This window comes from Struthio camelus, chromosome 16 (genome assembly GCF_040807025.1).
Source record: "Struthio camelus isolate bStrCam1 chromosome 16, bStrCam1.hap1, whole genome shotgun sequence".
Lineage (NCBI taxonomy): Eukaryota > Metazoa > Chordata > Aves > Struthioniformes > Struthionidae > Struthio > Struthio camelus.
Window position 1 is genome coordinate 21,767,213 of NC_090957.1, and position 133,662 is coordinate 21,900,874.

A 133,662-nucleotide genomic window follows, 5' to 3' on the forward strand; every position below is an offset into this window, starting at 1 on the left:
TATGAAATTAAATACGGCCATCGGGCTTTGCAGAATGGGGATCAGATTACTTATATCTGCCCTTAGCTCTGATTCAGGTCATGAAAAATGTCACTCCACTGCAGATCTGTTTCCTGAAGGCTGCAGGCAACTGATAACAGCGGCACATTGAGATGTCATCTCACTTGCTCTTGGGCTCATTAAAATCTGATTATTTCAGTATAAACAATTTGCTGATGACAAATTCAGCCGAAGCATCCAGCTACGTGCTTAGGACAAAGCCACTGGCCCACAGCCCTGTGAGAGCCTCCTCTCTCCGTAGGGAGAGGGCTCCCAGCTTTCCTGACAAGTGCCCGAATGTGGCCAATTTGTCTCAGGATGGTGCAGGCCTAAAACTGAAAACAGGGTAGGGGTGTGGTGGGGTGAGATGCTGTGAACTGAGTGGAAGCAGCCTGTTTGGGCAAGTTGTTTCTGTTTGATCTTCAGCCCGTAATTTGACAGAAAAGGTGGCTCCTCCAGAGAGTAGTAGGTCACTGCCTAAGATTTTCAAGACCTCCTGGCTGAATCCCCTGTTTTGCCACTAACATCCTCTTATGTGACCTTGAGAAAGCCACTTAGCCTCTCTCTTGCCAAAATAGACAGAGCACCACTTTCCTTCTCGACAGAGGTGCTGCTGAAATAAACGCATTGATGCATTTCAGATGTGTTTATGTCCTGCAAGAATAGGAGGCCACAATTACAATAATAGGTACTTACTTGAGGAATTAATGTTGTTTAATTTAAATGAAGCTGCTGCATTGTGGGTAAAGCATCTGGGGAACGTAGAGTTGTGAAATTATGTTCCTAAAGGTTAGAAATTTAGGATTTAGGCCTAGAACAACACTTCAGAGAAATCACTTTTAGCATGAGTGAAAGCTCCTTGAAATGTTTTCTAAACACACTTCCAATTTGTTTTCTAGACACAGTGGGCCATCTGTAACTGAAACGCACCAAGCAGCTCCCAAGGTCTTCAAAGTGGAAGTCATGACTCAGTTGGGTGGTAGGTTTTTGCCTTGGCTCTATACAAGAGTAATTTTCACCTTGGCATTCATAGAAGTCAGATATGAAAATTCTGCTGGATTACTCATTTTTGAGGATGAGCAACGATAGGCAACATAACCAGTGTTTGTGGGGTAAATCCCACCCTTGAGCTCTAGCCCCCAGCCTTCGCTGGGTAATCGCTGGCACCCATCGTTTGGGGAACTGCATGGGAGAGCCTGGGTAAGCGTTGGTAAGGCCAAGCAGGGTGGAAGGGGGCATGGCGGCAAGAGCCAGTTTCTGCATCTACTTCCACCCGAGACAGCTCCCAAAGGGCTTTCTAATACTTTGTTGAGACTTGTTTTAAGTGTTTGAGAGGCTGGAACATGCACCTTTCCTGGGAGACATTATTCTGTGACGGAAGACAGCTAGTCAGTGGGAGACTGCTCTCTTAAAGTTAAGTCTGCAAAGCAAAACGTAAGATTGGATGTCTGTTTATGCGCACATCAATCACTCCGGTAAATACCCTGTGTGGCCTTCAAAACTGCTTATACGGGGAAAGGGGCGTTGCATAGTGCTTTATATAATAAAGGCACGTTTATACTAACAAAAACACTCTGATTTTGAAACCCGGCACTAGATCTCCTATCAGGCATTCTGTGCGTTTTCCAGGTGCTTGACAAAAGCCAGGAGCGCCTGGGAAACCACAAGAAGGCCCCACCCGCCGCAGCGCCGGGAGAAGGGGGCCGGGGCTCAGCGCCCGCCGCGGCCGGCCCGAGCCGGGGGTCCGCAGGCTCCAGCAGGTTCCCGAAGCGCCTCGCTGCAGCGGCGCCCCGGGGGGGTCCTGCGCCCCCTCCCCCCCCCCCGGCCGGGCGGGCGCTTCCCGGGGCCGCCCCGCCCCGAGCGCCGCCCCTCACCGTGCCGCCCCGCCCCGGCTCCCACCGGGCGGGCGCTCCCGGGGCTGCCGCGCCCCCCCCGGCGGCGGCTCCGGCTCCGGCAGCAGCAGCCCCGGCAGCAGCCCCATCGCCGGCCCCGGCCGCGGCAGCATGGCCTCGGGGAAGGCGGCGGGCGAGCGGCGGTGGGAGCTGGTGCGCTGGTGAGCGCGGCCGGGGGCCGGGGGCGCCGGGGGGCAGCGGCTGTGCCGGGTCCCGGCGGGGCCCCGGGAGGTGGGGGGTGTCCCAGCGGTGCCCCAGGAGAGCGGCGGGACAGGGGAGGGTCGGGGGTCCCGGCCGGGGGCTGCAGATGTTCAGAGGTCGGGGTGGGGGGGCTGCAAGTTTTGTGCGCTGGCTGCGCCCGACCTGGCGGCCTGGGGACCGTCCCGCTGCCGAGAGGGGACGAGCCGAAGAGGGGGCTCCGGGCCGGCGCCTGGGCGGGCTCCTGGCGTTTCGGGGTCCGAGCTCCGGCACCCCCGGGCCTCCGGGACGCCCCGCGCGGGGCATGTCAGCAGCGCGGGGCCGGCTGCCGCGCTGGGAAGGGCACCGGCCCCACGCAGGGAAAGGGCACTCAAGCATCGCTGCTGCCTCAGCCGGGATCTTCGGCACTCGGGATGCAGCAGAGGCAGAGGAGGGTCAGGAGATCTGCTTTGGCCAGATCCTGGAGACTTCCCGTTACCAAGAAATCATCCCCTGGAGAAGGGGGGGTCAGCAGCGTCTTAGTGCCGTGGGCCCCGGGTCCCGGTGTTGTAGCTGGCAAGTCTCAGGGACACGCACGGGATGTCCTGGAGGCACGCGGCGGTCCGCGGGCGTGAAGGGCTGCGGAGGCTGAGACCGCACCAGACTTTGGCGCACGAGTAACTGCTTACTGCTGCGGGCAGCGAAGGGAGCAGCTGGGCCAGGCTGACGTGGGAAACATGCTCTCTCTGTATTTTTAATTTTTAATTGTGTAGTTTGTGACGTCCAAAGCGTGTGACTTTTGAGCAGGATGCGGTAGCAGTGCTGCGATGTGAATGGAATGACTTTCTGGGTTACAACCCCGCCGGGTTATGTAAGAGCTGGAGCCGGGCCCAGCGCTGGTGCCCGCGTCCCAGCGCCGGCCCAAGGTGAGCAGCAGAGCCGGGGCCGGGGCTGGGGCTGGGTCCTGCGGCCCGGCCCCGGGCAGGAGCTCTGGCAAGCGCGGCGTGAACGGCGTGAGTGCAAATCACCCGGGGGAGATTTTAAGCTTCTACTTTTTTCTATTTCTATTCCTTGCTAGTCCAGGACAGGTTTTTCATGCACGCTTAGCCTGGACAGTTGCAGCGCTGCTTGGCTTGGCTGTTCTGCCACCCCTGCTGCCCACCGCCTCCCTTCGGCCCGCCCGCCCGTCACCCGGCCGGGGCGGTGAGGGGGCACGCGGAGGGCCCTCTGCCTGCTTCCTACAGCAGCGCCGGTCGGAGGGAGAGTTTCTCTGCTGGGGAAACCCAGGGAGACTTTCCGGTTTACTTCTGCCCTCCCGGCGGGAGCAGCCGCGCCGGGAGCCGGCCCGGGGCGCCGGAGCGCGTCTCCCGGCGGGACCGCAGGCGCCTGGCCGGTGCGCCCAGGGCCCGGGCAGCGCCTTCCCTCCTCCCCCTGGGGCTCCGCTGCTGCTCCTGCTGCTGCTCACCCGGCTGCGGGCGTCCGCCCTGCCTCGGGGCCGCCCCGGGGCTGCGCCTCGCTCCTGCCCAGGGGAGCTCAGCCCCAGCTTCGGGGGGAGCGCGAGGTGTTGCTTTTCCAATGTCCTTTCCTCTCGGCTTCCTTTTTCCCCCGTTAACGGGCACCAGAAGGGAAATTACGGATGTGCGCAGGCGGGCGCAGCCAGCTCTGCGGGGCCTTCGGTAATTAATGCCTTGCTGGAGGAATTTCCTGTTCGGAGGAGGCGCGTGACGCGCAGGGGGTCGCTGGCCCCAGGTGCACGGCAGATTTCGTTCTGAGCGGTGGCGGCAGCGCGGTTGTGCACGTTGCGCTCGCCCGCTAAAGGCCACGGACTCCTTTAACCGAAGTAACGACCGTTGATTCATCCCTGGAATATCACCCGAAAAAGCCTCAGCGCCCGGCTGGGCGTTTGAAACGCCGTGAGAAGGACGTTAGCCAGGTCTCGGAGGCAGCAGCGGCGCTGAGGACGGCTCCGATGTTGGGGCGGGCGGCGGGCGGCGGGCGGCGGGGGACCCGGGCCCGTCCCTGCGCCCGCGGGGGCTGTGGGGCCGCCGCCACCGGGACGGTGCAGCGAGGGTCCGGCTGGCGGCCAGGGCTGCCCCGAGCTCGGGCCGGGAACGCCTCGGGAGGCTCGGCGGGCCGCCCGGGACCCGGCCCCGCGCGCGTCTCCCGCCGCAGGGATTTGCAGCTTTTCTGTAGCCTCCTGCCACAAATCTGTGACTTTCCCTCTTCCCTTGAAAAACGCGCTATGATCACTGTTTGACTCGCAACGCTGAACAGCGTTTCTGTGCCCGCCGCTCCCCGGGCCCTGCGTCTCCCTCTCCTGCCAGTGCCGCGCTGATAAATATTTCAGCCGTTCTCGCTGTTATTTTTAGGTACGTGAGAGAAGGCCGGTTTCGCATCGAGGAGAGGACGCTGACGGCTTTCCAGTGGCTGCACTCGCCCCAGCAGCACCGCATCGTCAGCCGGGCGGACCTGGGCTCGCCCAGCAGGTACGAAGGACGGTCCCTGGCGCGGGGCCGGCGCTCCTGCCGCCAGCTTTCCTGGTGCAGCCCCCGGGCCCGGCTGTCCCAGCTTCTGCCCTCCGGGGACTGCCGAGCCCCTTGGTTCCCGTTTTAAAGTAAGACCCTAGACCTAACGGTTGCAGCGAGGAGTAGGAAACACCACGCAAGTGACCCCCCTGGTTTAGAGAAGGGGAAACTACAAATTAACAGCTCCCTCCCCAAAATTTTCTTTCTAAAAATCTCATGCTTTTTGGCCAGTCCCATAGCCTTTGGAGGACCCGTTTTATGTATGTGACACACATGAGATTTATGCTAAAAACAAATTAGGAGCCAGAGGCTGCACCACGATTTCGTTCAGCGCTTAAACTCTTTCCAAGCTCATTGAGAACATGTCTTGCAGCCACGTCTCGGGCACGCGTCGCGGCTCTTTTTGCCTGTGATGCATATGCATTGCTGTCGTTTCAGATCTGAGTGTTTTGCGATAAAACGTCATTAACATGAAAGCCTTGTGGGCCTCGAGAAACACATAGCGCGCTATCTATTTTCCTGCTTGTTAAGAGCATTGGATAAAAGAAAAGCCCCTGGGTAGCCACACGGCTAAAAGCTTTTCCCTCTTCATTTCAGCAGCAGTTTGGCTACAAGAGCCCTTAGGAGCCTTGAAGTATTTATCTCCCTGGGCTCGCACGGGCCAGAGCAGCAGACGGCGGAGGAGCAGCCGGGGAGCACGGCTCGGCCGCGCTGGCCCCGGCTGCGGCCGCAGCGGGTCTCGGCGCGGGCGGGAGGTGCCCCGCTCCCCGCTGCACGGGCCGCTGCGGCGATCCCTCAGCAAGGGCCCCCCTGCCACTGGCAGAGGCTTTTGAAAAAAGAATGAATTGCCACTCTGCTTATTAATTTTAGCTAATTTTTGCCAGTCGCTTGCGTTGATCTTGCTGTTGATGCACATATATCACAGAGAATGTGGGATTTAAATGCAGGTGACATAATCTGTAACGGAGGTTGAGTACCGCTGGAGTTAACGCCACAAGATTTACTTGATTTCCCAGGGGGCTGGGACGTCCCCCGGAGAAACCCGGGAGAGTCTGCAGAACAGCCGTGGCCGGTGGCAGCTGGCGCGTGCATCCCCGCCGAGGAAGGAAAAGCGATTTGAGAGCCGGGCGCGCAGAGCAGAGCGAGCGGGATGGGGGCTGACGGGGCACAGACAGGCAGCAGGCGCCGGCCGCGGAGCCGCGGGAACCGCAGCGACACTGCCCCGTCCCGCCGGCCCTGCCCGACCCCGCTGTGCCGGCGACGCTCCCCTCGCCTTTGGGCATCCGGAGGTCGGCCGGGCTGCTCCGGCACGCCGCCTCCCTCCCTCGCCCAGGGCTGGCCCGGAGCCCGCTTCGGAGAGACGCTTCCCAGCGCTGCATGCCCCCGGGGTGAACTCCTAATTTCCAGTCTGTGACGTTTCTTATGGAGTCAACTCACTGCTTATTTTAGGTCTTATGGAGTCAACTCACTGCTTATTTTGGGTCCCCACTGCTCTGTTTTTTTTTAAGAGGCTGCTGCATCTCTAGCTGCTGGCAGCTGCCGTGGCAGGGAGCATGTCCCGGCTCCGTGCCTGCCGCAGGGGCTCCCAGTGCGTCCACGTGCACGTGCCCGTCCCAGCCGTGCACGTGGCTCCTGGCGCTGTCGTGGATGCACCCCTCGAGCTGCTGTGCACGAGAGCGCCTGCTGCAAGCTTGCGGAGCGCAAAGCGCTGCACAGGTGAGTTATCTGCTGCTGAACGCAGTGGGTTTAAGAGACTCTTACTTAGGCAGAGGTTTCGGCTTGCCTGGCCTCTGTCCTGCAGGCTCCGGAAGGACAGGGCTGCCGGCAGCTACTGCTGCAGCTCAGCAAGTTGCCGCGTGTCTGGCCCTGACTCGAGCAACCCGTCGGTCCTGCCGGCCGCAGACCCCAGGGGCCCAGCCCCAGCGGGTAGCAGTCCTGGTCCCGTGTGAAGCAGGCTCACGATGCTGCAGCTTGGCCATCACGATACATTTTTTGCAGCGCTTTGTGCTGGGTCCTATACAAATATTAAGAAAAAGTCTTTTTAAGGGCGTGCCTACGTAAACCGGCGACGCAGAGCTCCTGGCTGCGCTCGGCCCGCGAAGCTGCGACAGGACGATGGTGGCCTTCGTCTCGGCAGCTGCTCTGGTGGGGCAGGCGTGAGTGAGAAGCTGCACCGGGAAGCGTGACCTGCTGTGAGCTCCTCGCACACTATTGATTTGAGCTTCCCTTAATAGGATAAAGCAGAAGTTTTGCCTGAATTTATGTAACAGTTAGTTCCAGGCAAAAAGCCCTGAAAGCAAGTGGAGATTATAAAATCCTTGAAGTCTAAGGTGGTAATAGCTGCCTTGTCTTGAAATCCTGGTCCCCCTTACTTCAAGGACATGCACAAGAACCATTCGTGACATTAGCGCTTTCTAGCGCCTAGAGGAGTCGGTGTCCTCCGGCTGCGGTTTAGCCCCTTCCTAACGCCAGAGACACAGCAACTCTCACACATAGCGTCGTGCTGAGTGCGACCGGGTAGGGATGAAACGCAGAAGGCTCGTATGAGCAGGAGCCCGCGTCGCTCCCTGTCCGAGTTGGGCTGGGTGATGGACGTGGATAGAAGCAGCTTTCCTTTCTTTGCGTGCGGGCAGTGGCACAGCGCAGCAAGAGGTCGGGTGAGTCACTGGGAGGACTAACGTAAGAGGTGTAGTATGTCCACCCACGTAAATGTGCACGTCGGTCCCACTTGAGAAGCATCTTACGGAAGAGCAAGAGCACAGACCCTGCTTCCTCTGGCTTGTCACACACCGGGTTGTAGGCTGCCGTGGTGCTCCCGCTCCCTCGGACGAAACGCCCGGCTCGGGAGCCGCAGGCGCCGTGCGCCTCTCGGGGCTCCCCGGCCCGGACGGCCTCTGCTTCGGCACTCCCCTCCCCGGTCTGGCGCCCAAACCCGGGGCAGGTCCAGGGGGTTTCTGTGGCTCCAGCTACACTTGCTCTTTGCAGCTTTGGTAAAACCATGCTTATTTTGTGCTAATGTGGGACTGCAGGTAACGGGATCAGTTTGTGGTATGGCTTAATCCCTGCATATCAGTTACTGCTAGACATTGTGACTCTGGTCTAACAGAACGCTGCAAAATCCCCGAACAATGTTTTCGTATCGCCCTTTTGTTTCCCTATTCCTCTAGCAGGGGAACGCTTTGAGTAACTCAGCCCAGCTCTGCTGCTCAAGAGCATCGCAGCGTTCCTGGCTATTGCATTTGCAATGCAGAGAAAAGCTAGATGCAAAATAGTGCTATGGTTTTTAAAAATTATATGCTTCTGATAAGCCTCGTTGATTGGTCTGGTAGCTGGGTGATGGGTCTTTCCAAGCCACCCGCGTATCGCTAGAGCGTCCTGTCAGACACCAGCAACGCGCCGAGACGGCCAGGCCGACGCGCTCCCGGGACAAGCGTCAGAGCCGCGTGCGTGGCAGAAATCGGTAACACGGAGGTTTATTGCCTCCATGCCTCCCTGAAAGGGAACAGCGTTGGTTTGACTAATTCTGTTTAGAAACCCACGGAGCAAAAAGGGTGCAGTTGTGTGAAGACCAGGCTGAGCGGCTCGGTCCGGGCCCATCCTTGACTCTGCCGGGTGACGGGGTGCTAGAGCTGTGGCAAAGGTCCTGCAGTTTAGAAGGGACGGTCCAGCTTGTCCCCGCTGGTGGGAACGGACGTTTCGCCTTTCATTTCAGCGGGTCCAGATTTTGGCCCTGGAGGCTTTGCTTTTGCCTCATCCCAGTCTGCATCTGTAATTCAGCTGTGACAGACCATCTACTGAAGGGCTCACATGCAAGACTAAAGTCTGTTTTCAAAACTGAATCCACAGAGTTTTGCTCCATTATCTAATTTATTTTTTTTTTACGTAACAGCCCTTCCTTTTAAATCCCCCCCCCCCCCCGGAAGGGGTAAGGGGTAAATCCTCGGCTTTTGCTGCTGGGCATTGCTCCAGAGCCGCTGCCGAGGTGCCCCCGGCGGGCGCCCGCCGCAGCCCTCGCCCAGCAGTTCGCCGTGCCTTGGCCCTGCTGCCTTCCCCTGCCCGGGCGGGGGCGCGGCGCGGCGGAGCCCCCCGCCCGGCGCCGCCGGAGCCCCTGGCGGGGGCGGCCGCCCCCCAGCCCGGCCCGGCCGGGAGCCCGCGGCGCTCCGCAGCGCTCCGCCGGCGCGCGGTCTTCGCCATCGGCAGCGCGCAAGCCGCAGCTCGGCTGCGGGGCTCCGGGGGCTGGGAAATTACGTCGCTCCGCGTTCATCCAGCGCTGATGTAAGCGCTAATCCTGCGGAGAGAGACCAGCGAGGAAGTCGAGGTAAGACGCTTCTGAGCCTTGCTGAATCTGAGCCGCAGTCACAACGTATAGCAGCGTTTAAATAGCGTGCGGGGACGGGAACGTAAATACACAGGGTAAGCCTTTGACAAAGGGTATCTGAGGTCCGTGTTTGTCCTTGTTTCTATCCCGGACAGGCTTGTCTGGCTGTAAAGGCGAGGCACAGCGCGGGGATCTATTGTTGAGACGCTTCACAGTTCCCGTTTTCTGTCTGTGCTGCAATGTGCAGCGGCCGCTCAGGGCATGTCGGAGGCGCTGGGCAGGGGACTATCCTTCCATGGGGGACGGCGAGCCGTGTGCCGGCGTGCCACAACGCCTGGGAGCGGCGCTGGCCGCCGCCGGCACGAAAAATGGAAAATTCAAAGGAGGCAACTTCAGCAGGAGCCGTGAGGGCTCCGCGCCGGCGTGTCTCGGCGGAGCGCCCGGCTCTGAGCCGGCGCCGTCGGCAGGGCGCCGCGCTCGCAGAGGGGCAGCCCCCAGCTTTCTGCATCTGACCCAAACAGGGCATGGGAAAGGCTCCCTGGGGCCGTGTCCCTTTGCTGCCTGCGGGAGCCAGGCTGCCGCGCTGCTGCCCGCGGGGTGCTGGTGTCCGCGGGGTGCAGGTGTCCGCGGGGTGCAGGTGTCCGCGGGGTGCTGGTGTCCGCGGGGTGCAGGTGTCCGCGGGCTGCAGGTGTCCGCGGGGTGCTGGTGTCCGCGGGGTGCAGGTGTCCGCGGGGTGCAGGTGTCCGCGGGGTGCAGGAATCTGTGGGGTGCAGGTGTCTGCGGGGTGCTGGTGTCCACGGGGTGCTGGTGTCCGCGGGGTGCTGGTGTCCGCGGGGTGCAGGTGTCCGCGGGGTGCAGGAATCTGTGGGGTGCAGGTGTCTGCGGGGTGCTGGTGTCCACGGGGTGCAGGTGTCTGTGGGGTGCAGGAATCTGTGGGGTGCAGGTGTCTGCGGGGTGCTGGTGTCCACGGGGTGCTGGTGTCCGTGGGGTGCAGGTGTCTGCGGGGTGCAGGTGTCCGCGGGGTGCAGGTGTCCATGGGATGCTGGTGTCCGCGGGGTGCTGGTGACCGCGGGGTGCAGGTGTTCGTGGGGTGCTGGGCGCTGGTGTCTGTGGGGTGCTGGGCGCTGGTGTCTGCAGGGCGCTGGTGTCTGCGGGGTGCTGGTGTCTGAGGGGCGCTGGTGTCTGCGGGGCGCTGCGTGCTGGTGTCTGCGGGGTGCTGGTGTCTGCAGGGCGCTGGTGTCCACGGGCTGCTGGGCGTTGGTGACCACGGGGTGCTGGTGACCGTGGGGTGCAGGTGTCTGGGGGCCTCACCTTGCGCCCGCGCTGGGCTCCGCTCCTTCGGTTAACGCTGCTTGTTTTAGCATCGCAAGGGGCATCATATCTGTCCGCCTGGCACAATTTGCTGAGGGCTGGCACCAAGCCAGGGAGTCTAAATTCAGATTCAGCGAGAAGCGTGATTCCCAGCAGCAAACTCGGTCTTTGCATGTAGCGGGTTTAACAGATATTTCTTTCTCCCTTTGCTGTTGATTCCTCCCAAAGGGCAGCTCATGATAACGAAATCATTAACACCACTCTTCTTCTGTGCTGATATGTGTTTTATCGATTCCTTTTTTGTTTTATCGCTTCCTTTTTTATGGCTAAGTCTCTCTGCACGGTAGCAGGGTCCGAGGGCTGCCGGGGGCCCCTCTGCTCCTGCTCCCCCCGCGCACCTGGGGTCGGACTGCGCTGTTTGTCATTGCTGGCATTGGGGCTTCAACAGCAACATTACGAAAAGAACATTTTTCTAAGAGCTAAAACCACACCAGTCTCCCCAGACCTCCTTCCAGTTTCATGGGGGAAGATGAATCCCTGCTTAGACTTAACATCTGCCTCCGAGTCGGATGCCAAACCAGAAAGAGCTGTTCCTTAATTCTCATTTGAATGTAGCACAGATCTTGCTTTTATACCCAAATGGTGTGAAATACAGGTGATAACAGCAGATGTAGTGAGGTTTCGAAAAGCCTGAGTCAAAATCTTGTGTCTTGTTTGCAAAATTTAGATGAAACCGCATGCAGATTTGGCCTTGACTCTGAACACTGATCCCTGCCGAAGTCGAACCCCGAGCCAGCACATCTTAGCTTCAATCCTGTCTTAACCACGCGCTCGTGGCGCCTCGGAGAGCAGAGCGGGTGGGATCTCATAACACTGCAAATGATGCAGAAAAGCCACCGTGAGTCAAGGGTGCGAGGGCACGTGCTGGTCCATCGGGCCGGGCTCGCTGCTACGGCGGGCACCAGCTCCTGCGCTGTCCTGCTAAACGCGCCGCGCTGCCGTCGCGCCTTCTCCCCTCTGCTTCTGTTACGGGGAGCCGGTCCAGAAAACGGGCTAAGGATTAGAAACCTCCTCTTTTCCAGCCAGAGCGTATTCAGCTCCATCTAGTGCCCATCCTTCCCCCACCCTGTTTTTCCAGCCTTGGTTTTTAGTTTAAACAGTGCTTTTTCTTTCTCGGTGCCCCCCACCCCGGCCCAGCTGCTTCACAGGTGGCAGCCACGTCCCTCCCCGTGCTCGCCATGCAAACTGGGCCAAACTGCCCTTTTCGCTGCGTGCGGGGGCCGGGCCGCGGTGCAGGCCGAGCGCCGATGTGCAGGTAGCCATGGCGACGGCCCCAGGAGCGGAGCGGGGCCGGCGCGCGGTGCTGCACGGTGCTGTGCTGTGCCGCGCCGCGCCGCGCCGGCCGCTGCTGCAGCGGGGTCCTGCGCCCGCGGGCACCCCTTCCCCTGTGCACGCCCCCTCTTCTTGCAGAGCACGCGGCCTTTCAGAGCATATCAGTCTGTCTGTCCGTCTTAAATATATCCTATCGTATTATATATATGTGTGTGCACAGACAGATAGGTCTGTAGAGCGTTTCCTCCGGATCCTCAGGAGCAGCCCCGCGTGCAGAGCCAGCGACTCCCAGCATCCCCCAGCCGGCCTGGCATGGGCAGGGATGCTGAGGTTGGAGGAAGCGTGGGAAACGCAGGAAAATCGAGGTGCTTGAGCAGGTTCTTCCTAAAGAGGACGTTTCTCTAGAGAATTTCAGCACGCTGCAGCTCTAAGACGGATGGGCCTGAGAAAACAAGGAGCTCTGTACATTTAATTTAAGAGTTTCAAATTCATAGTGAACTAAGAATAATTTAATGAGAGACTGGAAGTCTCCGTGATGCCTTTATCTCCATAGCACTGTGGCCAGAAATGACCCCTGTGCCTCTGCAGCGGGATGCTGGGAGAGGCTGGCTGCCCACAGGGTCCTGGGCAGGCGGTGCCTCCCCAAAAACGGGACCGCTGGGGGCATCTCACAGTGCCGAAAGGTGCTCAGACTCTGCAAACCAAGTTACCGGTTCGAGGCCAGAGGAAGGCAGCCGGAGGCAGCACCTGCGAGCTGGCCCGGGAAGGCTGGCTTTCGTGGGGAGCGGCTGCTCAAGGCGTCGGGCGTCTTGCTTCGCTTCTCTTCTGCAGTGTCACGGAGGGGAGAAAACACCTCTGGAAGTATTCCAGGTACTCAGCCAGAATTAACGCGGACACCATTTCCCTTTGCTTTGTACGTCGAGGCTGACAATATGCACGGCGCGTTCTTCTTGCTGGGACAAAATCTAATATTTCCGGGTGCCCACAACCTTCCTTAGGCTCATAATAGAAAGACGAATACCCTCGGTGTGCCGCACATGGGGTCGAAACGCTAATGATGCGATCGGTCTCTCCTGGCCCGAGCAGCAAAGGGAGGCGCTACGCGGCCCTTCCTGGGCAGCAGTTCGCCCCGGCGCCTGGGCTGTTTGCTGCTGCGGAGACGGCCAGACAGCAGCGGCGTTCCTCTCCTCCTCGGCACGCTTCGTGCGCGCACCGCGGGCAGAGGCGGCGCTGCGGGGATGGGGCCAGCCCCGGCCAGGGCTCGCTCCCGTCTTGGCTCCTGGACGCAGCAGCTCAGAGCTGGTGAAAATTTCTGCTTCTGCACAAATCGCTGCTCTGTCCCAGGAGGCCGTAGCTGGCCGTCGAACCGGCCTCTGCGCAGCCCCGCTGGGTCTGAAGCAGCAGGTGCAGTTTGCACCGGCTTTGCCGAGAAGCAGCCGGTGCTGCAGGGGGCTGGGAACGAGCCTCGGCTGGGCGCCCGCCCGCACTCCTGCGCAGCCTGGGGCCGAGGGCGGCTCTGACGCCGGGAGCGCACCAGCACCGCGGGGACCGGGGCAGGCGGCCGTCCGCGGTCCTGCCCCAGACCCGTCCTGTGCCCAAGGTGGGCAGGATGCGCTGCATGTGCCCAAAGCGTGCCGTGACCGCGGTGCACCTGCACCAAGCATGCATGCACACCCAAAGCGTGCCGTGACCGCGGTGTGCCTGCACCAAGCGTGCTGTGACCACAGAGCGCTCTCGCTCAGCCGGCCCCAGGGCTGGCTAGTCCCAGCCTGCCCTGGCACAGGATGATTTACCTGCCGTAGAAAATGTGCATGGCCGGGTTTTCACCCCATTTCTTGGTAGTGCATCTGCAGTAGGTTCATTAGCACAGACCTGTGCAAGCTGCAGTGCCTACTAGAGTGTCATGATAAATAGTAATATTCAACGCACTGGGGAAACAGTCTGTGCGCTTTGCTCCACAAACGCTGCTCTTGGAGCAGCAGGCTCCAGATGCCTCTTCTCGATGAATTTTTTTCAGCTATGTCTGGTGAGAACCCAGCTGGTGCTGAGCAACCCTCCGAGCTGCTCCTGCAGCATGCCTCAGCCCACCGCTTCTCTCCTCGCCTCCCTCGCTCCCGAATCCACGTGGGGGCTTGGAAATCATCTTCTGGGCCAGCACCGAGCTTCGGCGGATCGAGGAAACACCTGATCTTCCTTTCGCCTCCCGAGCCGCAGTCTCCGCAGCGGTGCGGGTGCTCAGACCCCTCCGGGCGGTCCTGCACGGCCCCGCTGGCCTCCGCAGCTCTGCGCTGCAGCGCAGCACGGCCCGGATGCCACTCCGGGGAGGGCGCGAGAGGGTCGAGGCTGTGCAGGACCCGGCCCAGGGCCTCGGGGCGGGAGCAACGCCTGCGCGCGGGGCTGCGCGTCGGCCGCCAACGCCTGCGTCACGGCGCGCTGCGGCCTCCGCTGCTGCAGGAAACCGCACGCGCAGCCTGCAGCCGGGAGACAGCCGCTGCCCGGCAGGAAGGGCGCCCTCGGGCTCTCGTGGCCTCTGCGCTCTTTGGCTGTGCCTGGGCCTGTCCTGCCTTGCACAGCCCTCGAGGCACCCCCGTTTCAAGGGTCTCCCTGAGAGCTGCAGATGCAGCGTTGGGAACGGTCGGGACGGAGGCGGCCGCGGAGCCGGGGTGCGCGGGAGCGGGGCGCCGGGCGGGCGAGCTGTCCCTGCGGCAGGGCCGGCTCGCGGCGCCGTGGCAGCGCCGCGCAGGACCGTCTGGGGCAGCGTGCAGCTCCGGCACAGCAGTAGCTCGTGTTCCCCTTTGCCAGCAAAACCCCAGCCCGGCAGTTTGTGCTCATTAAGCTTTAATGCCACGCAGTCGTCAGCGCGCTGTTATCGCTGCAGCCCGTCTCCCCTCCCCTTCCCACCACTTGGTCGCGGTCGCTCGGGATGGTGCGGTGGAGCCGTGGGAAACGCAGGCGTCTCGCGGCCGCTCTTCCCGCGGGACGTCGGCGGCGCGGAGCCGACAGCGCCCGCTGCCTGCCCCGGGTAGCGCCGGCGCCTGCTGCGCCAGCAGGGCTCCATCACAGTAATTTGCTCGTTAAGGCGGCGAGCGGCTGCCTCCAGCTGGGGAGCACCACCCTCGGGCTGTTTTTAAAGCCGGGTGCCAGGGTAGGGGCTGGTTTGCTGGGTGAAGCCTGTGGAGCAGGGCAGAGCAGACCTGGCTGCAGCAGTAAGTCACGGTGGTGTGCTCTCCTGTCCTTGTTGGACACCCTGGGGAAATTTTAATTTCATCCTTGCAGATGGTGCCATGGAGGCATCTTTCTCCAGGTGTTTGTTTCTGCGTGCTGCCTGCCTGTGATTTGGCTGTGTCTGCTCTGAAGGGAGAAGGGCTTTTTTTTCCCCTTTCAATTTTGAGCCCAACTGTGTGAAATACCTTGGAGGGAAGAGGCAAAGCAAGGAAATGTCATTGCAGACAAACTATTTCTGGATGTGTTCGTGTGCAGGCAAGCTGGCTGTGGGCAGGCACTCTGCAGCAGCTTGTCCCTGGTGGGACGGTGTTGCCGGCTTCATCCCAGAAGCGGTGGCATTGCTACAGGCCTTGTTTCAAGCATGTTGGTAGTGTTATGCTGGGGAAAGAGAAGTGCTTATGGGTCTGATGTGATGCCCACCGGAACACAGAGCCCTCACAGACCTCTAGGGGATTTGAATCAGGCTGTCAGTGTAATTTTAAGCTTGTCTTGGTTCAGGTGCTATTTTTCATGTCTCTATGGGAACTGCAATTGAAGTGGGACTCTGGTGTCCAGGGCGTGTATGACCTAGAAAGAGGTGGTCTCTGTCCCTGGAGACCTTAGGTCCTACAGAGGTCCTGCCGATGGACCTGTCCTTGCTGGCGTGCCCTCCTTGGGGTGGCCTGGCCAGGAGAGCCTTGCTTCTGTGCCCAGCCAGGGGCTGTGGGGGACATGGGCTCCCCCAGAAATGTCAGTGCAGTGGTTGCAGATTACTGTGGGCTCCTGCCTGCTGGGCCTTCTGCACAGTGGGAAATTGTTATCATTATTTCATCAAGATCCAGCCTTTCTGGCCTTTGAAATCAAGGGGGGAGATATTAGATCATTCTCATTTCCTTGGAAGAACTGTCATGCAAACAGGATGTAATGAAGACCTTCCAGAGTAATTGTGACCTACTGGTTATAATAGCCTGTAATTAAAGGGGTATTTGATGACTGGCTAATTCAAGCAGCGTTCCTGAGAGCACCAAGATGCGTGGAGAGCCTTGCCCAGGGGCTGTGCATGCTGCAGGAGTCTTAAACCATTCTCTGGTCCCTTCTTTTTAGGTGGTTCCCCTCAATACTAGGAAAGCCCCAGGACACTGTTCCTCCTCCAGTTGCTCGTACGGCTCAGCCCCGTGTCCTGAGGCAACGTGCTACGGTGCTGGAGCAATGGTGATGAGCAAATACCATCAGTGCTCCTGCGCAGGTGCCCCCAGGCTGCAGCTCCCTGGGGCAGTCACAGCTGCTGTGGGCTGCACAGCTCTTGCTGGGCTGGGGCCAGCCTCCGGGTGACCTGATCGTGGTCCCTCGCTGTAATCCCCTTCAGTGCTGTTTAAATGTTGGCTCCAGCTGCTCTGAGTCAGTAAGTTCACGGAAGGACTGAAGTGGCAGGGTGAGATGAAATAATTGATGCTTACAGCACTGCGAGAGTTAATTTTATAAGCGAAGGGCTGGCTGTTTTCCTTTCTACTCTCCAGACAGTTTCTGGGGTGCTGCCAACCATAGCTGGATGCTTCCCATTGCTTGCACTTGTCTCCAGACCGTCCAGCCTGGTGGTTTCTCTCTGCTGGGAACTTGTCTTGGCAGCAACGGTGCCGGAGCCGCGCAGCGGAGCGTGGCCTGCGGCCCTGCCGGGCGCATCCGCGTGGGGAAGCTCCCTGCTCTTGTTTTCAGCTGTGCAAATCACAGGCAGCTACGTCAAGCTGGGCAAAAATCAATGGGTATAAGTGCACGGGAGATGAGGTGACCTAGGGGAAGAGTGAAGTGAGAGGATAACACCACACTGCTGTTGCTGTGAAAGGTTTAATGCGAAGCATGCAGGCTAGAGACAAATTTGCTCCAAGCAAATGTTTGCTCCATATATTTAATGGTACCTGAATTATGGCTTTCAAGCCAGCAGCATGTTTTGTATTTTTTAAAGAATGTTTTTAAGAGATCCAAAATGCAGAGGATTTCCAAGATATTTCATCCCTTTAAGGAGAGGTTACTGGGGGCAGGAGAGTGGGAGATGAAATAGTTGGGTTTCAGTCAGTTTTTTCCTGGGCTTCAATGACTTCTCCCCCTGAACCCTGCTTTTCTTTTCCCCTCTTCCAGGCATCAGACAGACTCCACGTGTCTTTTAATCTAAAGCTTTGGGGCATTTAGATTAGTATCTGACTTCTACAAGAGCTGAGCGCTGGGTTAAGAGCTGCTTTAAGTCACATATGTGCTGGACTGTGGAGTCTGGGGGAAATTTTCTATGTGTGTCAGGGATAATCAAATATAATAATAATCAGGTAGCGTAAGTATGAGGCCTTGGCCCTTGGAAGCTTTCTGATGGCTTTCAAGCTGCTGAGGTTTCTGGAAATGTGGTTTAAGTTTCTAAATATCTTAAGTGCTTTGGATGATGAGCCCTGGGGACCTGGCGATTTATGGGCTTTCATACCCACTAGAGGTTAGCGTTTACATTTAAATGGACTTTTGAAATGGGGTTAGTGAAGGGCTGAGCGCGTTTTTCAGCAAGGGCCAGGCTGCAGATGGGCGCCTCTGGTCCGCTGAGCGGGGAAGAGGATCCCGAGGTGAGAAAACCGAAGCAGCAGCGGCCGCGTGGCGGGTGGGCCGGGGCGATGCCGTGGCGGGAGCGAGGCGCGGGCCCTCGCCGGCGAGGGGGAGCGGGTGGCCGGGGAGCTCTTCTCCCGAGGAAACCGGGCCGATGGCGTCCTTGCCTGCGGGGTTTCCCACGAAACCCCGCCGGGGGCCGGTCGCAGCTGCGCTGGGCCGCTTGCTGCCGGCGAGCATCCAGCCCGACGCGAGTGCAGCCGCGCCGTCCCTCGCACCCGGTCGGGGGCTGCGGGGGGACCCGGCGGCGCGGGCTGGGCGGGCGCCAGCCGCCCGGTGCTGCCTGCCTGCCTCGGACGGGGCGCACCGCTCCTGCCGTTAGGAGAAACACGATGTTTGCCGCAAAGGGTTGCGAAAAGCCCGAGCTGGGGGCGGGGGAGGGAGAAAAAAAGGAAATGACCCCCCCCCCCCCCCGGTGTGCGCGGCCGCGCACCCGCTCCTGCGCGAGGCACTCGCGGCTCCGGCTCCGGCTCCGGCGGCGGCTTCCTCCGGCGCCGGGCGCTGCCGATCCCGCGGGCCCGGGGCCGGCCCGGCCCCCGCCGGCCCCCACCATGTTCCAGCGGAAGCGCAGCGTCTCCTTCGGCGGCTACGGCTGGTGGGTAACCGCTGCTCCCGTCCCGCTTCGCTCCGCGCCCGGAGCCCTCCTTCCCCTTGGGCTGCTCTCCGCCCTGGGAGGGGGGTCCGCCGCCCGCCAGCCCCCCCGGCCCCTTGAGCGAGCCGAAGCGCCGGGGGCCGGGCGGGGGCTTCCCGCTGCCCCCCGCTCTGCCGCCGGCTCCTCCTCTGCCCGGGAAGCCGGGTGGAAATCCGTTGCCTGCCGGGTGTCGCCCGGTTTATCGCCGGGGCCGCTGGCGGTGCGCCCGGTTCTCGCTGCGCTCGTCACCCGTGCCGGCTTTGAGCGGGGCTGCGCGCTCCTGCTGCCCCCGCAGCCTGCGCTGACCTGTAAGGAACTCGTGCGAGAAAACGAGCCTTCTTCCCCGCTGCCCTTCCTGCCCTCCTTCCCCTCCCCGCTCTGTGCCGCTGCTGAGGCTCTTTCGCGCCCGTCCTCAGCCTGCGCCGCGTGTTTCGGACGGAGCCGCGGGCACGGGCGGAAGGACGAGCGGCTCCCCGCGCCGGCGGCTCTCCAGCTGAGCGCCTGAAACTTTTTGGGGTGGAAACGCTGAGCGCTTTGCGGGGAGGCGGCAAACCCGCCGGGAGTTTGGGCCGGCGCCCCGGGAGCTGGCCGCCCGGCGGGGGTTTCAACTGGCCGCTCCTTCTGGAAGGAGGGCGCCGGGCCGGGCCGCGGCGCCCCCACCCGCGGCGCCCCCACCCGCGGCGCCCCCACCCGCGGCGCACCCTTCCTGCGCGGCCGCCCTGGGTTTCGCGCGGCCCCGCCTCAGGAAGGGCAGTGCCGAGCAGGGCCTGGCTAAGCCCCTCACTTTAGTCATGCTGAAGATGTGGTTTTCCGAAGCAGAGGGTTTTTCTTGCTTTTTTTTTTTTTCCCTCCTTTATTCTGAAGCAAAATAACACCAACTGATTTTCTTCTCGTGCTTCCTTCCTGGTGAAACCCACTCGCTGCCGCTCTGCTGGTGTAGCGTGTGAACGTTTTGGTGCGGATACTTTGGGAGGTGGTTCACTTGCCCGCAACCCACTTCACACGTTTGCATCTATTAAAAAGTTTGCAACGGATTATTTTGCACCAAGGTGCCTTAACGCTCAGCTCAAATTAATGATCAACAAGCTCTGTGGACGGCCTTGTTAAATATTAAGTGGTAATAGTGGTGCCCTGAGCCTATTTTTAGGCACAGTCCCCTGCCCCGGCTCTGGGAACGGAGGGCAGGAGCAGGCTGGGGGCGTGGGAGCAGCGCGGGGCGCATCCTGCACCTGCATCTTGCACCCGCGCCCTGCACCCTGCTCCGGCCTCGGCTGCCGAGCGGAGCTGCGAGGAGCGGGGAAGCGCTGCTGCTGCCTGGTGGCCTTGGCTGTGATTGCACTGCAAAAAGAAATGGACTTTTTTCCTTTTTTTCGATGTGGGATTAATTCCATGTGGCAGAAACATAACATTTGCAATTAGTGCCGAAAGATATCATTTACATTTTGAGGCATTACAATGATTTGCATTAATTAATATGGTGTTAGCCATAATAATTCTGTGGAGATAGGCACTTATTAGCAGTGCCAAACAAATAAATGAACTAACTTGGGACCTTACTGCTGCGAGAACGGGACCGGGGCTGTGAGTTGCTCAGGCAGCTCTGCGCTCGTCTCATCTGCGGAGCCCAGGGCACTCGCAGGCGGCTGTAACAACAGCAAGCAAATACGCTGGGTTAAGTAAAAGGCAGCTTTATGGGGGGGGAGGAGGTGTCAAAGCACTGAAGGGATGAGCCTGAGGTTGCACAGCAAGGCAGCACCCCAGCCAGGTGTTAACATTTTGTCTTGCTACCTCTTTATTCCCTGCCGGCTGGACTGTGTTTCTCCAGGGGTGCAGTGTCAGGTTAGCGGTAGGACGGTCCTCGCGTGTCTGTTTTGTCACGGCTCTTTGCTCGAAGTAAGTACTTTGTGGGAGGCTTGGGAACAGCACTTTGGGAAGGGCCTGGACATGGACCAACGAGCTTGTTTTGAGTGTGATGGAAGAGCTGAACCCCTTGAGTAGAGCAAAGGGGGAAATAGAGGAAGAAGTTGACCGAGGGGAAAAAAGCCGTTGCGAGCGGATGGGCATGGTACCTCAGGTTCATCAAGCTTAAAGGGATGAAACCTGTCATTTGTGGGGGGAGTGAGATCTAGAGATCTCCCAGGGCTGAATCTTGGTCTATGCAAGCAGCATGTTGTGGTGCCCTAGCTTGACCTGAAGCAACTGTGAGCATGCCTGAAACCCTAAGGGAAGAGTGTCATCTTTGGGGGGCGGGGGGTTGGTTTAGTTTTGACCCAGGTTCATGTGCTCATGCTTTGATCTATTTTTAGCCTGGAGGTTCATATTAATTTGAACAGTAGTACAGTAAAGTTCAAGGAGGTGATCCTCGCGTCAGCCAGACGGTCAGCGCCTGCGGAGGGGGCTGCAGTCAGGTTGCCCAGCAGCCCCCCGTTACCCGAGCCACGAGGAAAGACAAACCTACGAGCGTCTCGCGAACCTAACCTGGGCGCACTGGTAACACGTTCTCTGTTCTGCTTTTCCCCCAGGATCGACAAGACGATGCTCGCCAGCCTGAAGATCAAGTAAGTGATTGCTTTTCCCTGTTACAAAGCCAGCTTCCTACGAAATGCTGGGCAGCGAGCAAGGCCCGCGAGCGGGGAGAGCGCTCTCCTACCAGCGAGGCGTCTCCCCGGTCTCGGCTCTGCGCGGCGGCTCGCGTGCTGTGGTCAGGCAGCGTTTCTCTCGATTTGGTACAACTTGGCTCGGTTGCGCCGTGTGAGTACTTGTGCATCAATCTCTGTTAAAAATAACCGTGCTAGCAGGGAAAGCGTGGCTCAGCCGAGCCTCGCTGCGCTCGCGTAGACGCCTGCGGCGGTGGGCGCGGGGAGCCCACGGGGTCCTGCCCGCCGCGCCGGGGCTCCGGTGTCCGACCCTCCACCCGGCTCCGCGCGGCTCGGGCCCGTGCCTGTTTCCCACGGGAAGGTGCCTGCTTTGCTCCTCGCTCTTCGGCGGTGCCTCGCTTTGGGTGAAGCCTGCAGGCATCGCCCCGGCAGCCCTGGTGGTGTTGGGCAGGGGCTTAGCTGTGACTCCTGGCGAGGTTCTGTTGGCGTCCAACGGTGTCGTTCTGGCTACTTGCCCCGCTCCTGCTCTAGCGTTGCTGGTGTCCGGTATCGCGTACCCTCTATAGCATGTATACCATAAAAAGGTAATTCTGTATGCGCTGCGACCAGTTTCTTGAGGATTTCTCCAAAAGCCGATCTGTCTGAGGCTGTCTGAGGTCGAAAGGCCAGCAGTGCTGTGTTGTGCTCTCCCTGCGCTCGTGGTCCTCGGGGCTTCTCTCCCTCTCCCCTGCGCCTTGGCTGACGCTGGCGAGCGGCTCAATGGCTGGTGCCGAGGGGAGACTGCAGGTTTGGGGCAGTGTGATTGCAAAAGCTGTGTTTCTTGAAGAAAGCAGGTTTCAAGATTGCAGGCTCTGAGCCTGCTCCCCCAAACAGCTCCTAAGCTTCCCACTGCTCTTGCTGCTTTATGAAAAAGTCATCTTTTATTAATTCTGCCATGGCTCTCCTGGAGCTTTCTTCATTAATGCAAACAAACCTCCTCCTGCCACACTGGAGAGCGCCTGGGAGCTCTCTGCAAACCCGTCAGCGAGCATCACGAAGGGAAACAACCTTTTCCATTTCCAGGGAAGACTCCTAAGGAGCATCGTGCGTCACTGGATAATACTGCGAAACGTGATGCCGAAGGCCAAGCCCTCGAGCTGGAGATGCAAAGCTTGCAGAGGGCTCTGCCCTTGGGGGATGCTGCCCTCAAAGACGGGCAAGTGATGTTAAACTGCCCAGAATTTTCTTTAACCATCCTAGATTTGCCAGGCTGGACTAAATCTAACCTCAGACGCTGTGGCGCAGCACCGGCAATCACGCACCAGAGGGAAAGGCTGGATGTGGCCCCCAGCAGCCTCGATCTCCGGCAGAGCGGAGTGTGGTCAGGGCCGTGTCCCGGCCGCCAGCCCCGCTGCGGGAGGGGGTCGCCCCTGCCCCCTCTCGTCCTCCCCCTCCTCCCGTTTTGTGGGTGCGGGGGCTCTCCGTTACGAGGCACAGGGGGGCTCCTGGCACGATTCACGTAACTGCATGCTTAATATAGAAATATTCTGGCCAAGGCTCCCTTGAGTTCGCAGTAATGTGTATGGGTAGCTGCTCATGCAGCTTCCCTTCGTAATCACTACTTGTGCAAATTATTCCTTAATAGAAGAGCGTACAGCAAGCCTTGGGGGAGCCTGCTGCAAATGCCCATTGTAAATGGCACATGAGAAATGCTGCTGCTAAGCTCGTTGCTCAGGTTTTGCTGAACTAATGAGAACTTTAAATCAGTATTTACAGCTTTGGGGATGGGGAAGGGGGGAATCTCAGTGGATTTTCTTTTTCCTTGTGCTGCTGAGAATGGTTGCACTGTTCCTTACACTCTGCCTTCTCCCATAATTTGGTTTTTGGGGTCTGTGCAGCAATTCTGCTGCATGCATGCTCACTTAACCTGCACCACACCATGCAATTAATGCCTGTGCAGTGCTGCAGAGTCCTGGTGGTGTGCAATGCCATGTCGGTTTGCTCCAGGTGTGCTGCTGTTCAGTCAAGTAAGACATTTAAATTTTATAAAATTTTTTCCAGAATGCATTTTTGATCACAGCAGAACATCTTTGCTGCTGACACGCCACTTGTGCAAAACTGCTGATGTGATGTAAAATGAGGCTGTGCGAGCTTGAGGGCTTGCTTTGTTTTCCACACTCAGAAATGAGATGGCCCCTCAATTTTTCCCCCTTCTCCCTGGCACAGTTTGCTTTGGTTATGTCAAGGATCAAATCAGCCACCTCCTTTTGGCAGGAATAAGGATCTGATGGCTGTGTTTCTCTTCCCCTCCAAAGCTCACGGAAATAAATTTGTTGTGGGGAAAATTGGATTGTTGCATGGCTGCAAAGCCTCTCAAACCCCGACGGAAATGGAAGCTGTTACCTCAAAGGCAGGGCTAAGGGAAGGCATTTAAAGGTTTATGAAAAGCTGAACGACGGCTTTCGGGGGGGATGATTGGCCCTGGGCTGCTGGCGGCGCTCACCGGGAGCGAGGGTGCCTGCCCGGCGCCGCCGAGCCCCCGCTCCGTCGTGTCCCTGCGAACTCGCCTGTCCGTTTAAAATGGACAAACCACCCTCCAAGCGCCTCGTTCCCCTGCAGGCCCTTGCGTCCCCGCTCGCTCCTGGCCGTGGCCCCGCGCTTGCAGACGCCCGAGGCGCCCGCGCTGCTCCAGGACGGGCACCTGGGAGAGGCGGGGTTGGGCTGGCGCAGGCAGGGCGAGCCCCGTGCCGGACCCCGGCCTCGCCAGCGGGGTTGGCTCGGAGCTGCCTGAGCATCCAGAAAAGGGTTTTATTCCTGCTCTTTGCAGCTAATGCATCCCGGAGCGCCGTAGCTCTCCTGGTTTGTGGACAGATTGCTTCATTAAACGTTTCTGTAATTGGGGCCCAGCCAGAGCCATGTTAGATATTTGTAAAAGCTTAATTTTTTTTTTTCTGGTTTTCTAACACCCTCTTATTACTGCAGCCTTCTGGCTGAGACACTGGGCGTAGGCAATCTTCTTTTGCTGTCTAACTTGTTAATAAAAAGACAAGCTGCTTTCTGCAAGCCAAGGAGCACTTCAAGGAGCCTTATGCATTCTGCAAACATCAATATTGACTTGCAAAAATCTGGCAGCGGAGAAATAGCGAGCGGCTGCTGATCGGGGGCACGGGCAGCTGGCGCGCGCCGTTTCGTGAACGGGCGTCGCACGAGGGCTGCGAGGACCCGCGCGCGGGGCCCGGGGCCCTTCCCAGCTCGAAGAGGAGCCGGGGGACGCCGCGCTCGTGGGCACCGCCGGCGTTGGAGGCCAGGCTGGCGAGGCATCGAGGACGGTGGGCGAGTGCCCTGCGCCAGGGCTCAGTCCCGGGCCGGCGGTGCTTGGGAGACCTGGACCGCGGTGGGTCGCCGGCACCAGATCTGGGAGCTGCCGGCGGGGGGCTGAGCGACAGGGGTTGTGCAGGTGCCTCCCCCAGGAAAGCCCTCGAGGGCTGCCTGGGTTTGAGGGGCACGGAGCCCCGACCCCCTGAGGCGTTGGGGATCCAACGCGGTGTGAATTTGCCTTTGGCTTGACCTCTTGCACCGCTGGCCGGAGCGCGGCGGCGAGAGGGAGGCGCTGCGCAGGGCTGCTCTCCCAGTGCTGCTTCTGCTGTCCACGACAACAAACTCGAACGCAGGTGGCACCAGAGCACCGAAGCTTTTTTCTCCTCTGTCTCTCCCTCCTTTTTATTTTTTAATTTGGTTTTCATTAGTTCCTATGGTAACCATGAATATGTCTGAGGGACGAGAAACTAGAGAAAATGAGTAGACGTTGCAGAGCGGGCGTGTCGGAGGAGCCAAGGCAGATTGATAGCCGTGGCATCTCGGTTGCGGGTTTAGTTGGCCTAATTGCATTAAAGCAAGCGCCGGGACGTACCTGGAGTCGCGATCCGCCAGCGAAAGCGCTGCGGGAAGACGAACGCCTCGGGCTGCCGCCGCTCCCTGCGTTCGAGCGCCGCCCCGCCGCCTCGGGATGCACAGGAAGCTCTGGTGAGTTCGGGGCTTGCTTTGCCTTTGGCGGTTGCACCCCGTTTCCGCGCTTGCTGGGGTGAAAGGGGCCGGCAGGCTTCGGCTTTGCAGCTGGGGGTTCGAGCGCGGTGTCCCGCCGCGTCCTCCCCTCGGCTTGGGACGGAGACGTGCGGTCGGCTGCAGCCCGCGGCCCCGGCGCGCAAGTGCTGCCGGGGGCTGTGCTGGGCCGAGCGGCCCCGGCTGCGGTCCGGGGAGGGCTCGTGACCGGCTTCGGTGAGCGCATCCCTGGTACGAGCCCGCGGGCTGCGGAGCTGCGCGCGCGGCTGGGGCATCGCCTCCCCGCCGTGCAGCCCCTCAGCGTGGCGTCGGGGCGGGGACGAGCCATCTGCCGCCGGCCTCGGTGCTGCCTGGCCCCGGCACCTGGGAATCGCGTCCCGGCAGCAGCCGGCTGAGCTGCGGGCAGGAGGTCCCGCTCCGAGGCAGGGGCTAGCTGCCCCCCGCGGCGCCCGCCCCGCCGAGGCTCCCGCCTGCAGGCATGCCGTTGCTGGGGTAGCGATGCGCTTCCTAAACAGTTTTTGTTTTTTCTGTTAATGGGCTGTGGGCTCAGAGTGCTGGAGGGAGGGACGCGTGTAGCAGTATTTGAAAAATTCAAATAAATCAGTAAAACCTGCTGTGGGCCTGCGCCCTGCAGGGCACCGTTGCTGGCACTAGTGTGCTGCAACACGGAGACCAAGGCTTCCACGTGCGAACCTGGCTGGCGTGGATGTGGGACTTTGGCACAGTCCAGTTTGGTGCCAGTTCCACTGCGCCATTCCATTCCATTGTGTGCTTTCCTCCCCCCTCTTGATTCACTTGATATGAAAGGTCTGGGGGAGCTGAACCCCTTGGACTGGCAACAGGGGGATCAAGTCTGGAAGAAGCACTCGAAATGCCAGTTTGTTGCTGATGTTTCTATTGTCACGTGAAGTCTCTGCAGAAGGCGAGCCGTGTCTCCTGGATCGGGTGATACCAGTGTGGCACTGGGAGTGCTGGTTGCGATATGGCTTTAGCGTGTTTTAGAAGTTATACTTAAAGTTTCTTGGTGTAGGTCATGCTTCCCGGGAGGGAAGAACGGAGCGAGACTGCAATTAAATCAATTTCTGAAGCTGCAAGGTAACCCTAGGGGGAAAAATCAGCATATCAAAGGATGTTTGCATATCAAAAAGCAGCTCTGGCCCAGATAAGGTTGCATAAGTATCATGTGCATTCTCGCAAACATCCCAAACTAGTCCAAGGCCAGCGCAACGACTACCTGAGTTACCAGCAGGTTTGGCAGAGAGAAGGTCCACCAGGAGCTGTCAAACAGCTTGGCCAAGCGTACCCTCTGCTGTAGGTGTGACTGGGACTGCAAGGACGTGCCTCCGTGGTCCAGATTTGTTCCCTTTGCTTCAAAAATAACCTGGTCCAGTGCTGTCCTTAGCATGAGGTTAACGAACCCTTTGCCTGCTGATTGCTTCTCAGCCCTTGGTGCTCTGGCTGTTTTTCTTCGGTATCATCAGTAGGGTAGGGGAGAAATCGCTGAGTATTAGAAAAAGACCCTTCATCAGACAAAAAGTTGCTTCTCATTTTACCTCACGAAGCGATAATAGCAATGAAATAACCACGTCTCTGTGGAACAGCAGGGCCTTGTACCACCAGCTGCTGAGAGCTAGCGTGCATTCACGTGAGATGGCATGTGACTTGTCTGGTAATGGGAATGGCGGTGGAAGACGGAGGTGGGAACAGACGAGATGGGATTTACTTGACCTTTGTAAAATGAGCTGTGTCCAAGCTTGAGGCTCTTTAATGTTTGATGGGGTCGGAGCAGAGTTAATGGGGAGATATGGGAATGATGGAGCTGCTTAGCAGGAGCTGCACTGACCGCTTCAGCGATCTTCCCAGGCTTGGGCCTAGGTCCTGTGAGGACAAGCTCTGGAGGACAGATCGTCCTTTGTGGGTTTTTTTTTTTAATTGTAATTATTATAATTTCTTAAAATGGATAATTGCATGCAGAGGCATGTTTTGCAATCATGCTCTAGCTGTAGCAGCGCGCGTGTTGCAGCTGGGCCCTCACCTCCGCGGCACGGCGAACCCTGTAAAACTCCCCAAGAGCGGCTGTCTCCGGCGGGCAGAGGCAGGCGGGCTCCGGGTTTCGTCTCGTTTCCCAGTTGCTCGTCTTCTGGGCGGCCGGGGCTGCCGAGCGCGGCTTCCCGGCGTGCTCCCTCCTCCTGCCTGTCTGCGGGGGGAAATTCATCGTGAAAGCTGCAGAAACGAAAGAGAAAAAGGGCTCAGGCGGGGCCGGGGCGAGAAGGGTTTCCTTCAGCTCGCGGGATGAGCGGGCGCGCGCGGCGGCGTCGAGCGCCCGCCGTCCTCGCGGGGCGGCTTCGTGCCCGGTTTCCGCCGCTCCCGCGTGCGGGGCGGGGGGGCAGAGCGGGGCGGCCCGGCTGGCCTGGGCCCGGCTCGGGGCGCCGCCGCGTTGGGCGCCCTTGGGAGCGGGCTGCTCGGCAGGCCCCGCCGCGGTTTCGGCCCCGTTCCCGGGCCGGCGGCCAAGCCCGTCGGCGCTCGCGCGGCCCTGCCCCGAGGGGGCCGCGGCCCGGCCCGGCGGCAGCTCTCCGAGCGACCTTCCGCGGGCTGCGGCCTCCGCGGAGGACGCCGGGGCGGAAGGTCGCGTTGGGCCGCGGGGAGAGGGGAGGCCTGGGCCGCTCAGCCGCGAGAGGCCTGCGCTGACGGGGGCTGCGGGCCGGGCCGCCCCGGCGCCCTATCTGGGGGGCGCAGGCCGGGAGACGCCCAGCGCCGCGCTCGCCCGCGGGACGCGCTCTGGGCGCCGCAAAGGGGCTGCCGGCTCTGAGGGCCCCGGGGTTTCGTCCCGTTGAACCCGGTGAGCCGCGCTCGCGTCACCCGTCGGCGGCCAGCCCGCTGCGGGGAGGCTGCCGCCGCCCCGGGCAGCGCGGCTCCGGCCTCTTCCTCTCCGCGCTGGCCGCGGGCCCTTCTGGGCAGACAGTCGCGGCGAGGCCGCTTGGAAGAAAAACAGCCTTTCAGAAGCAAATATTGTTGTAGCGGGGAGGGAGGTGTAACGGCTAGAGCGATGAAGACGCCGCGCGGCGGTGGAAGCGGCCTGTCCCAGTTCGGGGGACGCTTCCCCGCCGGCCGCGATCGGCGCGGCGGCAGCGCGCTCGGCCTCCCCGGCGGCGCTGACGCTCGGTGGGCCGACGTGGGGGTTTAATTTGGGCGTCTGGGTGCCCTGGCCCTCGGAGTAACCGAGCGGGAGCCTGGCGTTCGCTAACGATGACTGTTAATTGCTGCGGCGCTCCCAGCGGCCGCCCCTTTCTCCGCGCTGGGGCTCCCGGCGGCAGCGGCGCGGTGCCGCGCTGGGTCTGGCCGGCCCCGCGGGGCAGCGGCTCCGGGCAGCGCGGAGGGGGCCTCGCAGCAGCGCGCCTGGGAACGGCCTCTCCGTCTCCGGCGTTTTACCTCCAGCAGGGCTTGCGATACCCTTTGGGGGTTAGCAAGCAACGGCGCCGGCGTTCAGCCCACCCCTCGGCATGTTTGGGAGCCTCGCGTCTTTAAAAGCCTGTCGTGAAAGCGCGGGTCATCTCCGACCCCTACCTAGAAGATGCACGTGGAGGCTTGACAGGTGCTTGAGCAGGCCGGAGCTGCAGCAGCGATCTGTGGAGCCTCAGAGGTCACCCCGTCATGCACAGTCCTTTCTTGCCCTTCCCGAGCGCTTCTGGTGTCACACACCAGGAGCTGTCACAGCTCCTCCTCTGTACAAGCAATTTGGTGTTAATCCTCGCCGGTTTGGAAAGCTGAGCTCCGTGTTCTTCTCGCTGAGATGACACAGGTTATATTTCTTTATGACGTGTTGGTAACGAGCAGCAGCCTGGGCTTGGCTGGGAACGAGGAAGGACTCTGCAACGGATCCTCAAGGTGCTTCCTCAGCTTCAGCACAACCGTATCAGTGGAACAGTTCGCTCTCCACCTGCGTGCTAGGAGGAAGAGGACGGGGCGGTACGCTGACCGGCCAGGGCAATGCCAACGTCGTAATAGGTGGAGGATCAAACCGGGGTCCCCGTGATCCCCCCTCTGGCCCTGACTCGTTCCTTAGGGAAAGAGAACAAGAAACAAGCACGTGAGTAGCGTTCTCGCCTGAGATACGCCATCTCCGTCCCCTTGGAGGCTGACTGCGAGCGGCGGCGGCGGGGAAGGAGCGTTTCCCTTGGACCTTGCAGCAGCGCCTGCTCCCGCTGCCGCCGCGGGCAGGGGCCGCGCTGGACGCGGCCGGGGCCCGGCTCTGGCGGCAGGCGCAAGAGCGCTGCCTTGAGCACGACTCTTGCCGCGGGCGGCAGGTTTGCTGTGCCGCCTCGAGAGCCGGGACGCGTCTTCCCGCCCGGCCTCCCCGAAGGCGGGCGCGCTCGAGGCCGGCGGTGGCCGTGCCCTCCGGCTCCCCGCGCGGCGTTCCCGTGCTGGCGAGGCTGTGCCAGGCGAGGTGCTCTGGCAGGGAGAACGGCAACCTCCCCGCTGCCAGCCGACGTGGCTTTTCTATCTGCGCGGTCTGGAGCAAGAGACGAGGGGGGAAAGCAAACGTAGAAATGGGTTTTTATTGCTGAACGTGATTGACTCCGTGTTCCCTGCTGTAAGGATGTGTCACTGAGATAACGCCTGTGTTTTAACTCTACAAATTACACGTGTCTCGGCGTTGTCGCAGCAGACGCGGCGCTTGAGGCAGGCGGGTAACGGAGCCGCGGGCGCTGCCGGGTGTGCGAGCCGCGCCGCAGCCCGCTGCTCGCCGCCGAAACGGCGACCGCCCCGGCGGTTTGCCACCCGCGCGCTCCCCGAAACGGCCGTCCGGTTTTGCTCGGGGGGGTAGAAAGCAGCTTCTCCCCAGCCGGCGTCCTTGTGCCTTCGCGCTCGGCCCGAGCGAGCCGGGTGTCGCCAGCCCCGCGGGGCCGGCGGGGACGTGGACAGCACGGGATTTGTTCCGGGTCGCCGCCGAGCCGGCGGGTGATGCTGCCTCTCCTGGCGTCGCCCTCGGGGAGCCAGGCCGGCAAAGGGGTGTGCGCCCGACTCGCGGACTCCTCTTTGGCCTAACGCCGTGAGCGGTTTTCGGGAGGAGACCCCTCCGGAGCAAGCTGGGCGTTCGGCCCTCGCGAGCGGGTTTGCGTTTACGGCCGCTGGCTTTGCGCGGCCCGTGCCGAGCCGCTCTGCCGAAGCAGAGTGCCTGCCTGCGGGTCCTCGGCGCCGGAGCCTTGCCGGTGCCCGCGGGCGCGCTCAGCACCCGCGCAGAGCGAGCCCCGCTGGGGCCGGGTTCGACTGCCAGCCTCCGGCCCGCCTTGGTCGGAGAGGGCTGTCCTGGGGCGGGCCGGCGCCGGAGCCGGTGGCTGACGGTGGTAGCGAGCCCTGAGCTTCCCGCCTGGGTGCCGGTGGCGTCGTGCTGGGATAACGCTGCCGGCCGGGGCCGCCCCGCGGAGCAGCGAGGGCCCCGCAGGCGCCGGCGGCTCTGCAGGCGCCCGGCTCGCCGCGGCGGCTGGTTTGCTGGCTTTATTAGCGATGTTAATGATAACTGAGGGCATTTAGTCTGCTGATTTGCTAGTAAAATTCAGAGGAACTGCTCATACGCAAAAGACTTATTTCCTCCGCTGATTTGATTTAATTTAATCTAATGCTGAAATCTGGGAACTTGCCTCTTCAGAAAGCCTTATTCAGAGGGAAAGAATGCCCTGAATTATCAAGAATACAATTTCCATTTAATTGTGCTGCTGTCATTATGGCGATGATTATTTTGCGCTGAATTTAACCAAATAGAAATGCTGCAGGCGTTCGAAGGAGCCAACGGGGCAGGGAGCAGTGCCCGACCTGACCCCCCCGGTTCTCGGTTCCCTTCCTGCCCGTGGCAGCCACATCGCGCACAGCCGATTGCTCGGGGCTCGGCCGGCCCCGGGCGTGCGCTCGGGGCGCCGCGGGAGCTGCCGGGGCGCTCGCAGCCACCCGTCCAGACCTTGAGCTTTTGGGCTCAAAGCCCGCTTCCGCCGCGATGCAGGCCACCTCGCTGTTTATCGCTCTGCTCGCGCAGGTCGGGTTTTTGGCAGGCGCTTTTCCTGCGACAGCGATGGGCGCTGGCGTGAAAAGGCTGCTGAAAACCTCTGCGCAGAAGCCTCGGGCTGCGCTTCGCGGCGAGCGCCGCTTTCCCCTTGGGGGCAGCCCCCGGCCCTGCCAGGCGTTTTCCACCAGCTGCCGCCGTCGCGGGCGCTGCAGCAGACGACTCCCCGCTTCGGGTGCGTTTTAAAGGCTGGATAGCAACGGGAGGGCGACCGGCAGCGCCTCTCCTGAGCGCGCTGTGCGGGGCCCCAGCGCCTCATCGCCGCGCTTTGGGCGCCGGGCGGCCGAACCCGCGGGCGGCCGGGCCGGCGCGGCGCATCGCCCTGGTTAGCTGCGGCCCGCCGCGTCCCCCGGCCCCGACGGCTGGCATCCGTCTGGCAGCAGCAGCAAACGGCTGATTGCGCCGGGTGGCGCGTTTAACGAGAGATTTGCCCCGCTCTCCGCGGAGCGGGGAGGCAGAGCAGAGGGCCGAGCGCCTCCGTTCCCGGCGTCCGCGGCGGCTGCTGGCGCCCCTCCGCCTTAGCCTCTGCTGCCTCTGGCTGCTGCCTGGGTTGCTCCTTAAGCCCCGGTAAGGGGCTCTGGGGGGCTGGGCCGGGAGCGCGGCGCCAGCGCCCGGCTCCGTGGCGCCCCGAGGGTCCTGCTGCTCGCCGGCCCGGAGGTCGGAGGCGTTCCCGCCTGCGGCGGGCACCGCGGCCGCGCCGTCGCCTAGTCCCGGGCGATCGCTTTGCCTGCTGCAGTCCCTTCTGCGTAAGCCTCCCCCTCCCCGAAGCGGGCGCCGGTGTCGCTCTCCGCTCGCCTGCCCGGCGCTGGAGGGCGGCCGGTCCGCGAACGGCGCTGCCGCTCGCGCCCGGAAGCGCCGAACGGTTGAGGCTGGAAGGGACCTCGGAGATCGTCTGGTCCAACCCCCCCGCTCGAGCAGGGCCACCCGGGGCGCGCTGCCCAGGATGGCGTCCGGGCGGGTTTTGAACATCTGCGGCGAAGGAGGCTCCACAGCCGCCCCGGGCAGCCGGCGCTCCGTCACCCAGGCGCCGGGCCTGCTCGGCGCGTCGCGGGCAGCGCCGCGCGCCTGGGCTTCGGCTCCTTGCCAAGGCGAGGCCGGGGCGTGCAGTGACTTCTGCGTTTCGCCGCGGCTGCCGTTGCTCCCCGCAAGCCTGCTGAGCGCGCTGGGGCGGCGCGGCGGCGCTCAGGCGGAAGGTCGGTGCCCGGGATGGGTCCTGGCCCACGGACAGACCCACCCAATTATCTCCCAGTCCAGCTCGCCTGCGTTTGTCCTTTTCCATCCGGTGTTTTGTAGCGGGAACTGGGTTTTTTCCTTAACTGTGGAGCTTCCCGGTAGGAGCCGGGTTCCCGCGCAGCGAGGCCTGGCTCCCGGACCTGCAGGCTCCTCTGCAAATCCCATGGACGCATTTTTACAGGCTCAGGTTCTAGGCAAAACGCAAGTCGGTCCAAGACTGCGGCATCGAAAAAACTGTTTTTTCTGTTACGTTGACCGTTATGCGACTCCTTGTCTATCTTTTGGAGAGTACATCGAACATCCGAATGGGAGTGACTGCACTAAGAATGAAAAGAGGCCGGAAGTTTCCTTTCCTAATTTGCGGGTTTTCTGTATCTACCTTTAATTTAAAAAGTAATTAAGCCTTCCCTAACTCACCTTTTGCTGTGCCCTTGATGCATACACTGGTGCCCGAATGGTTGCTCTGCAGGTTTTGTGCAGCTCCTCCCATGCACAGGGATAGTTTGTCTAAAAGGAAGAAAAAATACCTGCCTTGCGCTTTCTTGGTATTTCCTCTGTCTTTCTAAATGAAGTCATAAAGTAAATTTGTAATCACGTTACTTGGGGCTGGACTTAACATAATCTAAAGCTCTGTTTCTCGTGATACTTCTCTTAAAACTGGAGGCACTCTTATCCTCCTCCTGCAGCACTCCTTGAAATACCATAATCGCTTTCTCCCTCGCTTGCCAGCTCTAAATCCTTTTCTTCTTCTGCCAGGGAAATGCGAATGTGACTGCTCGGTTACTATTTTTGTCTTTCTACGTTGCTTATACCCTTCTTTTGTCCCTCTCTGTCTGCAGCTCTTTGAGTCTGGCTGGAGAAGGCTGCGCGGGGGAGCGGGGCGCCGCCGGGGCCCGGCCGTCGCAGGCTGGCAGCTTCGCGCCCAGCAAAACGGCGCGGGCGGGCTGGAGGCCCGCTCCATGCGTTTTCTGGGGGGGCGCAGCACGATTCGGGCACCAGATTAGGAGCTAAGGACTGTGCATGGAGAAAATGCGTTTTGCATTTGAGGAAGGAAAGCGTTTCTGCCGCTAAAGCGCTAAACGAAGCCTATCCCGTTTGCTGAAGGGCAGAAACGGGCGGCAGCGGCAATCGTAGGCGTCCTTTACTAAGGCAAGTCTCCCCTCTGCTTTCCATCGCCGAGCCTTACAGGCGGGCTTAGCCCGGTCGGCTGAGGGGAAAACACCCTTTTGGGCTCCTCAGCTCGGCCGGGTCTCAGCAGCCCTGGGCGGCCGGAGGCCTCGGCTCCCGCCGGCGCCTGCAGCGCGAGCCCCGCGCGGGGCGAGAGCCGCTGCCGGCAGCGAGCGTGCGGCCCCGGCCCTCGCCAGCTGGAGAGCACTAAGTCTGGCTGAGGGCGGCGCGTGGGCCCTGTCCGATGACGCCGATGACGGCGCTCTGGGCGCAGCCTGCGCAAGCGCGCCGGGAAGGTCGCGCGCTGCTCCGAACCGACTGCCATGTGGTCTCACCGAAGCGCTAAAATTAAAGCAGAAGTTACTCCGCAAACATATGAATTTTTAATAATAATATTAACAGTATCATGTTTGCACGGGAGATTCTGTAATATCAGGGATGAGGGTTTGATCTGGTCACAGCACGATATTTTCAGATCTTTCTGTCTCGGCAGAGCGCGCAGGAGAAAATGCCAAGCTTGGCATAAATGATCCGGCCGCCGCGATGACTTATTAGTACCGGCGTGTAATTGCTCAGACCTGAAACGAGCTCTCGCCAGCGCCTGGGGATTCAGGCTTGTAGTCAGCTCCCGAACGGTTTTCTCCGGAGCAAAAACGTCAGGGCTTTTTAAAGAGACATCCGCTGCTTTGTGCGGTGGCGGCGGCCGCTTGCCGCGAAGGCAGTTTAGGCGCTGCGAGGGTCGTGGTGCGCTGTGGAGGGGGCGAAGGTCCGGGCGGGACCCCTCGAGCTCCGGCGCCTTTCCTACGTCCTGTTACGGGTCATTCGTCCCCTTCGGTCTTAGGGCGGAAACGTTCGACCCCGCCGGGGAAGGCGGTGCTGGCGCGGACCTGCCTTGCGGCGGCTCGCTCCTGGCGGCGTCCGCGAGCCTGTCCCTGGAGCAGCGGGCGACGGCCCCGCCGGCGGTCCCTCCCCGGGGAGCGGCCCGCTCGGGACGGGAGCCCCCGCCTGCCTCCGAGCCGTCGCTCCGTGCGGGTCAGCGCAGGTGAGGTCCGGAGGAGACCGAGGAGCCCGACGCCTCCCTGGCTGCAGCTGGGTGCAGGAGGAAGCGCAGCTAAGCGTACCCGCTCGAAGGGATCCTCTCTTCCGAACACGAGCGAAACGAACATCTTCAAAAATCGATACAAAGCTACTTCAGCATAAAACAAGACGTGATTAATACTTAACTTGTCTGGAAAGGGGGGGAAGAGCAGCCAGGGAAAACGTCTCCGGAGAGAGACTCTATGAAATTTGAAGCTGTCTGTTTAATGCAATAGGTAAAAGCTTTAAAATTAACCCCTCCCCCTCCAATTAGACGAAAGCTAATGAGGTGCTGGAGAACTGATATAATTTGGTGTGGAAATGGGTTCTAATTTTTTTTTTTTTTTTGCTACTACCTTAGAAATTAGTCAGACTCTGCCTCTTGCTTGTTCAGCAAGAGCACAGGGATTTGTTGGTCCAACAAAAGCTTTATTAGAAGGCTTCAGGGCGAGTTAAGCGCTCTTCGCTTTCGGTGAGGACGAAGATAGCATCCAAGTTTACGTACCTTTTTTCCTCTTCCCCGTTCATATTTTGTCACGTGCCACAGTTTGGTGTCACGCAACGTTGTACCGAGGAGGCAGAAGCGCTCGTTTCGGGATCCGTTTCGGGATCCGGCGTTGGGCACGCGGGGAGCCCCGCGCTCGTCTGCTCGAGCCGCTGGCGGCACCGACCCGGCTCCTGCGGCGGTCTTCGCAGGCCCCGCTCGAACGCTGTTAAACCTTAAAACGTCGATGTTAAAATTAACCTCGAGTTTAGATCTTGACTCGGAAGAGCTCCGCGTGTGCTGCGGACCGTGGATGTGAGCGGGGCGGCCGCTGCCTTTCTCTGGTCTGGGGCTGAATCGGTTGTTGACAAAAAAGCCTGACGTGTATGTTTAGCTGCCTTAAAGCGGGATGCGTAAAGAAATTACAGCAAAGCCGAAGGGGATTTTGACTGGAATTAAAGCATTCCTGTGATTAGAGCTTGCGCTGAGATATTTAGGCGGAAAAGGCCGGAGTTAAAAATATGTTGAGCACCCTCAATGTGGTCGTTTCTGGTAGAGGCTGTTGAACTGCAGCCTGGAGGCGGGTTTAGCCGGGCTCCTGCCGCCGGGGTCTGCGCGAGGCGCCGGGCAGGGCGGCAGCGCCAGCTGCGCCCCGCGGCCTGGCGAGCTGGTGGCTCCTGAGCAGACACGTTTATCCCGGGCCGTGCCGGCAGAGCCCAGCGCGCCGTTAATGATTGACGGCCCCGCTCGCGGGTCTCCGGGCAGCGAGGCTGGCGGGGCCGCGGGGCAGGGGCTCCCTCCCTCGCAGCCGATGCCGCAGGTTTGCTGTCGCCTCTCTGAAGCCGGCTGGGAAGACGCGGAGCGCGGGTGGATTTGGGCCGGGTGGACGCCTGTGTTTCGGTCTCGTCTAGAGTCCCGTCTGCCTGTCCGCAGCGTGGACTGCCTTCATCCTCCGAAGGAGGGACCTGCTCAAAAGCCAACTCCGTGGCAGTGACACCAGGGCGAGAGGAAGGTGATGGGGGGGTGAAGGGGAAGAGGCCCGGGTGGTTATCGCCACGGTAACGAGCCCGTCGCCAGGGAGAGGGGCTGATGTTCTGAAGGGGGTCATTTACGGTTTACTTAGTGGAGGGGAAAAAAGGGGGGAAAAAAAAGAAAAAGAAATAAAAAAAAAAGGTAAAAAGGCAAAAATACCCCCCCCAGAACGCCCTCTGCCAGGTCGCCTGTGCGCCAGGCGAGCCGGAGGGGTCGCACCCCATCGCGCCCGTTTGGGGCCGCAGCGGACCGCGAGCCCGAGGCTGGCGGTGCCGCTTGTCCCCCCGGAGCCGGCCCACGGCAGGGGTCTGGTGGGGGCCGAAGGGACGGAAGAAAACATTTGCAATGGGGGGGCGCAGTGTCTTTTGTCCTGTTAAGACTTTAAAGGTGCTGTAACTTCGCTGCTGTAAATACTCGGCAGCCCAAGTATACGGGTGACAGGACAGGATGTTATAAAAACCTCAGCATCAGAATAATACTGGTGACATTAGAGCTTCGCTGTAAAAAATTAAGCCCCTGTTCATTTAACGTTCTTAAAATTCAGCTCATCCCTAGCGGTAATCAGTGAAGGACATCTGTGGAGGAAAAGACAGCGTTGCCCTCCTCTTCCGAAAGCACCGGCTGCGGCCGGGCGGTGCGCACCTCGCTGCTACCGCCCTTGCGGGCTCCGGTTTTCCCTGCCGTCTCGTGAGCCATTCCAGGCGTAAAGACAGGGGAGGGGGCAGCTAGTGCCGCCCCCGCGGCCGGCCGGGCCGGGCTGCGGCTCCGCGGCGCCGCCCCCATGGGAGCGCGGCGGCGGCGGCGCGCGGAGCGAGCGCGGAGCGAGCGCGGGGGCGGCGGCGGCGGCCGGGGCTGCGCTGCGCTGCCCGGCCCGGCCCGGCCCGCTGCCCCCGCCGCCGGCACCGGGACCATGTCGCGCCCGGGCGCCGGGATGCACTCCAAGCGCGCCGGCATCCGCGCCGCCGTGGTGCTCATCGGCTTGCTGCACAAATCCCGCAGGCAAAATAAAGAGAAAAGGTAAAGCGCGAGTTTGTTCGGCGGTTTTCCCTTTTTGTTGTAGGTTTAAAAAAAACGAAAAAACCCCGTCCTCGCCGCTGCCGCCGCGAGGAGGCGGTGGCCGAAGCGGTGGTTGTGGGGAGCGAGGGTCCGGGGGCGGTGGGGGCGCGCGGCGTCCGCGGGTGCCTCTCGTTCTTGCAGATCTGCGGCTTGCGTGTGCTGGCGATGTTTCTCCAAGGCCAAACAACGGACGTAGGGATGCGTGTGATGTGCTCAAGCGCTTTTCTAACCGCTGGCGCCTGTATGCGTGTATATAGATTGAACTCCATCCTTTCTAACTCACGTTAACCCTAAACACCCAGCTCTCCCGCTGCGTAAGCCCAGGAGGACTGCTTTCTTTCAGAGACTGCGGTGTTCAGAACTGACTGAACTCGGCTTAACAGCTTTGTCTCTTTACTGAAGAACAGCTGACAAATGGTTTCAGCTTTCCTTGACTAAGCCGCGGACTGTACTTCATGTTCAACTTCGTGTTTTGAGGAAATAGCCTGTTTGGAATATTGTGTTAGCTGGCATCTGTTATGCATGGCTCCTGATTTTTTTTTTTTCCCCTACTTATTACTGTGAGTTTCCATTTGCTTCAGAGACTTACAGTGCTCTGATTTATTTTGTGTGTTCTCGGTCAGCAAGTTCTTTTTCCACCAGGAGTGTGATGCTCTGGCAACTTTGTTGTTAAAAATAGTGAGAAATGTGCACCCAAATGTCAGTTGTGTGCATACCTCTTATTCTGCGTGAAAGCAACATGATTGCTGCTGCAGCTTGATGGATTTCTTATAATTTCTTTCTTTTTTCTTTTAATTTTAAGTGTGCTGTCATACAAAAAGCATATGAAGGAAAACTTGGTGGTTTGGCATCTTTATTGTAAAGTATCCCCCAGATTTGTGAGCCTGAAAAAGGGGGGGAAGAAGCATTAGCCCCCCCCACAGTCCGTGAGGTGTGGGTCGCGGGGGTCCGTGTCCCGTTTTTGGGTAGTCTCGCTGTGGTGCCCTGCCTCGGACAGCAGGTGCACTCGAGAGCAGGATTGCAGCGATGCTTTTATGAGTTCAAGGTGGACTTTCCACGTAGTTTGTACGTTGCAGTTTTAAACGTTCTCTTCTCCTCCTCCTTTGCTGGGGTTTTAGGCAGAGCGTCAAAGCTGAAGAGTTGAAACCCCTGCAGGGGAGATGGGCGCTCACCTGGGCCGAGTCACGGGGCAGCGGGGAGCCTGTCCCCCGGCCCTGCCGCGCTCGGGGCGGGCGGCTGCGGGGCAGCTCTCGGGCGGGCGCCCGCCCGCGGAGGGGCCGCGCGGTGCCGTGTCCTCCTCGGGGGTGCCTGAGCGCGGGTCGGGACGCTGCGATGCTCAGGGGGGACCACGGGGTCGCCTGATGGGGTCCCACCAAGTTAGGTCGAGGAGGAATATCTTGCTGCCTTAAAGGATGATAATGAAGTCTTGTCCTCCAAACCTCTGAAGCGGTTTGCAAAGCTGCTTAGAGAGGCTCTCGTTCGCCGTTGAGCCCTGCAGAGGTCTGCGCTGGCCTGCACGGGCTGCGCCGCGTTGCCCTCGCAGCTGGCTCAGGCTGGCAGGTGCTTCCGCACGGCGAGTTGCCTGCAGACGGCCGAGGTGCCCCGCGTCGGAGGGCCCGCGCAGCCCTGCCGAATGCAGCCGAGGCGGCGTCGGAGAGGGGCCATCTGGGTCGCTTCGGCCGGGACTCGAGACCTGCCCCACCAGGGGAAATGCGGAAGATAGCCCTAGCCGTCCCCTGCAGGTGCCGGCCGACCGTCCTTGGCACCCTGGCTCCGGTTTGGGCTCTCGTAGCCACGGACCACCCGTCTCTGCCCCGTTTGTGAGAGAAACGACTGTCCTTCGTGGGTGTTTTACAGCATCGGGCTCCTAATACGCTGCGTTTTCACGTGGTGGTTGACTTTTGGTGCGGTACTTCCCGGAAGGAAGTACCCCCGCAGCAAGGCAGCGTGTCCCTGCGCGGGGCCCGGGGGGACCGAGGGGCCTGGACGTCTCCGAAGCTCAAACCCCTGCTGAAGCTGCTTGGCGATTCCCGCGTCCGCCTCAGACGAGGCGCGAGAAGGAGACAAGGCTTCGGCAGCGGCGCAGAGCAAGGCTTTTCCCAGGCGGTTCTCTTTCCGCCAGGTGCCGGGTTTCTTTGAACGAGCTCAGCCCGGCACGCGAGGGCTGAGAAGGAAGCCTGGCTCTGAACTCCTGCAGAAACCTGGCCCGAAAAGCACGCGTCTGATCCCCCCAGCTGTCCTGTCAAGCGCGAGCTCTCTGGGTTTGACTCTTGCTGCGGCGTTCATTCAGACGGTGAGAGTCGCACGGGCGTCTCAAGGGCAGAGCAAGACCCTGAGGAGTTCTGCTCCTGTCTGCTGTGGATGGGGGGACGGACCTTCATGGGAGAGGCTGCGAGACTTCAAGCCGTCCTTTGCGGTGGCTGCTTCGTCTTATGCAAGCTGCCGGGGCCGTCAAAGCGATGTAATCTGCAGGAAGAGGAAGAAGGGGCTGTTTGCGGCGTGGTCAAAAGGGACTCTGTTCTTCCACCTGCTCCTCCTTTCTTTTTTTTCCTCCCACATTCGCTCTTTGTTCTGTGTTTGCAATTGAATTTTGCTTTACATGAGCCATATGCGAGCCTGGCAGGATCGGTGGCAGCTGCAGAGTCCCCGGTGGCCCGTGTCCCTCCCTTATTAGCAACCCAGCCAAGCGCAGCCGGACAGCCCGACCTGCCCAGGCTCCCCGCGCCGAGGCCGGCGGTCCGGCCGCGCGCCGCCCGCCCGGGCGAACGGGGACGCGCAGCGACGGCCGCTGCACCGGGTACCCTTTTCCCCGGCGCGTTCATAACTCCCGCTGCCTCCAGAAACCTGAGGTTTCGAAGCGGCTGTTTTTATCTGCATCAATTTGCCCGCGTGTTCCAAGCGCGGGCGATGTGGCCTGTGCTGGTAAAGCAGGTAGGATGGGGGTACCCCGGGTGAGCGGCTGGGGACGCACCCTCCCGCGCGTTGTTCAGCCTCAGCTGCGCCACAGGCAACTGGAAATAAGGCAGATGTTTGCCTTTTTTTTTTTTTTTTTTTTAAATCGCAGTCACTGCTAACACTTCAGTTCAGCAAAGGATCCCATAGCTGCTCTGTCACCTGACGTCATCGGGAGTGAAATCTTTGCCTTGCATGAAACCAATTTAAAAAGTCCCATTCATTTCGGTAGGACGCGGGTTTAGGTTCACTCTCTAAAACAGCGGTCGCCTGTGTTTGGGCCCCTCCGCCGTCCGCCTCGCACCCGTGCCTTGGGGGCCGAGGGAGGCGCTGTCCGATTGCCTTGGTCTCGGTCCTGCGTCTGGTGTGAGATCCCTGGCTCCAGCAGCAGACGACTGGATCAGCTCAGAAATGACTGCCCGCGGTTCTCCGGCTTATGTTTTCCAGATAATCCCCATGGCCTTAAAAAACAATCCACGAGTCCCTTGGCTGATTTATCCAAATGCTGCTGGAGATCATTGTTTTCTTTCTGCTCCTGGAAATGAGATTAGAAAACAAAATTTTTAAAGGATAAAAGTCTGTTTTCACTCTTATTCACATACCAGGTCTTACTTTCTTAAGGTTACAAAGTGGGAAGTCCTTGACTAACGGGAAGAAATCCATTTTCTGCACAGCTGTACGTAAAGCCAGGAGCTAGCTCCTCTGCTAGCTGGGGAGGAGGACGGGCTCGCGCGGGGGGCGCGCCGTGACCCGCCGCAACGGGCGCGCGCGCTCGATACCTGCGCTGGCAGGATGCTCTGAGCTGCTCTCGGCGGTATTTGTTCTTGGTGCAGAGCAGTAATTAAAGCTCAACTCGTTTGCAGTGAAATGTCACCTTGCTCTTAGCAGGGTTCTCGCTCCTCCTTGTGCGAGTTATAGGGGAGGGGAGTCTGTGTACGGACAGGCGCGAACTGGCAAATCCATCATTTGTTGCAAGAAACGGAGACTAGAAGATGCTGGCTGCCGTCTTTGTCGGCTCTCGGGCTTCAGTAGGGGCAAAGCCGAGCCCAGGACGTGAGCAAGGGAAAAGCTCCGTCGCGGGGAGTTGGGAGCCCGGGGAGAGGGCGCGGAGCTGCCGGGGGCGAGCCTGGAGCCGAGCCCCAGCGGAGAGCCTGGGCGCCGGCGGGTGCCCGCGTCTCGAGCTGCAGCTCAGCCTCGTGCTTTTCCTCCTCTTTTTCTTTTTGAACGGGGCCGGGCGCTCCGCCGGGGCGAGCTGGCTCGGTGCCGCCGCGGCCCGGCGCGGCGGGCAGCTCGGCCCCGGGCGCCCCCGCTCGCCCCGCCAGCGCCGGGGCAGAGGCAGCCACGGCGGGCGCAGCCAGGGCTCGCGCCGGAGCGCCGCCCCGCCAAAGCTCGAGGCGCTAGGAACGGGGCGCGGAATAAACCAAGGAAGGAGCAGCTGGCAAGGTGATGCCCGTCAAGGGCAAAAAACGACGGCTCCAAAAATAAACACCGTTAATTTGCCGGACAGCTCTGCTGTCCTTCTCGAGGATAAAGGGCCCGACAGCGTGCATGCTGCAGGGGCGGGCGCCTGCTCCGGCCGCGGGAGCCGGGCGGCAGCAGCGCCCCGAGCGCCGCGCTCGCCCGCCTGCCCCGTGCACCGGCTTCCCCCCTTCCCGCCGGGGGTTTTCCCGAGCGCGCCGCGTCGCTCGGAGCCGGCCCGGCGGGTCAGAGGGGCGGCAGGCAAGGCGGAGCGCCTCGGAGGAGCTGCTTTCCGCAGACGTCGGGAGGAGAAAGCGGGAGGGAAAGGTTGGCCCGGGCAGGAGGTTTCGCTGGGAGAGCTCTGCAGTGGGGCTCCGCCGTGCCGCACTGCATCGTATCGCACTGCACTGCATTGCACTGCGCCGCATCGCACCGCGCTGCACTGCGCCGGCAGGGCTGCTCCCGGCTGCCGGAGGCGACGGGCGTTGCGGGGCGATGCGCCTCTGCTACGGCGGCGGCTGCGATGGCTGTGTGCAGCGACGGCACGGAAACGGCAGCGTTTCTCCCCGTAAAACGCCCTGACTCGGGCCGATAGAGACGGACCGGGGCCGGGCCGCGCTCCCCGCCGGCTCTCTGCCTCAGTCGGGGTTTCTTGCAGCGGAGCTGTCGCGGTTGCTGTCGGCGTTGGTTATCTGAGAAGCTGTTGTAAAACCGCCCGTTCTGCCCGGCTCCCAAAGACAGCCCTTGGCCGCGCGGTGCAGCGGCGCTCTCACGGAAGAGGGGGTTTTTGTCGGCGCGAGCTGCTGGCCGCCGTCAGGAGAGGCAGGGGACGCCCGGCCCCCCCTTGCCGCGCGGGGGTGCTGCCGGCGCTGGGCGCCCCGCCGGCTCGGCGGCAGCGCGCTCGCGGCTCGTTCCGCGAGTGAAACGCAACAGCAGCAGCGTTGGGGAAACGGGGCGGTTTTTGATGGAAAGCCGCTCCTGAGGCTGCTCCGAGCTTCTCGAGTTTTCCGGCGGAGGATGGCGAAAGGCCCCGAAGCGCTGCAGCTCTGGACGACTCCGAGCGCTTTCTCTGGGCTTTTCGCCCTCTCGCGACTCCTGGTTGAAGGCGTTTCGAAGCCAGGCGCCCCCCCCCCGCGTTTGCCCCGCCGGGTCGGCCGTGCCGGAGCACCGGCTGCCGCGGCGTTGCGGCTGCCGTGCCGCCGGCTCTGCCCCGCCGCGTCGTGCCTGCGGTTCGACCGCAGACCGCTCGGGCCGGAGCCGCGCTGCTGCCGGGCTCGGGGACGCGGGGGACGAGGGAGCGCCGCGGGGGGGGCCGCCGGCCGCGCCGGGGCCCGGCGGGCGGTACGGACGTGCTGGCGGTCCGTCCCCCGTCCCGCGGGGCGATCCCTTTGGGAGTTAGGAAGAGCGAACCGTCAGAGCTCGCGGTCGCGGTTCAACGCAGCGCGTTCCCGACGCGGCCGGGCCGCTCGCGGGGAGCTGCCGGTGGAGGGGTGTGTTTTGCTCTCCCCCGAATCGCGAAGGCAGCCGCAGCAGCTTGGCCCCAACATGTGACAGAAGAACATGCTGTTGTGCGAGTGATTTTAGAGCGCTTAGGAGATGATGCTATGGCAACCTGTTACAAATCCCAGATCGACCAGATCAGATCAAATTGTTTGTATGCATCCCTGTAACTTTAATCTTTGCAAAGTCTGATATGTTTTATGCCTTTGAGGCCGCTGTGCAGATTAGTGCAATCAAGCCAGAGCGCAGGGTTCAAAGGAAGCAGAGCAAAGAATAAGTGGTTTACTCCAGACTGGGCTGTACCGTAGCGTCCCAGAAAGTCAAAGAGCAAATAATGCAATCTGTCGCCCTAAACGTTTTTTCGGCAGGCGAGTCATGGCGAGTTTGCGGAGAGGAGGAGGAGCTGGGAGCTCCACAACCAATACAGGTGGTCGGAGTATGACTTCTGCTGCTGCCTGCGCGTAGTCCTACGTCGTTTCAGTTTGGTTTTTGCTTTGCGAATCTGGAAAATTGCTGGTGACGCCACCCGCTCCCAGGCCACCGCGGCACGGCGCGGCCACTGCCGCCGGGACGCTTGCAGCCTCCCCGAATCTCCCTGGGGAGCCTCTTTGCCCGGTTCGCGTGCGGCGCCCGGTGAATCCCGTCACCCCGTGCGGCCGGGCGCCGCGGTGCCTTGCGCCGGCGGGCAGCCAGCTCCGGGCGTTATGCCAAAAACTGCAAGCAGCCATTAACCAGGAAGCGTTGGACCGTTTGGTCTCCGGGAGCTGCTGGTGGATCCCCGGCGGTGCCGGCCGAGCGGACGCGGCTCCGCTGTGGCCGTGCCCCCCGGCCCCGAGCGGCAGCGGCTCACGGCGCTCGCTCCCGCGCCACCGGGACAGGTCTGGGGGCTGGAGCCGGAGCGCTGAATTTCCCTGCTATCCAGCCTGTGTTTCCCCAGCTCTCGTTTAAGGCCGTTATTTCTCGTTCCCGTGTCATTAGCTAACGAGAACCGTTGATGCGCGTCCCGCTGCTGCCGTCCTTTCCTCTGCTCGCGGACGCTCCCGTTGCATCCCCGTCCTCTCCCGACACGGGGCGGCTCCCGGCCCGCGGTCACCTCTCCGGGCTGGACAGAGGGGAAACGGAAACAGCATGCGGTAAAAGGCCAAGAAGAGGATTGCTGATAAATAAAAGGAGTTCGGGATGCTCATGCTCGTCCTTCGGCTCCAGCCCGACCTCCCCCGGCCGTCAGCGTTGCAGTCGCCCTAGGCGCGAGCGGGCTGTGCCGGCCGCGCCGGGGACCGCCGGCCCCGCTCTGCCCTGCCCCGGGCTGGTGTCCCGCGGGCGCCGCTCCGCGCACGCGCTCCAGCAGCCAGCCTCGAAGCCCGCGGGCAGCAGGAGAGCGTCGTTAGCCCAAGCGGTGAAACGTGCGGGCGCGGAGGGCGGCCGTGGGCCCTTCCCGAGCGCCGGCGCAGCGTTCCCCTCCGCCCCGTCTGCCTGGCGGTCTCGCCGCCCGGGCCCGCGGCCGCCGAGCGAGGCTGACGCGCCTCCGTTTTGTTTTGCAGGAAACAAGAGCTGCTGAGCAGCCCGGATGTGCCCGTCCCGGACCGGCCCCTGTCCCCGCCGCTCACGGCCCCTCCGACCATGAAGGTAGGCGGCGCGGCCGGGGATGCGCCGGGGCGGCCGCCCGCTCCGCTCGGCGCGGGGAGGAGGCGGCGACCCGGCGGGCTGCGGGGTAGCGGGGGGCTCCCAGGCGCCGCCGGCCGCGGGCCCCCTCCTGCGGTGGTCCCGCTGGAGCGGGGCTGGGGCAGACCTCCGGGGGCTCTCCCCGCTCGTCTGCTGCCGCTGTCCCGGTCCGAGTGGTTGGCGCGCTCCGCGGCAGCGCTGGGGCAGCTGCGGCTCCGCCGCGGCTCTGCCTCTGGTTGCAGAGCGAGTTCGGCAGGGAAGATCAACCGGAAATAGATGGCGGGGCGGCACGAAGCGCGGCATGGCTTTACCACGGGTAGCTTCTGTCGGACTGCTCAGAGAAATTTCTGCAAAAACAGAGCTTCCAGACACAGGAAACTGTAGTTCTTCTCTCCGGGTTTCTGCAGAGTATTCAATGTATTGCCACCTGGGAAATGGGTCATTAAGCCGAGGAAGGTGGAGATCGATATAAGAATCATAAGATGGCCAAGGATCTGGCTAAACGGCTGCTAAGAGCAAGGAGGTTTGGAAATAGAGTATTGAGCTGGAGGGAGTTTATTAGCGGGGTTTCTCAAGATTTGGCTTATTTACAACGTTGTCGGTGAGCCGAGCGCACAAAGCAAGAACCAGCTGGCAGACCTCGCTGGTGCCGCGTGCCGTGAGCCTCGCCGGGCCGGAGCAGGGCTGGGGCCGCGGAGAGGAGCCGCCGCCGGGCTGCCCCGCCGTCGTTAGCGGAGGGCTGCTGGAGCCCGGGGGCCTCGGGGCGCGTCGCGTGCGTGGTGGCGTCCGCTGGCGAGGCCGGGGCTGGCCGGGGCGGCCCGGCGCTGGTCTCCCCGCCCGCGCCGGAGCCCAGAGCGACGGCTGCGGCCGGCCCGCTCGAGACGGGCGCTTGCGGCAGGAGCAGGGGTTGCTCATGCACCTGCTCGAGCAAACTCCTCTGACGAGCGTGCAAGTCATGCCGACAAGAGTATTGACTTAAATTCCTGGCATACTTAAATTCCTTGAATGCGGCAACCTACAACGGCAAAAATCTTTTTCGGAGGCGTAATCCTTCAGCGAGGTTTGCCTCCCGTCAGCAGGAGAAGGTCGTCTCGCCCTCCTGATCAGCGTAGGCTCGAGGCAGAGACGGAGCCAAGAAGCAGGACGTGCGGAAGAGCCTCGGGGCGCGACCCGTCTGCTCCGGGGCGCTCCGGTGCTGGTGCCTGTCCCCTTTTCCTGGCGTGAAGTCTCGGGAGCCTGAGTTTTGCAGAAGAGGGAGACGAAAGGACAGCAAGCGAAACGGCCGCCTGCCCCGGACGTCCAAGGGCCGTTGCTTTCGTTGCTGCTTTGTCCGTCTCTGCTCGCTGCCCTTGCAGAGGGAGCAGCGGGTCTCGCGGGGGTCCCGCGCCCCTGTCGGCCCCGTCGCGCTGCCGGGGAGGCCGGTTGCTGGCGGCCGCGAGCTCGGCCGGCGCGGTGGGAGCGCCGGGCCGGCTGCTGCCCGAGGGAGCGCAGTGGAAGCCCCTGCTCTTTCCCGTCCCCGAGGACGCGACGTCGCCCCGGACGGGGCTCCGCGCGGGGCCGACCCGCGGTGGGAGCAGGTCCCTGCCGCTCCCCGGGTCGGGTCCCGGCCCCGGGCGTCCTCGTGGGCCAGGCGGGACCGTGCCTCCCGCGCGGCCGCCGGCGGGGAAACCGGGCTTGGGCTTCAGCGAGGCCTCCAGAAGGTCGGTTGGAAGTTACCGGTCCCAGGTTTTTAACCCAGACCATGAAGCGTCAGAGTGATTAAGGAGAAAGGAGGAGGAAAAACCACACCGCTTCTGAGAGGTGAGAGCTGTTTTCCTGCTGGAGAAGGAGGGGAGGCGCCGACAGCCCTCCTCTTCGACGGGCTCCCGAGGCAGGTTTAAAGAGTCAGCGCTAACGTTTGCCCGTGGAAATTGCAGTTGATTTGCAAAGGTTTGCCCAAGCTTTCTGGGATTAACCATCTCTGGAAGTCTTTATTTGTTAAGCTGAGTAGTTCTTGAATGGCAAAGTCTTGTCTTTCCTTCCTGCAAGAGGAAAGCGGACCCTGCGCCTGCTCCGGCGGTGCAAGGGCCCTCGCAGCACGTCGAGCCCTGTCTGCGGCCTGGGAACCGCGGCGGGACCAGCGACCCCTCTGCGCCGGGCCTCGGCGCGGCGCCTCGCCTGGGGGCCGCCGCTTCTCCCGCCGCGCGGCCCCTCGCTGCCCTTGCTCGGGTCGGCCTTGCCGCGACTCTGCTTAAGGAAACGCTGCGGGGTCCGTCTGTGCCGGCGCGGCTGGAGGCTTCCTGTTTCAGCGTCGCTTCTTCGCGTCCGTCGCGGTGCAGTTAAGGCGACTGAAAGGCGGTTAACGACTTGCTCTGCTTTGCAGCAGGGTTGAAGGACGCCGAGATCCCTGGTGCCCGCGCGAGCCGTGCTCGGAGGACGGGGGCAGAGCCGCCCGCGGCCCGCTCGGTCCGTCGACGTCCTCTTGCCAGGCGCCGGGAAGCCGCGGAGGTGCCAAACGTACCTAAAAAGCGGTTTTGTCCCCGCGCCGGAGCGGAGGGGCGGCTGGCGGGCCGCGGGTTTTGTCTGTGCGCGCGCTGGCTTTAAGCGCCTCCGGCCCCTCGGCCGCCGTCGGCCTCGCGACGCGGTTTGTTGCGCCTGGGCGTAAGAGGTGGGACTGTAAAACCCTGGGAAAAGAGAGTTCGGGGATTTCAGGATCCTCCACCTTAAGGGAGGGAAACGCGGGGGGAGCCGGAGGCCGGTTCTGCAGGAGGCGTCGGGGCGCTTCGCGGAGCGGCGCCAGCCGCAGCGTCCCCGTTTCACGGCGGCGCGCGGGGTCGGCCGCGGGCGCCCGGCGCCCGGCCGGGGCGTTCAGGTCTCGCGGTGGTAGCGGCCTGGGGCGACTCCTGCCGAACCCGCTGGGTCTGGCCGAGCTCCTGCACGGCGGCGTTCCTCCTCGCGTCGGTGCCGCCCTTTGGGAGCCTAAGGGCTACGTCAGAGGTGGGGCTAGCATCGCAGTTACTGTTTCCGTAAAAATACTGCTTGATGCGGAGAAGAAAGCTAAGTTAAAGAGTTTGGGTCCGGAGCTGAGCTTCTCCTCCGTTTAAGAGCCAGAGCCAAATCCAGCTCCCCCGGACGCGGATGGACAGCATAATGCAGCTCTTCGGCAGGAAACCTACTGCTCACCGAACGTTGTGTAAAGAGTCGGATTCGGTTGTCGTGAGCCGGACCAGAAGCTGCCGCCGGCGGCGTTGCGAGGTGCCGCGGCCCCTCGGGCTCCCGGCGGCCCCGGCGCCGCTGCCCGAGCAAGCGGCGTTATCGCTGCTCTGTGCGACGCGCCGTCCCCCCGGCTGCTCGGACGGCTTCGGCGGAAGTTTGCGCCAGACCCGAAGAGACCGGGGCCCCGGCTGGCCACCGGGAAATCTGCTGCCCTCCTTTCCCTCCCTCCCTCCTGATGCCTCGTGGCCCCCGCAGCCGAAGGACCCGGCGTGGTGGCGCCGGCTGCCGCGGGGCGCACGCGTCCCGGCCCACGGGGACCTTGGACCCGCTCCAGCACCCGAGTTGGAGGGAAGGCGTTCGTTCTTTCCTTTTAAAGTCCTCTCCCGACTTCCTGCCCAACCTGTTTCGGGCACTTGGCCTTCTGCGGAGGGAGCCACCCTCTTAAACAACAAAGCAGCAGCCCTGCAATGCCTCTGGCTTGGCCAAACATTAACGAAGGGAGGCGCGGGGCTCGGGCAGCTCCCGACCGGTGGACGGCCAGCCCGGCGCCCGGCCTCGCGAGCTCCGCGCTGGATTCCCAGCAGGGAATGCCGTTTGGTAGCGGCAGCAGCTTTCGGCGCGTGAAAAGAATTATCCTGGCGGATGCAAAGGGAGTAACGCGGGGGAGATGATGGATTTCTTCCGGGGCCTTCTGGTAAGTGCCGTGCCGGCTCGAGGGAGCGCCGGGGAGAGCGCGGAGAGGGGGCTGCGGCGAGCCCCGCTGTGCGCTCGATCCTTAGCTGCTCTGTCCTAGCGCGCCGTTTTCCTTCTGGGAAACCTCCAAGGCGGGCGTTTATTGACTGCGTTTCTTCTGCACTGAGTCACTCCTGACGCACAGGTACCTGCTCACTGAAACTCTCCTGGTGGCTGTTAAGGAAGTGGAGCAGCCCCGCACTGCAGCTGGCGTGCCTTGGGGCAGGTTCTGGTCTGATGCTGAAGGCGAGGAATACATGCACTTTCCTGTGCCGGGCATAAGGGTGTAGCTCTGCACCCCTTCCCTTCTCCACGCCGCAGCTCGCTTCGCTGTGAGGCAGCGTGGACGCGTGAGCAAGGAAGGAATAGCAACCATGCCGTTTTTAGGTTGAGTATTTTGTATTTGGGAGCTCATTAGTACAAGCTACTGGACAAGTTTGTCTAGCCTGAGGTGTCCAGGGAAATCACTTTCCACTGTAGTGTGTTGCCTTTGGTTGGAATTAAGAAGCAGATGCAGTGACTTTAGTCTGAAGCAGATAACCTGAGTGACTCAGGAGCGGGCTAAGGACAAACTTTCCGTGTTGGCTAAACCGACAGCAGGTGACGTTACTTCCTACCAAGCATCACAGAGCTATAATTGTCTTTGCTATAATCACCAAAACATTTGTTGCCCAATAAAACTTGGCTTTAAGTATGCAGAAATTCCTGATGGATAAAGGACTGCTGTCTGCCTTGTTTAATATGTACGCACACATCTGCTGGAACATAGTTTAAAAGGTGGATCGGATCCTGCCGTGTGGTTTTGTCTGCCTGGTTCTGGCAGCTGGCAGAACAGGACCAGAAAACTATTTTAATTGCCTCAAAGAGCATTTCTCCACTATTTGCAGAGACCGAAAGACAAACCGGATTCTAAAACCAGCTTAAAATAAGGAAGAGACTTTCTGAAGTGCTCCCAGCTTTGGGCACAGCTCTTGAACCCTGGTTCCTTTTGCCTCCCGTAGGCACGGTAGGTTGAAGAGGTGCATAGATGAGGACAGAAATACGGCCAAGACTGCTTCTGCGTTATGCCAGTCCTTGGAGGTGTTGACGGCGTCTTTCTGCCCTCACAGCTGGTGCAAATTAGAACAGGGACTGGGCTGCTGCTGCAGTAAAGCTAACCTCTGCTTGCTGCCTTCGCTTGCTAGGAAATGCAAGGTTTTCCTTTGGTCTTTTTTTTCTCTTCGTCTCCTCCCTTGTCTTTGTCAGTCTGAAAGCTTACCGAAGATGAACCCCCGTGTCCTCCTCTCGGACAGGGTCCCTCGGCCCCTCCTCTGCCTCCTCCCCGTTCTGCAGACCCCTTCCCACGTCCGAGCTGCCGATCCCGCTTCCTGCTCGCCCTCCCCAGACCCGGCAGCCTCTTCCCGTGGTCCCTGCTGCTTCCCGGCCGCGGAAATCGTTCGTGGGTGCCGCCAGCGTGCTGCGCCCGAGCTGTGCGCCGGCCGGCTGTGAGCAAGCACGGACCGCGGAGGGCCTGGGTGGAGGACGGGGAGGAGAAGGGAAGAAGCTGCTGCTTCTCCTCGTGTCTCCGAGAAAGCCACGTACTGGTTCACTGGGAGTGCCGGGATGCTGTTCGGCTAGTTTCTTTGCACGTGCGGCGGTGGGGGTTGTTCAGCCGCGCTTCCCGGGGAGCGGTGGTGCAGGTGCTTCGTTTGCAGGAGGGCTTTGCCTTTCTGCATCCGGCCATCCACGTGGCCCTGCTTCGCCTTAAAAAGGGAGTTTTCGGCCGTTGGTTTAGGCGCGGAGGCTCCCTTCTGCAAGGGAAGCCCTGCACCCTGGCCCGGGGACGGGCTCCAGCTCCTCGCCGGGCTCTGCCCGCGGCGCAGCACAACCAACTCCACCTCGCGTGTCCGGGGCAAACTTCCTGCACCTACGCCCGTGTCGGATAACCCTGCAGATTTGGCTGCAGTTCGGGCTTTCTCCCTCCTGATCTCCGAGGTCAAACATCTCCTTTACAAAAGCAAGCAGCACGTCCGCAGAGTCAACAGAGCGCTGCGGTAACACGTGCACTGCCTGCTCCGGGGTGCAACCCGCTCGGTCCTGCCTTGTCCCCTCCTGCAGAGGTAGGATTACACCGGTGACTCAGTTTTCCCTTCCAAGTTTCTAGCCCCTGTGCTCACTGCAGACAGCTGGAAAATGGGAACCTTAAAGGCACTAAAAAAAATTCAGAGAACAAAAGGAATCCAAAGAGCTTGTCCTAGCTATGGCACTAATACAATATGATTAGAGATTAAAAAAAAAAAACAGTTAAGGAACCATTATCAAAGTCTACACACAGGTGAGGTAAAGCAGGCTGGGAAATCGTCCACGGTGGCGGCTGTTGGAAACCTTGAGTTGCACAAGAGCAAGCTCCGAGTCACGCCAGGCGCCCGCTCCCCGGCGGGAGCGCAGCCTGCAGCAGCCCTCGCCCGCGTTCCCGCGCTCCGGCTGGGAACGGGTGCGAGCGGCGGGGTGGTTGCTCGCGGGGAGGCTCCGGCAGAGCTCATGAAGTGGTGGGTTGCAGCGGTGCCTCACTCTGCCTTTAGTGGGGCCACGTTGGTGTAACGGGGCTGAGTTGCTTTAAACTGAATTTCCTCCATAAGGCCATTTCTGCAGTTCTTGTCCAGTATGATATACGTATTTTTCTTTCTGCTTCTGTTGACAGTGAAGCTGGGCCAGAGCCGGGATGCTCTGGATAAAGCTAGGGGTTGTTGGATGTCTGTACCCAGATGTGGATTGTGCTGGCTGGCCTTGTGTCCGTGTTCATCAGCCAAGGGGTTTCTCTCTCTTCTCTTTTTCAGTCTGCAGAATTCTTCGAAATGCTGGAAAAAATGCAGGTGAGCATTAGCACATTATTAGTAACTCTGAACATACGGTTTACTCCACCCTAGACAGCTCCTGAGATGCCACCAGAGAGAAGCCGCGAGGGGAGGGAGTTCCCAGAGCAGCTTGTGACTTTGAAGTACAGTTAACAAGTCGGGAAAACCTTGTACTAACATAACACGTTTTGTGTTTTTGCTGAGGTCACCAAAGCCAATATGATTTCCACTGAAAAGGATCATGGAAGATGCTTTTCAACTCAAACTTAGCATAAGAAAGTTACGCAAATATGTCCCAAGATGTGTCCAGGTAGCAGCGGCCCTAGGAACTTCCTTTGAGGTTATTCCATGTTATTTTGAGAAATTTTTTGAAAGAAGCTTTAGCTCTTGGTCTGCGTGTTGTCATGTGCTGGCACACACTCTGAAACGTGACCCTGTTGCTTTATGGTGTTTGTGGTGTAAAGTCACCTTTTGCCTTACATTTGAAAACATCAGGTGGTACCGAGCATGTCTTATGCTTCGGATGGTTTCTCGTATCGCTTGACCTTGGTCCAGGTCAAGGTATCCCTTTGTGCCACACTAAAATATCAGGATCTTCCCAGTCGCCTCTGTCGACCAGAGGAGGAATTGCTGATGGAGAGCAGCACGTTTCAGGGCATTGGGTGCGATTCCCAAGGGAAGGAGAGTGGCAGGGTGCGTTTGCCTCTTGCACAGTGGGAAGCACGGTCTTCTCCCAGGAACACGATACAAGCCGACATGAGCAAGAGGGTTGGCGATTTGTGTGTGTTTTATCAGGCCGAAACGAGCACTATGAGAGCGCCCAGGGCTTGCGCATGCCAGTAGGTATTTTTCCTGCTCTGCAGGGAAGCTAGTTCAGATGGTCTTTATGAGCCAGCCTTGGAGAAATAAAGATGGAACTGGAGTCGGGTATGGGGCATTTTGCGTTGGTTTTGTGTAGGTGCTGCCCAAGTATCTAGGAAATCATGGTCCTTACCTCAAATTTGAAATTTTTGAGTGTAGTGTTGATCTCTCCTCGGTTTTAGCCTACCTCATCCATGCCAACCATTTTTGCGGTCTTATAACAGGGGTCATACTGCCATCCGGACATTTGGAAAACAAACCTCTTGCTCTGCTCTGACTCGGTCAGAAATCCCTCTCTTTTTGTGCCGTTTGCTTCAGAGAGATTTCACTGTAGTGAAATATCGTTGCGGTTTTGTCTGTGTTGTTGAAAACATCATAATTATTTAGTCTATTATTTTGTTTCAAACAGGCACCAAAACTTGAAGAACAGAAAACTGGAAGCCAAAAACATAAGGTTAGTTGAATTTTGTTTTTTCGTGGATCTTTTCTGCGCCCCTTCCCCACCCTTTTTTCATCTCCAGAAGTCAGGACTGTAACGTGTGTAGTCAAAGACAGTCACTAAAAGGACTAAAAAAGGATTTAAATGTTGTGGAAAAACAAGGCACTGATTGAATGCAAAGATAAGATAGTGGTGCATGTAAATCCCTAATCCAGCTTTATGTCTCCAACCTGTGTATTTCAGTGGTCAGCTATGTAAAATAGTTGTTTTTTGTATGTAGCGTTGAGAAGCTTGAACTGATACTCAGAGGAGAGATGACTTTTGTAAAAGACGCGATGATTTGGAGCATTTTCCCACGGGACTCGCAGGAAGGGGGGGCTGCGCGTGGCCCCCCCCCATCCTCTCCACGGGAGAGGGCATCCCGGGGCACCGGCCGCCTTTCTGCCCGCGGCTGCTGGGGCCCTGGCTCCTTCCCGTGGCCGGCGAGGCCCGGGCTGCGTTTCCTGCTGGCCACGTGTGTCGGGTCAGCGCTGGCTGCCCCGTCCCGCTTGGCCACCGCGCGCCACCGCCTCGGCCCCGAAACGCCCCTCGCACCCCGGTCAGAGCAGGCGGTTCGGCTTAAAGCATGCAGGGTCGGCAGAGCCCATGCAGAAGGGCAGCTGAAAAGCGCTCCCTGCCTTTAGAGGCTGCGGGTTGAAGGAACTGCTAACGGGGATAAACAGTCACCTGTGCTGTTTTTGTTCATTTTTTCAGGAAGACTACATCCCGTATCCCAGCATCGACGAGGTGGGTGCTCTAAAGCGTGCTGGGTGCCTTCAGGTGCGGACGCCTTTGCAAAAGCTGTGATAACGGGAGCTTGCAGCGATCCTGCAAAGCGATCCAGCATGGCTCTCCCCGCGCGCGCGCTGGGTGTCCGTCCCTCTCCAGGAGGAGCCGTGCAACGTGCGCTCTCCCCGCGCGCGTGCTGGGTGTCCGTCCTTCTCCAGGAGGAGCCGTGCAACGCGCACTCTCCCCGCGCGCGCGCTGGGTGTCCGTCCCTCTCCAGGAGGAGCCGTGCAACGCGCGCTCTCCCCGCGCGCGCGCTGGGTGTCCGTCCCTCTCCAGGAGGAGCCGTGCAACGCGCGCTCTCCCCGTGCGCGCTGGGTGTCCGTCCCTCTCCAGGAGGAGCTGTGCAACGCGCGCTCTCCCCGCGCGCGCTGGGTGTCCGTCCCTCTCCAGGAGGAGCCGTGCAACGCGCGCTCTCCCCGCGCGCGCGCTGGGTGTCCGTCCCTCTCCAGGAGGAGCCGTGCAACGCGCGCTCTCCGCGCGCGCGCTGGGTGTCCGTCCCTCTCCAGGAGGAGCCGTGCAACGCGCGCTCTCCCCGTGCGCGCTGGGTGTCCGTCCCTCTCCAGGAGGAGCCGTGCAACGCGCGCTCTCCCTGCGCGCGCGCTGGGTGTCCGTCGCTCTCCCCGCGCGCGCGCTGGCTCTGCAGTGGGGTCAGTGGCCGGTGTGCGCTGCGGGGACGGGGATGCACTGGGCACCGGTGCTGCCCGTCCGGCTCACGGCACCTCTCCGTGCAGGTCATCGAGAAGGGGGGCCCGTATCCCCTGGTCATCCTGCCCCAGTTCGGCGGGTACTGGATCGAAGACCCCGAAAACCTCGGCACGCCCACCTCGTCCGACAGCAGCGTCTGCGAGGAGGAGGACGAGGGCCTGAGCCCCGGCGCCGGCGGGTACCGGCTGGAGTGCAAGGGGGAGGCCAGAGCCTACCGGAGACACTTCCTGGGGAAGGTGGGTGCCGCCGCGCTGCCGTCGGCTGAGCCGCCCGGGGCCCCCGTAAAAACTCTAAAACGGGGCGCAAAACGGGCAAAGCTTGCAACGGAGGAGCAAACGCTCACGGTTGCCCTGCTGGTCCCAATGCTGCGACCCGCGTCCGCCCCCGAACAAAGCCCAGCACGGTTTTGCCGTTAACGAGCTGCCTTATCACGCTGTTAACACGTTTTCTCTATTTTTAGGATCATTTAAATTTTTATTGTACAGCCAGCAGCCTAGGGAATCTGATCCTCTCTATTAAGTGTGAAGAGGCAGATGGCACTGAATATTTAAGGATTATACTCAGGTATGGAAAAAAAAAAGCCCCAACAGTCTGCCTTTGCGTGCCCGTTGCTTTGCGTCGGCGTGAAGGCTGCAGGCGAGCGGGCGGCGCGCGGGCCGGCGCGGGTAGGCGGGGGCCGGAGAGCGGAGACTTCTCTCACTTTTCCTGTGCCGGGCCTGCGTCGTCCTGAAAACACCCTGATAACGAGCGCAAGCCTGGTGCCTTGCTAAGTCTGGTGAAACGGGGCGTAAAACTCTCCGCGGGACATCGGATAACACCCACCACGTCTATCCCCGTCCTTCCTGTAACCTGACCAGCGCCTCGGTTGTATCGTTTCCCCTCCAAACTATGAATGTTTTGAGAGCTGGAGAGATGGGAAGAAAAATCGAGACTTTGCTTACTCAGCAGCCCCCAAAGTTCAGCCGAGCATCGTTTCCGAGCGCCTGGAGGAGCGCCCCGCGGCGTGCGCGTTGCCCTGCCGCCGGACCAGCGCGCCGGGGAGCTCGGGGGCGCCTCGGCTTCAGGACGTCGCCCGCAGCGCCTCTGTTCCTTCCCCTTTGTTAGGTCTAAGGTGAAGACGTCGCACGAGAGGATCCCCCTGGCCGGCCTCAGCAAGCTCCCCAGCATCCCGCAGATCGCGAAGGTACGCCGCCGGCGCGCGGGGCCGGGCGCGCGCTCCCCGGCCGAGGACGGGCTCTGCGCCCGCCTGCCGGCCCGGGCGGCTTCCGGGGCAGCGGGCAGAGAAGTCGTCGCGAAAAGCAGAATCGCTGAAACGCGTTTTGAGGAGAAAGGCCGAGGAGCGGCGGCCGCGGGCCGGGCGCGAGCCCTGCTGCAGGCCCCGCTCGACGGCAGCCAGGCCGAGGGCCCCGGCGGCGCCAAGCAGCGACCCGATGACGTTTGAGGCTGGATGTGGCTCTTCTACGCGCGCGGAGGAGCCCGGCCGCAGGCGGGGGGGGCAGGGGGCTCCGCGCGGACCCGCCGCCCCGCGCTCACCGGCCGCTTTTCCCCTGCGCAGGCTTTCTGCGACGACGCCTCCGGCCTGAGGTTCAGCCCGGTCCTGTACCCCAAGGTGAGGGGGCTCCTGCTGCCCCGGCCCCGCCGTGCCCTGGCCGGCTTCCCAAACCGGGGCCAAAACCGCGCTTTTTGTTACCCGCCCGCGGTGTCGCACGTCCCGAACGTGTGCGTGCTCTTGCCCTCTCCTACAAACCTTTCCTGGGAGACTCTAAGCAAATCCAGCGTTTTCAGGTGCCTTTTACGTGGAAGACCTTTCAGGCGGCGGATGCAGCCGTTTGTTGCGCGGCCGTTTCCCCACCTTTCGATGCAGCCAAGGTCAAAATGGTTTCGTTCACCCGTTTGTTACTGGTGTGGCTGTCGAGTCGTTATGGGGGAGCGTGAGAGCCCCCGCCGCCCGGTGCAGGAAGACAAACGTCTTTGCCGTCCTGCCTGCGCGGCAAGGGCTGTGATGGCGGAGCTGGCTCGCTGTTGGCAGCTGCGGTTATTTGCATCCGAAACATCCCAGAGTTTTTCACCGAGAATGTGGGAGAGGAAATCTGGGTTCTCTAGTTTTTCCTAGTATTTTCTTCCCCGTGTGCACGCGTCCTCGCAATCCTGGTTGTGTTCATCTGGCCCTGTTGCCACCCCCTGGTCTTTAAGCCCTTTTGGGGCCATGACCTCAAATATGTTTGGCCGTGGATTTCTACTTAGTGAGCCAAGAACAAATCTCAGATTTTATAGCTGATTGTGAATACGTTGCTGTCTCTTTGCCCAGCCAGTAGGACTTTATATCTAAGATTTTCCTCTTCTAGATGTCATGGTTCATGAACTGCCAAATGAAATCAGTCATGTTTTGCTTTATCCAGGCATCCCAGATGATAGTGTCTTACGATGAACATGAAGTCAACAATACTTTCAAGTTTGGTGTGATCTATCAGAAATTTAGGCAGGTGAGTAACCCCCATTTTATTCTGATTAAGCACATCCTCGCTAGCCAGAGGCCTGTTTTTCAAAAGACGTGCGAGACCTTTCAAGCTGAAACTTGGCCCTGTAGTTAATTTTTTCATGTGCAACACATTATGTTACTGGTATGTTTCTTATTACTTGAATATTTCCCTGGCTCGTTAAAAAATGATGCGACTGAAAAATCAATATGTAAATCAGCCCACAAGCTGCTGTAGGGAGAAGTGGATGTGAAAATACATTTTAGCAACCGTGGTATTTTAATCAGATGCGTGTTTAGACAGTCAAACAGTTAGATTGGTAGGGGAAGACCGCAGGCTATGAAGACGTACGTTTGCTGAAAATGCTTTCATTAGCTTAGGAACTTCAGATGTGAAGCAGAGAGACAGATGAATCTAATAATTTATCAGAGATTATTCTGACAGGCATTCTAATTACCTTTACATATTGCATTTTATTTTCGATTGAATAACTAATGCAAGACCACAATTAAAATCTCATTGTTTTGAAATACGCCACACAAGGGATGATTAAGACCTAAATTTTCCAATGAAGTATTAATATGTATTTTAATATAACCCAAGGTTTATCCTACGATACCTTTCTTTTGGTCAGAAGCTGCTCTCAGCAGCTTCACGTTTGACTTTCGTGGCGGCTAAGCAGAGCGCGAACCTGCCCGTCGCCGATATCTGTTGCTTGTGCTGTGGCGTCTGCTCGGAAACGGTGCTGCGGCGCAGCCGTTGCTGCGGCAGATGATGGCTCCTTTTTTGCTGATAACAAAGTTTGGTTTTAAGGAGATGTTCGGAGAAGGCTGAAGATGCAAAAGGGGCGGATTGAATGCATCTTTCGAGCGACAGGTGCCCTGTGGTTTCAACGAGCCCCGTGTGCTCATCGTTCGTACCAAAGGATAGCTTTGCTTGGGTGTCGAGGGACGCGGCCGGCGTGAGATCCCTTAGGCTGAAGGTTGTCGCGGTGCTCGGCCGTCGATGAAGAGCTGTGGCCAGGTGTCGGGTCGGGGTGCGACCGCGCGGTGCCGGCCGGGCCGTGGCTGCACCAGCCCTGCTCTTCCCTCCGCCCGGGGAGAGCGCTGGGCTCGGCAGTGCAGCTGCAACCCCGTTTCCAGCTTGGGAGTCCGGAGAAGAGCAGCTTGGTCGGTGTTTGGCAAGAAGATGGTGGGTGGTCTACCAGGCTCTGGAGACAGCGGGGCGGTGGTGGAGGTCGACAGCAGCGCGTGCTCGTTCTCCGTCCCTGGGCCCCCCAGAGGGAACCGCTCCCGGCTCGCGCCCGGGAAAACGCTGCCGCGGGAAACGCGTTTGCAAGGGCGGGCGCTGCCGGAGCCCACGCTCGCCTTCAGGCAGCGCTCGCTTGCCACGACGGTCGCCTTTGGGTTCAGATTTTGAGCCCGTTACGACTGTTTCCCACGTCCAATATTTAAGCTGCTCAGTATCCAGCTTTTCTGTTTTGGGTCCGTTATTCCTATATATATGAATGCTCCTAGTATTTGTATACAATGCCAGGTAAAACAGCAGGTGTTTTTCCAGAGAACTACAGGTTCTGTAAATATGTTGTTCTTTACAGCTGTTTGGAAGGAACTTTACAGTTTGAAAATCATTTCTAATGCTTCTTGATTTTATGTTATATGTCTGTGTATTTTGTAGACCCTAGAGGAAGAGTTGTTTGGAAATAATGAAGAGAGTCCTGCCTTCAAAAGCTTCTTAAGTTTGCTGGGAGACACCATAACGCTCCAGGACTTCAAAGGGTATGTACAATAAAAAGAGTGATCTTACAAAGAAATTTAACAAGAGATCATGTAATACATAAAGTCATCTACTGTGCAAGCATAGTAATAATCTTACTGATGAGCTGCATGTAGAAACCAGACCAAATATACAAATATAGCTGCAAATGTAGCTTGGGCTTGTTTTTCAAAACTGGGGGAGTTTCCAAAAATTTGGAACTGCCAATAGCAAAAAGCTTCCTTTCCTGCGATTCTGAGGGTGTGGGAAAATGTGGTTGTAGCCGGCTGTAAGTGAAACAACCGTGCGTGGACAACGCTCCCTGCCCGCTCTCCTGTGTTAAGCCGTGGCACGTCCCTAGCGCGGTCGCCGACGTGGCAGGAGGGACAGCGACAGCTCGGCTCAGGCCACCTTCCACCGCTCCTCCCGCGGCTGCTTTGCACGCCTAACCCATCGGTGCTGCTCGGCCGCGTACCCTGAATTTCAGCCTGGTAACGAGAATGCTTAATTATACAACGCTTTGTTCTCTCCCATTTGCTAGCGGCTAGGTAAAGAGAAATGAATTCATTTTTTCTGTCACCTTGCAGCCTGACAGCTGCCCGTGGTCTTTGGTGACATTCAATTAATACTTCTTCGTTTCTCCCGCCTTTCCTCTGGTGGCCAGTTTTCGCGGAGGGCTGGACGTCAGCCACGGGCAGACGGGCGCCGAGTCGGTGTACACCACGTTTCGGGACAGGGAGATCATGTTTCACGTCTCCACAAAGCTGCCGTTCACCGAAGGAGATACGCAACAAGTAAGAGAGATGAGCTGCTTTGAGACAGACGTTTCTAAGCAGACCTGCACTGATGCTGCAGTTGAATGTTTGTTTTACCCTAACGAGGCCAGCTAAAAATGCTCAAAATACGGCGAGTCCATGGCTCACGAGCCTAGTACAGGCGTTTGACACCTGTTGGGCTCCCAAGTCTGCAGGAACCTGGTCACGCAAAACTGATGTTTGCCCCCAAGGGAGACCGAATTACCTACTTTCACAAGCGAAACGTTCTCGCTTTCTGTTCAGCTTCAGAGAAAGAGGCACATTGGAAATGACATCGTGGCGATTATATTCCAAGAAGAGAACACGCCGTTTGTCCCAGACATGATCGCCTCCAACTTCTTGCACGCCTACATCGTCGTGCAAGTGGAAAACCCCGAGACAGATAACACATCCTATAAGGTAAGGGCAGTCTGGAAGTGCGGGTGTTCATTTTGGGTCCCGCATCCCAGCCCGAGGCCCTGGGCTGCCGGCCAGCTCCCTTATGTGGTCTGATCTCCAGGTAGGAAGTGTCTTAAGTTTCTTGTGTGTGCAGCTCGTACCCAGCTGGTTTCTGCATGGATTATTTACATATAACTTGGTTAATATGTAGTATGACACAGTTGACTTCCAAATTGTACATTTACTTGAGTGTGATTCATAATATAACTGTTGTGGTACCTGACTGAAGAATGTATGTGTGTATATATTAAAGATATATTTGTGTGTGTATATAAATATACATTTACGTATGCACCAATGCGTAATGTATATGTTTATATAAAATGCGCATGTCTAACAGCCCTCAGGGAGCCGATCCCCCTCTGCCCCGAGCGGCGGCAGGACGGTGCTGGCTCTGCACGGAGCTGCCTGTTCCCGTAGGCTCTGCACTTCGTGCGTGCTGGCAAAGTGCATCAATCGCTTTGACTTTTAGCATTTCAGAGGCAGCATATGAGAACTGGAAGGGACGTTATGGAACGGAGGCCAGACATCCAAATTAAATTGTCACTGTAGAAAGATAATTTCCCCGCAGCGGGCAGAGGCAGCCTGCTCAGCTGCTGAGGCCATGCGCCCAGAAGAGGAAAAGGGAAGCTTATTTTATATTCTTCCTTCTTTCTTTTCTCCCCAGCTCCAAGGGGCCCCTTTCAGTTTGATTTCAGGTCCCCAATGAAATTTAGCAGCATCTGCTTTTATGCCCTGCTGAACTGCAGGAACCAGCTGGCTGCTTGCCAAAGCGTTGTGCACGTCAGCAGGAGCCTGGAGAATTGAGAAGGCAGGCAGTGTATTGACCGAAAAGTGTCAACTGACTTCTCGGAGAGCTAAAATTACCTCCCGGCTAGGTGCATGTGCTTACTCACAAGCACTAAGACAGCGTGTGCGGATGTGACCAGGGGCCGCAGCACAAAGTCACGTCGGGATTTCACGTGAGAGGGCTGCTGTGAGGCTGAGGATAAGGTGTGCTGGCAAGCAGATGCAAGAGGGCAAATGCCGAGAGGATCCCAAGGGTCTGCCCTGGGGTATCGCCCAGGGGCGCCCCCGGAGCAGGGCTGCTTTGTGCTCGAAGGTGGGGGCCCATAACGAAGGGTAGCATATCCCTGAAAAAACATAAGGATGAGACGTGACAGCAACCCTGGCAGATGCAGGACATCAGAGAGATGGTTGTGACAGGCGGAAAGTCCTGCCGGTTGCTCCTTCTCCGTTGTAAGCGGTGTTCATCGTTACATGTGGCTTGCATGGCTTTCTGTCTGAGATCCAGGGGGCTTTTGCACTTTGCAAACTTTTATGACAAGAATGAGACTGTATTGCAAAGACTTTGCGGGCTCAATTTGTAAATTAAAAAAAATGGTCGGTGAGTGCAGGTCAGAGAGCGGCGAGGTCTTGCCCGAGCAGAGGCAGCGTAACGCCGCCTCTGTGGCTGGCAGCCGGCGTGCAGCCAAGACCTGTCAGTGCTCCTGGGCTCTCTGGTGGACGTGGGCTGGTGACCAGCTGTGCCTGGGCCACGGAGGTGGCTCTCGAGGAGGAAAATATCTGTTCCGACTGCTGCGCTTCTGCACTTGTGTGATGAGTGTTTTCTTTTGGCTCCGCAGGTGTCTGTCACAGCGCGGGAAGACGTCCCCTCCTTCGGCCCGCCTCTGCCCAGCCCACCGGTGTTTCAAAAAGTAAGATGAGAAGTGGAAAGCACATTCCAAATCATAAAAAGAAAAAAGGAAGTGTCTGAGGGGTTTCAGAACATAGCTGGTAGGGAAAATGTGACTGCTAGAATTTATATAAATTTATTTAAATTCGGCTCTCTTGGACCCTGTCTTCTGTGGGGGAGTAAATCCATGCTGATCTATGCCAGAGCCAGACAAGGCAGCTGAGCAATGAGTTACTAGAGCCCCGTTTTCCAGCCCCTGAGCTGGGCCACGAATGTTTTTTACTGCAGCAGAAGGGACCGAGATGCTTCCTGGCAGCTTTGCTGGAGACCACTGCTTTGGGCCCTTGGCCAAATGAGAAAATACAAGAGTCGTAACCTATATACTTTATATAAGGCACATGGGATTTATAAGGCAGGAAGCCATGTGTTACACAGCTTTCTGGCAGCATAACCCGTGCAAAGTGGCGTTTGGGCCTCTTCTGCGGGCGGTCTGCCTGGGGGGGCTGGTGGTGGTGGCACATCGCTGAGCCATCTGGCTCCTGGCCGGGCTGGCCAGGACGAGGGCAGCGAGCAGTAGGATAGGAAGGCTGCTGGAGTGGATTTGCAGTTTTTCACCATGTCTGGCGGAGGCCGCAGGATGCTCTGCGCTAGATTTTGGGGTCTGTGGAATTATGGTGCCAGAAATATCTGAGAGTATTAAACTAGCTTTTATTGCTGAAGCTTGCCTCTCTTTCTTCTTCTAGAGCCCAGAGTTCAGGGAGTTCCTGCTCACCAAACTCATCAATGCTGAAAACGCCTGCTGCAAATCTGACAAGTTTGCGAAGCTGGAGGTAAAGCTCTCTCGCTTTCCTTTCCCTCACTGCCCTTTCCTCTGGGCCAGGCGCAGGAGGCCAGGAGGAACTGGTGCATGAATGCAGAAAGCTCTTTTCTGTTTTCCGCCTAAATTGCTGTTTCTGCAGTGCTGCGTGGGGTCAGCACTTGAGGGCAAGCACAGGGACAGGTGATCAAAGCGTTTAAGTGTTATAATATGTTTGATGGACACCTCCTTGGTGCCTAACAAAGAGGACCTGGATGGAAGATCCCCTGGGTGGACTGGCTGGGGGGAGCTGGTTGCTCCTGCCGTGCAGAGCTGTTGGGTGTGCGTTGCTGTAAAGGCTGTTCCTGCTGCTCTTGATGCAGCATTTTGCAAACACTGAGCCAACTTGCAAACAACAGCAACCCTCTTTACTCCCTCAGGACCGGACACGGGCTGCGTTGTTGGACAACCTTCATGACGAGCTCCATGGGCACACCCAAGCCATGCTGGGACTGGGGCCTGAGGAGGACAAACTTGAGAACGGAGGCCATGGAGGCTTTTTGGAGTCATTTAAGGTAAACCCAAGTCCCTTGCCAAGAGCAAAGTTAAAATGCACTTGAGGTTGGCAAGACGCTTTAATGGGAGATGCAGATGAGTGATTTTGAGGGAAAAGAGATGTTTCTTGAAAGCAGAATCCTAGGATGAAGCAGGAGTTCATCTCCACTGAAGCTAGTTCAGCTCGGGAAACACCTGAACTAGTCCCTGTGGGAGCGCTCAGAGGTTCAGAGTAAGCACGTGTGCTACCGCTGTGTTGGAAGAATGCCACGCTCAGGGAAACGTCTCCAGAGCATCCGTGCATTTCTTCTCCCTCCTCTGTGCTCTGGTATTTGTGGTATCTTGAAAGTGGTCTTTAATTCAGGGCGAATATTCAGTCCTGGGCTTTGAATGCAATCAGGACTTAGTTATTGCAAGAAAAGTCTTGGAAGTTTGTCTCAGGCTGCTGTATTCCTGCGTCAGTGGGACTTTCCCTGCACACTCTCACCCATGGGATCTCTCTCGCGTGGGATGAAGAGACGCTTGAGGTCTGGTGTTGTGCTACAGTGAGGGCTCGAGGGACTGCTGTCCTTTTCCTTAAAACAGGGAACAAAATGAGACGTACTAGGTGTAAAGAGAGGAAAAGGTGCTGCCCGTGCCAGGGTGATGGGTGTAGAATATGTGTAAGCGTAGAGAAGGAAGAATAGATGGGGAAAAAAGGGAGGAGAAGAAATGAGAGAAAATGACCTGTGGGAAACCCTGAGTGACTGTCCAAGACGCTAGCAATGATAGGTTGGGTGGCAGAGTTGTACATGTGAAAGGAGGGACAGTATTTGAACAAAATCGTTGGGGATAAGCTGTTGCCCACAAGTCTCTTGTAAAGGCTTCCTTGTGATAGAAAAGGAAATTTGATTGAGAAGTAAATGTGGGCTGTACGTACAGGTCTGTATTGGGAGCGCCTGTATCAGGGCAACGTGCTCCTGTTGGGTATGAATCTGTGACCTCGCTTTGGCCTGTGCAGCTCACGCCAGCCCTCTTCTAGTCCTGCTCCTGAGTGATATCACCATGCTGGTGAGCACACAGCTTCAGGTGTGTCCACGGTGTGGACCTCTGCTGGCCCCGTGGTGTCCATGAGAAGCCACACCTCACTCAGTCCTGGCAGGGAAAGCTGAACTGGCAGAGCCTGTCGTCCTGGCTGGACCCTACAGAAATGTCTTGTGGAGTTATAATACAGCTGCTAATTTAAAAAAGCTGATTCATGGGGCATTAGGCAGCAGCAGAGAGAAATAGGCGCTTCGAGGAGATGAGTCATCGTCTGACACCAGATGGCTGTGGTGGGGGAGATGCACGGTGCTCTGGGGGGTTTGCTCCTGGCCCCCATGGCTGGACTGGCTCAGGTGTGTCCCACTTAGATATGAGATGTGTTGTAGAAATTTAAATACCATGCAGACTTTTCTTACAGTGCTTATTTCAAGGTTGCTGAGATGTTAATGTTAAATAATAATTTTTTTTCACATGCTCTCTGTGTATGAGAAGGTGGACTTTGCTCTCTTGGCGTTTCAGGCTGCCCCAGGGCATGCGGTGAATTCAGCTGTCAGAGCTGCTTTGCGCTTGCCTTGTTACCTCTGGACCGCGCCTCTGATGTGCTTGCTAGCTTATGTGCTCCACAGCGCGTTTTCGGAGTGAATGTGTGAAGGTAGAAATGGTAGAGGAGGAGAGGAGTGGGCAGGCAGTGAGATGTGATCCATCCCCCCCCATGCATCGGATCTGCCTCCTCCGCTGGCTGTGCAGCGTGAGGACCAGCCGCGCCTGGCACTGCGGGCCAGAGCTTGCCTGCTGCGTTTGCAGCCGGCAAGGAGATCTTGCCAGCTCTTACCTACAGGGGAGAGGGGTCACGGGGCAGCCAGGGCTCCTCTTCCTCACCTTGGGAGGGAGCCGGACCATGAGGCTGGGTGGTTTTGGGGTTGCGGTCCCCGTCGGCAGTGAGGGCTAGCAGGGAGCTCCCTGGAGGAGCACGCCGCGGGGACCCCGACAGCAAGGAATACCCATCAGTTACTTTTCTCTGCAAATATTGTTAAATTTTGTATGGATTTTGGATCCTAATAAATCAGACCTGATGGACTACTGCTTGGTCTCCATTTCCTTGAAGGGCAGGAGGGGCTGCCAGGTTGGACGCGGAGCGAGCCGCTGGCTCCCCGGGCCGAGCCACTGCCGCTGCGACCGCCCTGGCGGGACCCGATGGCAGCTCTCAGGGCAGCGCGGTAACGGCAGGATTGTCAAAAGTGGGCGAAGGCAACGGAAAGTTGGTGCCCAGGCACATTGGATGCAGCGCCAGATACCTTCAGAAATCTGCCCTTGGTGGCTTGTTTCCTCTTTCTCCTCCAAAATTGCTTTACCTTGAGCTGCAGGTGAATGGGCTGAAGGAGGACGTAGCCACGGCATTGCAGCTAGCGCAGCAGCGATTCAGAACACAATAGCTGCAAAGAAAAACTTTGCTGTAGTTGGCACACTGGTGTCATAGTCCAGTTCAGGCTCTAGCTGCCGTGGCAATTAATGTAATTTAAAAAAGTGTATAGACTTTTTTTAACTTGTGCATTTTGCTGCTGAGACTTTCAAAAGATCTCATGGTTGAATTTGTATGCCCCTGGGACAACAGCTAAGAGAGGATGTTAAAAATAGGTCAGGTCCTGTTTAAGCCCCTGGAATGAGCATAAAGATCTCTGCCTCTGTTATGCTCAGCTAAAAGATGCCTCAATTATAACAGTTGAGTCCAACTATGCTAAATTATGCCTCTTCCCCCCATTTGTACTGTTTGTGTTTATTAGAAAATATGATCCTGCCTTTGGTCTTTTTTCTGGTGGGTTTTGGAAAGGACGGTGAATGCTGTAGTGCTCAGTCCTAATGCGCAGTTTCCGTCCGAGGAGGCAGAGTGGGCTCTGCGCTCTGCTCCTGTGACTGGGAATTTCGCCCCAGGCGTTTCAGCATCCTTCAACATGCAAAACTCCAAGCAGTGCTCGAGTTTTCCCGGGAAACAGAAGAGAGTCAGGACCTGAGACCTTCCCATAAAAAACAGCAGACACCAAAAATCAACGCCAAGGTTTCCGGCCACCTAGGAGAAGGCTGTGGTTGGCTGAGTTAGTGACCTGTAGAGCAGAGATGTATTTGTTGTATCCAGCAGAGAGGATGCAAGGCAAGAGGTGGAAGCCACACTTGCATCGTTGGCCCATGACGATCCTGAGCACGGGTAAGGCCTCATCTGGGAAGCTGCACCCAGGCGGGACTCCAGGCTTCAGAGACGTGGCCCAGCCGAAGGTGGTCTGGAGGGAAGCAGGTTTGGAGCTCTGGAAAGCATGACTGAGGCAAAAAGCCTGAGGAGAAGGAGGGGCATGGTTTCTTCTGGAGAAGAGAAGACCGTGGGGAGAAGTGATAGTCTGCAACGACGTGAATGGCTGCCCCAGAGAGGAAACTGCTGAATGATCCTCCAGGTCCATCACAAAAATTAATGGGCCAGAAAAGCAGTGGCAGAGATTCAGGCTAAATTTATTTTCCAAGCAAATGCATGCTGAAGAACAGAAATGCATTTCCTGAAGAGGCTGTGAAGTCTGCACCTTTGGCAATTCAAAAGAGCAGCTCGGACAGATATCAGTATGTGCCTGGGAAGCTGCAGGCAGAAGCAGTGCTGTTTCAGAGCACAGGGCAGGACCGGAGGAGGTGCCTCAGCAGCTCCGGCCTTTGCTGCATCCCTTCCTCACCGCATTCGAGGAGAATTGCCAAGGGTATGCACCCAACTGCTGGCTTGCAGCTAAGCAACAGCCATCATCTCTGCTGAGATGTTTTGAAGTTGGCTGCGTGCTGGGCAGGAGCTGGGACATACTTCTGCCTCTGCTGGGTGTTGTGCGGGTGGCGAGGGGCAGCCCGTACCTCGCGCCGGCTGCAGGGCTGCACCTCGGTGCGCACGCCGCAGGAGCGGCTCGTACGTGCCTTGGAGATGGCTTTTGGTGTGCACTAGCTCTCTGGGGGGAGCAGCAGGGCAGTTGCACCCAGGTGGCTGTTTGCGGCTCCACGGGGGGACGACTGGCTCCAGGGAGAGGCTGTGCGTGCTGGGGCTGCTCGGCGCTGGCCGCAGTGGTGTGAGGAGGTGGTGGTGGGGTGGCACCGACCCTAACATAGCTCTTGTCCTCTCCCCTGGCCGGTGTGCAGAGAGCGATCCGGGTGCGCAGCCACTCCATGGAGACCATGGTGGGCAGCCAGAGGAGGCACCACGGTGGTGGCATCCCCGGCAGCCTCAGCGGCGGCATCGCCCACAACAGCGCCGAGGTCACCAAGACCACCTTCTCGGTGAGTGCTGCCGAGTGGAGCGGAGCAGGGCACCTGCCAGCCCATGCCCCAGCGCTCCTCCCCTTGCTCCCTTGCTAGGTTAATTCCTGGACGAACTAGATGAGTTTCTTGGGGAGGCTTCAGCCAGTAAAGAAGATGAAAAAAGAAACTCTGGTATTACAATTTTTCTAGATGCTCAGGCTGAGACTTGTAAGCAGCGTAATTCCTAATGAGATATTTAGTCTCATGAATTTCTAGGAAGGAGCTTTATCTTCTTAAAACTTGGACTGTTCTGTTTCTTCAGCCACCGGTGCCAGTGGCTACAGCCAAGAACCAGTCCCGGAGTCCTATTAAACGACGTTCGGGGCTGTTCCCTCGCCTGCACACGGGATCTGAAAGCCAGTCGGAGAGCAGGACAAGATGGTAAATTTGACGTTGCTGTAGCTGCAGTTTTCCCATTTTCCTGTGGAAGTGGAAGGCTTTGGGAACGGGTCTGTGCATGCGCGTGCCTTTAGCAACTGTTCGCCGTGGATGCTGGCAGCCAATTCTAAGCAAATTTGGCAGAGGCAAAGGTCTCGTGTTATTAGCTTCCCACACATTTAACAGCGTTAAAAGGCTTGGCAGGAGAGAGACCCTGTAAGACAAGTCCACACAGGAACTCAATCTTATGAGACAAATTGTAGAAAGTTAGTATTCACTGTTTCTACCACTTATAAACCTATTGATTTAATTATGGCTTTACCTGAACCAAGAAGAGCGGAGACTGGTTGCCTGTTACCAAATGTGATTTAGCCCCAGGAAGATCACTTTGTCTCACGCAGCTTGGCCGAGGCTGCCCTCCAAAAGCCGATCGTGTGTTTCGCCAATGCCTAGAGCCACCCGGGCACAGGCAGAGTAAGGTCCGTGGCAGTAGCTGACGCCGCACTGTCCCTTGGCTTGTTTCCTCCTTGAGGTGAATCCTCTTGAGGCCTCTCCCAGCAGCATCCAGGTCCTGCTATTTTTCTGTGTGCATCACAAAGGATGCACTGTCAAAACCTGGCCAACAGCTTGAAGACAAAAATAACCATAACCCTTGACTTGAGGCTGTGCAAGCAGGTGTAGGCTCACCATGGTTTGCCCCCAGCAATGGGAAATAGCTGTGCCCTGTCCGGGGAACACGACTCTTAGGGCAGTGCTGGAGAAGCCCTTGCTTGCGGCTGGAGGCCTCCCATACTAACATCTAGGTTGCAACCGCTCTGTCCTAAATATGCCAGCAACCAGGGTTTCTCTTGCCCTGTTAAAAGCACTGGTATCTTGGGTCCCTTCTCTCTGTTTTAAATATAAGCAGTGGTATCAAAAGAGCATCTGCTGTTCTAATGGTTTAGCACTTGGTGTTTAGGAATGTATTTGACCAAACCTTTCAAGTGTCTTGTATAAGTTATGCAACCTGCCTTTTCTGTGCCCTTAGTGACAGTGTTTCTGGAGCCCAGAAGATGCCAGATATGGGACATTCTTCTCAAGAGATGAAATCTGAAACCTCATCCAACCCCAGCTCCCCCGAAATATGCCCCAACAAAGACAGGTGAGTGGGAATTGCTGGCAGCTCGCTCCAGCTTCTGGCTAGAGCTCAGAGTCCCACAAGTCACTGTGCAGCTTGCAGATCATCAGGGAATTTGTCAAACAAAACCTGTCTTCCAGTTTCACTATAAATAAGTTTGATATTAGGGAGAAAAAAAGATTCTGGTGATTCATGTGCACAGCTCCTTTACTGTCTGAAAATAGCCATCTTTTGAAAAAAAGAACAAAGAACAGTATTTGACTCAAGGCATGGGAGTTTAAAAGGGCTGAAGATCTTGTCCCTTCCTGCCACCGAAGGAGTTAACCTGACCTATTTGTTTCTCTCGGTTACACCTATCGGCCACTTTCTTGCATGCTTTGGAAGCGGTTATTTATAGAGGCGCCCCGCTGCGCTCAGCCCTGCGCAGCCGCTCGGCAGCCGGCAGAGGCGCAGCCGCACGGACGAGCCCCCATTGTGCCAACGTGAAGGACAAAGTTTTCCACGCGCCAGTCACATGCTTTGTATTTTGTTTCATTTTTGCTTTTCTAGGCCATTTATTAAGCTGAAGGAGAATGGGCGATCGAACATCTCACGCTCTTCCTCGAGCACTAGCAGCTTCAGCAGCACGGCGGGCGAGAGCGAGACCATGGAGGAGTACGACAGCGTGGTAGGCACGGGGGACGAGCGCCGCCAGCCCCGGCCGGCTGCTGGGCAGGGTCTCGCTGCCCCGGCGAGGCCGGCGGCTGCTGGTGGGAGGACACCGGCTCCCTCGTTCTCACGCCTCCCCAAGGACCTCCAGTCAGGCAGAACGAACTCCCACCAAAGGACCCCACCAGAGAGTCTGGTGGTTCCTGGGTCATTGCTGGGGGCATGAAACCATATTGTCTCATGGCTTTTCTTGTGCTCAGCCGCGACACAGGGCCGGGAGCACGGTGAGGTCCGCTGCCGTGCGTCCACCCTCGCCGGCTCGCGATCCCGCGGCCTTGGTGCGAGGCCAGCCCATGTCCGTAGGTGGGTGTTGGGTAGGTTGTGTCGACTGCTGTGATCCACCCAATCCCTCGTGCTCTCGGGGTACAAAGCGCCGCCACTGATGAACCTCGTGGAAACCAGCACTGGAGGTTGATGCAACTCCTGAAGGGGCATCGCCCGCGGGGTCAGGCCAGGGCTGGTTTCACCTAGCGCAGGCTTTGCCTCCTCCCCGCTGATACCAGCCAGCTGAACTCTTTCCGCGGGCCCAGGAGAGGGCAGAGCGAGGTGTGCCAGGCGGAAACCCCGTGCAGCCATTGCCCAGGCCGGGGTCATGCTTTGCAGACAGGGCCCAGGAGCTGGGCGGAGCGGTTTGCTCTGTCGGGACAAGCGCTCCGCAGCCCCTTGGTGCCCCCAGCCCGGCAGGCAGAGGGGTCTCTGATGAGCGCGGGTGCAACGAAACGCACGCAGAGCTCAGCCGACAGCAGCTCTCTGTGGAAACGAAGGGCCTGGTGCCATCTTTCCCGTTGCAGGGCAGCCAACCGTCCACGGCATCGCCCTTCAAGCAGGACGTGTTCGTCTACAGCGCGTCGCCCGGTGGCGAGAGCCCGAGCGGAACCACAGCCACCCCTGTGATCATGAGCCGGAGCCCCACAGGTGGGTCAGAGCCACCAGTCGCCCTCGGCGCAGCAGGAGCCCTCGTCCTCCTCCTCCTCCTCCTCCTCGGGGCAGGCGGGGGGAGCTGCTCGGGGCATTGGCCCCGGAAAGCCCCCGAGCCCGACAACGAGGAAGGTCCCCCTCCACCCCACTGCCGATGGGAAGCCCAGCCGGCTCTACCAGTGCTCCTGTCCCTGAAGCTCTGGGAGCCCTTTTCTGCGCGAGCCTCAGCGAGGACACCAAGCCCACTTTCAAGCCCCATTAACTTCAGTAAATTTAGGACCCGTTTGCTTAAAATTAATGGGGCAGAATAAGCAGTTCTGGGACTGGAAATCAGCTGAATGATTTTTTTTATCTGGCTGAACTGTCTTTGGCCTGAGCACGGAGCCTGCAGAGAGCTAACAAAGTCCTCGCTCGCTCCGAAAACGCTGATGAGAGAGGTATGTTGGAGATGTGTCCTCACTGCTTTGCCGGCTTGGCTAAGAGGCTCTATTTCCGTATTTCCATGGGGAGTCTGTTTCCCTTATAAATTAGCGTGCATAGGTGCCTTTTGTTGTGGGTTTGTTTACGCCTTTCCCTCTTGACAGATGTTTCCAGTAGTCTTGGAAACTCGCTGTCTCCAAGGAATGAGCTATGACTCACAAATTATTTAATAAACAAGCAGCTTGCATCTATTACACCTACCGGTAACTTACTCTGCCACTAACTCCATCCATTTTAGTAAGACGATTTGCAAAATAAGGTACAATTCAACATGACTAAAATTGGCAGAAAGGGCCCTTCGTTAATTCGTTAAAATAATAATGATACTGTTCCGTGCTGCAAAGTTTTGCATGTTCAGGGCATCTGCATCACTCTCCCCTTACCCGCAGATTGACAACTGTTTTAATTTCCTCATGCACCACAAAGCCTGCTGGAAAAAATGATGACTCAAATGAAAAATGCACATTATGAACTTACGCGCTATTTGCAAAACAGCCAGACAGCTACAAATTCACCTTTAACAATTCAGTAATTGGGAACAACTCTAGGAGAAAAATTAAGCTGAAGAATAGTCTAGTTTGCTTTCTTTTTTGTAGCTCAGCACCCCACAAGTCCTCCTCCTTATTGGATTAGTGATTTTCTGAAGTATTAAAACAGTCCCTTTTAGTGTTTCAAGTGTTTATTTTGTATTTTCCCTGCCAAGAACATTGAAATCCACCCATACATTATACTCATCAGTCATTTGTTGTAGCCTTTTCAGTGGCATTTCTATTAGAAAGATTGTGTGTTATAATTAAGCCTCAATTTATTCCATCAAAGACATTTAATGTACAGATTTTGCCAAACATTCAGCCAAAATAGAATAAACATTGATAACGTTCATGACAGTCTATTAAACTGCCTGGCTGTCAAGCTGGTCTAGCAGCAGTCAGTACTACAGCTTACAAATATTCTTGTTCATTGATTTTTTTTTTTCTTTTTTTTCTTTTTTCCCCACCTCCTCCCCGCCGGCAGATATAAAGAACAGAAACTCTCCAAGGTCAAATCTGAAGTTTCGCTTCGATAAGCTCAGCCACTGCAGCTCCAGCACGGTACGTCTGCGCGGGACGGGGACGGGGACGGGCGGCGCGACCCGCCGCCGGGCCCCCGCGGGGCCGGGCAGGAAGAGCGGCGGAGCAGGGGCTCTGGTGCTGGCGATTTAATTCCCTTCTCAAAGCCAACCGAGCGGCTGCGGGTCGGTGAGCGCCCGCACGGCCGGCCCGGCACCGTCCTGCGTGCCGGTCCTGGCGCGGACCGGGAGCTACTGCGGCTCCCGCTGGAACGAAATAAAGGGAGCGCGGGGCAAAGGCTTTAGTGGTTTCTTGCTCTTTTATGTGCAATTCAACCCACTTTCTCTTTTTTCATTTAGAGTCACTAGCAGGAAAAAGGAATCATGAACTTTTAGAAGGTGAGTGTTTGCAACGCTGTGTGTTTGTCTCGTCTGTGGTCAAACACGCATCCTTTAAAGACTGTTAACTTTGGATAATCGTGCTGGTTATTACACACGTGATCAAAAGTGCACCTTAAAAGGACCTAAATGCTTTCGTGAGATAGGCACAGTATTGAATGAGAAAAGCTGCAGAGGTTGTTGCTGATGCGAAGGATCTGTGCCCTGTAAGTGCGGCTAAGCAGGTTTCCGTATTTCTTTCTGGAGTAGTTTGAAAGGTTCCCAGCAATGGCTCTGCCGCTTTCTTTCAGGGAAGACGTGCCACCGCCTCCTAGATTTCATTTTTCCACAGATAACCACGCGCTAAAAAGCTGGTGCTTGTTCCTCCAGCGAGGACAGAGGTTCGCTTTGCTTTGCTCTGTCTGCCCTAGGAGAGTAGATGTCCCTTTCCCTCCCGCAGGGAGACGGGAGGAAGCGGCTGGTCCGCGGGGTGGGTTGTGAGGGCGGAGGGGTTCGGTGGGGCCGGAGGCTCGCCGCCCAGCAGCAGCAACGCGGCGCCCGCCGGGCGCTTGCCGGCCGCGCTGGCCGGGAGGCATCGGCAGGCCGCGGGCGGCTGTTCACGGGTTTTCCCCCAGGATCCAGTTCCCGGAGTCCTGCTATTTCACAAAAATCAGAGTTTTTCATCAAGAAGTTCCTAGCTGTGCGGAAGAGCCCGCAAGACCCAAAATGAGAAGAATTTCCATTTCCAAAAGCCTCATTCCCCAAAATCTGTGATTTTTTTTTTTTTAGCCAGTCGCCGGAACTTCGCCGCAGCCTTGAGCGCGGGGCGGAGGGCGGCCGAGCACCGCACCGCCGGAGGGGGCGGCCGTTCCCGGCGGGACGCGGCTCGCCGCCTCCGTGGGAAGAGCCGCTCGGGGGGGGGCGTCTCCGACGGGGCGGCGGGGGCCCTCGCCGTCGGCGGTCCCTGACGCTGCTGTTCTGCTCCTTTGTGCAGGGAATTGCTGCGCTGTCCGAGGGAAACCCTTCTCTCCGAGGCCCCGTGGGAAACGGCACGCTCTGCACCGCCAGCGGCCGCCGCCGCCGAGCCCTGCCGGGAGCAGCCGCGGCGCCCCCGCAGCAAGGTGCGCGCCCCCCAGCCCGCCCCGCCGCCTCCCCGGCCGGCGCCCCGCTCCCGGCGCGGCCGCGGCGGAGCACGACGGGCGCCTTGGCTCTCCCGGGGTCCCCGTGCTTTGCAGTTATCCAGGGGAAAACCAACACTTTGATTTTTTTTCCCTCTTTCCTCCCCGTTTGGAAGGGCGGGGGGTGGGCGTGCTCGACCCCTCGCTCGGCCCCGTGGCCGCCCGCCGCCACGCTTCGCCGCGGGGCAGCGCTCCCGGCCCGGCGCGCCGGCTGCGGGCAGCCCGTGGGTCTCCGGCCAGCTGGGAAGCAGCCGGGATTTGGTGCCGTTCCTCAGCCCTCCCGGTGCGGGTCGGGCTCCCGTCTCCGGCGAGTCTCGCGCCGCCCTGCGCTCTCGATCCCGTGCCGCGGCAGCAGGCTCGGCCGCGTTTCCCCTTGGCGCTCCTGACGTGGCCCGGCGCCCCCCCGGAGCAGCGGGTACCCGAAATCCCACCCGGCCGGGTCATTTACCGCCTCTCGAGGCTCCACCGCCGTGAGCAGATGTGAAACGTGGCACCAAGCTGATGGGACTGCGTTTTACACCGGCTTGCCGCTGGCAGAGATGCTTACAGGGTGACAGGGTCCTTCGTTAGCTTCCCACGCGCTCCGGACCGGGAACCGGGAGGAGCAGATCCAGTAACCGGGGCCGGTTCCCGGCCCGTCGGCCGCTGGCCTGCGCGGAGAGGCGAGATGGTTCGTGTGGCCACTGCGCTTCTCCCCCGCGTGCAACTCTAACCACGGGCCTGGAAAGATTAACCAAAGCTAAAGCTGTAGTATAGCTAAATAATAAAAATTGGCACTGAGAAAGGGTTTATCCTATGGGCTTAGCTTTATCCTATGGGCTGGATCTATAGGCAAGCACATGCATAAAGCTCGAGGGACCACGGTGGCATTAGGCTCATCTGAAGTTTACCGGAGTCTGTCTGGGAATTTCAGGATGCTCATAGATTTCCCTTAACAATTTTCTAAAAGATATACTGTGATTTTGCGGAGATGTTCCCTCCCCCTTGCATTAATCTGGAATCTTTGCCAAAAAAAATCTCATGAAATAAAGTGAAAACAAATTTCAAATGAAAACAGTTTTTTGAGTAGGAACTCATTCTGAATGGGAACAAAACTTTGAGTCCCAAAGTTAATTTTACACAGTTGGAGTTCAGAGGGGCACAAAAGTACCTGACAGCTAATTTTAGGCTACTTTTGCAAAATTGTACGTCTAGAAACAGGCTCCCAACTACTGGAACTGGGACTGTGGCAGCCATCTCAGCTGATGATTTTCGGTGCCACAACCTGAGTTTCCCAGGGGTTGAGCCTGCTCCCACGGATGCCGTGGCGGCTCGGAGAAACCCAGGAAGAGCTTTGAACTTTTCTGTCCAGGCAAATGCCTGTAGGACCAGCCCATCACCTCCCCGTTTCCTCCCCACCTGGACCACAGCAAAACCAAACCAACCCCTTTGCTAAGCTAGGGCTCTGCATGGTACTACTTAACAGCCGTAGTAGGAGGTACGTACGGGTGCTCCCACTTAGGCATCTGATTTATCCGCTTGCAAGGAAAAAGTTGTAGCCCTGATGGGAGAGGAATCAAATTAAAGAAGGAAATACAACGCGAAAAAAGTGGAGAACAGTTTCACGGCTGTTCACGACGTGCTGTGTGGGATTGTTACATACAAGCAGCCACCAGCGATTACACTCCCTTCTGCTTTCACTGAGCTGGAGTAAAATAGAGTTTAAATCTCAAGATCTAATTTGCAAGAGGAAAAGCACAATGTGTTTAGCCTGGTTTGTAGCTACCCCTAGATGTCTCAGGTTCCAAGTATTTTGGTGTTCAGCACTTCTACCCGAGTATGCTTCAGCAGCACTTTTGAATCCATCCCTCCTTTTTCCTCTTAGAAGCCTTTTGTTTAATTTTCTTATGCCAGGCAGTGAAACACTGATTGGTGGAAAAACTTGTTTTGAGGTTATAATTTTGAGTTTTTCCCTAAGAAATTGCTTGATTCTATAGACGTCATCGCTCGCATGGGTGTTGATCTCTGTGAGATCTTTCAGCAGAAGTCGCAGTCTCTACTGTGGGCTGGGTGGTTTTTTTCGTTTTGTTTTGTTTTGTGTTTACTTGAAACTGTGACTTTCCTTTTTGACCTAGATCGATTTTCAGAGTTATTTGAACGTGATTTAAAGGGGCGCAGGGCAGTTTGAAACTACAGGGAGAGAGATGCAATGAGCCGGACTCGTCTTTAAGCGTGCCACCCTCTTGGGATGGGACAGGAGCGGGAGAAACGAGGTCTGGGAGAAAGCTGTCAGGCTGTTCCTGCGTGTTTTGTGACGTTTGCAAAAGCGCTCCTCATGACTAGTTGTAAAAACTGCTACCGGATCCCTAATGACCACTGGGCTTTTAATGCCGAGCTTTAGTGTGCCGAGCTTCGCCTTGCAGTCGTGAGCACGTTGCGTTTGCCTTCCCACGTCCCGTCCTGACCCGTCGTGTAGCCGCGCTGCGCTGTCGAACGGTCGCCTTCAACCTCAGTCAGAGGCGTTTGCACTTCGGTGGTGGGTGAAGATGCTCCTGTATATACTGCAAAACGTTTTGAGCTTGAGTGAGATATATATATATATTTATAATGTATATAAAAGAAAGGATCCTCAGTCGATGCTGGAAGTCTTGTGCAGCGCTTTTTTTTTTTTTTTTCATTTTGGGGAGGGACCTGGGTTTTGTTTTTAAGCAACCGCGCAGGCAGTTTCAGGCTGATGCAGCGCGCAGCCGCCCGGGGGCTCCGCGGCCCAGGGCAGCGGGACGGCGTCCCGCGGGCGCTGCGGCAGCGCGGACCCTGGACGTGGCCGCGGCTCGCGGCTCGCAGCCACCCCGCAGCAGTGCCCAGGGCCGCGGCTCTGCCCGGCGCCTGCAGCGTCCCCAGCGGAACCCGTTTTCCTGGCTGATCTCTGCGGTTTGCGAGCGCGCAACTTCTGCCCGGCTCGGAAGCGGCTTTGCAGAGCGAGCGGGGGGCCGCGGAGGTGGGAGCTGCTGCCTGCGTGGGGCCGGGCGCTCGGCCCCCGTTTTCTCCGGGGTTCGGTGCCCGCTGTCCCTGCCGCTCGCGGCTCGGCGCCCGCCCCGGTGCAATGGGTCTGCGCCGAGCTGCTGCTCGCCGTCAGCAGGGCGCTTGGCACCGGCCCGCGGCCCCGCCGCCGTGCGCGTGCCTCACCTCCTCCCGGGGCCCTGGGGGTCTGGACGAGGCCGGGCGAGGGGGCCGGGGCCCCGGCCGCGGATCCGACTCGGAGATGTCCCGGGCGCCGCTCGCGGGCCGCCCCGCGCTCGCCCCACTGCGCTTGCCTTCGCCCGCCCGCTCCCCCGGGCCGGCGAAGCCGCCTTCGGATCCGGGTCGTGCAGCATGCTTCCCCTGTTTAATGAATGTAGCACTGCGCGCGCCCCGCAAAGGAAAACGCTGAATTTGTATCGTTACGACGTCAAGAGTTTATAGAGTGAAAAAAAATCTTGAAGAAATGTATCTGACAAAACGTTATTTTTTTGTAGACAGGCAGTGCTTTGTAGTTCCTGGTGGCCTATGTCTGTTGTAAATAATGTACATTTAATTTATTGCAATGGTAGCAGATTGTATTTGTTATGTATAAAACTAAAGTTCACAAATGTATATTTTGTTGCTTAAATGTGTCTTTGCAAAATTCACAATAAATAACATATTTTGTGTCCGTATGTGCGCTACGTCGTGCGGGTCCCTAGGCGGCAGCTGTGGCCGAGCGCTCTGGGGAGTCTGGGACGGTCTGTCGCTGCCTGCGGAAGCCGCGCGACGGCTCAGACCGCGGGTGAAGCTTCGCTGGTTTGAGGCCGTGTAGAGTTAAACGCAGTCGCCAGCTAAGGCAGGAGTGCCACAGCGCTGGGAGGCGTGAACCGGGACGTTTCTGCTGATTTTAGTAATGCTGAGGGCAAATCGACAGCTGCTGTTTCAAACACACCGACTGAACTACTCTTTCTCAACGAGAAGTAGTGCCGCATAAAGCTTAATCTAAGTCATTTAGTGGCAGAGTTAGGGATAAAATCTGTCCACGTCATTTGCCAGACCGCACGTGGCAAAGGACATAAACCGGCAGCAGTTCAGCCTGCCTGAAGCAGCTCAGTTCACCCCGCGCCGTCAGTCCTGGGCGTCGCGGCTGCCTCACGACGTCCTCCGTGAGCTGCCTGTGAAACTGGATTTTCTCTCCAGCTCCTCAGGAGCAGCGTGTCGAACCCCGGCAGTCCCCAGGTCTCCCTCCCGGCACGCCGGTCGGAGGCAGCCCGGCCGGTGGATTTCCCCCCGGCTCAGTCTGAGCGAAGAACAAACCTATTAGCTGGTGTGCGTGTGTGTGCTTGCTCAGCGTTTTGTAACAAGGGGCACAAACCCACCAGTCTGCGCCTTTGCGGGTGAAACACTCGCCTTCGTGGGGACCAAGCTGCGCCACGGGGGGATTCTGCTCACCCTCCCACAAGGCAGCGGCGCAGCCCTGGCGCCGGCGAAGCCCCCCGAGCCCGGCCGAGGGGGCGCGGGGCTGCTCCCGCGGCGGCGCAGGCTGCGGCCCCGCGGGGTGTCTGCCGGAGGGGTGCCCCCCGCTCCCGCGGCCCCCGCGGCCCCCGCTCCCGCGGCTTTGCTCCCACGCCCCCCGCTCCCACGGCTTTGCTCCCGCGCCCCCCGCTCCCGCGGCTTTGCTCCCACGCCCCCTGCTCCCACGCCCCCTGCTCCCACGCCCCCCACTCCCACGGCTTTGCTCCCGCGCCCCCCGCTCCCGCACCCCCCGCTCCCACGGCTTTGCTCCCGCGCCCCCTGCTCCCGCGCCCCCCACTCCCACGGCTTTGCTCCCGTGCCCCCCGCTCCCGCACCCCCCGCTCCCACAGCTTTGCTCCCGCGCCCCCTGCTCCCACGGCTTTGCTCCCACGCCCCCTGCTCCCACGCCCCCTGCTCCCACGCCCCCCACTCCCACGGCTTTGCTCCCGCGCCCCCCGCTCCCGCACCCCCCGCTCCCACGGCTTTGCTCCCGCGCCCCCTGCTCCCGCGCCCCCCACTCCCACGGCTTTGCTCCCGTGCCCCCCGCTCCCGCACCCCCCGCTCCCACGGCTTTGCTCCCGCACCCCCTGCTCCCGCGCCCCCCACTCCCACGGCTTTGCTCCCGCGCCCCCCGCTCCCGCACCCCCCGCTCCCACGGCTTTGCTCCCGCGCCCCCTGCTCCCGCGCCCCCCGCTCCCACGGCTTTGCTCCCACGCCCCCTGCTCCCGCGCCCCCCACTCCCACAGCTTTGATCTCGCGCCTCCCGTACCCACTCCCACGCCCCCCGCTCCCACGCCCCCCGCTCCCACGCCCCCCGCTCCTGCGCCCCCCGCTCCCGCGGCTTTGCTCCCGCCCCCCCGCTCCCACCCCCCCGCTCCCACTGCTTTGATCTCGCGCCCCCCCGCTCCCACAGCTTTGCTCCCGCGCCCCCCGCTCCCGCGCCCCCCACTCCCGCCCCCTGCTCCCGCGGCTTTGCTCCGCGGCAGCTAGCGGCGCCCGCGCCGGGAGGGCTGCAGGACGCCTCCGGAGCCGCCCTCGTGCCGCCTGTCTGACTGTGGTCTTCCCCACGCGACGCTGGTCTCGCCGCTCCCCCGGCGGCAGCGAGTTGCGTCAGCTCTGATTGCGCAGAACCGTCGGCTCCTGCCGGCAACGGCAAACTCAGGATACGACACAGCCGGAAAATTTCAGTGCCTCTTAATCTTTATTGTAAAAATCATTCTTACAGCTCCTCGCTTTGCCTGTGACAGAAGTTGAGGAAACCTACAGGCATCTTATTCGTGCTGGTATGAAATGACAGAACAGTCTCCTGTCACTTCTAAGCATCAGTTCCGCTCTCCTGCCAGAGCAAACCGCTGACCGCAGTCCGACCCTGCCTCTGCCCTCTCGAAATCGCCTCCTCGGACGATTTCGCTGTTGGGAGCAAGAGGCAAATGTCCAGGTTTCTAGACTAAACCATTCGGGGCCTAAATCAGAGAGGATCTGGGGGTCTCCGTGCTGCAGATGGCGGGGTGCCGCCTGGACATGATGCGCGTAACAAACCAGCTGCCGTGTCCTGGCTACCGCCACCTGATTTCGTGGCATTTACATCTAGCATGTTTGAAAAGACAGTGGCTGTACACCACCTGCTATTTAAAAAGTAGTAAACTAGTCCTCCAAGTTTCTTCCCTCCTTCCTCCCCGTGGCCCCCATCCCGACGGCTCGGTCCATCCACAGCAATACACTGCAGACAGGTTCCCCCCAACACGGAAAGCAGGCAGCGTGCAGTAAAACACGGCAGAGCTCAGGCGTGAGGATCCTCACTGCGTGTTAACTATTTTAAAGCACCTTTCCACTCTAAGGGAGAGAAAACCAGGTAAAAGGAAGACGAAGGAAGGCGGCGCTAAGACAGCGACCCGCCGAAGCGCGGGGCCGGGCTGTCCCCGCCGGGCGGTGGCGGCGGAGCCTTCCTCGCTCTCAGGGTCACACAGCTTCCCCAGAGTGACGCAGGCACAAAAAACTCCCAAATAAAACCAGGACTAGCTAGCGCACGCTGCCGAAAGCGACTACATAACGTGCAGGGTACTCCATGAGCGCAGGCCAGATTCACTAACCGGTTCGTCTACGTGTATAAAGCCTTAACTGTACCAGCGTAGACGAAGCGCTGTTAGCTCTGATTATACTGCTGAAACGTGTTACTGTGTAGAAACAAGAAATGAGTACGTGCAAAACACCCAATAAGCAGCTGCTGCCTCGTTTAAAAAACCTGTATTAACCAACACAATTCATCCAACTTAAAACCTGTTTGCAGAATCCACCTATGCACTCCTCTGAAACGTTGGGCTGTTGTTCGCAGTTGTGAAATCTGCAGGATATTCTACCAAATCCAGATTCTCCACTTGTCCAGAAAAAGATTATGAGACAGCACTGAATCAGAATTTGTGTTTTGCCAAATCCCATCTCTGGCTGAAACAAAGCAAATCCAGTCCATGATGAAGTCACTTCTTTCCGCTCTCCGTGCTGGGTTTCTGTTTTCTGAGGAGAACAGCAAAACCAATTTGAAACATAAATCAAGTCCTTTATAAAGGGCTGGGAACAGGAAGAGCATCAATCCTGGTGTATATACACATAGCGAGCGATTGAGTTTACTATAATTGGTATTTGCAGGCAAAAAAAATTTTTTGTTTGTTTTTAATATACTGGAGATATTGCTCCTGTCTCAAGCTTTTCACTGGTACTTTTTTTCTGGATTGTTGCAATGAATCATAATAAACACTCATTTCTTTTTATGGCTTTTTTTTCGCCTTTGGTCATAAAACCTATTTTTCCCATTTTTAACCTCAAGCAGAGCAGACTAAAAGGGGGAAAAATTAAAATGAACAAATTTGTGTTTTGCAGTTGATTGATTTTGGTTTCTGGGACAACACAGCACTCATTAAAGCCTTTCCTTTAAGAAGGAAATCTATCTATTAAAGGTTCTCCCTGTCCTGCACATGTTTTCCCCTTTCCCCCCCCCAACCCCGTGTCCGCTGGCTGCTGTGTAACACCTGAGCTCATGCTGTGTCCTGTCCCTCACTAAGGCCTTCTTCCTCCACATGGCTAGCTATTTAAAACAAATGACCTTGCAGAAAATTCATTATATCTGAAAGTTGTATCCCCTTATCAGAACTAGCCAACCGGCTCAGAAACTATGAGGAACATACACCCACCCCCACCCCCACCCCCCTCACAGTGTGCTGGCATGAGGCTTGTTTTTTGATAGGAAAATATCCTAAAAATCTGAGCATGTTATTGAAAAAAAGAAAATTACATTTTTTGTGACAATTTGCTTTTTTCAAAAGATCTACTTGGACTGACTGATTTTTTTTGGTTCCCTCCTGCCAGTATTTAAATTGCTGGAAACTGAGCTATTTGCATGACAATGCACAGGCGTCAGTTAATTGCCAAACCTGTCTGCATAAAAAAGGGAGACCAAGAGACTTCGGGTAGGAGGGGGTCTAGATGGGCTACACAAACGTGGAGAAGGAACTCTTCTTGGGTAAAGCAGGAAGACGCCACCCCGCTGCCCACCACAATGCAGGCGTGAAGGTTCAATTCCACCTCTGGCCCTGGGCTCACAAGGGCAACCTTCGACTTTTTCCACGTGGGGATAAAATTCCCTTCCTTCTGCTCTTAGACTATTTTTGGCCAAGGACAACGTACAGTGACAAGCCTAAAGAGGTCTCTTGCTGGCTACCACAATAGGACATTGCTCCTGGGATATGCTCAGCGATCATATTAGTGTTACGTGCTCAGGCAAGGGGACAATAACTACCAAAAAGAAAGAGGTTTCAGAAGAAAAAGACTGAAGCAAGACTGGATGGCATAAAGAGCTGCAGATCAAGTCCTCATCTCGTCCTACACCGCATGATACTGCATGAAGGCTTATTTTTATTGTCTTCTCTTCCCTGCTTTACATGTTTGTTGCGACTGAGAGCCCCAAGCCTACTGCCATGGTAACCAAAGTCGCAAGAAAAAATACTGCCTCAACTGCCCTCCTCCCGCTTGTTCCAGTGTGCCTTGCAGGACTGCGTAGTTTTGACGAGGCATCAAGCTGAAGTCCTGATAACTTTGAAGCCATTTGGGACTTCAAAGCGTGATCCTTGCAGGCAGAGGGTTTGTGAAACTCCTGTATGATCCCGTTCAGGCTAGGCTATCTTGTCTGACTGCAACTGCCTCTGCAGTTCCTATGGCAGACAGTGGTCTTTTATTTTCCGTCCTACGTCCCAGATTTGGCACACAGCCTTTTTTTGTGTGCTCTTTAGACACAGGTTGCTTTCAACCTCTGAAGACTCCCTTAGCTAAGATTTTTAAAGGACACTGATGCAATACTGTAGGGCTCTTACAAATAGAAGTTTGGCCACGAAACACCTCTTATGCATGGTGCCTACATTAGTGTATATCATAAGTACCATATACAAATCTAGCTTGGAAAACATATGCAGGATTATCGTCTGATTCTACCAGCAAATTGAAGTCCAACAGGACAAGTAAATATTTCTGTTACTTCTCTTCAGGAATAAGAAACAGAAAGTTTCTTCTTCTTTCTTAAAACAGAAGTACTTTTGAACCAGTTTTGGAGTGAAAGTTCACTTCAGCTTAGAAACGCAAGTAAATATTCTTTTCCTTAGGTGTCACAGGGGCCCTGAGAGGACAGGTAACTTGCTCATAGTGATGCAGGGCTGTGGAAAATCCCAACCTTTTGCCTGCTGCAACAGAGCAATCCCACTAACAATACAAGGTGTAAAGTGCTCTGCGCTGGCGTAATTCTGCTCCTGCCAGCAGACAGCCTTCAGCTGCCATGGGAGAGCAGCAGGCTTTGCCGAGTGCTTGTGAAAACCTCACCGCCACATTGCCCTGGCAGCTTTGCTCCTTACCTGTCTGGAATTAAAGGTCCTGTAGGCTAATAAGGTTTGGGCTGAAGGGTAAAACAGAGAAATGCATTAGCAAAGGGTAAAATGGAAAGCACATAAAGGTCATATGCATTTCAGATAGAAAAGAGGAAACACAAAACACACCTACCTTAGCAGTGCTCCTCACTAGGGAAGAAAAAAAGTAAAAGATTGTGAATAAAAGGAGGACCAACCACAGGTTCCACTTCCCAGCACTAATCATACAGTTCAGCTATACTGGGCCTTGGGGAAGAAGAGTCTCAGCTGCCAAACATGGGGACAGCTCTACAGATTTCAGAGCAGCTCTGTTAGTTTATCCTGCCTGAGGCTCTAAGGCTCATCTCATATGGATAGTACAGAGATACCACCACCCACAGAGTCCTTTCCATCCCAAAGCCTGAGCCTGGTTTTTTGTACACCTGATTTTATTTTACCTTTATGAAGGTAGTATAGCACCACAGTGATGCACACAGAGAGGCCAAGGAGGAGGAGAAGCAGCCAGATGATGGAGATACCTCCTGCCCATAAGCAAAAAAGAAAAAAATGGTAGAGACAAATAAAGTCTATGACGTTTGGCCCCATGGTACAAACTGTTATCCGTACTCATGGACAAGACATACTGCAGCAGTACATTGTAAAATTCTAATACAAAGAGATAAAATATGAACAAACCCTAGCTGATACTCAATAATCTTGTAACCACAGTAGCACTGCAAGACATTTTATCAGAATTCACTGACCCAACTGAATTAAAAGCCAAATTCTGATTCACCCCAGATGCCATGGCTCAAGGTTTCCATTGATAATTGATGACTGAAATGATATCTTCACTCAACCTCTTCTGTAAAGACTATCTCCTAAGTTGCCCAAGACAAAAAAAAAACCCAACAATTTTCAAATGTGTTTTGTTGAGGGAGTTCTATATGTTTTGCCAAGGGCATCTGAGACACTGAAAAAGCATTTATGAAAAAGCATTATGGGGCAGAACTGGCTGGGAACTGACTTCCCTGATGAATGGACATTTTGGTCAAAAACCGTGGTTTGTCTCATATATTTAATTTTGGATCAAGACAAAATTGTTTTCCATCAAGATGACAGACAGATGAACAAAACTGAATAGTTGCAGGAATATTTAGCTGGAAAGTGTGTTTTGGAGGGGAAGGAAACAGCAGTAGGAGAGGAAAGACTGAGAAAAGGGAAAGATCAGTAGAAAGTTCTCCTACCAGCTCTCCCATGGGTAAAGTGTGTAGGGGACAACAAATTTCCCCAGGTGAATGCTGTACCTCTCACTTTCACAATCACGCTCCTCCTGATGGGGGACTGCAGGCTCTGATGGTCGACCCGGCACGTGTACCTGTGTCCGTCATCCTTCAGGGAGGCCGTGAGCAGGAAGTATCGGGAGCAGCTGTAGGTCCCGTTGCTGCTCTGTGTGTGGCTGCTTGAGAGAACGTTCTTCACCACATCAGGGACCTTCCTGGACCCCTTACGCTCTCGGAGCCACTGAGCCTGGACGTCAAGCGGGTAATAGTTCCTGATGTCGCAGATCAGCTTGTGCTGCTCTCCTTCCACCAGGGACAGGGAGTTAACATTGATGGTCACTGTGGGTTTTTCTGGTGAGTGAAAATTTATTATGGTGCTACGTCTCTTAATTCATAAAGTCTATCCCTATCACTGAACAAAACTGAATAGTTGTATATGCCATTTGTTCAAGCATTCCCCATCATAATAAATATAAAAAAACCTCCAAAGCCTATCCTATTACCTTCGATTTGCAGCTGGATTGTCTGTTCCCCAGTAAGAGAAGACACTGACACTGAGCAAGAATACGTTCCTTCGTCTCTCATTCCCACGTTTCTGAGTAACAGAGAAGCATTTCCCTTGGGGATTTCCTCTGGCAACATCTCAGCTCGGTCAGCCATGTGTTCCACCTGCTTGCTGGATCCATTGTAAGAGAACATGAGTTTCTTGTTTCCCCCTTTCTGATATAATATCCATTGGACCGTCACATCTGCTTGGTGATCGATGGAGAAAGTACAATCAAGTAAGACATCCTTAGACAAGGCTGATCGGACTACAGGGGATCTTGTGTGCACCAGGAACACAGCTGTAAGACAAAAGTCATAGCATGACTGACAGATTTTGGACAGTTATGCAAAGGCAGAGGAATACAAATGAGTACAAGTTGCCACCTAGTGACCTGAATCTGTACTACAGACCATGAACATTAGGATCTGCTTCAAAGCAAAAGCTTCAGTTGCTAATTTGGCTCTGACTTATTTCACTACTGTGAACCCCTGCCTCACAGCTTGCAACCTTCCCATGTTGTGCAAAGCCATAGGAAACTACAAGCTCAGATGAGGGGCTGTCACCCTGCTGGCCCTGTAAGGAAGGTCACAGTCTAATATTCCCTAAAGCTTTTTTATAGTGCTTTTCTTCTGTTCTTGGGCCACTGCCACATTAATCTTTGTTATTGCCTCATTTTATGTGATAGAATAATAGATGCAATAATTCCTCCATAATTTTAATTGTAGTAGAAGATTAAATGAAGCAGCATTTCTTTCCCTCCACACTGACTGTTGCTTTAGCACTGAGACCCTAAAAGCTACGGGGGAATGTGCATAGAGGACTATGTATGATCCCAATACAACCTAAAGGGCAGCCACCAGGTGGGAAGAATTAAAGAGCATCCAGACAGTTAGGGTGGCCAATCAAAGTCAGGTGAATGGCCCAATCAACCTGCTGAGGAGGCTATAAAAAACAGCTGGGTCATAGCAGCAAATTTGGCCATGTTGCCTGGAGGAGAGTGCTGGAAAGGGCTCTCCTTCTCCGGATGTTGTGGCTTCTGAGCTTGGATTCTGCCGTGTTTTATCTTCCTGGATGTAGTGAGGGGTCTGTAGGTGTAGTAAAGTGCCTGGTATTGTGGTGAGTAATAATTTAAATCCAGCTTTTTTGGGTGAGGGGGAAGGGGGTTGATGTAGGCCCAAGAGAATGGGAGAATATGAAAAGGTTGAAATGTAGGCAAAGCAAGTTTGTATGTGCCTGTGATATGCTTTGCAGCTCTCTGAAAATGCGTGGTGCTGAATGCTGTCGCTGACTACCTACTCTTGCGGCTATAGTGCTGCTGTTGTAAATCTAGCAGCGGTCCTGGTGACAGACGGCATCGCTGAGGAGGGGAGGCTCGCAGCCCTCTGGGAGTGAGGGGGCTCCTACCTCACCCTGGGCACCTGGCCCTTGCCACAGCAGCAGTGTGTTCGTGCCCTTGTCCGCCTGACCTCGGAGTTCTGTTCCTGCTGCTTCTAAAGCACTGTGGGTGTATATCTCTCCATCAAGGAACAAAAGACCCTAGTAGGGTGTGGGGTGTTCAGAAATATTTAAGTTTGGAGACAGGAGTTGGGAGCCTTATTTTCTTGTTTTGACACTGACTCAGTGTCCTTCTGAGCATGTCAGCTAACCAGCTTCTTTCAGTTTCTTCACCTGAAACTCCTCTCTAACCTTAAAAGAGTCGCCCATGCTGTAGAGCTTATTTTCAATACAAACACTAGGGAAGCACTCTTTGTGCTGAAAAACTAGAGTAAGTCTTAATGCATGTAGATATAGTAAAGCTTTGGTGGTTTAAGTACCTGTTAGGGTTTTTAGGAATGATGGTATGGAAGCTTTTAAACAGAAAACAAATATGCTTTTGAGAAGCTGCTTTGAAGTTATTTGTTTTTGTAAAGTAAGCATAATCTTCAACATAAGGGAGAACATGCGCTTTTCAATAAAAGCAGTTATCTTACAGTAGGTTAGAAAGTTAGCTTGAGCTATGTGCAAGCTCATGAGGTTTTATAAAAATAAAATGAGATTCATAAACATAGGAACTACTTGCAACATGTAAAGCTACCATTGGAGTTCTTAACATCCTGGCACAGATGGAGAGGGAAAGGCAGACTATTCCTCTACCTAACCCTTCTGAAAGTCTTACATCTGAAGCTTAATGGGCTACAACTGAAATATCACACTGCTGGTTATTCACCAAACTTCTTGGACTGTGGTTGCAATGCCCTTGACAGCTGCATTTATATAATAAAGTCTGTAGAGGAGGTTTCTATGGAAACACACGCTATCACCTCATTATTGAATATTACTTTTTCTGTTACCTGAAAGGTGTGATTGCTCTGCAATTCCTTGAGAAAGCTGTCCTTGATTGTGGTTCTCACTTTCTTGGTGGGTTTGCACAAGAAAGGCTGTAGTCATGTATTTTTCAGCTGCGTGTTTTATGGTGCAGGTGAACCAAGAGTCCAACTTGCTGGCTCTCACTTCACTCCCAGGCCAGATGATCTGAGTGTCAGCTGTAAAATATGTGCTGATCCTACAGTCGAGTGCATTGATATCCTCATTTGCATGCTGGAGAATATCCACTGAGGACTCTATGAAAAAACATACGTGAACTTGTTATAATACCAGTCAATCTTAACGTACAGCAAAATCCATCTAGTGCCTATGCACAGCTCCATGAGATTCTGTTCAGTCTTGCTCTGTACTTAGTACAGCCTGTCTCTTATCGCAGCAGCTCCCCAAAAGGAAGCAAGTTCCTCTGAATTAAGACTTGCTATTGTTTGACTTACGCAAGGTACAGCATCCAGCTGACTGAACGACACAGGGTCTGAGCGACTCTGCTTGGAAGGAGGTGGTGTCTGACTCCTGTTTTATTCAGTGTCTAGTAGGGGACAAATCTGGAAGCTGTGTTTGACTCAGACTGCATCACAGGGCAACGTTCTCAAGTGCAAGGACAGATCTTCAGAGGAATTTGAAATCTGGCCAGGCACTGAGTTTTGAGATGCTGAGTTTTCAGCACCTTTAGTTCCCAAAATACAGTGGATGTAAGGGCAAAAATGCTCCAAAAGGCAAATATATCTTCTGAATCCTGCAATTAAGCAGGGTGCAACTAACACCACCTTGTTTTGGGTACTGAAACTGATACTACCCCCAGCTCATGGCAAAAAGGACCGGAGGAGGACCTCTGCTATTTCCCAGCATGTTGAGTGCTGTCAGTGGTGAGCAGCCTGAGGATGCTGAGCATAAGACTCCCGTCTTACAGGATGTTTGTTGTGTCTGTGACACCTCGTATCAATCAGGACCCAAACTTGCTCACTTGACTTGAGCAAATAACTCACCGTCTACAAAAAATGAGGGGATGTTGTCTCGTAGATTTTCTGGGTGAGATCTTTGATCCTCTTTTGATTCAGTTTCACTCAGCAGAAGCCTGACGTTCAATCTGATAGTCTCGATCTCTTTGGACAGGGGGATGATTTTGCTTGTCTCAAACACGCAGGAAAGCTCCCTGCTTTTCCTGAAACTCGAACCTGCTGTAGTAATTCCATTTGGGTTCCTGGCAACTCCTGAAAGGCAATGGCCGTACATGCACAAATTTTAAAATGCCACTGCTGCTCTTAAAAGCTTAACAAAGTTTAACTAACGGGAGAAAATTGTGTAGCCAGTACCCTATGCATGTTAGGAATCCATTTAGTCCACAGCATTTTGGTTATGTCGGAGTGTTCTTTTTTGTTTTTAGCATCATTCTCAAATACCTAGCTTTTAGGAATTCTTAAAATGGAACAAGTTATTTAAAAGAAAAATCATAATTATAGGAGTTGAAAGGGAAGAATAATGATGTGAAGAGCAAAGCAGAAAAAATTGCTCAATGAGTGAAGCATTGCTGGAGGTCTCTAGATGCTTGAGTACTGTCTTAAGGTTTCTATAGACAGGTAGCACTGTGTCCTTTGAAACTGCCATTCCCTGAAGTTTAGGGATTATTACATGGAAATCCAGCTGTCACATAACATACTGCGCAAGCTAGTGGCAAAGAGGAAGGAGACTTTAAAGGTGAGGCTGATAAAACCCTGCAGCTTCCTCAAGAAGCAAATGGGGGAGGAAGGGCTATGCGGGAATTACTGACACTTGCACTGAGTGCTGGTGTTGGGCAGTTGGCTGCTCTGCCGGCCTGGGAGCTATACCTTCCCTCACCTAGACAGGCGATATGAAGGGCTCTGAAATATGGCAACACTTCTAGTGCAGAAGTTACCTTTTCTCCTCTGTAAGGAACACCAAAAAAGTACTCTGCAGTTTCAAATGACTTTCTAGTTGCAGAAAATGTATTGTCAATTAGTTGAATCCCTTTTATGCAAGGATAGTATTTTTCTATAGAGCTTAAGAGAGGCTAAATACAGCCTGAAGGGTAATACTACAAGGAAGATAAGAAGAATGTTAATTTATAGGTGTTTCCATATTGGTACAGATTTTTTCATGGTGAGCGTCTGAGGAAGCAGGGAATAGGAATATGTGAACATTGCCATGATAGTCAACTCAGCAGCAGGAGCTCTACATAACTAGAATGATTTTTGCTTAATGATACTTTTTGGAACTGATAGAAGCAGGCAACACACTTGGGAACGGGAAACCTGCCAGAGAATGATAGTGAGAAACATCACGTGTTCTGCCATGGAATGGCTCTTAAATTATCTTGGGGACGTAGGAGAATAGAGAGATAACTTCTACAAGACTGATGCAAAACAAAAAAGATATTCCCAATTTTACACATGCAAATTGAGTGACAAAAGGTAACTATGTCCCTAGTTCTGCTGCGGATACTGCACTGAAGGCAAATGTTTTTACTCTCCCCTCCAAAGTGTGTAAACACTGCATTTTTGGAGTAACATGCTCTATTTTAAATTTCTTAGACAAAGCAGAGGCTGGACTCACTTTTATCAAATCCAATTTCTGAAACTGAGTCAGTTCTATTGTGTAATGCATGCCAAATGGCAGCAAAACTGAATTCCTTTCCTGAAAAGGCTTTTGGGTTCATTTCAGTTCTGAAAAGGTCAAGATTTTTCATTCAGTTTTGAGGCCCAGTTGAAACATTTTTACAAGGTCTTGATTATTTACCACCCCCAAATGAAAACACTTCAGGTGAACAAGTGCAAGAAATACGCGACAAATCAGTTGATCAGTCGCTCCGGAAACATTCTAGCTGATATTTGGTTCAGAAGAAACTGTTTTTACAGTCTTGTTGAGAAAGATCGCAGCTTGCTCTAGCAGTGAACCAGAAACCCAGGAATGCCTGGCACAGCAATGCGTTCCCCTTCGCCAAAGCAAGGTAGTGGTACATACCAATGCACAGAAAACAGCCAGCTACTAAATATGTTCTGTAGCTCATGGTGGAGTTGCCGGAGGTGGCCAAGTGCCCCCTGCACAGTCTCTTCCTGCTCTGTGCTTCGGTCTCATTTTCGCTTTCGCTTCCTCCCAGGCTGCTGCAACCGCCGCCTCTCTGGGGGAGGGACTTGCAAGGCACAAGGAGAGGGCAGTTAAGCTTTTATTAGCATTAACTGTTTCACATCAGTTTAAAATCCTGCCCAGTACAAGGTATAAAAAGATAGCAGCTGCATGATACAGATACGTTGCTCCATTTCATAAGGCCTTCTGATTTTTGTGCTGCACTAATTCTGCTACCAGTGCCATCTCCTATGCACCTCTGCTGCTAAAAAAGCAGTTTTCTTTTACAGCATGTCTCAACTAGCAAACTGAACGTTAATCAAGTGAACTGTCATTGTTTGCCTGCGTGCAGAAGGATTTTGCAACTACTGACTGTTTAAAAAAAAGTCCCTCTAAAGTACTTATAAAGCAAGCCCAGAAAATGTTTGGCCTACTGACATCTGATGTCTTTAAGTCGTCTGGAAAAGATGTAAAACTATGTTTAGGAATGAGATAAGCCCCTCGGGGCATTCTTTACACTGAGGACTGCAAGGATCAGGAATAAGTACTCCATTCAAACCATTCTCCACATACTGAAAACAAGCTCTGAATCTGGGGAGCCAGTAAAGACCCTTGCACTATTAACGAGCTTTCCTAGGAATCTACTTTCTGTACACTGGAAGCACTCATAAATGGCTTAGTCAAAAAGGGAAAATTTCTGGGTTTTCTTCCCTCTATTTTCAGTGGCAGTAGTGTCTACAGTACTAACAACTTCTATTTTCTGTAATTTAACTGTTATTGATCAGAAGAAACTTGATATATTTGTCTAGTAAACAAGACATTAAATATTCTATTGCATAATTAATCCAAGACAGCAAGTAGTTCATCAGCAGGTAAGGTTTTGTCTTTAACTGTAAAAGGTAAAAATATCTTTTGGATCCAGCTAGTACAGGTGATCCGTGTCACGGCACTGCTTGAGAGTATAAGCAGCGCTCGCTTTCAGAGAGGTGCCTCAATAGCTTGTGTGTATTCACTGGAACTTAAAATAAGAGTATTGAAGCCAGCTGCCTTCTCACAGCTGAACTTGGATGGCTGGGGGGGAGTCCAGAAGCTCTGACATGTCATTGTTTTCTGGTCACTGCTGATGGATTTGAGGTAGCTGTACCCATCTTCTCTTCAACAGACAAGAGCAGATACAGTACAGCAAATAAAACTGGTTGCCTCAAGGGACCCAAAGACAAGGTCAGGCATATTATTGTTGGGGTTACAGCTGAGAATGTTTTCTACAAGGCCTTGCAGTGAATGGCTATGACTCACTTATTTCTTTTGTTCAAATCAGCTTATAAGCATTAGTATCTATCTTACGACTACACTATAAGTTACTTATTTTTCCTGGAGAAAAAGATATGAAGCAACTTGCACGAATTCAGGGTGTGAGTTGGGAAATCCTGCTCCCCAGCCTGTGCTTCGGTTATGCCCGTGTGCCAAATTACAATGTGAGACTTTAAAAATGCTGCATTAAAAATGCCATACCAAATCAATTGGTACTCTGTGGAGCTATGGACTGATTGACTCGGCTCCGAGTGCTTTATTTGGAACATTGTTAACCTGCAAAACAGAAGGGTCACAAGCTGGAAATCTCAGTAACCTTGTAAAAAGCTGAGATGACTTTCACTTCGTTTTCTTTGGTCCACTTCTCTGGAGAGGCTTCTCTGCCATTGTCCTCCAGTCATATCTCCAAGTAGTCACAAAACTGGCACTTCCAAGCTTCCTCAATATCCACTCCTTGTGCTTCCTGTTGTCCTTTCCAGTAAGCAAGATAGTACCATAGGAAGACAAGAAGATCAGAGAGAAACCTCATACTATGTTAGTCCCAAGCAGCGTACTACTCTACTAATCAACTATAGTTGATTTTCAGACAGACAATGTGAGGAATATCTGAAAAGGTCAGACTTAGACACAGCAGCTTCAAAGATCACCAAAGGTAGATATTGTGAATCCTGCTTTTGGAGTGTGTTGCTTGATTTCAGATCCCAGAGGCTACTCTGGACTCACTGATGTGATTAGTGAAGGTATCTGGTTTTAGACAACCTTGTACCATGGCATCAAAATACACTTGTACAAACAGACCTGCATGGCAGGGGTAATACATATAGAAAATATGATGAAACCACCTGGGAATGACAGGGTGGATTAAGATTCAGCGCAACAAAGCTGCTGGTTATAAGTGATTGTTTTCTTGTGTTTTACAAAGACAACCATTATTATGCAGTCAAGAATTTTGCACAATTCATTGTATTATACAAGAAGTATCAATCTTGAGCTTTTAAGAAGTTGAGCTTTAAAAAGTTACATAGCCTGAGACACTATTGACAGTTCAAGATAAACAAGCAGTTCAGGTATACCTGTGTATCTTTAAGGTACAAAATCATTTATAGAACTGAAGACAGATAAATTTGGAATTAACGTCTGAATATTCCAGCTAGAATTTGAAAAGTTGTCCAGAGAATCTGGACTCTAAAGTCCAGCAGGAGGCAAAACTCAAATTTTTCAGACAGTTTCAAAACTTCTCAAAGCAGACTTCATTGCAAGGATTGCTTTACTCTTGTGGGTCAAATAGATAGCAAGAGTTGTGGAAGCAACCACTTATGCAGGTTCCAGTGGATTTAGGGGATGGTAACTGAGTGAAGTTATTCACTTGTTAAGTGGAGGTTGAAATCCTTAAATAATGTGCTTGGGAACATCCAGTGCTGAAAGTCTCACTCTTCAGGTGAAATGTAAAACTTGGTATCACAGGTCCTTTTCCCAAGAGGTCTTTAAACTCAATCTGATCTCTAATTAGGGGTTATATTTTTCCAGACAGGAAGTTCTTCTGGTTTTAACTGAAGAACCTTCTTCAACTCAGCCCTAGAAAGTTTAAGATACTTACCATCGCTTATTCCAGAAGTAGCTGCAATTATGATATGCTGTGTAATCAAAATTTTACAAGCTCAATCTTATTCCAGACAACTTTGAACCTGAGATGCTCAATTTGGGATTCTAATTTTCTAGACTGTCTATAGACGGACATACAGGTCATGAACTGTACTCTGAAATTGTGCTGCTTTTCCTTTCCTTACAGACTGCAGACAATTATATTGTCCTCTTAAGCCTGGGTTCAAATTTAAATAGTCATTACAGCATTTATTTCCTAGTAATTTATTACTGGTTTACTTACTAAATTAAGAAATTTTCTTTGGGCATGGAACTGCCTAAAGGCTTGACTAATTTTTTCCTACCTGGAAGTGATCTTTCGTTCTCTGCGCTTCAGAAAGCATTACTGGTCTGTTCTGAGTCTTCAGTTTGTTCAGTTCTGGCTCTCCCTTGATGTTATAGCACAGCTCATCAGTAACACCAGTCAGGAGAACTCCTCCTATTACTCCAAACACAGGAAGCTCCTGCGCACAGCCACCTAACAGGCAGTTGCACGTATCCATGTGTGAGAAGCCTTGGCTTTGAAGGACCTTGTGCTGCAAACTTATAGCAGTTGTTCCCAATACTGTATGATGCTATGCTCATACTTAATGCAAAGAGTTTGTATGCCTATTTTAGGACACAGTGTAGATGTTGGACTTTTCATGCTCTTTTGTAAAAAGTTTACTATTTTATGCTCTCATGTAGACAGTAATAAGGACTGGAAATGCTCAGTGGCCATCTACATGCTCTGTAGAGCACCATAAGGATTCCTATATGAAGTCAAATGACTTGTGCTTAACCTGAGAAAATCAATTGGGAAGTGTGAACCTAAACATAAGGAACACCGTGAGTAACGGATCTTGTCTCTTGGTAGCCTTTCCCAGAAGGTGATTATTTCATTACTACGTATTTTTCTAGTTCTGCAGATGCTTACTTTTGAAGCAGAATAGAAAGGTAGCCTGGTTTGCTTAAAGTTTCCTTGTTTGAGGGCTCTTGTCATTCACCAAGAAAACTTATTTGAAAAATTCAGTCTGCAGCTCCTCGAAACTGGGCTGCAGCACTGAGAGCAGAGCGTGGAGCTCTCCGGCCAGTGAGATGGACAACAGCAGAGCTGCGGGTGCAACACGGTTTTCGGCTGGCTGCTGGCCTGCGTGGAGGACTGGAATCGTGGTGAGAAGGTGGAGGGTCCTTGCTGCCCAGGCGCCTCTGCTGGTAGGCACGTCCCCTGTGCCGTGGACTTCCAGCCCTGACCGCAGAAGAGGGTGTCGCTCGGGTCCCTCCTCCTCCTCCAGCAGCTCCGAGTCCCCGAGGCGGCGTGGCCAGGCCTGTCGGCCATGGCGGGGCCGTGTCCTGCCTCGCCTGGCCGCGGGGCCGGCGCAGGAGTCGGGCCTGCTCGGGAGGTCTCTTGTCGGGGCAGCGCTCGTCACGTCCTGTCGAAAAAGCCACAGTCGCCCCCGTTCGCGCTGCGCGCGGCCGAGGCTGGGACGTCCCTGTTCCCTTCCTAGGAGAGGACGCGCCAGACGCGGGCCGGCCGCACGCGCTGGGTTCGCTGACAGGTTTCTCCTGCTGCCTCCCGCAAACGTCCGCGGGAAACGCAAGTCCCGCCTGCTCTGGGGCGAGTGCTTTTTGGGTATCGCTTGAGCCTGGTGGTTTATACTGTCACAGTTCTGCTTTGTGACTGTTTCTGAGGTTAGGAATAGGCGCAGCCAGCAAATCTTCAGTGTGAAGAAGATACTTAAAATTTCCTACCAATAGAACTCAAAGAAAAACAGGTTTCCCCCTAGAAAATGAGGTTTCCCCAAGTATTCATTTTCTCAGAATGAAGCAGATTTGTGAAGAACAAACACATCCGTAAAATACATTCTTAGATTCCTTCTCTTTGTAAAGCAGAGATTGTGTTTAAATTTAAATTAATTCAGTTTAGAGCTTGCAGGAAGAATGGAGAGCCTGGTTTATGTGGCCTGCTCTTAAGCACACTGCCAACCAGACTGAAATAGCTCTGGCTTCCAGATATACCTGGCTTATGAAGAGTATGTTTACAGGCTGGATGCAGAATGGCAGAGCCATATGGTTTCAACTAAACGCAACAGTGGTATAATAACGTGCTATTTACTTTCAGTGCATGCATGCACCTCTACAGATTTGTGCTTAGGTAAAATACGGAAAGGCAATACATGACTTTTGCACTTTGGATGCCTGTTTGGACAGCCGTGCAGAGATCGTTGTTCACACATCTCACTCTCTGGTTCTCTTTGCAGTGGGGTACCACTTCGTTATGCTGGGGTCTTAGGGGAAGGAAGGAGTCCGCCTGTAGCAGGCCCAAAGTTGACCATACAGTTCCCATCTGGAATGTGAACTTCTGGGACTGTCTTCATGTTCATACCGGATAATAATGTGTGAAGTGGTAAGCTGCTTATCTCTGGTTAGGTTTCTAAGATATTAACTTCCTGGTCGTCCACAGAGGAAGAAGAATAAATACAAGCCTGTTGCAAGTCTCATGCGTTCAGCGTAAGCATCAATGAACATCTGTTCTCCATCACAGTCTTCCTGATCTCATATGTTCCCAGGGAAGCAATGCAATCTATCTGTCTCTGGGACCTTAAGTCTCAGGCAGAGTCCCACAAGCAAGGGAGGCAGACACCCTTTGCTTTTGTGCAGGGAAAGACTTTGCTGTCTCCTGGATCTCCTACTGGGATCATCAGAACTGCCTGAACTCACACAACTCAGTTCTGCTGAGAAATTTTAAATTCTTCAATCTGCAGAAAAATTGGATTACTTGGGAATCTACTCCTCTCAGGTCTTTCAGAGTCAGTTTGAATGGCCCAGTTTCACCAGTTGACATGCTCCCACACTGGCATGTAAACTGCTTTGGTACCATTTCAGTTCATGCTGTAATTGCTTCCCTAAATGAAGACAGATGTCTCCATTAGTCTGATCTGAGCATTCAGCATGTTTGTCTGATGTGATTTGTAACTTGTGCTTTGTTTATGATGCTCTCAACTTTGCCATCATTCGTGTGTGAATCAGTTTCACTCTGACAATTAAATGTTAGATTTTTAAAGCTGTTTCATATTATCTTCAGAGCTTATCAGATTTGGCAGAAGGGTGCAGTACATCTCTTAGGGAAGCTGATAGACTTTCATTAAAAAGACAGACAAGGCCTTATGTGAACTAGATAATCATGTTGAATTTTAGTCATTAAAACAACTCCTAAGTGTAATTTATCAAGTGATTTTTCCAGCCACTGTTGGCAAGCAGAATGAACAATGAAATCTAGGCATCTCTTCTAGCTCATTGGTTCAGATCCAGCTCTGATTGATGATTTGTGTCTTCAGAAGCAATCAAGGTTGCTGCTAATAGAAAGCATGCTTGGTCTTAATATTTAAATTTGGTACTAGGGACAGGAAAATCCAGTTATGGTTTTATTTTGTCTGTGTATGCTTGCTATAATATGAAAAACTGCAGTTGTTTGTACATGTTACTGGATAAAGTCAAATATTTTTGAGAATGAGGTGTTGCATTTCAAATGATGGATTACTATAACACTGCTGTGCAGTTAGTTTAATGGAACTCAAACTCACTTAGAACCTTTCTCTGGGGAAAGACTTGGGATGACACCAATAAGAAAAATAACTATTCCTTTTCAAATACTTTAATTATGGTCCTGTGGATTCATTTAAAAAGAGGTTTTGATGTTTATAGCCAGAGTTATAGTTGCATTAGGTTTTTTGGTAATAATGGATGTTTTTCTCTCATCCATTAAATGCCATCTCAGAAGGTGTATGAATTCATGGAAAACAGTGAAGCTGATGTACTTTCTTTGTAAAATTAGAAGTTTTTGGCACATGCTAGTGTGTTAAACACACAACTCAATAAGCTGTTGCGCTACTGAAAATATAAATCTTCCAGTGTTTAGTTTCAGCAGTGGCTGTGTTCCAAAGTGAATGGGGAAGAAGGGGAAAAAACAAAACCCATTAGCTTCCAATTTTATTCCTTGGAGCTTTTGAAACTCTGGATTCTTCTTCTGGACAGAAGGTGGTGCTAGTAATACAGAAATGAAAGCATAATCTGCTTTTTTGTGTTTTATTTTTTAACTTGCTAAAACACTCTTGGTTTTGAATAATGTTTTAGGTTAGTCTCACCCTTAAAAAATGAGCATTGCCCCTTTCTTGGTTACAAAGAGTCCTATTCTGCCTCTTGCAGGGAAGGAACCTACAAGATGTCTTGTATTAACTTTGGAGAGACATTTTAAGATGTAGACTGTATGCTTTGGATATCATCTTGTCAGAAGATAGGTTAATGGGGACAGGTTAACCCAACTCATGGGTTAGATGCTCTTATTTAGGAGGGAAATTATACAATCATGTGCACAGATCATTCAGATAACAGCATAGTTGAGTAGTTGAATGAAAAAAGGTTTTTTCTGCCTATATCCAGAGCTTCAGAACAAAACAAAGACTAATGGGAATTATCAGAGAACATCTTAATGTCTGAGCTCCATAGATGAATTAGCATCTCATGTAAATTGTCATAGCCCCAAAAAGTTCAAGATAACAAGACACATGCAAAAGTGACTACAGTTCATTAGTACTTCCTGATGCATTTGCATAAGCAACATTTAAAGTGGTAATTCGATGTCTCTCTTGCCATGCATCAGTTGTCTTATTTAACTAGTGTTTTTCATGTGCATTGTGTTTTCTAGGTAGAAGACAGGGTTCTTTCTGCAGAAAGCTCCTATAACATTAGAAATAGGATGAATAGTTTAAGCAATGCAAGAGAAAGAGATAAATAATAGCTTCCTTGTTGTTATGTTGTTGGATGACAAGAGCACACTGGCAACTATGCTTAGCTGTAGAATTTTTTTAGCTTTGAGCTGAGATTTCCATTACTATGACGCTGCATCTTTACATGTACTTAGCAGGGCAGTTTTATAGTTATTGATGAGTTGTAATGGCGTTTGGTGCCATACACAGAAAAAGCAGTAGTTGTACCATTTACACTACTTTATTAGTTTAATGAGTTTGGCTCTATTCCTAGAAATGATGTTGCCATTTTTGCTGTCTCTGCTGATTCAGAATGCTGTTAAGATGGGGATATGTGGAGAGACATGACATCAGAGAGCAAAGTGGGTTTGGAAATTGCATGTGTGTGGATGTGTTATAGCACTTTCTGCCAGTGCCAATAGTTGCAAGATAAGTTTGATTTATTTTAAATCTGAATCAGGTCTAGATTGTTTATGGCACTGGCAGGCCTCAGGGGGTGGTTTCTTATCTGAAATTTCCAAGGAAGATCCTGTTGTTACCTGGTGGTTTAAAAATACCACTTTAGACTTTCTTCCAAATGAATAACTGAAAAGATTTTTCTGCAGCTGCTTCATTTGTTGCACTAGTTATGACCAAAACCAATATTTTCTAGGAAATCTCCTGTTTCCCTGTCATCACCAAGGTGACCACGCTTTTGATATGTATTCCTCGTCTGTTCTCTTGCAAAAGAGAAAAGTGAAGGAGTAATTTCTGCTCTCTTCCCTGCAATGGCTGAAGATATGCAGCATATCTTGCTGCACTTTCATGACTTGAACCCTGTTATCAAAAATGCCTTAATGCTCAGGAGTCAGTTTTGACTGAGAGGCAGCTGAGGTCAAGCTCTGATGTTCCTAGGACGCTTTTGAAAGTGAGACTTAGGGCTTTTAGCAGGTTTTCAAAGGTATTCGGACACTGAGCTGCAACTGCTGAAAAAGAAGGGGGAGGCTGGGGGCTCCTATATTCACCCTTATGTACCTAAAATCCTGTGGAAGTCCAGCCTTGAAGTTCTTCTGCAAACATTAGCCATGGTTTGAGTTGGGGCTGAACGGAGAGCAAGACACTCCTAGTGCATGGATGCCAGCGCAGCCTGTGCCGAGGGTGCTGGAGGTCTGTGGGCACAGCTCTGGGCATGCAGTTTCAGCAAGCAACACTGTAGTTTATCTGTTAGCATGTACTACCTCAGAATAATGTATTTAGAGCTACTTTTAAGAGCTTTCGAGTTTATTTTGGAAGGCAGGAGAGGCTGTTTGGTCAGATATCTTCTCTAATCTCATTTTGCTACTTGGGTGCTTGAGGATAGGAGACAGGGAAGAAGCTGAGCTATAAAAAAGAAACGAGAGGAACGAGGAAGAGAAATCCAAAACAGTTGCCAAAAGATACTGAAACTTTTACTCTTCGTATCAAATGTTTTGGTGTTTGCTGCTTTGCCTGGGTCCATGCTGAACATTGCTGTATAATCTAGGGTGCCTGTTGTAACCCTTGGCAAATAGCAAGGGTTATCTGATTTTGTCTATTTTTTAGTGCAAGTAAGTTTGTTTCAGGTTGCCTGAAAGAAACCTGCAAAAACACCCAAACTAAAATAAAGAAAAAAAATACGTGTTTCATTGTAGTGGTTGTGAAGGATGGGTGCACAGACTCTGGGCCTCTAAACTACAGTTCAGACAGCCTGCCTTGGAAAGAGGCATCTACTGAGCAGAAAGCAAATGAGGGCAAATCTGTTATTGCTGTCAGTGAGGACCATCCATTTAGACCCCCACTGTAGGTGTGAATGTTGCCTTGGGTGATGAGCAGTAGATTTTTTTAAAGGCCCAGAACATTTGTTCTGAGAAGTAACCTATTCTTTCCTGGAACTGGGGCAGAGATTTTTATTCCTGTGTTAAAACTAGTATCCTGAATCTGAATTAAGTTTTTTTGTTGTTTCTGGAGGGAGGGGTGGGGAAAGACTGGCTTAAGTGAAAAGCTCCCAGTGGCAGAATTTTTCACTTCCTCAGTACTGTCCTTTAGGTTTACTGTTGACTGATGCCATCTTCTTTCTAATTTTTCTTAGTACTAATAAAAAGGAAGCTGCTGTTTGAATTGAGTGCATATGCCTTGAATAAACAGTATGCTGGATCCATTGGCATCACTGGCTGGTGCAAAGACCTATCATTCTTGCTGTTTAGGTCCTTTAGGATGAACATCCATTTTGTTTCATAATTGCCCATCCAGTTAACACACAGGTCCTTAATCTAACTTACCATAAAAGAGGATGAAAGGATCTTTCAAGGTGAATTAATCTATGCTGAATGCAAGACTGATGTATAGAGGATGAGGATTAAGTGCTTCATTTTATTTGAAAGCAAACAATAATAAAATCCAAGTCTCCGAATTGCAGGCAGAGGCTGGTTGTGGTTGTTTGCACAGGAGCCACAGAGTGGCAGCATTGCTTTGTCACAGAACAGCTTTCTGCCTTGGCCCTTGTGCCATTGCTTTGTACCTGAAAAAGAAAAGCCATGGCATGTAGATCCTGAAAATGAAATAAAATATATCATTTTAGTTGTGGGAGCTTAGAGCTCAAATGCTTGGTTAAAATGGGAAAATCTTTGTTTGCAACTTTGGGGATACTGCAAGTAGACTTCAACTTGTGCTCAGTAAGAGCAGCTTCTCTGAAATTGAACTGCTCTGCTCATATTAGGAGAAGTTTAACATCAACAGCATGCTTTCAAACAAGCTGAAAAAGGCATTTTTGTTTTCATCGTGTTACGACATTTCCTTTACAACTTTACCAAATCCTACAATTTCAAAGAGTTTGTCCTAATTGGAAGGAACAAATTACACTTGCTTGAAATCTTTCCATGTTATGCATTTGAGATTTAGACAATAAGCGGTAAAAGAGCATTCAGTTTGGATACGTCGCTGGGGTTCTTTGATAACGGAGCTGCTGCTCTTGAGTCCCCAGTCTCTTGAGCGAGTTGCGGGTTGCTGGAGCTGTGCTCATTTTCTTTATTTTGCACTGCTACCAGGGAATCAGTCTATCACATTTGCAGCACATAGAGGTTGGTAATAACGACTTTGATTTCAGGACATATCTGCCAGTTGTTGAAGCAAATGAACGTACGCCTGGTGGAGACAGATCCATGCAGTAGGAAAGGAGCATTACTGACTCTGAGGCTAATAAATCTCCCTCCCTGTATATGGAGACTGTTAAAATATTCAGATCATGGGCTAGCTAGTATAAGTGGAGCCAGTTTTACTATGAGTGCACCATGCTGGTTCAAATCAGCAGAAGACCTTTTCCAGCCATTGGTGGTACTGAGTAATACTTGGGTAAAGTTGTCTATGGCTAAACATCCAAAGTAGCCTTGAAATATGGATACTTCCATTTTTCCAATGTTCAGTTTAGATGTTTTTAGGTTCTTACCTTAAAAAAAGCCAAGAACTCATCACTCCAAGGGTAATCAGCAGGAGCTATAAGTACTCACTGAGCCTTAAAAGAAATCTTTAGGGACAGGATCCCTGATCTAGTTGTCTTTTTACATCAGGGACACCCTGATTCCATTTCGTAGTAGAATTTCTGGAGACACTACTGAGTAACTGTTTTGTTCTACCTGCTGAAGTACTCTTGTGCTTGGGGCAGTCTAGAATGAGCTTCCTTGAAAAACAAAAGCAATAAAAACCCTGATTATATTTCCATTCAGTAAGACTTAAAATATATAAATGTGAATAAAATTCATTCCTTGAATTCATACTCAGTTTAAATCAGTCTCCCTAAATGCCCTAGCTCTGAGCTCATCCAGATGAGGATCTGGGCTGTTCAGGTGCTGCACAGAGGAGCAAAAGTATTTGGAAGTCAGTACTAGGCACAGTACTTTGGAAGAGTGGGTTGGATAACTTAGCTTGGGTCTGTATATCATTTTGTTATGCATATGAACACTGCAGGGCTTCAGCTTTTGCTCGGTTGGGTATTGCTGGAAGAATTAAGGGTGTTTCCACTTTCTGCAGAGGTTACTTCCCTTTGCAGTGAGGTAAATAGGAATGTGCGCCTTCATCCAGTTTCTGCCAAGGACTACCTGGAGCGTTGGTGTAAACCAGGTTTAGGAAGTCCTGGCTATGCGCTGGAGATGTTAGTTCCTAGTAGAGGGGCTGCATGCGCTGCTGGAGGCAGTACTGTCCTAAACTACTGTAGGAAAATTCAACAAAGCTGCTTCTAGAATTGAGTAACACCTGTGTCTTCCCCTTTTCACCAAAAACCAGCCTCCCAGAGTCTTCTCCCTTTATGTTTGTCTTCATTGGCTGCAGTAAGAAAAATGCTGCCAATTAACTATTAACTGAGAAGCACTCTATGAAGTTTCGTGAAGCTTTTTCCCCCTACAGTTTGTAAAAAGATTGAGATTTGTATGAACTTTGATTTTTCTGAAGAGTTTGATCTAGAGGTTAATCCCATAACCAGCTCAGCAAAAGGGAAGGGTGGTGGTGGGGAAAGCAGTCACATCACCAGAACAATTTAGGGAATGCTTTCTGCAAAAACGAGGGGCTTTCTGTGATGGGGATTCTCACTGCTCATGGTTTTCCACTACATGCTTTGCATGTAGTGAGCACTTCCTGTTTGCATCTGGGTGCCCTGTGTGAATTTGTAGTGTGAGTTCAAGACAAAATGGGCCTTTTGGTGGAGTTTTCATCTGCTGCTGTAGCAACTGGTGACTTATTGTTCATGAAAATGGAGATTCTGGAGAATAGAATAGTACTGTGATCAGAGAGGTGCCGGTACAGCAGATGAGCTCTGCTGTTTGCATGCTGTTCAAGCTGACAGTTACCTGCAGCTCTCTTCAAAAAGCCTTGGTCCCACCTGAGATGCAGAAAAAGGAGGAGGCAGCTGAGGGGAGAAACGGTATATCTGTCAGCAGCACTGACGTCTGCTCCTTGGGAAGGAACGGGACTATTGATCAGTTATTCCCTTTGGCAGGTGTAATCTTGCTCCTTGGTTGATTCCTTTAATGCTTCAATACTGTCTGGCCCTCATTTTCCCTTTGCTTTTTTCTTTACCTTCGGTAAGCCTTGTTCCTCATTGTCATTGCATAAAATTAACAACCTCATCAGGAAAGAGCTTCTGTTCTGGGGAGTTTGTGGTTGTGCTGTGCCAGTGCTGAACCCGTCCCCTACATCTTGGATCAGTTGCTGATCTCTGCCTACCATGTGGTCACAACTCTGTTGGTATTCTAGAAAATAGACATGCAGAAGCAGGAAACTGTTATGGAAGGAAGGGAGTTCTCTGCAAAATTTTTGTTAATGCAGCACTGCCACAGAGGGCTGGAAAATCTTAGGAAAGCCTCATGCCATGGAGTTGTACTTTTCTTCTGAAATGGATATTGAAGTGGGAACTTCCATGACCCTAACAAGAATAGAGGCAGCCCTAGGATGGACAAGGAGGTCACGCAGCTGCAATAGCTTCATATAAAGTCAGAATACAGATAATGTACTAGACAGGGCTAACTGCAGGGGGCAAGAAGCCTCCGGCCTTTGTGCATGTATACTTGTGCTGGATTATCAAAAGAAATACAGTGACTGAGTTGTTTATGGAGGCTGCCTGTCCTTTTTAAAGGATTTAACCTGAAATTTGCCCCCTCTAGGTTAGGGGTCCAAGCTAGACTACAGCCTGGATTGTTAGAAGCCCAAATCTTTTGACTTCTGCTTTCAAGGCTGGCTACCTATGGTGATATTTAGAGCGCTAGAGGAATCAAAAGCGGTGCTGTCCCAGTCTAGATGGAGCTGGCCACTCCATCTGCCACTGAAAGATACAGAGCGAAAATCATTGAATAATTGTGTACTTCCAATAATGACAAACAAAGGTTTGGCTAAGCTTCAAGGGCTAAAAGTCTGGCATTTCCCATCATCTTAGAGCCAGTTCCATGGTCTCTAATTTCCATGATGTTTCTAGCTATATTTCATATGTCCAATAGGAAAGTAAAGTTTGAAAAGGAAAGCTAATAGATCAGTCTTCTGTGCACACATAGTACTGAGATCTGAGATAAATTGTGTAGCTCTGTAGTAAAGTGCTGGACAGCATGATAAATTGTGCTGCTATATTACGCTCTGCCTGCTAATCCATCTCCCCTTTCATTTTTTTCCCCCTCATAATACAAACTCCCCACTGCAGTTTTAAACAACGTTTTTCTATGAAGAACCCCAACACACACCACCTCAGTTGCTACTGAAGTTTCCTCCTTTAACTTCCTGTTGGAATTTCCCTGGTTACCTGAAGTCTGAAGCTGGCTGCGATTTGGAATAGAGATGACCATTCTGGGACACTCCAGTTATTCCTCTAATTGTCTGTTTTCTCTAACAGAAATAGTATTACTTTTCTTTGCTCTCCTGCACTTATGAAAATGAAGCGGAAAAGGAGAGATTGGGTTGAATTTGGCATGCTCTGTCCTCCTATTTGCTTTACTTGAGGGCTTTCTAGTACATCTTTTATTAAACAAATTAAATGTGATGGAAATAAAACACAATTATATAATTAATGTGTAAAGACTCGACCATGTACTGCTGAAATCAGTGGGGATGTTATAACTGCCGTCAATAAGCACAGCATTGTATCTAAAGAGTATTCTTCTACGCATAGTTCTATTTCTGAAGAAATGGCCATGTTTACTGACAAGCAGAATTAATCTGCTGGTTTTTGTTTGCATGGTTTTTGCAGGAGTAAAAATCCAGCTTGTTTTCTATTTCTGCACTGTGAGAAGTGTATTGATTTTTCTTCACTTCTGATTGTTCACATTACTGGATTGCTTTTAAATAGTTGACAGATAGATCATTCATTTTCCTACCCAACATGTTTTACAATGCTGCTTTTTTTCCCACCCTCAGTTATATAAAATATTGATCACACTTTACAAACTACAGCCTGTGTATGTGTGGAGAAGCTGTTCCTCTGAGTTTTCTGTTCCTTTCCTACCTTCTCCCCAGCAGCTTTAGCATCTGCTTTTCAGGCTCCTGGGATATGTGAGACAAGGCTCAAACAACTCTAAGCCAAAGATCAGAAAATGCTGAAGAAAGGAAGTGATCACTGATAAATCTGGAGAACCATAAGCAGTGTGCATCAGTGACAGCAATATTGAGTGGTCATTTAGGTTGTGCCATTTTAGAAGCCTTGAGAAAGGGATGATTGTACCCTCTGGTGATTAGGAAATGTTCTTCCAACCCAACTGATACCATAATTGAGGAAACTTCTAGACAGCTTTTTGGGGTAGAATACACCAAGCTTTGCAATAATGTCCTACCCCAAACATACACCTATTTAAGATGCATACCTTCAGGTGCAATGTCTTGTTCAAAACCAGAAGACAGTTCTGTAGCTCAGAAACAAAACATTTGAGGGATGTGGCAAAGGAGCAGATACCTAGTCTCATTTCCATTTGAAAATTAGCATTCGCACAAGAAAAAAATTGAGCATTAACAAAGGATATATGTAGCTTAAGTGGCTGTACTCTGAATATACTTATGTGCTGTGCAGTTACATTATTTCATTCCTACTACTTACCCCTAGGGAGTGGAAAAGTGTAATTTTTTATGTTCGCAGATAGCGATAGTAAAACTCAGGCCACCTAAAATATGCAAGCTTGTCCTGCATGGAATTTATGTCAACCTCAGCAGGATTTGCACATCTGAAAAGCTTTTGCCCAGGAAGGTTAAAATTAATGTCTTGTCTATTCAGTGTGAGCTAGAAATAGTCTAGATGCCTGGGGCAGGAGATGATGGGGGGAAGTGCTAAACCACTGAGTTGATATAAAAGAGAATAAAAACTTTCCTTCATTATATTCTCATCCTTTTCTTGTGCTTCTCTGGTCACTTATTTTATCTGCTTTTTACTTGAAGTGTAGGACAGCAGATTTCATGGAAAAGGATGTTTATTTCTTAAACCTCTTTACAGTGGAAAATTAATGAGGCCTTTTATGCTCATATTAAATACAGTTACTATTGATAAAAGTACTATTGCTACTATTAATCAGCACTATCATGATAAAAAAAAAAAATACTGTGGGTGAACAGCGCCTTTCTCGCTGTTGTTCTTTGTGAGGAAAACCTGCATGTCCGTGACCATCTACGCTCCCCTGCAGGCTCCGTTCAGGTAACTGCAGGCTCTGACTGGCTATCCCCCTTTGAAGGTTTACTTCACTGTTGCGATAAGGGCTACCGCAGTTACATGTTCAATCTACTCAAATATACCTGCACACTTGCAGCACAGATGATCTGAAAATTAAATATCAGCATTCCATACATCTGATTTACGCCCTTGGTGTAGCTCTAGGCTACAAGATATTTTTTTAATGAGATTTAAATCCTTAGCTTCCAAGGCAATTGCAGTGGGCCTGCAAGGCAGAACAAACTTCACCAGAGAGCTTGTTACAAATTTGTAATGAGAAGCGTGTTAATCAAGGCTTGTATCACAAAACTTCAGTAGAAATGTCTGCTACTTGGCCATTTATAGGCATTTATGAATGAAATTATTTTTTTTCCAGGGGCTACTAACAGATCTTCCTCAGAGAAAGAGACAAGAGGTTGGAGAATACATTCCCCCATTCCTATCTCTCTCTGGTCTCCTACTGTCAGTCTGAATGAAGCATCTAAACCTGTCTGGCAAAGCATCTTCGCTAGAGGAATATGGATTGAATTTATGAATGGCCTTACATGCTCCATATGCTTGTTGCTTTGTTTTTAGGGCATTTGTCAGTGGACAGATTCAATTTAGTTCTGCAACTCCACATTGCAAAGCACTTAATAAAATTAATGGCTAATGCAGCATTCCTCAAGAAAGAAGACAATGCGACTATGCTGTGTTCTTTCCTGTCAATACTTGCCTAGATGCCTAGTTGTGTGTTGTCCCCTTTCTTTCAGGGGGTAGTTCTCAGTGGCGTAAGCTGCCACAGAACTAAACCTATGAAAATTTAACTACCCTTCCCAGCTTCTAACGTGCTTGGGGAAGTGTTCTTCTCCACTAAATACAGCTGGAACCGAGAGGGGACTGCTCTTTATTTTCATGTGCATTTTTTAGGCACTTAGAATTTTAATCTTAGCCTGACTATTCTTGAAATACTCAAATCAGCATAACAGTAGGATTCAGTAACAGTAATAGCTTTTCACTGGAACCAGTTACAAAGGGATGTGACAAACGTTGCAGCGCTCCTTAACCTGGGTCTGGAGGTTTGTCTTTTCAGAAATTCAGCAGTATTTTACTCGTAAGGTGTTGGATTTTGAGGTGTGTGGATTCCCCGCTGGAACTTCCACAAGGGATGCTGGATGATAGTGGTGAATTAATGTCTTTTGGGTCTGCTTCTGGTCTCACAAATGCAACCATCTGATTTTATGGTTCAGGTGAAATGCTACCAGCAACTCAAACATACAGGCTCTGTTAGGCAGTCACAAATGTGCAGCAATCCCTTGTTACTGCATGTGCAGGTTTTGTAGAGGGTGCAGTGAGTGTGGAAATGAGCAAATGATCCAGACGACAGCTGAGCAGTTGGAGTAACTATTGCTCATGGAGGTGCGAGACAAGGTGCAGAGGTATTTGGAAGGGAGGGGTCTCAAACAGCCACACAGTGCAGAAGCCAAGCATGCACGTGCTCTAGTCAAAGCTGGTGCCCGGTGGGGTGAGTGCCCAGAGCTCATGGATACTCAGCCCTCAGAAACTGTCTTCTGTGATTGCTAATCCCATCTCTCTATATATGTTTCTGTTAAAAAGGATGCACAGATGGATGAAGAGAGAAGTAGTCTGTCTGTGGAAGTATGGCCCTCCCCAAGGAAACTGTAAAAGCACAAATGGAAATGGGAAGAAATCATGCCCTTAGGTTTCCTGCCAGTTAGAGGACAGCCCTGTCCACAGCTCTGCCACGGAGGGCTGGATGTGAGGTTGGACAAGCCATGTTGCCTCTTTGCGTCCTTCTTCCTCCTACCTTCTCTGACATCTTTTTAAGCTGAAAGCCCTTTGGGAGGAAGAGCTGTCTCTTCCTATTTGCTTGAACAGTACTTAATGCAGTGGGGTCCGGATTTCAGTGAGGGCTCTAGGCAACAGAACAACAATGCTAATAATGTAGCTAATAATAACTAATAATTAATTTATCACCTTACTGTCAGTGAATAATCTCCAATAATCATGTACAATTTGCTGCTTCAGTGAATATTCTGATAGTACACAGATCTGTTAGAATAAAGTCATAGGAAATGAACATAAAAGGAGTAAGAAAATGATTGAGACTAATTAATTAAAGAAATTCAAAGGATCATTTGTGCATAATTGTTTGCAGTATTTGCCCACTTCTAGTCATGGCCTAGATAAAGTAAACACATGGGAAAGCAGATAAAAAGAAGAGAGTCACTCAATCTCTAGCACGGTCTTTGTTAGAGAGTCAGAAGTGCACCTATATTATCCTGACAAGGAGACTGTGTCCTCCACTTGCAGGAATATAGACTCAGTGACCTCAGAAGTCCTTTTTCCTTCTTTAACCTCGTTACAGTGTGAAGGAAATGCGGGAAGAAAAATCTGTTTGCCACTGAAGCAATTGTGTGGAAATTAAATATTCACAGGGTCCAAATGATTTGGGGCATCTAGCTCACAGATCAAATTCAAGCCCACATTGGAAATGCAGAGAAAATTACCTTTTCACATGGTATTGCATTCAACTCAAGTGAGGGTGAGTTTGCATGTAACTATTCGTAATAATTAAATTACATGGTCACTTACAAACTTTCCCTATTTGCTCCTTTTTTTCCTTTTCCTTTGATTACTGTGTTTCCGGATTCCTAGGGCTGTGCTGATTTATACCAGTAGTAGATCTGGCCCTTATTTTCATTTGTGTTCATTGCGGAGCTTTTTGTGAAAAAGGCAGATGCCAGCAGCAACGCAATTGTATCAGGCTGCAATGTTATTATGGGAAACTGTTGAAACTCCATCTCTGTTACCAAATGGAAATCTCCTTCAGAAACAGATTCCACTTGAAAGATATTGTTTTATTTGTAACATGGTGTTTACAGTGCCTGCTCACGTTGCTCCTTCACTGATGTATAGTGATGATGCATAAGTTAGATTTCACAGTCCTGAGAAAATTAGTGCTTCAGAAGAATTTATCTCTCCTGTTATTGATGTTCTGTCAGTAGCAGCATTTTAATATTCTCTCCAGAGAGACTAATGACACTGACAAAAATCACTGAACTTCTGTTCTCGTCTAAATACCTAGATAAAAGATGGCATTTCTGTATGCGAGAAACAGTATTTGGTGATAGCAAACTGTTATCTCTTTTTCCCTTTGTGAATAACAGGATATTTGTTAGGGATTGTTTTTTTTTTTCTGGCCAACTTTCTGAAACATGATTTGACAGATGTTATTTACTTGTGCTCTGGTCTCTTACATCTTTGTCTACAGAAATATTAAGGCATTTAACTTTCATTTAGGCCATTGATTCTCATTACTTCCAACTAGAAATAACATGTCTAAATACTTAGGATGATCTGAGTCTCCATGCTGATCTTTACAATGCCTTGGTTACTACCCAAATTGTTTCCAGCATGATTCAGCTCTGATGGACAGCAATGCTACTTAGTGATTACTGGCAAGGAGAATGCTAAAACAGTAAAGCTCTAATCTCGAATACGGTTGGCAAATCCACCCCAACTAGTATTTTTGGAGAGATGAAGCGCAGCCACAAGCTGGATCCAGACTATCCAAAAATGGGTTTGAACTTGAGGTTAGCTTTATTTTTATATTTTTATATATCATAAAGGCTTAGTTTTTCAAGTCATGTGAAGAGTAAGTGCTCTAATTCTTGCTGGGTGCTTTAAGTGCCTTTGAACATCACATGCACAAATCATGTTTTTTACAACATCCAGACTGTAACTTGGAGTTTATCAGCACAAGCTTGGGAGTGTTTGCATCTGTTTGATCTTGCTATGCAATGGAAGAAAAGTCAAATTTTAGGGTTAGGTCTTTCTGGAGTTTCTGTTTTCTCATTGTATTTGTCCTAGTAGCAATATGCCATTTCTTCATTTGAAGATCAGAAGCACCCTGAGATGTCAGTGTTTCCAGATTTGTGAAATGGTTTTCGCCCTTTGAGTTGCTGTGAATAGGTGATTTTCTGCACACAGTGCAAATGAACTAGGCTTTTGCAAAACAAATTCTCTGCTAACTGGTAAAGCAGCCAGTTCTCACTGAAGATGAATACCCTAGCTGGTGACTTAACTTGTGGATTGCCTGACAAAGTTTGTGGTAATGCAAGCCACGTCTGTGTTCCTCAGCTATGGTAGAGAGGGGTGGAAGGGCAGCTCTTGGGTAATAAGAGTCATTTGATTTCTGGGCATAGGGGTTGACTTCTCAAGTATGTTAATTAGTAGAAATGATGGAGACAGTCTATCCGAAGTAGACCATTATTAACTGAAATGTGAGCACTAATAAACTTCATATGGGCCATCCAGCAGTCAGTGGATAAAACGAATGGTTTATCATCGACAGCTCTGAGCTGGAGCAGATCAGGAGGCCTAGGGAGCAACAGTTGCTTCTTATGGCTGATCCTTGGGACAAAGCAAGTTCTGCCCCTCTCTCTCAAATGCAGGCTTTGAATGGGCTGTTCAACTGAGGTTTCACCCAGCTGTTTATTTAGGCAGTAGCTCAAGTCTTGCCAATGCTGTACTCTGTGAATGTTTCATTCTGTTTCTCTTCGATTTCTTTTGTAACCAGATTTATTAAATGAATCCCTCCAAATGAATATCCATCATTACATACTTGTAAACTTGTGAATAAAACCCTGTTGGTGGGAAGAACTGCTAGCAGCTTTCCTATGCATTAAAAGCGTATGCATTGCTAAAAATAAAAATGAGAGTATAATATTTAAATATTTAATAATTTGGGAAGCTTATTTGAAAGTAAAAATCCAGGGAGGCATTTGCTCATTTTCTCATTAAGCTACCTACAGCAAATGACAATGGCTATGCAAGATGCTTTCATTGAAGGACACGAACATTTGCCAGTACTAATCAAAACAGCGCAGGCTTGGAAATATTGGTGTTCTCAGACCTGGCCAAGCAACAGGGAAGCCTGCCAAACTTGGCGTGTTTGCTGTATCTGTGCTACCTTTGAGCTGCAGAGGGACAGCATGCAGAACAGTTGTAGCACAGCGCAGCCCCGCTCAGGGAACAAACCCTCCCAGGCCTGCCTTTCTCAGAAACGTCCTTGGTGACTGGCTTCAGCCTCATTCTTGTGACTGTGTTGCCACAAGAGCAATAATGTCTTGTTCTGGTGCACTGAAGAACTTTCTTCTCTTTGTAGTGGAGCTAAATGATGCTTTAAAAGTTGTGAGCCCCAATCCAAAGCCTCATGCTTCTTGTGACTTCCTGAGCCTGTAGCCTCCAGTACTATCCATTGCTAAGTGAACATTAAGTCTCCATCTTATAGGCATGTCATGGGGCTCAATTAATACTTCTGAAGTACTTTGAAACCCTTGGATGACAAGCAGGCTAAAATATTGCTAGTCCCTGGGGAGCTTTTCCCCTTCAGCAGGGGATCTTGGATTTTTTATTTAGCGAGAAGTGTTGTCTGAGGACTATCCTGACAGGGATTATTTCTGAGGCAGAGCAGCAACACGTTCACAGGGTGCTGCTGAATTTTTAATAGATTCTGCAATGGAGCAAACAATCCCTCTTGCACCACTGCAGAAAGCCTGATCTGAGAATTTGCCTCCAGAAACTGCTGTACAACTTAATGCAAAAAAGGCATACCATAAAATCTCAATGCAGTATGATCAAGTTCAAGAGGTCGCACGTTTTTTTCACTCAGTAGCCCAAAATCTGTAGTCAAATATCAGTCAGGTATATACCTTCTCTCTAGAGGAGTATGTGTGTGTGTGTTAACCTTGCCGTATATCTTTTAAGTTGGGTAGTACTCTCTTCTTATACATTGGGGGAGGTTTGGGCTGTTCAAAAATGCTAATTAACAATGTTACTATAATGCAGATTATGTAAATGTGCCAATTTTTCAGTCATTTCTTATACTATATGTGGGAGCAAGTACTTTCTGGGATGCAAACAGGCTGCAGAATTGAACCTTCTTCCTTTTTAAAAAATGCTTTACAAGAACAGAAGTGTCTTCAGAGGTTCACTCGTCTAATAACCTAACTAGTGACTGTAAGCAGAGCACCACACTGTGCAGAAGCCAAATCACCCTCCAGGAATTCTTCCTATTAAAATAATTGCTGGGGCAGAGGAATACTGCAAACAGCTGTGGTTCATCCCATAAACATATTCTCCCTCCTTTTGGAGCCTCAGCTTCCAACTTATGCCAGAACCCATCAGCTGCAGGAATAGTGGAACATATTTCCTTTGCAGAAATGAAACAATTACTGTCGAATAAATATGTTATGCATCGACCTGAACTATCCAGTGAATATTGCATATGCAAAAAGGAAAAAAGTGGCAGTGTTTTATGCTGAAATGAGCTGAAACGACAGTTCATCTGCCTAACACGATGCCAGTGGAGCTGCCTTGTGTTAGCAGCCTAGCAACGCTCAGTTTAATGAAAAAAATTCCCCCCAAATCAGTGCAGCGCTGAATGGCATGATCTTGCCATTAAAGTGCACTTGCATTGTCTGGGAAGCCAGCTATAAAATGTCACATAGGATGTGCCTATAGAGAGATTTCCCCTCCCTATTAAGTTTCCTCTTTTTCTTGACAGATAGACCTTTTCCTCCACTGGAGTGTGTGCATCCCTGACCGGTGTATTTGTGGGTGAGGATATTAAACCCCTTAATGACTCTACCCTATACTGCTATTCTGTGGAATCGGGGAAGGCTGCCTCAGAGAGGAGGGTAAGAGTGAGAACCTGTTCTCATAAGCCATGTGCTGAAGACACAATAATAATTGCTCCCCAGTTTGCAGTCTGATGGTGATCTGCAGTGTTTGCTGACAGCTGCCAAGCATGCCTTTTCAGGGGGCTGCTGTATGCTGTGTCGCCTTCGATGCTGAAGATAATTCAGGAAGTTCTGCCCCCCAGTCCCTGTTGTCACTTCCGTTTTAGTTCATCCAAAACTGTTTGTGTGTAAACTGGAGCTTTCACATGACATGGGTTGAAAATATTTCCCCTCCCCTTTTTTCGAGTTATTTTAATTTTGATTTTCTAGGTGGTACAATTTAGCACGTCCCACAAGGGAGAAGCAGCACACCTAGGGAAGGTGGAAATTCTTGGAGAGGGGAAGATGGGAAGTTCTTTCAGCTGGCTTTGCCTTGGCAGCTATTGCACCATGCAGATAAAGCCCCTAGTTAAAGAGACCATATAGAAAGGTGTTAATGCGACATGCTTCTTGCACAGATAACGCTTCAGAAGCCAGCCTGTATCCCCATGTCTCCTGAGCACAGTTTGTATCTGCCAGCAATATCAACTGAATCTGCTGAGAAACTGAGACCTGGGAGTCCTCAGCCTGCAGAGCACCTGGGGCAGCGTCCCGGCGAGAGCCGTCAGAGCGGCCTTGTTCCCTGCAGAGCAGGCAGGGCCCCATGGCTGACCGCGACTGACGGACGGCTGGCAAGAAGCACTCGGTGAGAGACCTGTTAGGTTTCTAGGCCAGAGCCATCTAGGACCTCAAGTGTCTGTGAGTAAGAGAGCCTTAAAATCAATGCAGAGTGTTAGAGGAAGCTAGGGGTTCGATTGTCGTTTTTGAAGTGGGATATGCCGAGACAGATCTGTGAGCTGCTGCGTTTTCACCCATCAGTTGGCAATGTGCCAAGTGAGGGAGCATCAGTATCTCCTGCAGGAGATTGCTCTCATCCCAGGCGGGCAGAAGACCCTCGCTCCTGGGGTACTGGTCACCTCTGTCCTTTTGCTGCCGGGGGAGCAGAGACAATGAGTGCCACTCACTGTTAAAACAGGCCAGGTGAATCCCAGCTCACATCTTTAGCAGTCTTCTAAATTCATCACCGTAAAATGCTGCACCATTTGCATAAGTTGCTTGCCTGATTAATGGGACAGAACTATACTGATTCCTCATACCCACTGCTGGAAGATCCCTGGAGCTGGGATAAACGTAAGGAGTTGAATTGCTCTGGCGATATCCGGGTATCTAAGTCCCCTAGGCTGCAGAAAATGTTTCTGAATCAGTTTCTTTTACCCTCTAAATTAATGTCAGTGAAGCTGGAGTAAATATTTTGTTAAGAGAAGTGGAGGGGCAGTAGCAGATCCAGTGCTCTTTGTCCAGCATTCGTTGTTGCTGTTTTGAAATTCACCCCTTGCACTGCAGGACTGGTTTAAATGCAGAGCTGTAAAAACTTCCTGCAAAGAATCAGTACATGGCATCAATGATTCCCTAAATCTGGGGAGTCTTGGAACATCTCCATTACAGCCTTGCAGAAAGGCAAGGGAGGACTCATGCAGTCATTATGTCACAATTATAACACACCGTAAGTGCACTGTAAGGTACAGTCTTACGTAACCTCCAAAAAGTTCCTGTAGTACTGCTAGCGGGGTGGACTGTTTTGACCAGAGTCAGCTTTCACAGATACTTCAGTCTAGCTACCTGGTCTGCTTTTAACCTGGCTGCAGTATTAGCCTGCCAATATTTATTTTTCACAGATATCAGCTGCCTTTTGCTTTGTGTTTCTTTACTGTTTTAAACACGGACTTGGCCAAACTGTAACTTAATCTTGAATAATTTACAGATAGGCATAATTTAAATCTTAGCCCTATGGAAAAACATACAGTTCCTTAAAAGGTTTTAAATTGCCTGGCTATTTTAAAGTGTGTTCTGGAGAAAGGCCTCACTTTAGAAATGCTTCAGCCCCGAGGCGCTCTCGCACCCGTGCCTCTCCCCAGGGTGCAAAGCTGCCTGCCGGGCTGATGCTCCAAGCGCGTCTCGTCCGCGCAGCTGGCCGCAGCGTGGGCCGGGGCAGCACCGCAGCAGCTCTCCTCTGAGAGCCCTCCAGTTCTGAGACCACCAGCCTGGTCCTGCCGGGCTTTCGTTTCCAACCACCTGCTCTGTGGCTTCCCTGAGCGCGGGGGAAAGGAGCGTGAAGGGTGAGGAGGGAAAAATGCAGGTGGTATTGGCTGGGTTTCACCAGACAAGTCTCCCTCCTGCGTCTCTCACACGAGCTCAGAAAAGAACATGAGCCACTTAAATAATTGATCTACCAGAGAGTAGCTGCCTAGTGCTAGGCACGGAGAGAAGGAGAGGGAGATAAAAACAACAGGACAAAACAATACAAAAAACTCAGTGTATAGTTACAAAGAAACGTTAGTGAAAAATGCAGAGGTCAACGTGAACCGTATTTACCTTAGTTTTATGGGTTTGGTATTTGTCTGACAAAGTCAAACTCTGACAAGCCCTTTTATCTCTTTAATTCACGTCTGACTGGAAGAGATGAGCAATGGACACAGCCACCTATGAACCTGATGTATCGGTTAGCTGTCATCAGCCTTTACTGTCACAACTGTATTTCCTTCCGCTCAGTGTGCAGAAAGGGGGAAAGGTTTTGCAGTGAGTGGTGCTCTCCAAGCACGCTGGCTCCACAATAGGCCTGTCATGCTGCAAGAATAGACTGCACCATATTTGCAAAATATTGTTAATCAAGAGACACAGTTCAAGGCTTTTGACTGGCACATCCAGTTAAGTGGTAGCAAACACATGTTGTAAAACTACTGTGCTGAGGCCACCTTCCTAATGAATGCAAAGTGGGAGCAATCAATCAGAGACTCAAGAGCAGTCAGCGCTCAGCTCTCTGCATCTGCAAACGCAAATTGAATGAACAATAATGAATGTTATCTAATTAGACCACACAGCTGCAATGTTACAGCCCCATATAGGACATACCTTGTTAAATTTCATGGTATGTATAATAGAGTGTCTAAGTTAAAATGATTAAGATTCACAGTGTGCATGCATAGTACAATAGAGATAGGTAGATTCTTAGTAATAAATGTATTATCCTCAGCAGATGGCCTCTGCATTAACTAATGCAAAGATCACTTTACCAGTAAACCAGTTAAAGTGCAAATTAACCAGAGGTAGCACAATTGCTCACTGTGTAAGTGCTTTTGCCCAGGATCATCAATAGACTGGAAACTGGGATCTTGACTTTTCCATGAGGAGCAAATTCTCCATATGTTTACACTCATGTAGCCAGTTCTCCAGGAATTATTTGGTTTGCTGGGTCTTGGGGGAGGATGGGGAAAGAGAGCTATCTTGTTCTGTGTTGTTGCATGGAGCTGTCAAGTGTACGCCTTTCAAATTCTCTTTCATCGGTAGCCAGTTTTTAAGCTGGCTCCCAGCGCAGCTGGAGCTGTGCATGGGGAAATTGTGCAGAGCGACACTGATATTGCCTCCGGTTGTTTGAATGAATGTGGTGCGACCTTCCTCAGGTCAGATAGGGTGTATGGGATTGGGGAGGGGGGCGGATCATCTGATTCAAAGTTTTTTTTCTGTCTCTCAATAATTTCTTCCAAGCAGAGGAACGGGCATCCTACTTCCTTGAATGGAGAACAGGTGAGTGCTGTTGTTATTACTGTAGTGTCCAGAAGGCATGGCATCAAGGACCGGTTGAATTGGGTGCTGCATGTGAAAGCAGCCTATTCCACAGTCACCATCAGCCCTCTCTGATGCAGGAGCTGTATATTTTTATAGTGCTGTACCTGAATTGATATGTCCAGGCACTTAAAGTGGCTAGTGGGAGTGGAGAGAGCATGTTAACTGCCTTAGCACAGAGTTCAGGGCTGGCTGGTGGGTATGGCGTCCCCTGACAGCAGCACAGGCTCACTCTGCCTGTATGCCAAGGATTTAAACGTGGCATACTGCCTGAACGCTTGCACACATGCCCTCTGGCCCTGCTGGGTTTCTTGGTTGCATTTGGAAGAGGTCTTTGTGCCAGTTTGGAAGGAAGAAGACTGTTTTCCACTCTGGGAGTATGGTGGCAGGTCCTCAAGTTAACAGGAAAGTTAGAGCAATGCAGTTGGGAAGTGCTGCAGTCAGGTGGGAAAGGGCAAAGGGTAAGCACAAAACTGGCTGGGTGCTTCTGTGGGTCACATGCTGAAGGTGAACCCCATAGGTGACACTGTTGCAGAGGGAAGAGAAACTGTCATTTTGGGAAGCATTAACAAGAGTCATACGCAAGTCATTGGCGGCAATTACCGTGCTTTACTTGGCAGTAGCCAGGCCTCAGCTGGAGTGCAGTATTCTGTTTTAGCCATCACATTTCAAGAATTGGAAAGAGTTCAGAGAAGAGAGCAACAAGAAAGATAACTGATTAAGAAGAAAGGTTGAAAGAACTGAGCTTGTTTAGTCTGGAAAAGAGGCAACTGAGAAGATATGTGGTATTGCTTTCCAGTGCCTAAAATGTAGCTATAGAAAGAATCAACCAAAACCCCAGAGAGAGGAAAAACAGGCCTTAATCCTCCGTGAACTGTGGAACTATGTCCTTTGCAAATAAGTCTCAGAAGAAATAAGCATGCCACCGCAAAATCGGGGGTGGGAATTCTGCAATGTCTTCAGGCTCCTGCGGTCCCTAAACGCACTCCTTAGTGATGGTCTCTGTCTCCTGGTGTGATCATGCAGAAGCTTTTCTTTAGCATTATCCAGGAATGTTGGTGTTTTGAAGCATTTGGTAGGAAGTGATGCTGGAAATCAAATGATAAATGATTCAGGGATGAGCCCTGAAAACTCATTCTCTCAAGCAGTCTTTGAACGGGATGCACACTCTGAAAATCAGCAGGGCCTAGGAGCCTCCTCAGAACAGAACAGGGGCGATTTTTTGAGTCACTCAAGTGGCTTAGTCCTGATTGCATTTGCATGTGACTTGTGTACTTGAAATGGTCCAGGAATCTGTCACCTTTAGGATTCTAAGAAGAATCCCATGGAGAAAAGGAAGTTCCAGGGGACAATTCAGCCTCTCTCTGCTGACTGTATCAAAACCTGAACGTTCCTGCCACAGGCTCCTGAGCTGGATTGTCAGATTACCTGCCTCGGGGCAGGTATGTTCTCACATAATGCAGCAGCAATACGTATAAGCATCCAGACTCACTCTTACTGGCCTACGTCTGTGGGCTGCAATGCAAGAGACCATTTGGGTGCTAGTAGCAATATATTTTCATTGCTGAGGTGCTGAAATTGAAAACTAATTCCAAGCATTTGTCTGGCGTTCACTTTACCTGCATGGAGGCTAGAAACAAAGAGGCCTGCTGCCTTTCCTTCCTTCTTGTTCCCTCCCTCCTATGCTGGAATGAATCAAGGTTGGGGGAAGAGAGAGAAGACCTGGGGTCAGATTTATTCCTGAGACAGTTTTATTTAAATTCATGTCAAGAATCTGGCCAAAAGAATGTTTCAGCCAATTCTTGTGTCTTCATCACCTTCAAGCTCAACAGTATCTTCTTTTCTAGCAAAATCTGTGGTGACGCTGCAGGGGACAATATTTAAATATTGATGTTTTAGCCAGCTTCTGCTTTTAATACATTTCAAAATATGCACATGTTTATTGGACTCATAGGTTCATCATCAATTTAGTCTCTTCCAGCTACACAGTAGGGTGTTTAGTTGTTCCATATTGATTTCTGTCTCAACCTTTGAGTTCTTGTGCCTGGATGCATCTTAGTGCTTTGGCAACATAAACAAATCCACAGGCCTTTATTTGAGCACCGCTGGTTAGTAGCCATAAACGTGTAATGAACAACTCGGTGTACTTGGAATTAGAACTTCTTAGCAATCATTAGTTTCATCCCTTGCCGTCTTAATAAACCTCTTGGTAGCAGGCCAGAGTCAATTACATTTGTGTTTGGAAAATTATAAAACAAGGAGAACAACAGTGTGTTGCACACAAAGAAGTGAAAATTGTACCTGGCCTAAGACAGGACACTTGTGGTACTAATCTGTTGTCTATGTGAAGGTCAGAATTTAGTATTGGAGATAATATTAATGAAATCTGTATTTATTTTATATGTATATTGATTCTTCCATCTCATGCTAACTCAGTATCTCTGTGCATGAGTTGAATAACAGCATATATAGATCTGTATTTAAGTATATAGAAGAGGTGTACATGGTATAAAGGAAATGCATATGTGAAGTCTTAGATTAGAAGAACTTTGCTGGGAAGGAAGATACTATCTAAGAACTAAGAACCATTTCAATAACTAAGATTCCTAGGAACTACTGTAAAATAATCTAGAATTATCAAAGCAGAGCAAGAAAGAATCAGAACTCAGTGAGATAATGCTAGCTAGAGAACTAGAGTCTTACTTTGTGAACAGATGCCATGCATTCAACGTCCACTTTCATTTTAAATTAGGAATAAAGGATGTCTCCCCCACCCCCTCCAAAAGAAAAGAAAGCTTGAGAAATTTAAGATAGCCTGGCCAATGATCCAATAAAATCCTTAAAACTGAGGATGACCATTGTGGTCTAATGATGTAATTACTTACAATCATTTGTGAATGATAGAGAGCTGAGGATGCTTGCCATTAAAGCACAAGTCTGGGAATCTAACAAGCTGGCTTTTCATTTTCAGCTCCGGCCCTCTCTTCTGCAGCCTTGGACGGATCATGGAGAGTCCCCAGGTGTCAGTTCTTTGCCTCTAAGTCAGGAGGCTTCTGCTCAGCTCAGAGAAACTGTGTAAAGTTTTAATTCTTTCCAAAGTAAAATTCATCCTTGTCTATTAGCATGAGCACAAAGGCCTGTGTGCAGCCGAATACGGCACCTGGGAAGGGAGCTGGGTGACTTTCAGGTAAGTGCTGTTTCTATTTCTGCTGCGATAGTCTCGTTCAGCATGCAGTGTACTAGCCGCTGTACAAGGAGAGGGATTTCACTCCATGTGAAGAGTTTACCCTCTAAAAATGGGGAAAGTGTTGTCATCCTTTTTGCAAAGGAGCGACACTCCTACGAAGCCTGTTTTTTCTTTAGATTCAGTGAAAGAGCCCTGTATCATTTGGGGGACTTTTGTAAACTGCAGTGAAAAGAGATGTATTTGCACTATGTAAAACTGTTGCGTGGGCTCTTCCAACAAGAAAATCATTAGTAAAAGATCCATTCACTCTTCTCCAGGCAGTTCTTATGCCATCATGCACGAGATATATTTTTGGAGCGAGGTGATAAGATGCAACATCAGTTTTACAGTAGAGCCGCTGGCATTAGTGAGAGGAGAATGGTAACATAAACCATAAAAATAACAGATGGAAGGCAGATATAATAAAATGGAAGCACAGGCAAATTATAAAGCCATTCGAACTGTTCATGCAGATAAAACAAGGAAACAAAACACATCTAAAATGAGGAGGACTGGGTGTCTCTTGGGGGAAAAAATGTTTGATTTTATTGTTGTTACTGTTGTTTGCAGAGTGGAGCCATTAAAAGACCCGAAGGATAAGCAGTGATTCGTGTTGCAGATGAAACTTTTGCTGTGACACCATCATTTGTTGGTGAGGATCATTTTCTGTGTGGAGGTTTCAAGATGGTGTTTTTTTCTCAATCCACATTGCAAATGTTAATGTTTATCTTCTGCCAAGGCAGGTAGTTTATTACAATACTGAAATATCATCTAAATAATTTAAGAAAATATGAAGTGAAAAAACAGCCCTTAGAAACCTGAAGGGTAGCTGAATATGAGAGCAGAGACATAGAATCATGCTGGGATCCTTCTGGAGCATTTTTTTTTTTTTTTCAGGATATAACCGCTAGGGACAAAGCCAAAATAGGTGCCAGCGTAAGGAACAGTAATGCTGCCTGCTGGGGTGGAACTTGCTCAGCTGGTGCAGACTCCTGGTGAAAGCCCGAAATGTCCCACTGAAGAGATGTCTATGTTCTTGGATGCTTCTGCAAATACACTGTGCTACTAGATAGGCACTGTAATTTCAGGAGTGGCTTTAAAAATAACCACTGGACAAATGTATCATTTTTTGCTGGAGATTGTCATCTCACAATTTTGTTCAGTGGCTGTGAGAGGGCAGGGATCTATCTGGTATTAATGGCCAAGACTGTGGGATGCTGTCTGCTGGTAACCATGAGTTCTCTCATATAAAACTAAACTGGGATGCACTGAGCACCCAGCTGCAGTTCAGACATCAAAGGGAGATATGGGCCCTTACATCCAGGTGGGATTTATCCCTATCATTCACTGGCAGCATTAGACATACAAGACGGGACCCGAGCTTGTCTGTGAAAGATCCTGTAGCTTCTCTGATGCATTGATTGCTGTTGCTCACCTGAGGCACATGCTATTTCTCAAAGGCCAGGGCTTGCAGACTCTAGTGAAACACCTTTATAGAAATATTTAGTCTTCCTGGAAGTATGATGGTTTCATACACAGTAAAACCCTGGATCTATGGAGATGGGTAGCTTCAGGACGGAGATTTGCAGTCAGATGAGATTATGTAGCAGTCCTTGTAGGGCTGGAGGTCTGGTGGAGTGGTTGTTGCCATGCTCCTATAACAAGTCTAATAAATCTGGTTGATGATCCTGCTGCTGGGGTCAGTGTGCTGAACTGACCTCGCTGGCCTTTGTGCGTTGCTCACAGCACACATCGTGCCACTGTGCTTTCAAGAGTGACAATAATTGATCCCATAAACCTCTGTGGTTAAACACGCCCGCTGTGCAGGAGCCTGCTGACCTCCCTCAAGGGCTTCACTGGCAGGAGAGCTCACAGCCCTCAGTTCATCTTGAACGCCGCCCTTGGGAGGAAGGACGCAGGAGTCTGTGAGTACCCCTGAGTGTCTGGTAGGATGATTTTAAAGGACGCAAACATATGAGTAGGTGCATTGGAGCATTCAAAATCATCTAGCCCATTACCCTGTCTCCAGCAGTAACTGGGATAGGGAGGCTCAATAATGGGACAAATCCCAAGTGATCCTTGCCTTCAAATAAGCCTCCAGGTTTCTGGTAATCAGCAGATTAGAGACTTCCTGAGCCAGAAGTTGCATTGGGACCATGGGGCTTAATAGCCACAGATAGGCTTCTTCTCCCTGAATTAATTGAATCCCTTTTTGAACCCATTTATCCTTCTGGCTGTCATGCATCCCACAATTTAATTACTCACCGCCTGATAATTTAACTAGGTCCCACTTTCTTACTGTGCTGAGAATAAAGAACAATCTTTTGTAGTGTCTCACCTTCTTCACACCATTTATCCAAAAATCTCACTGCTGGTTTCTACAATATCTGATGCTTATTAATGCCTCAATTTAAGACTTTTGACTGAGAGGCTGTTTACTTCTTCTTAATGATTTTATTACTGCATATGAAAGGGGAAGAAAGACATCTCAGTATATTCTAAAAACTCAAGCTTGAAGGAAAACAAAGACCCTCAAGTGAGCTTCTATTTTGAAATCTTAGGATTTTTAAGCTAATTCTACATTTTTTGGCAGATGGGAGGAATTGTTTCACTGAAACATTGCATATTTAGTAGAAGATAGACCAGAGCCAGTGAAGACAAAAGAATATGTGGGCTCTGTGGAACTCGGGTGTGGTGACATGCTGATGAGGCCTAGAAATTGTTCTGGTTTCTTTGTGGTTAAAAAGTCTGGAATGTTATATGTTACAGGAGACCTCTCCATATGACAGAAGTGGTGTTATGCACTATTACATATATTACACTTCATCCATATTTGTGCAGTATGTCTAATAGTTCATGAGAATATTCTAGTAGTTGGAGCTCAGGAATATGTTGTGCTGTGTCTGAAGGACCAAAGCCATTTGCTGTTCACTACAAATGTCTTCCTCTGTTCAGCCCTTTATGCTCGCTGAGCATACTTCTAGGAGATGAGTTATCCCTAATTATTTTCTCCTGTCAAGGTCTGACCTTAGTAGTTGTGCACCCTGATCTTCAACAGTATGCAGTAGAGAGACTGATAACATTAATAAAAAATAACAACTTACAGTGACAGCCCTTGCAAACAATATTGCGACAACTGAAGAGACAGGGATGAAAAAATCCTTGGGGTGAAGGTGCCATATCTACTGAGTCCATGCAAATGGATGATAAATATTTTTAAAGTGATTTGATATATACTGTGATCAGTAGTGAGGGGGAAAAAGCAAATAGCACACAATTTGGCATCTTGATTTATTCCTAGATACCACTGGAGAACCCTTGAGCTGTGTAATTGAGTCTCTTTGTCCTCAAAGATTGGCATTATTACTCTGAAGTTCATGATTCTTCTCAATATAGAACTCACTTCAGGATCACAGCATTTGGAATACTGCACTGAAACATTTGAATTATTACAGTGAAGCTAGATGTTATAGCTAATGATTGTGTTTTAGTCTGCAGTGAGTGCAATTAGAGCTACAGCTTCAAAGTAAAATGGAGGAAAATATGACTACTGGGGGGGCCAAGGAGAGGAGAGGAAACGTACTGACTAGAAGCTGATTCTGCATATATGAGAAGAGAAAGGTTCATGACTAGTTCATCAGGATGAAACCTGGGGCGTACCAGATGGGTCTGTCGGTCTATCTCAGGCTTTCTTAATACACCATTTACTGTAGTATGTACGGTAGGTGTCAGAGCTTCTGCTAAAAGGCCCTTCAGGGAAAAGCGAGTATGACTGGAAACACAGTGATGACTACAGACTTCTGTGAGTACTGCTACCTCTCAGCCAGGTTCGTGTGGATGGAGAGACGTGAAACCCCAGCACAGGGAAGCCGGTGGCCAAGTCCCAGGGCTGGAAGGCGATGCCTCTTGGTGATAGCACCACAGAGGTTTCCTTCAGCCTCTGGCTTCAAGCTGCTAAATGGACTTACCTAGAGTTCAGCAAAAACAGTGCTCGGCTTTGAGTCTCAAGGTGTCAGGGCAGGATGAGGGAGTTGAGGTGCAGACAAGGACATATACGTCTAAGAGGCACCAGCCCATCAGGATGCATCCATTACCTCCCCTCCCTGCCTTTACTTTCTAGAGGGTTTTTTGGTTAGACTACAGTGGGATTTTCTTGTCCAAATTTACCATGCTTTTTCTCCAGCCAGCTCATAACAGCAGAGCCTGTGTAACCACACAGTCATGCAAAAACATATTGCTGGTTCTCCTGCTGCTGGTCCATGGATAGTTCCTGTGGCACTGAGCCAAGCCTGCTGCAGGGACTGGATTTCAGCTGCAGAGCGAGAAGGTTGGGCTGGGGGCAGCCGTCTGTATTCACCCACAAGCACAGGGACTGTGAGCCAGAAGGAATCAGGGTGAAGATGTGGTTCGACTGCTGTGTCTATTCCCAATGCAGAAGAGATTCCCTTTCTCTTTCTTACCTCTAATGCAGTGATGCAGAGCCATTTGGGACTTACTGACTTACTGATTCAGAGGGTGATATGTACTGTCCGAGGGAACTGGGGGCAGAGAACAGGAGCCAGGAAAAATCAGCCAGTACCACCTCAATCTGGCTCATCGTGCCCTTTGTCAGGACAGCATTGAGATGCTGTGGCAAAGCATGGAGTTTAATACCAGAGAGCAAAGCTGCTAACATTTCTTTGCTAATTATCATTATGGGTCAGCTTCCGAGCTCATGCATCCTGGCACTGTTGTCGTCTCCTGCACCTTCCAGCTTCAGTCAGGTGAGGTCTCAGCCTTCCCAGCTAATTGTGCTCCTTTTCTCGACAGGCAAGCTGTTTTTCACTCTGCACTGTACCCTTCCCCCATACGGACATCTTCAGAGCTGCTCTTCTGCAGTGAATGAGGTAGGAAGACTAAGGCTTCGTGAGACTTCACCTCCTCTGGGAAAAACACCGAAACAGCAATTCAAGCCACAGCCACTGAGTGCTCCCCACTGTGCAGGAGGCCTGGATAAAAGGTGCTTGTAAAAAGATTTTCCTCTTTCTCTATTTTACTTATGTTTATGGTGGATTTTATTGCCATGGTAACAGCACCACATGCCTGCTCGACTGGCATTTACCCAGGCAATACCCCATTCAATAAATAATGTCTTGTTGTTAGCGTTTTTATTCTTGGACACAGTGTTGTGAACCTTAGGAGACACTGCCATCTGCAATGCTACTGCAAATTTAACAAGTGCTTCTCCTTGCTCTGGGCAATATGAAGCCTAATGGGTCCCACATGTCCAGCTGACACACAACCCTGATATCTGCTTATTTATTCTCCCATCTGAGAGAGGTAAGAAGGGTGGATTTAAGCAGGCGTTAGCTCTTTCATTTTTTGATGCCACTTCAGGGACCTAGTTGCACAGTTCTTCATTCCAGCTCAGAAGAGAATCAACAGTCACTTACTTGCCTGAGGGGGTCTCTCAGTTTTTGTCTAGGTACCCTGAAGATAAGGCAGCAAAGTACACATAAAACTGCTGAGTCACAAAGGGGAATTGAGGCAGGATTTCCCTGTCCTGGCCCCTTTCTTTCCCCTGCAAGACCAGTGGGAAGAGCCACCAAACACAGCAGAGAGGAATGTGACTGCCTGTGCAAAGACATTCAGTATTATATTTTGTGACAGTCAGCAGAGAAAATAACTGTCAGCTCTGAGCTCCGCTGGCAAAATTTAGAGTAGCTTAACTTTGTCATGAAACATACCTTGAAGAAGCAGGAGAGGTTGGTTTTCTGTTCCTGGAAATCCCCAGGACGGCTCGTCACCTCCCTCATCGATCCCTTGGCTTCTTTTGCAGCCCTTCTCCGAGCTGGAGTTACACAGGGCGCCCTGTATCGTTGATGCTGTTCGGCACGGCTGCTAATAAGTCTTCAGGCCCCTTCCATTGTGCGGGAGGGACCACTGGTGTGTCCACCTAGCTTGCAGCTAAGAGACTGAGCAGGATCCTGTGGATATAAGCACCAACAGCAGAGGCTGGGATAGTTTCAGGTTTGCAACTATGTAACTTCTAACAGTTTTTTCTGCTGTCTACTCTGAGATGTTTATGACTCTTGCCCAAAGAGATGTATGGCCACATCCCTTAGTGACTTTGCTTCATTGACTTTGGTGACCTACCTCTTTTACAGTATTGATTGGGCTCTTGCACTTCTAGTTGATGGAGGTAAGGGGCTGCGCTTTCCATTTTGTAGTTTTTAGGTGTTGAGAATCTGCCTGGAGTCATGTGAGCCTGTTTATGATGTTTTCTCATTCTCTCCCTGCTTTGCTTGTGGTTTGAAATCTTTTTTGTTTGTTTGTTTGTTTGTTTTTTCAGAGGGAGAGCAAAGGACTAAACCATCTGCTCATGATCTCTTATTGATTTAATGCGGTGATGTTCTTATTTAGACAACATCAGGTCAGTATTAGGCTTTTTCTACTAAGGTTTATGATGGTGCATAAGATATGCAGTCAATTTTATAAGTCGTCTTCTAGAGCAAATGAGTGATTTAAGTTTTCAGTGATCTCATTGTATCTACAGTTTTCTGCATTTCACTCTGGGGGGAAAATCTAAGCAAGAGAAGCCATTGGCCTCTTTGTAATGTCGAGGGGGGTCATTTTGTTTTGGTTTTTGGCTGAGGTTACCAAGGATAGTACTTTATCAGAAATCCATAATTTTCTGTGATTCTTAAAACATTTCAGTGTATTTTACATTTGAATAGCAATGAGGCCTCCTTGAAACAAATTTATTCCACTTGGCTTTGTACACTGATGATTAAAGAACATGGTTCAATTTTTTTCTCTCATTCTCAGCAAAGTCTCATTAGACTTGCTTTTTATTGCTTTTCATATCCATCATGATTTGTGTCAGCAGAATGGTTATATAGATGGACAGCTTATTATCAGCTTTAAGTGAAGAAACAGAACACAAGAATGGCTGCTGAGAAAAAGGAAAGGTAATTAAAGCTGGGTGCCGGAATATAAATGAAGCTTGACGTTTTCACTTTGTAAATCCAAATTAACCCCTGTCTTAATGTTATAGGATGCAAGGGAGGACACTGCACCTCTGCGTGCTTATCTCCAGCCTCCACTGGTGCTGTGTTTGTCCTGACGTAGCCTGGCACAGTGCTACGCTGGTGCTGGTGCTGGTGCTGCGCTGGCTTGACGTGAGTTGCTCTTGTGGGGTGATCTGGTAGAGATATGGGTAAGGGCTGCATAACTTTTGCACTCATATCTTGAGGCACAGTAATTAAATGACTTTTGTGAATGGATGCCAGCAAGAACTGTGTGTACAGAGGGAGCAGGTGGCAGAGGATAAAGGGTCTTCTGTGGATCAGGAGACCTGCGTTTGAACCTTGAGGCCTTCACAGGGCAAGCACAGCCCACCTCACTGTAAAGGGGCAGGAGCTGTCAGAGGGGGGGATGCTGGCTGCTCAGTGCAAGACTGTTCCTGTCACTCCTCAAGGACTGCAGGCACTGTCCTGCCATAGCTATGTCCAGGCTGCCCAGTGCAGCTTGGAGGGGGCATTTCTGGGGAGTACCACGTCTCTGGGGCATGTGGGGCTCTGCTCTGGTCCCTCATGACGGCATCCTTGTCCCTCCTCAGACTGGGTCCTTACAACTCATCAAAACCATCAACTCAGCCATCACCTTTTAGTATTGCAGCAGTAGCAACAGGCAGCAGACTGGGATGGAGGTTTCATTGTCTGGCACCTTGGCTTCATGTAGGGGACCAGCTGTCTCTACATCCAAACTGAGCTGCTGTTAACCCCTTGTGAAAACTCTTGGTCAGCAGGGAATTAAAACAATTGTTTTTTCAATGCACTTTGCTGTCCCTCTGAACTGTCTCATCCTAATGTGATATGTCTGCAAAGTAATTAGGCTTAGTTATTTGACTTATAAAGTAGTAGTGGGAACGAGGGCCAGGGAGGACAGATTAAAGTGAATTGGGAATCTTTAAGTGAAGAGAAAAGAGGACTAAAGGGAGACATGATAACTCTTTACAAATACTTACAGGGACATAATAAAGAAGACAGGGACCAATTATTTTCATTAGTCAATGAGAAGTGAACAAGAAGTAATGGGCTTATCCTGCAGAAGGGAAAACATAGATTATGATAGAAAAGTTCTAAGAATAACACCGCAGAATGAGCTGCCAAGGGAAGCTATTGGTCCTGCTTCCCCAGAGAGACTGCATAAGCTAGTTTTTCAGAGGAATTTCAGTCCTTAGAGAGCTGTCAAGTGTCCATGCATGTTTGATGCCAAACTCAACACAGCAGCCAGCGCAAGACAATGTTTTTTCTTGTGCACCTCTAAGTTGCTGAATATTTTGAAAACCTGCTTGCTCCTGAATGTTAAGTGCTCGCTGCTCTTTTCCTGGTGCTGGTACAAAAAAGCTTAAGAAAGTTTTGTCTAAATTTAAATTTGTAAAAGCTGCTCTGCTTCTTTACATGCTGTAAGCCAGAGGCAGCTGATCCTCCTTCGGAGATGCATGTTCCAAAGACCTTCAGGGAGAAAGGGTATATCACAGCTCCTCTTTAGCAGCTGTAAAGTTTGAGCTGGAGAAATTATGAAGTTTGCCTGAGGCATCCAGCTGCATCGACTGGGAAGAGGAGTCCAGTCTCCTAGGATCATGGGTCAGTGGATTTATACTAGTGCGTGAGTGTTGTCTCTGTGAGGAAGATTTAAGGGGTTCTCCCTTTAAAGCCATATTACGGATCCCAATGAAGTAGTGCTGACATGAGCCTTAAGTAGTACGGAGACCTGCTACTGGGCCATTGCAAGGTTGGAAATGCTCTTAACACCTTTGGAAAGCAACTCATAGAGCCACTTTATTGTCTGATAACAGAGAAATTAACTTGTGTCACCACAGTATAGTGTTTCTTTTGCCGTAATATGAAGCTTTTAAGAAGAAAATTAAACCTGCCAAGCATCATTACATGATTAGCCTACCAAGCAAGCAACTATTCAGATTTCAGTGGCCGTGACTGAAGAACCTGGTAGAGTTCAGACAACTGAAAAATGTAAGCATCTGGCCAGGCTCCAGATAATTTACCAGTACATTAGAGATAATTTTTTGCTGGCTTCATGTGTACCTGGTGATTCCTATTCAACTACGCAAATATTTCCTGTTCTTGTGTACACCCTCATTATTTGCAGGTGACACAATAGTACCAAGGTACCGTCTCTTGCTCCCTATACAAATGAAGAGAGTCCTTATGCCAATACACAAATCTTTCCCAACTCCAAGTCAGTGATGCTGCACTGTTAGGAATTTGCTGATGGGTAGTTTGCTGCCAGTATTGCTTTAACACTGATAGGAGGGGTAAGACAGTGCTGGCTGGCTCCTTTCTGCCCTTCTGCTTCCTTTCTTTTGGAAATATATGATTCATAATATGACGAGGGCAGAGTGGTCCTGCTGGTTCATAGGGACAACTCACCTTCGCCTATTCTTCGCCTGAGCTGTGCGCAGGCAGCAGAGATCTCACGAGGCTCTCGTAGCCCAAGAAGAAACACAGGGTCGACTGCCGGATGGACAGCCACAAATCCCCGGGCAGCAGGCGCTGCTGTCCTGTCTCACTGGGCTGCTCTGTCCGCCAGCGGCAGCACAAGTGGCACCGTCTGTGCCTGTGATGGCACCGCTCATCTCGCGCCTTTGGCTGGCACCAGGACACAGTTCAGTGCTTTTGCCTAGTGTGGCTGAGTTTGGTTTTAAATAAGTATTTTTTAGTCTAACATGCACCTTTTCCTTAAAAAACATTTTGGCTAAAGGTGGCCCTGTTTTTTTCCCATAAGAACTTACATGTCTCTTTTGAAAAAAATGTAAAGAGATGGAGAAAATATAGTGGAGGGTTATGGACAGATATTAGAAAGTTTCTGCTTCCTGGAAACTAGTATGTAAGAATGAGAAATGATACCTTTTAATTTTATTTTTAAAACAAAATTAATGATTTCTTTATAAAAATTGCAGAAAATAAGAACCGGAACACTTTGAAATGAAAGTGACATTTATGTTTTCACAAAAACGGGTTCACTCTTGAAACGGTAGGGTTAATCGATGTTACTTCTGACCATATGCTTCTCATTGAAATGGAAGTGGAAATGAGAATGACTTTGGGGAAATCTGAGTAGGAATCACGTGGAGTGTATTAGCATTTGGTGAGCTGGGCACGAGCATCACTCAGGAAATTAAAAGGAGGATGGTATTTTGAAGTGATAAAACATTAAAATATGAAACTTGCATTTGAGTCAGCTCCAGCCTTAATTTTTCCTTTTTAAGCTGTAGCTTATGAAAAGTTTGATTCTGTGCCAGTAACAAGTGAAGTCTTTGGACTATGGCAAAAGGGAAAGAGGAGAGCAAAGCCGGTCGATGGGATTGGATACGGGCTTCTCAAAGATGTCCTGACAAGGGAGATGAAAAAGCCTGAATCAGCCCAGGTCAAAGGACAGAGAAGATGACCATCCAGTTGAAATAAAAAGGCAGGTAAGCCTACCTACATGGCATGTTGATTAAGGCAATGTTACAGTCAGCCTCATCGGAGCAGGTCACAGAGCAAGAAGCAGCGGCGATGAAATGGCTCTTGCCTCTTTGATAATGAATTTGGCACGGTAAGAGCCCGACTGACACTAACCAATATTTTTCTGATAGAGACAACCCTCCAGAGGAGCCAAACCCTTAGCAGCTTCAGTTAGGTGGTTCTTCCACTGGCCTAGTCAGCTGACGGGGCCATAACATGGGCATCTCCAGCCCCCAGCATGGCTTGAGGCTGGGTGATGTCAGTCTCCAAGGAAGCTTGTTCTGAAAGGGTGTTTGCAAAGATCTTTGATGAAATAACTCTTGTCCAAAACGTGCCTGCACATTCTGCATTGCGCCTGGAACATCAGACTGACTCTAGCTCTTCACCTTGTCCTGCTTGTGTCCAGATTTTTAACTTCAGTTAGAGAAGGACATTTATGAAGTAAGTGTGTGTGTGTGTGTGTGTGTGCGCGCGCGCACGCCTGTGTGTCTGTGTCTGTCTATGGGTCAGCGATAAGAACAGTCCCTACCAACAGTATCTACCCTCTATACATGCACTCCATGCTGCCTCCTCCCACAGGCAAGAGCCAACGCTCTGCTCTCTCACCTGTGACTTATCCTGTGCAGGCAAAGCAGGGGAAACACATGCGCTGCAAGGTGCCACCAGGCAGAGCTGCCTGCGTGTCCCTTCCCCACGTGCGTGTTCCCTCTTAAGCCTTTTGGGATGCTTTGACAGGTTCAAAGAAAGCCTCCCTACTGAGGCACCATCCAGTTCTTGTTTGTTTATTCTAATTCAGTCAGCTCCACAGCAAAACAATTCCTGTGCAGCCTATTATTTTATGGCTGGATTTTCTCATTCTCTTTTGTGGCCACCATTGGAAGTACAGATTTCATTACATATAGTCAGTAGAGATGACAAAAACCAAATGGGAAATACACGAAAGCACCATTTAAGAACCAAGTGCAAAGTTATGAAGCCTCTGTCTGCTTGAGAAAGGTGTGTTTTTTTTTTTTTAAACTATGCAGTTTTTGGCATTCACAAATCCTCTGTGAAAAGGTCATCCTGTACTTGGCATCTTATTAATACTGAAGAAAGCCCAGAAAATGTCATGTCTTTTTACCATGATATTTACACAGAAAAGTACGAGTAAGCGTATGAAATTTTTTCAAGCAGGCTGGTATTAGCACGACCTGAAATCACCGGACAGAAGGACGGACGGACACACACGCGCACACGTATACACACACACACACACACACACAGGGTTGATCGACAGAGCGTCTCTCTCTCTCTCTCTCTCTCTCACACACACACAGTTGATCGACAGAGCGTCTCTCTCTCTCTCTCTCTCTCTCTCTCACACACAGTTGATCGACAGAGCGTCTCTCTCTCTCTCTCTCTCTCTCTCTCACACAGTTGATCGACAGAGCGTCTCTCTCTCTCTCTCTCTCTCTCTCTCTCTCTCTCTCACACAGTTGATCGACAGAGCGTCTCTCTCTCTCTCTCTCTCTCTCTCTCACACAGTTGATCGACAGAGCGTCTCTCTCTCTCTCTCTCTCTCTCTCTCACACAGTTGATCGACAGAGCGTCTCTCTCTCTCTCTCTCTCTCACACAGTTGATCGACAGAGCGTCTCTCTCTCGCTCTCTCACACAGTTGATCGACAGAGCGTCTCTCTCTCTCTCTCACACACAGTTGATCGACAGAGCGTCTCTCTCTCTCTCTCTCTCTCTCTCACAGTTGATCGACAGAGCGTCTCTCTCTCTCTCTCTCTCTCTCTCTCTCTCTCACACACAGTTGATCGACAGAGCGTCTCTCTCTCTCTCTCTCTCTCTCTCACACAGTTGATCGACAGAGCGTCTCTCTCTCTCTCTCTCACACACAGTTGATCGACAGAGCGTTTCTCTCTCTCTCTCTCACACACAGTTGATCGACAGAGCGTCTCTCTCTCTCTCTCTCACACAGTTGATCGACAGAGCGTCTCTCTCTCTCTCTCTCTCACACACAGTTGATCGACAGAGCGTCTCTCTCTCTCTCTCTCTCTCTCACACAGTTGATCGACAGAGCGTCTCTCTCTCTCTCTCTCTCACACAGTTGATCGACAGAGCGTCTCTCTCTCTCTCTCTCTCTCTCTCACAGTTGATCGACAGAGTGTCTCTCTCTCTCTCTCTCTCTCTCTCTCACACAGTTGATCGACAGAGCGTCTCTCTCTCTCTCTCTCTCTCTCTCTCACACAGTTGATCGACAGAGCGTCTCTCTCTCTCTCTCTCTCTCTCTCTCTCACATAGTTGATCGACAGAGCGTCTCTCTCTCTCTCTCTCTCTCTCACACACAGTTGATCGACAGAGCGTCTCTCTCTCTCTCTCTCACACACACACAGTTGATCGACAGCGCGTCTCTCTCTCTCTCTCTCTCTCTCACACACACACAGTTGATCGACAGAGCGTCTCTCTCTCTCACACAGTTGATTGATAGAGCGTCTCTCTCTCTCTCTCACACAGTTGATCGACAGAGCGTCTCTCTCTCTCTCTCTCTCTCACACACACAGTTGATCGACAGAGCGTCTCTCTCTCTCTCTCTCTCACACAGTTGATCGACAGAGCGTCTCTCTCTCTCTCTCTCTCTCTCTCTCTCTCACACACACACAGTTGATCGACAGAGCGTCTCTCTCTCTCTCTCTCTCACACAGTTGATCGACAGAGCGTCTCTCTCTCTCTCTCTCTCTCTCACACAGTTGATCGACAGAGCGTCTCTCTCTCTCTCTCTCTCTCTCTCACACAGTTGATCGACAGAGCGTCTCTCTCTCTCTCTCTCTCTCTCTCACATAGTTGATCGACAGAGCGTCTCTCTCTCTCTCTCTCACACACACAGTTGATCGACAGCGCGTCTCTCTCTCTCTCACACAGTTGATTGATAGAGCGTCTCTCTCTCTCTCTCACACAGTTGATCGACAGAGCGTCTCTCTCTCTCTCTCTCTCTCTCACAGTTGATCGACAGAGCGTCTCTCTCTCTCTCTCTCTCTCTCACACACACACAGTTGATCGACAGAGCGTCTCTCTCTCTCTCTCTCTCACACAGTTGATCGACAGAGCGTCTCTCTCTCTCTCTCTCTCTATCTCTCTCACACACAGTTGATCGACAGAGCGTCTCTCTCTCTCTCTCTCTCTCTCTCACACAGTTGATCGACAGAGCGTCTCTCTCTCTCTCTCTCTCTCTCTCTCTCACACACACACACAGTTGATCGACAGAGCGTCTCTCTCTCTCTCTCTCTCTCTCTCTCACACACAGTTGATCAACAGAGCGTCTCTCTCTCTCTCTCTCTCTCTCTCACACAGTTGATCGACAGAGCGTCTCTCTCTCTCTCTCTCTCTCTCACACAGTTGATCGACAGAGCGTCTCTCTCTCTCTCTCTCTCATACACAGTTGATCGACAGAGCGTCTCTCTCTCTCTCTCTCTCTCTCTCACACACACAGTTGATCGACAGAGCGTCTCTCTCTCTCTCTCTCTCACACAGTTGATCGACAGAGCGTCTCTCTCTCTCTCTCTCTCTCTCTCACAGTTGATCGACAGAGTGTCTCTCTCTCTCTCTCTCTCTCTCACACACAGTTGATCGACAGAGCGTCTCTCTCTCTCTCTCTCTCTCTCTCACACAGTTGATCAACAGAGCGTCTCTCTCTCTCTCTCTCTCTCTCTCTCTCTCACACACACAGTTGATCGACAGAGCGTCTCTCTCTCTCTCTCTCTCTCACACACACAGTTGATCGACAGAGCGTCTCTCTCTCTCTCTCTCACAGTTGATCGACAGTGTCTCTCTCTCTCTCTCTCTCTCTCTCTCACACAGTTGATCGACAGAGCGTCTCTCTCTCTCTCTCTCTCTCTCACACAGTTGATCGACAGAGCGTCTCTCTCTCTCTCTCTCTCTCTCTCTCTCTCTCTCACACACACAGTTGATCGACAGAGCGTCTCTCTCTCTCTCTCTCTCTCACA

At 52.6% G+C, this 133,662-nt stretch overlaps 3 protein-coding genes and 1 long non-coding RNA gene across 12 annotated transcripts; 1 reads left to right on the forward strand and 3 right to left on the reverse strand.

Annotated features, from left to right (window-relative positions):
- The first annotated feature begins 1,985 nt into the window (after window positions 1-1,985).
- RAP1GAP2 (RAP1 GTPase activating protein 2) lies at window positions 1,986-72,985 on the forward strand. Of its 9 annotated transcripts, XM_068909882.1 has the most exons (26): window positions 1,986-2,092; window positions 4,478-4,594; window positions 20,589-20,624; window positions 44,257-44,341; window positions 51,121-51,156; window positions 52,409-52,453; window positions 53,192-53,224; window positions 53,998-54,207; window positions 54,432-54,535; window positions 55,076-55,154; window positions 55,527-55,580; window positions 56,371-56,454; window positions 58,126-58,226; window positions 58,868-58,997; window positions 59,262-59,417; window positions 61,082-61,153; window positions 61,875-61,961; window positions 62,368-62,502; window positions 66,662-66,799; window positions 67,083-67,201; window positions 68,226-68,339; window positions 68,865-68,982; window positions 69,815-69,938; window positions 71,436-71,512; window positions 71,830-71,868; window positions 72,842-72,985. In XM_068909882.1, the coding sequence occupies exons 1-25, from the start codon at window positions 2,043-2,045 to the stop codon at window positions 71,836-71,838; spliced, it is 2,313 nt and encodes a 770-aa protein (XP_068765983.1). In that variant the 5' UTR covers window positions 1,986-2,042; the 3' UTR covers window positions 71,839-71,868; window positions 72,842-72,985. The 9 variants fall into 9 exon arrangements, with proteins under 9 accessions (XP_068765983.1, XP_068765988.1, XP_068765986.1 ...); XM_068909885.1 differs by lacking the exons at window positions 1,986-2,092; window positions 4,478-4,594 and adding an exon at window positions 8,796-8,951; XM_068909886.1 differs by lacking the exons at window positions 1,986-2,092; window positions 4,478-4,594 and adding an exon at window positions 8,968-9,046.
- A 2,108-nt stretch (window positions 72,986-75,093) lies between these two features.
- Window positions 75,094-77,551, reverse strand: LOC138061195 (uncharacterized). Its single transcript, XR_011134822.1, has 2 exons — window positions 77,387-77,551; window positions 75,094-77,307 (listed from the first exon to the last, which is right to left on the reverse strand). It is a non-coding gene; the product is annotated as an uncharacterized lncRNA (long non-coding RNA).
- Window positions 77,552-82,414: 4,863 nt separating this feature from the next.
- LOC104147942 (tapasin-related protein-like) lies at window positions 82,415-89,735 on the reverse strand. Its single transcript, XM_009680883.2, has 8 exons — window positions 89,576-89,735; window positions 87,583-87,807; window positions 86,566-86,835; window positions 84,192-84,533; window positions 83,713-84,039; window positions 82,864-82,947; window positions 82,560-82,576; window positions 82,415-82,455 (listed from the first exon to the last, which is right to left on the reverse strand). The coding sequence occupies exons 1-8, from the start codon at window positions 89,619-89,621 to the stop codon at window positions 82,441-82,443; spliced, it is 1,326 nt and encodes a 441-aa protein (XP_009679178.2). The 5' UTR covers window positions 89,622-89,735; the 3' UTR covers window positions 82,415-82,440.
- A 1,650-nt stretch (window positions 89,736-91,385) lies between these two features.
- EXO5 (exonuclease 5) lies at window positions 91,386-93,132 on the reverse strand. Its single transcript, XM_068910578.1, is given in 4 exon segments — window positions 91,386-91,627; window positions 91,630-91,656; window positions 92,586-92,622; window positions 92,935-93,132. Coding segments are annotated over 4 exon segments (504 nt in total).
- Window positions 93,133-133,662: the final 40,530 nt, after the last annotated feature.

Bases quoted from the DNA above. Each gene is read 5' to 3' on its own strand.
- RAP1GAP2 (XM_068909879.1), top strand. From the start codon at position 12,187: ATGCTGGGAGAGGCTGGCTGCCCACAGGGTCCTGGGCAGGCGGTGCCT. The intron at 51,157-52,408 runs GTGAGCATTAGC...TGTTTCAAACAG, and splicing joins AAATGCTGGAAAAAATGCAG to GCACCAAAACTTGAAGAACA. The intron at 68,340-68,864 runs GTGAGTGGGAAT...TTGCTTTTCTAG, and splicing joins ATATGCCCCAACAAAGACAG to GCCATTTATTAAGCTGAAGG.
- LOC104147942 (XM_009680883.2), bottom strand. From the start codon at position 89,621: ATGAGCTACAGAACATATTTAGTAGCTGGCTGTTTTCTGTGCATTG. The intron at 84,534-86,565 runs GTAACAGAAAAA...TTTGTCTTACAG, and splicing joins AGAGCAATCACACCTTTCAG to CTGTGTTCCTGGTGCACACA. The intron at 84,040-84,191 runs GTAATAGGATAG...TTCACTCACCAG, and splicing joins AATCCAGCTGCAAATCGAAG to AAAAACCCACAGTGACCATC.